General features: G+C 40.3%; 1 protein-coding gene across 2 annotated transcripts; it reads right to left on the bottom strand.

Annotated features, from left to right (window-relative positions):
• Positions 1–36,700: 36,700 nt before the first annotated feature.
• SLC1A3 (solute carrier family 1 member 3) lies at positions 36,701–115,022 on the bottom strand. 2 transcript variants are annotated; one of them, XM_081307149.1, is made up of 10 exons: positions 114,746–115,022; positions 112,893–113,165; positions 93,403–93,540; positions 54,442–54,646; positions 51,595–51,637; positions 48,527–48,819; positions 45,774–46,007; positions 45,041–45,235; positions 40,805–40,939; positions 36,702–38,991 (listed from the first exon to the last, which is right to left on the bottom strand). In XM_081307149.1, the coding sequence occupies exons 2-10, from the start codon at positions 113,071–113,073 to the stop codon at positions 38,787–38,789; spliced, it is 1,629 nt and encodes a 542-aa protein (XP_081163275.1). In that variant the 5' UTR covers positions 113,074–113,165; positions 114,746–115,022; the 3' UTR covers positions 36,702–38,786. The 2 variants fall into 2 exon arrangements, with proteins under 2 accessions (XP_081163276.1, XP_081163275.1); XM_081307150.1 differs by lacking the exons at positions 93,403–93,540; positions 112,893–113,165; positions 114,746–115,022 and adding an exon at positions 92,926–93,027 and having other exon boundaries at positions 36,701–38,991.
• Positions 115,023–144,179: the final 29,157 nt, after the last annotated feature.

The raw sequence follows: 144,179 nt of genomic DNA, 5'->3' as shown, positions 1-144,179 counted from the left end.
CAGGTACTTTTATTAACAAAATTTATGTGCTCAAACATAGTGACTCAGAGGTGCTAATTTTCATTCTGGCAAATCATGATTTTTTTTTTCGTTTTTTCGTTTTTTTAATATTTATTTATTTATTTAGTTCTCGGCAGACACAACATCTTTGTTGGTATGTGGTGCTGAGGATCGAACCCGGGCCGCACGCATGCAAGGCGAGCGCGCTACCGCTTGAGCCACATCCCCAGCCTTTTTTTTTCGTTTTTTAGCCATTAGCAATATATGTGAAGATTAGGATTATTTTGGACACTCAGTCTGTGAGTCAGAGTTAGCCTGTTTCTCACATCCTAGCAATCAGAAGTTTGTCTTCTAATCTGGTTTTCGAGACTTTGATGTATTGAAAAGAAATTATTTGAGGGAGAGAAGCAAATTCTGGCTTCCTGCTTAACTTGTTAGTCTAAAAACTATAATTTTAGTATTTCCAACAACGCAAAGTTTCAATAAGATATTGTCCTTAAAGAATGTCTGGAACCATAAATTACGTTGCAAACATAAGGAAGTATTATTATCACAGTATTATTATCTCCTATATTTTCAATGGAAATTAGATGGTGAGGTTAACTCTTCCATGCTTCCAAAGTTAAACTGGATAACTATAGTTTTGGAACCAAAATGAGGTATTCACAGGGGAGTTTCTGAGGGCTATACATAGATGTGGGAAATAACTGAAAGGTATAATATATTTATTGTGACTTCCACTGTGGTCTACTTTTGGGTCAATTTTCTTCTCCTAGTTCATTGGTGAACTTCTTCTTTTCTCAGTTTCTTTTCACCTTCACCAATGTATTGACTCAAAAATTCATATAATAGGGGCTGGGGATGTGGCTCAAGCGGTAGCGTGCTCGCCTGGCATGCGTGCGGCCCGGGTTCGATCCTCAGCACCACATACCAACAAAGATGTTGTGTCTGCCGAGAACTAAAAAATAAATATTAAAAATTCTCTCTCTCTCTCTCCTCTCTCAATCTCTCTTAAAAAAAAATTACAGAGAAATATCACTTCTTAAAAGAAGTGTGTTGCAGGCTGAACTCATACTTCTCATTTAAAAAAAAAAATTCATATAATAAAGGAGGACTGGGTAACCCATGCCAACTCTGGGCTGAGAGCTCTGAACTGGACATGGCAGAGGTGATGTGTACCGGTGACATCTTTGCTTAGTTATTTAAGGTCTTGCAGGTCTCCATAGGTCTAGGGGGCCTCAAACTCTATTGCAATGAGACTCTCCTAGTTAACGTCCAATGGCCTTGTAAAAAACCAACACAAAAACCAGGTTCTGATCCAGCATTCTAGGAATGGACCTCAGGAATCTATAATCTTATCAACCTTCCAGGGAATTCTGATGCAGCTGGTTGAAAGATCACAATTTGAGAAACACTGTGTAGAGTCCAAATTCCAGGTACCTCAGGGTTCAAGAAAATCAATTACAGTTGTTAAAGAAACTACTTTTCTTTGTGTTGAAATAAAGCAGTTCTGTTTCAATAAATATGAACAAATGAATGAAGGTAGCGTGTCTTCTCTTCAAGGCTTTAGTAACTTCTGATTCCTCCTTCACCAGGGTTGGGGGATGTTAGGTGAGAGTAGCTCTGAGAGGGACATAGTTCATAGTGACCAAAGAAAACAATTAAGTGTGGATCCAAGCTTTCAGTAGCCTGCACTTGAATCCCTTTAGTTGTGTTGACTTGTCAATCCAGAAGAAACAACTAAAGTCAGTCAATCAGCAAATAAACACAAAATCAGTATCCCCCCAGAGGATATAAATGATGACATAAAGCAGTAGGGATCTAGGGACGAGATAGAGTGACAACTTCGAGAGCTGTGGGTTATCATGCCCTGGGAGCTATATGAACACAAGGAATTGTCCATCTCATAATGTTATTGTGTGAGTTTAATAAATGCATTTAGATCCTTATTATTCTGAGGGTTCACTTGTAAAAGGTACAAGTGGGACACAATATAGATAACAGAACTGTGTTGTAGAGCCTAAAATGGTTTGCCTTTGGCAAGCATTTAGAGGAACGTGGAGCTCCACAGAGGTTCTAAGTGATTTGGCCAATGTTTCTTGTGCACCTACTGTGTGCTCAGTCTAGGGCTGCTGTGGGCCTGACTCATGTTCTGCGTTGACTACCAGCCAGACAGCTGCCTTGTATTTCTCAGAGCCAGACCGAGGCTGGCTTTGATTTGGGTATAGCAGACAGATACAAGTGACTTTCTAGTGTCTGGGATTTCATTCTTTTAAGGGGCCAGCTCAATCTCTCAACCTGGAGAGATTAACACACCAACTAATTTTGTAGATCACTGATTTCTAGTTCAACATCTGAAAAGCATTAACTAAAGTTCTATTGACACACTTGAGAGAATCACCTAATTCCATGAGTTAGATGGTGGGAGAGAGCATCTGTAAATGAGCAAGATATGGGTTCTGGGAGCCCTAGGTTTGATATCAAGTCCCAGTTCTGTTATTTTTGCTCTCTCTGAGCCAAGTCTTGTTATCTCCAAAAAAGGGATGATTCTAACTATCTCCTCAGGTTAATGTAACAATCAAGAATCTACAAACACATAGCACAGTGCTGGCCCCTAGGAAACAGAAAGTGTTTTCTTCTGCTACTTGTCCTCACATCCGGGGCCTTCATGAAAGATAATCTCCGTTTTGACAAACCTCCACATCAAGCAGATAGATAGTACATTTTGTTTTTTCACTTTCCTGAGATGGCAAACTGCTTAGGGAAAACTCTATATCTGAGTTTACTGTAAACTAAGTACAAAATATTCAATTTTTAAAAAACAGGGCCTTGCTGAGTTGCCCAGGCTGACCTTGACCTCATGGACTCAAGTGACCCTCCTGCCTTAGATTCTCAGGTAGCTGGGACTATAAGTTGGCCCCACTGCATCTGGCTCTCAAGTTCTAAAAAACAGGAATCATCACCTTTCTGAGAGCTTGTCTTAGCTTCTGCGTTTCTTCTGAAAGCAGAGCTTGAGACAAGGGTTTGTGTGTAAGTAGATTATTGTAGGAAGTAATCTCAGGGAACTGGAGGACAGGGAAAGAAGGGAAGTTAATACTTACAAAATTGTATTATCAGGTTTGGTCACAGTTGTAGGAAACTGAGGCCTGAGCCTTCTGGGAATCCTGGAGAGCCACCAAAAAATATCTCATAATTGTGCACTCAGGGTCACAATGGGGACAGGCATGCACAACTCCCACCCTGGAGTGGTCAAGGATCACCCTGAGATGTTAGCTCCCTCACACTGACAGGTTTGAACAAGTTTTGGGTGGTTCCCACAGGTATCCTAGGCCAGGGATCTGAGAAGCCCCAGGCAACATGCGCAGAAGTGAGATTTTGCTTGGGGAGTGGGGGGGTGGGGAAGGAGTAAAATGTTAGGTTCAGAGAATGCGAAGTGGACACAAGCCAAGGCTAGCACTACACAATTGGCAGAAAACTGAGCAAACCCTTCAGACCTTTTGTGAAAGTAGCCTTTGGGAGTATTCTTGAATTTCCTCCACATGGTGTCAGGTAGCCACACTGTTCTCTGGGGTTTCTGAATTCTCATTACATATAGAACCTGGTGCCATACTCTCTTCTCTGTTCTTTAATGTATTTACATGTTTCAGTGGTGTCCTCCTTTTCCATGAGAGACACCAGTCTCCTTGGGTAGCTTGAGATTGACTCTTCCAATTGCCTTTCGTCTGATCAACATCTAACTATGCTCAGCAAAAAAACCTGTTGACTTGAGCTTGCTTGGCAGATGATAAATCCTTTCTCTGTAAGCAGCATTCTGTTTTCAGGGGTCTGTGGAATCCTCCTACTCCCTAACTATTGAGACCTTCATCAATTATTGGAGCTGGGAAAACAGCATTTTTAAAGAGGGGTAGGGAGCTAGAAGCATAATGCCGTAGCCTCAGGGCCTTGTGAAGCAACTTCATCAGCAACTAATTCCAACTCTGTATTTGCTTCCATTCTGATTGCTTCATAGCCAGTAGCACTCAGAAGGGACACATTTAGACTAAACTCCCAGCCCTTCATTGAACCTTTCTGTATATAATGAAACATGGTCTAGTCCTTCCTCTGGCTAAACTTTTCCATCTCTGTGGCAGCCCTGTAGACATCATTAAGGTATGTGTAGTGACTAGGATGTGTATTGGGTCAGGAAGAAATTGGCATTTTCTGGATTCTTTTTTAGATGGCAAAATATCCAAGTTATCTTCAGTGTTTCATAGTATAAACCTTGAGCCTCTTATATGAGAATTACTCAAGTCTGCCACATTCGGTTGGGTGGCTTGTGTACTGCACAACTTTAAGGAGGTATTCACATCCTGGTCAATATGAATGTACCCTTGGAAGAGGGCAGTCAACATTATTGTGGTCCTGTCTGAGGACTCACTCCAGTTCCACTGGATCAGAATCTCTATGGAGGGAACCTAAGAATCTACATTTTAACAAATTTCATGGATCCCTACTAAATTTTGAAAAATCAGTGCTTAGGAGATAGGTTTTAAGAGAAAGATATACCAGAAGGAAAGAAATGTGGGAAATTATGTCAGCATTGACGCTATCCCCTCTGTTTCCCAGGCTTAAGGCGGCTTCATGGGTAACTCGGTGAATCACCGTCATTTAGAATATATTGCCCCAATGGTAGTCTGCTCCTCTTTTCACTGCCCCAAGCAGCCCCTCTTCCTTTCTTTTTGTGTGCTTTTATACTCAGATTTTCCAAGGTGAAGTTCTGAGGTTGGGGCGTCCCCATCCAGTGTGGAGTTCTCCAATTGCATAGCATCTTGGCAGGTCTTCTCCTTGGCGTGTGCCGACTTACAGATACGGCTGTCTTTGTCTAGGGCTTTTTCCATCTTAGATTCAATAACCATCAGCTATGGCATCTAAAAAAAACCCCCCAAAAACTACCTATGACCTTTTCCCTCCAAGGGCATCCTGGGCATGCACAGTACTCAGTATTTTACTCCTTGATAGGACAGGTAAAGGATGTAGTTGCTCAATACACCATCTAGATGTCACATCCTGTAATTATAACAGCTGACATGCACTGGATATTGCCTTGTGCCAGACATTGTTTTCTAAGTAATTCATTAGCATTTGTACATTTAATACTCATAAACAACTATTTGAACTAGATGTGTCATTATCCTCATTTTACAGGTTAAGAAACTGGGGCATAGAACTTGCCCAGAGGTTTGCAAATGTCTTCACAACTGGAACCCACATAACTTGGCTCCAAAACGAAATTGTTATTCTTTATGACTATTGGGGTCATGGCAGAAGATCCAAGTGTGTTTATGTATGTGTGTGTGGTTATTGTTGTTATAGAACGATAACAAGAGGGATAATGCAAGACACAAACTAGATCAGAAAGGCAAGAAGAATTCGCAGAAATCCCCAATAGTGTGTACTGGGGGAAGGAGTTGGAAGACAACAGATGCCACAAAGCAGCAGGACAGGCAGGATTCTAGCAGGAAATCATGGGGGACTTCTCTTATCCCTTCATTGATTTCTTTTTTTTTTTAAATTAATTTTTAATTATAGGTGGACACAATATCTTTATTTTATTTTCATGTGGTGCCTCATGCATGCTAGGCAAGCACTCTACCTCTGAGCCACAACCCCAGCCCTCATTGACTTCTTATAAAGCAGTAGAAATGGAATGTAATTTTCTATGGGTCCTTTTTAAAACAATGTCACAGTAAAAGCCTTACTTTGGAGCCATAAACCTCCATCCTAGCCAATACCCTTGGGGGCCTGGCTCTACTTGATAGACAAGGCTTGAGAATTTAGGATTAGAGAAGAAAGCTGGGATTTGAGTGTGTTTAAGGAAAGAAGAAAAAGGGGGTTATATATACATTACTAAAAAGCATGAAATTTTCACTAGGAATGTAGGAATAGAAGACTACTGTATCCTTAAGATAACTCTTAGGGTCCAAACCCAGAATAGCTACTAAGTCTGTAATCCAGGCTCCACTGAGGCCTGAGGCAGTTATTGCACTAATTCAGGAGGAGAGGGGCTCTCGAATTACTAGAATGATTATCTCCATTTCCTTTCTTTTTTCTTTTTTTTTGCTGAGAGTGATCTGGTTTGCTCATGTCAATGTATGCTACACTGCTGGGCTGGTGCTGCCTCCTGAATCCTTAACTTTTTGAGTAAATATAATTTATTCGGGGCCAACTGGGCCTTGGCAAGATCTCCTTGATGCTCCTGAAACTCAGCCTTTTCACCCTCATTAGCTACTTTCTCTTTCAATCGATATCTTGGGAATTAATAAGGGAAACTTGATTTGGAAAGAGAATGGTACTTAGTGTCTCATGTTATTTGCAAGTCACAATCAGTTTCTTGCAGATCGAGAGTGATTTTGCAAAGTCCTGACTGAAGGCAGGGGGATTAGTAGGATGACCTTTGATCTCCCAAACTCTGAGCTGGCAGGTAGACTGTCCAGGGGTGGGTTCTTCCCAATACTTGGCACCCTGTGTGAACTGGATATTTATATACCCCCCATAGGTCTTGATGCTGAGAGCAGACTTTGAAGAAGGGGGCTGTAGAGACACAAAGATGGTCTCTGTTTCAGGCAGAATGATTGCTCTAGAGATCTTAGGCATTTCAAGACAACTGAAAGGAAGACAAGAAAGGGGATATCTTGAAGAAGACAGACTGGTCATCCCAATGGAATTCTTCTGTGTGGCATATTATTGACTTCAAGGCAAAAGGCCACGAAACTGCTTTTTCTTAAGACAGTAAACTCTCTGTTTTTGGAAGTGAATGGAAAGAAAGGGTGTTTTGGTTCCTCATATCAGATTCCAGAAATGAGTATATTGTACAATGTGCTTCAAACTACAATACTATTGAGTGTGATTTACTGTTACGGGGATGATTCAGAAGCCCCTCTGGGATATCATCAAAATAAACAGCAAATATCTTGTGCTGCAGCTGGGTGGAGGATCCATTTCTAGTGAATTCTAGTAAAGTATCAGAAAAAATGCTTCCTCTGTTATAATATATTCTGAATCAATCAATCAATCAATTAATCAATGAGAACCTATAGTTTACGGGTAACTGTCAAGCGATTATACTAGATGTGTGGGGAATATAAAAAAATGTAAGCTGTGGACTCATTGGTTGCGAACAGAGATCGACTGACATAGGTTCTTTGTCAGAACTGAAGACTAGAACTCAGTATTTGGGGTTTTTATAGGTTTAGTAGATCTGCCCCAGATGTCTACTCCCTCTACCTTGTAATACACCTTTCTGTATCTGCACAGCCTGGAGAGCTAAACACCACATTTCCCTGATTCCCCGCCCTCAGGTTCTGGATGTGGTTTAAACATCAGTCATTATGTTGCAACTGGTGCAAGGTTGGGAAGGCAGAAATGAGATGGAAGCCATGCTTTTTCTCTTTCTGTTTTGTTTTATGTTTGCACGGCTGGGGCTGGAGCCCAGGGCCTCACATACACAAAGCAAACACCATTGAGCTTCAACTGGCCCTGACATTTGTTTCTGCTGCAGCACTAGGGTAAGTCTGTGGTATCCACAGGTGGGTCATGGGGACCTCATTCTGCTGATAAGAATTGAGGCACATCTGGTCTGGTGGAGCCAGCTCTCTCTCCATGACAGCTCCCACATTGTGGTGGCTTTCTGACTTTGGTAGCCATATTGTGGTTTAGGAGGTGGCCATTTCTTAATCTTGGGTGAGCCAAGAGCTCACTTGGTGACCCAAATCTCCATGTGGCTTTGGAAGCCATTTCTGAGACCTCCACCTTAGTCTATAACCTTGGCTGTCCCAATGATTCAGTGAGCTGTTTAGTACCTGATAATAAACCTCTTTATGCTCAAACTTGCTAGACCGGCTTATGCTCTCTTCAGCCAAACCCCGACTTTGACTGTTATTGGCACCAGAAGGGTTACACGCAACGGACTTTAAAGAAATTGGAAATCTGGATTTGTTTCTTTCTGACTTGACTGGGTTTGAAGGGAGAATTGATTAGGTCAGTGTTAGAATATGGAGGCAGCTGCATGACAGGCAGTGGCAAAATAGTTACTTACGATATCATCCACAGGTTGTGTGGAATGAAGTGCCCAGTGAAGGCCAGGCTTGCCTGAGTGCCTGTTGACCACAGTGGTGAGAATAAGGAGTACCAGCCTTGTGGAGTTGGAGGGCTGTTTCTATCTATGTTGGGGAATTTAAGAAAAAAAAAAAAAGCTGTGCTAAGGATTTTGGATTTGTTGTTATGAGACCCAGTCAGAGGACCAGAGTGTGTCTATAACTTTCTAGAAGAATCATTTCTCTTATGTACTGCAATGCTGATGCATTCTAACTTCAAATGCAATTTTATCTTGTGGGTTGATGCTTAACATTAATGGTCTGAACTCAAAGAATGTAAATGTTTGGATATTAATTGGGAAAGAGTGGGACCCTGATAAATGAAATGGGGCCATTTGGGTGAGTTCAATTAAACTCCAATACACAAAACCCCTAAGGCCCCATTGTAACTCCCTGGCCAGGAGAAGTATCTTCTCTTTCCCAGTTGGAGGAAGCTGGTTCATCAGTAACTTAAGAGACTTTGTAATGATCTTGTCAAGAAGATCCTTGCAAGGAGATGCCAGTTGCCTTCCTGCTCCTCTGTCCCACGGCTCATTATTCTAGACCTATAACTACAGTCCATCCACAGCATGCCCCAGAAGGGTAAGCTTTAGGCAAAAGTTGAAGAATGTAAAGATTTTGCTCATTTAAATCAACAAAAACCTGGAGAGTAGGTGTGGGGATGGATTGTTAAAATCTAGGCCATAGAGGAAGAAGCAAAAATTTAAATCTATATTGATTTATTGGTGTGGGTGTATTTCCTAAAGACACTGGACTCATTTTTCAAGTTGGTATAGCTGGGAATGGTTGTAACTCAGCCTGATTGACTGAAACAGACCAAATGATGGCATACTTGGAAGGAACTTGAGGTGTCAAAATTTTTTTTGTATGACATAGCGAGAGGAATCCAGATACCTAGGAAAAATAACTATTTGAACAGATATTTCAGTATGATTCAGTTACCCACCAAAAACGAACTTTTCATTAAGGCATTGAGAACACAGCTGTGAGCATCACATTCTTAAACAGTGTTGCTATGGAACCCTCTGTAGGTCGGCGGTGGGGGAGGTAGGAGATGCTAGAGTGGTAGAAGACAAGCAGCAATTCTTAAATTTCAGAAGCAAGGTAGAATCGGCTTCTGGTAGCAGGACCAGAGTGGCACTCTGATCTTGGCTAGTGGTTTATTGATCATTGAGTTTCTAGAAACGAATAGATGGCCAGTCCACCAGGATTGCACTTGAGATAAAAAATACTGTAAATCTAGAAATCCTAGGCCCAATTTGAGTCGCAAGGATGAATAGTCTGAAGGGAAAGGTGGAGCTGGGACTACTACTACTTATCAAAAAAGCAAAACAAACTACAATACTACAACCCTAAGGAAAATCATAGAGATTAGTTTGGGAGATCAACCTTGCACGTGACTGAGTCACACTCCCCTGCTGGGTGCTGAGGTGTCAGGCAGCATTCTGCTAGACTTTCCCCACCCTTCTTGGGTTCGAGGGTCGGTGTCTCCTGCATGGGTATGTCTTGCTACAGCCCCATGGGTGAAGCTATGCTCACCTGTTCCTTTGTAATATAACCACTCACCCTGTTTAGGATAGTATCTTCCATAGAAGTGCCTTGTGTGTGTCCCCTTCTCTTACTGTGCCCTTGGGTGTGGCCTGCCCAGATGTCAGTCAACCTGCTGACAGTGGACATCACGAAGATAGACTCAGCCCCCTGAAACCTGACCCCTTGCCTCAATTGAATAGCTTCTCCTCAATAAAAGGGGTCAGCGTGTGCTCTCGCTCTCTCAATTTCTGCGGACCCTTAAGGTCAGAGGAGCTGTCACAGCGACCCCAAAGAAAAAGGTATTTGTGTCTCTTGTATGGTTATTTGGCGCAGCCCAATTAGCCCAGTTTCCCTGGAGTGACCCCTGAGCGTTTTAGTCACGAACGAAACCTGGCAGATTAGCATTATCATAGAAGGATTTTTTTTTTTTTTTTTTTGTACTGGGGATTGAACTCAGGGGCACTTAACCACTGAGCCACATCCCCAATCCATATATATATATATTTTTAAAAAAAAAATTTTTTTTTCTTCTTCTTCTTTAGAGACAAGGTCTCACTGAGATACTTAGGGCCTTGCTGAGTTGCTGAGGCTGGCTTTGAACTCATGATTCTCCTGCCTCAGCTTCCTAAACTGCTGGGATTACAGGTGTGTGCCACCGTGCCTGGCCATAGAAGGTTTCATTAAGTGCCCGGATGGTGATTTCTCTTATATATGTATTCAACTAATGTATTTGGCCTTTAAGAAAAACTATGGGTCTTGGAGATTGACAGTGGATTACTGTAAACTTAATCAGATGATGACTTCAATTGTATTGGCTATTGCAGATATCAAATCAATTTAGCTTCTGACCTAGTATGGAACTATAAAATTGGCAACTCTCTTTTTCCCTGTTATAGTTGGTACTGAATACAAGAATCAGTTGTCTTTTACCTCACAGAGATGGTAGTCCATTTTCCCTATCATCCTTATCTCTGGATTATGTCAACTGCCAGGATCTTGGTCCAATTTTAGTTTGCAGGGACACTGATAATCACCCCATGCCATAGAGCATCACACTGGTTCATTCTATTAATGACATCATTCCAATGATAAAAGAAGTACATGCTCCTGGTTCATGATAGAGGACATTTTCAAAAAGTCATAAAAATATAAGAGTTTGTCACCTCAGTAAAGTTTATGGAAGGCCAATGGTCTGGGGCATTTTGAGATATTCCATCAAAGTTAAAGAAGCACAAGTTTGGCAGATATCTTTATTATGTTTAGATATGCTATTCAGATTCATTTATTGAGTGAACTGTAAGGCTGATATGCTGTTCATACTCACTTATTGAGTGAACTGTAAGGCTGAATAAAGTATTAAAAGGCTTTTCAGATGGTCCAGACTTCAGATCAAGAAGCCCTTTCACTCAGCCCTAAAAACTCAGCAGATCTAATGGCTGAAATGTCTATATTAGATAAGTTCATGAAGCCTGTAGCAGCCTCTCTAGGCAGTTCCCTAGGACTATAGAGTAAAGTCATATTTTATTGTCAGTTGATTATTCTCCCTTTGAGAAATGGGTCTGGTTTGCATTTCAAGAGCTGTCCTTGTGAGTTCAGTGTTACCTTATGAACCACACTATAAGAACAGCACTTCATTGTTGGGTGGTCTTGAAGGTATAGTGCAATGCCTGGCAGGGGGTTCACACTCCCAGGGCATCACCTATTGCTGGATCAATACCTACAGTTCTCAGGGAGAGTCCAAGGAGCAAGTTACCTGGGAAAGAAAGAAAATCAAGTCTGGTTTAGGGACCTACTCATATGACATGTTTGTATCAGGCAGAGGTCAAGTGACATGGCATTCTAGCCTGGAAGTACAATGGGGCAAGGAAAACTTTCCACAGACTGACATTTCTACTGTCAGTAGAAAATCAAGTGTTCAGAGCTGCAGGCCAACACAGGTTTATTGATAAAGGCTAATAGGCATGGATTAGCTGGATGCTAATTTGGAAGGAAAAATATTGGAAGACTAGTATCAAAAAAGAATGAGGAAAAAGTATGCAGGTGGAACTTGTAGGATAGGCACAGAATATGAGGGGTAGGTGTGACCTGTGTTTTTTTCACAATAGGGCATGTATTGAAGAGAAATTGATGAAAGATAAATTGGACATGTTGTCTTGTTTTGTCTGTATGTCTCTTTCCCCAGTATGACAGATTGTTTCATCACAATCAGATTCGAGTTGTGCATTTTTGTCAGGAATGCCATCTAACCAATGTTGTGTCTTTCTCATTGCAAGGTATCAGGAGGCACACATTGTCAGTTTGTCCCATTGAATTGGAATTTGAGATTGCCACTGATCATTTTTGGCAATTTGTGCTAATGAACCAAAGGCAAAAGAGGGGTCACTACTATGTCAGCTAGGTGATTAGTCCCAATTAATGAGAAATAAGATAACTGTTTTATGATGGCATAGGGAAGAATATTTATTTATTTTTTGCAGTGCTGGGGATTGAACCTGAGATCCCACACATGCTAGGCAAGTACTCTACCACTGAGCTACATCCCCATCCCCTTAGGAAGGAGTGTTTGGGGGACCTAAGGGGTCTTCTGAAGCAATTTGAAGTAGTGCCATATTCAATTGTAAATCTTATACTAGCCTTATACATTTAATAGGTATATATAGATAATTTATATATTTAACATGAACTTGTAATGGAGGACTACAGAAATCTTGTACAATCAGGATCACCAAGGGCTTAGATTATTGGACAACTCCACTAGCTAAGTAACCTGGCCCAGCTGTGATGCTGACCAAGGGTGAAAGTAACATATCATGAGTTATGGAAGAAAAAGTTATAAATGCTAACTATAGCCCGGTGACTGAAACGAGAACTATCACAACTACCAATATTTTCGTCCTAACTTTGCTATGTATATTTTATATGTATTAACAATTTTCCTCATTTCCTTTCTATTTTCCTCACAGTTTTATAAGTGGTCTACTGATGGTGGTAAATGTTATAAGGTAATTTGCACATTACAGAATATGATGAAATTGTGACTGAACTAGGGAAGTGATCAGTAACACCCACAGTTAGGTACAGAGACTTTGGGGACATTAGCTCTCTCCTTTTGAGGAGAGGTAAGTGTATTTTTTTTTGTACAGGGGACAGTTATATTGATATTGCTTGGAAGTTTAAATATGTGGAGAAGGTAACTTTGGATATTGAATAACTAGAGGAACAGTCTATGGAATTTATGGTAGATTGGCACTCAAGATCCATTCAAGTTTTCTTCTGGAGAACTTTCCACAACTGAAGAAGTTAGAAAGTAGAGAATTACTTTTCCTGGACTCTCTTGTAGCTAAGGTTTTGGATCCACGTAAGTGGAGACAAGTAGACTCATTTGTGCAAGGCCTGAAAAGCAGAAGCGAGATGTTCTTGTCTTGCTTTTTTTCTAGGAATCATAGTCATGAAGCTTTTGCTTTTCCTCCTTTCCTTTTTTCCTCCAGTAGCAGCATTAACATAGACAGTACTGTCTGGTAACTAAGTTGGTGGGCACTAAGCAGCTTACCCCAGGTATCCCTCCTGCTGCTGTCCATCACAGTGTGTCTGTGCAACTTCCTAATGGGCAGCTTCCCCACTATAGCATCTTCCTGATCAGAGAAAGGTGAGCTTGCCACTGATCACTGATTCTGGAGCCAGCTGCTTGATGATCGCATAAGAAGCAGAAGCATCTTTGGTAACCATCCCTACGTTGTGGCTTTATGTTCCTGAAAACTTGACCTGAAGACCATTTCTTCAGCTTTTCCAGTGATTCAGACTGTAAGAGTGAACACTATTAAGACACCAAGGGGTTAATGACAGTGGCTCTCAAACCCACCTGTCTTGGGGAACTTTTCCAATTCCTCATTCCTGGGCTGTCCTTGGACCAATTAAATTAGACTCTTTGGGTTTGGAGTCCAGGATTCAGTATTTTTTTTTTTTTTTGATTTGATCTCTCTCTCTCTCTTTTTTTTTTTTTTAAAGAGAGAGTGGGGGGGGGGGGAGAGAGAGAGAGAGAGAGAGAGAGAGAGAGAGAGAGAGAGAGAGAGACTTTTTAATATTTATTTTTTAGTTCTCGGCGGACACAACATCTTTGTTTGTATGTGGTGCTGAGGATCAAACCCGGGACGCACGCATGCCAGGCGAGCGCACTACTGCTTGAGCCACATCCCCAGCCCAGGATTCAGTATTTTGAAAGTCCCCCCCTCCCCGCCCCCCACCAGGATTCCAACGTGAGCCGAGGTTGGGAACCACTATCATCAGGAGGAGAGAAGGGTGAATTAATTATAAAGTTGTATGAATTAGAGTTGGGAAGAGATAAATAGTAAATTTATTATCTTACAATCAGAAATAAGGTGTCACTGGCTGAAATCAAGATATCGGCAGGGGAAAATTCCTTTTTGGAGATTCCAGGGGAAAATTGTTTTCTTGTCTGTTCCCAGTTTCTGAAAGTGCCTGCATGTCCCCCTTCTTGGCTCCCTTCCATCTTCAAAGCTAGTGAAGGCTGGTTCAGTCCTCACAGTGTGCGCGCGCGCTCTCTCTCTCTCTCTCTCTCTCTCTCTCTCTCTCTCTCTCTCTCGTTCTTTCTTTTCTGCTTTCATCTTTCACATTTCAGGACCCTCTTATTACATTGTGCCCACTGGGATAATCCCAGATAATCTCCCCATTTCCAGGTCAGTTGATTAACTTAATTCCCCCTTTAACCTTAATTCCCCTTTGCCATGTAACCTAACATATTCACAGATTCCAGGGATTAGGATGTGGATGTCTTTGAGAGGTATTATTTTGCATACCCTGAGGAAATAAGGGACAAAATCATGGGGGAAAACACCCTAGGGATTCCTGCTCTGTATTTTCCAAATCAGAAGAGATAATTGGAGGGCTCACAGCTCTCAGAAACTATTATGCTATGAATTCAGACATGATGTGAATTCTGGTACACTGTATATTCATACTTCTACCAGAAGCATACTTAGCCAGAATGAAATACCATGAAAACAGATAATTATTTTTTATATTTATATATTTATTTGTAGTACTGGGAATTGAACTCAGGGGTGCACTACTACTAAGCTACATCCCCAGACATTTTTAATTTTAATTTTATTTATTTATTTTTAAAAAACTAAATGACAGCAGAATGCATTACAATTCTTGTTACACATATAGAGCACAATTTTTTATATCTCTGATTGTATATAAAGTATGTTCACACCAATTTGTGTCGTCATGTATGTACTTTGGATAATGATGTCCATCATATTCCACCATCCTTACTAACCCCTGATCCTCCCTTCCCCTCCCACCCATCTGCCCTATCTAGAGTTCCTCTATTCCTCCCATGCTCCCCCTCCCTACCCCACTATGAGTCAGTCCTTATATCAGAGAAAACATTTGGCATTTTTTTGGGGGGATTGGCTAACTTCACTTAGCATGATATTCCAACTCCATCCATTTACCTGCAAATGCCATGATTTCATTATCTTTTATTGCTGAGTAATATTCCATTGTGTATATATGCCACATTTTTTTATTCATTCATCTACTGAAGGACATCTAGGTTGGTTCCACAGTTTAGCTATTGTGAATTGTGCTGCTATAAACATTGATGTGGCTGTGACCCTATAGTATGCTGTTTTTAAGTCCTTTGGGTATAGACAGAGGAGAGGGATAGCTGGGTCAAATGGTGATTCCATTCCCAGTTTTCCAAGGAATCTCCATACTGCTTTACATATTGGCTGCACCAATTTGTAGTCCCACTAGCAGTGTATGAGTGTATCTTTTCCCCCACATCCTCGCCAACACTTATTGTTGTTTGTATTCATAATGCTGCCATTCTGACTGGAGTGAGATGATATCTTAGAGTAGTTTTGATTTGCATTTCTCTTATTGCTAGAGATGATGAACACTTTTTTCATATATTTGTTGATTGATTGTATATCTTCTTCTGAGAAGTGTCTGTTCAGTTCCTTGGCCCATTTATTGATTGTTATATTATTTGTTATTTTGGTTGTTTAGCTTTTTGAGTTCTTTATAAATACCCTAGAGATTAGTGCTCTATCTAATGTGTGAGGGGTAAAGTTTTGCTCCCAAGATGTAGGCTCTATATTCACCTCACTGATTTTTTTCTTTTGCTGAAAAGCTTTTTAGTTTGAATTCATCCCATTTATTGATTCTTGGTTTTAATTCTTGCACTATAGAAGTCTTATTAAGAAAGTTGGGGCCTAATCCCACATGATGAAGATTAGGGCCTACTTTTTCTTCTATTAGATGCAGAGTCTCTGGTTTAATTCCTAGGTCCTTGATCCACTTTGAGTTGAGTTTTGTGCATGGTAAGAGATAGAGGTTTAATTTCATTTTGCTGCATATGGATTTCCAGTTTTCTCAGCAACATTTGTTGAAGAGGCTATCTTTTCTCCAATGCATGTTTTTGGCTCCTTTGTCTAATATAAGATAATTATAATTTTATGGGTTAGTGTTTATGTCCTCTATTCTGTACCATTGGTCTACCAGTCTGTTTTGGTGCCAGTATCATGCTGTTTTTGTTACTATTGCTCTGTAGTATAATTTAAGGTCTGGTATAGTGATGCCTCCTGCTTCACTCTTCCTGCTAAGGATTGCTTGAGCTATTCTGGGTCTCTTATTTTTCCAGATGAATTTCATGATTGCTTTTTCTGTTTCTGTGAGGAGGAATGTCATTGGTATTTTGATTGTAATTGCATTAAATCTGTATAGTGCCTTTGGAAGTATGGTCATATTTGATAATGTTAATGCTCAGGCTGATCTTGAACTTGTGATCTTCCTGCCTCAGCCTCTTGAGTTGCTGGGATTACAGATTTGTGCTACCACACCCAGCAAAATAGATAATAATTTTATGCTATTTTTCCTCACCACTTTCACCTGTTTGCAAAATTACATTTCTATGATTTGAAATTTCTTTTCTGTTGCTTGGACACCTGTCTATATAGATGATAGGAAACAGGCAAACCTTCCAGTTTGCTGATCTATGGCTTCTTGTTAGGGATCAGCTGATCACAGGGAAAGCTGATCATTCAATCAGCTTTCCAGACTCCTGGAAAGAAGGAGTCTGGAAAGCTGATTGAATCCTGCATGTCTTTCTTCTTTTCTTCCTTCCTTTTTCCTTTCTTCTTTCCAAGAACCGTTCAATATTAACCAATTTAAAGTGAAAATTACTCTTTTGGCAGATGTCTTCTTCATATCTGGTAACTGCTTACTAATGTGAGCAGTAAATGCATTGCTTCATATCTTGTAAATGCTCACTGCAGACTAACTCACCTAGTTTCTCTGGGGGCATGTACACAGTTAATTTATCCTAGCAGGTTCACTGGGAAGCTGTTGCTCATAAGAATAGTTCTGAAAAAAATATTTTTTTTTAAAAAAACTTGCTGAATGACTGGTAATACCTGCTTTAAGTATTTTCCATGCCAAGAGCAAGAGAGTCTTGATCTGTAGTACAGGATGCCACAAGCTTAGCACTTAACTGTTGGCATGCTACAGAGGACGTTTCTCTAGGAAATCCTGGGCTTTACCCACAGGTACCCTGCCATTTGTTCAGCTGATCCCCAAAGCATCTGGACCCACCCTTAAACAGCACCTCTGACTACCTGCACAGAGTCCTTGGCTACAAATCGTTCTCTGTGTCTCCCTGGGGCCACAAGAAAGGGGGGTGTTTAGGCTGCAATCACCAGAATGAAGCTGGTACCTCTGCCTGTCCCTTTTTGGCCCCACCCTCTTGTGTGCAGGGCCCTGCAGTCCTCCTGGTGACACCAGTGGCTCTTGCTGTTCCCTCTCTCCAGTCTGAGTTGTCCTCCTGAGCCTGGCTCCTGGGTTGCTGCTTTGGCTACTGAAAATTTCTTTGGCTAAATTCAAGGTACAATTATATCCCCTATGGCGGTCCGAGTCTTAGGCCAGTCTTGACTTTCTGTTTTTATTTATATTGTTCCTGCTGCTGTTGATTCTTTATTCTAATTCATATTGTGTCATAATATTGTACATGTTGTTGTTGAAAAGCTTTTCAATTCCTCCATGGACCAATACAGGACACAAATAGGTAAAAGAATATTAATGGTTGCTATCTCACTCCCCAGGGAAAGGCTGGCAGTGAATGTCAGCTGTTTATTTCACTCCAACACACTGAAAGGCAGAAAGGTGGCACAAATGTCACCCATTTCACTGTGGCATTCAAAGTAGGTCTTGGTTGCCTGGCTAGGAGGGGGAAGCTTCACCTAGTCAGGCACACGTTCCAGATACTGCAGATAGGCAAATGGTCCATGAAGCCATAACACAGGGATTGACTCCCAGGGGCACGTAGGGAAACTGAATCAGCACCCCGGTCTTTCAGTTTTTGTAAAGAAGAGAAAAAGAGTAGAGTTAACTGCATTTCCAAGCATGGAATATGTTTTCTGACATTAATGAAAACTATGACAATTTTAGCTCAATTGGCAGCATCTAACAACCAGATAAAAATGGTGCTTTTGGATTGTGAGTCTAGGGCACAAGCTTATCCTGAGGGAAACTTGTAAATCTTATCTGTCTGATTGTTGGTCTCTCCTTCTCTTTCCTTTCTCTCCTTCCTACCTCTTACCATGCATTCCCCCTCACTTCTTCTCCCTTTCCTACTACTGGATGGAGTTTCCACAGGGCCCCACTGTTGTGCTAATAATAGCGTCGCTGCTATGTATCAAGCTCTTGCCACTTGCCAGGCGCTGCACAGAGCACCCTGGATACATTCCTCCCAACAACCCTCCACGAAGATGGGCATATTTGTGTAATGAGCTTGGTCTGACATAGTGTTTAACTGCCCTATTATATCCTTTGTCAGCCCTTTAAATGATAAAGCTATTGGTATTGTCAACTTTTTTTTTTATGCTTGACTTAAAATATATTGGTAAATATGATGCTGGTTACTGGGGAAAAATCTAGCAGGCAGACTGTGGGGAATTGGAGTTATGCTTTCTTCTCCTCTCCTTCTCCTCCTTCTTCTTTTTATTCCTGAGCAGCAATTACTAGTGGTGAATGAAAGTTCTGGAACTTTCACAATTATTTCACATTGAAATTTAACTCTTCCTTCCCTGTAGTCAAACAGATACTGGTGAGGTGGAGTGAGGATGAGTAAGAGCTAAGATGTGATAAGGTGATAAGTTTTGAGCTCAACTTCTCCTGGAAGCTCTAGATTAATCATCATTTTCAATGCTTAATCACACGAGAAAACGGAAGCACCAAGGCTCTGCACTGTGTGTTCCCTAGGCAAGACCTTCCAGACTGTCTCTGGAAGATCCAGCTTTTGAGCTGGAATAAACCAGAATAAATCAGGATCAGAAAGCAGGTCAGTGGAAGCTGGGATTTTAGTTCTGTTTTTCCTTCCTCCTCCATCGTCCATTATCTCTACTTTGCTCTCTATCCTAGTGATCCCACCTGTGTGCAGAGTTCTTCTGCTTCACAGGTGAAGCCCTGAAGGCTCCTTCAAAGTCAGTATCTCAGGTGCTCCAGGGACTGGTGACTGTTCCTCAGTTAGGCAGCCTGGTTGTCACACGGGGGCAGAGAGCCAACTTGCTCAGGCATGAGGGTACCCAGGGAGCGGAGTCTTGCATCAGATGCGGAAGCTCTTTCATCATGTGGCTCTGACAAGGAGGCTGGAACAAGCACGGTGGTAAACTGATGCAACAGGATGGAAGGGGCTGGTAGCACTGGGAGTTAAGTTAGCCTTGCTGAAGGGAGAACCGAGGGGAAGATTAAAAACAGTATCCTGAGGTCCTGAATTTAAATTACCAGCTGCACATTACCTTAGGACATCCCACTTCTTTTAAGATGACCCCAAAGAGTTGTTAAGTTGGTTAAAGTAATTAAGTTGGTTAAAGGAAAAATGAGGAGAGATATTAGAGAAGGGAGATTCATCAGAATGTTAGCCTTTTATAGTTTAATGAACACGATTAAGATCGGGACAGCTGTTTCATTGTTGCTATTGTCATTAACTTGTAAATAAAAGCTTATAATTTGTCATAGTGGACTGAATCATAATAAAATAAATAAATATGTAATATTTAAACAACAAACACTAAAGAATATACTAATATATTACATATTAATGTAATAGCATAATAATATGCCAAGTTCTAATCCTTGGAACCTATAAATGTTACTATGCATTAAGAATGTATCTTTTTGATGTGATATAATTAAAGATCTCGGGATTCCACCTCTTGGGTCCCCTTCTTCCTCCGGGAGAAGTCTTTTCTGCTGTCCTTTAATAAACTTCTAATTTCTACTCTGAAAAAAAATAATTAAAGATCTCATGATGGAAAGATTAGTGGCCCTAATTTGAACTACAATGCAATTTAAATTTTTTCTTTGTTCCTTTTAGTTATACATGACAACAGAGTTTATTTTGACTTATTTACATGAACACAGAGTATATCTTATTCTAATTAGGATCCCAGTCTTATGGATGTGTGCGATATTGAGCTTCACTGTGGTGTATTCCTATAAGTACATCAGAAAGTTATGTCAGATTCATTCCACTGTCTTTCCTATTCCCATTTCCCTTCCCTTCACTTTATTCCCCTTTGTCTAATCCACTGAACTTCTATTCCCCTGCCACCTGTTGTGTGTAGCATCCACGTATCAGAGAGAACATTCGACCTTTGTTTTTTTTGGGACTGGCTTATTTCACTTAGCATGATAGTGTCTGGATCCTTCCATTTACCAGCAAATGTCATAAAGTCATTCTTCGTTATGACTGAGGAATATTCCACACAATGCAATTTTTGTAAGAGGAAAGCAGAGGGAGATTTGATATACAGAGAAGAGAAGGTGATGGGACTTTGGAGGCAGAGATTGGAATGACGTGGCAACAAGTCAAGGAATGCCAGCAGCCCCTCGCTAGAAGCTGCAAGGGGCAAGGAACAGACTCTCCCCCAGAGTTTCTGGAGGGAGCATGACCCTGCTGGCACCTTGATTTTGGTCCTGTGATACTGATTTTGGACTTCTGGTCTCTAGAATAGTGAGAGAATAAATTTCTGTTGTTTCAAGCCTCTAAGCTTGTGGTAATTTGTTACAGCAGTCAGAGGAAACTAATACACACACATAACCTGAACATGATGAGTTAGATTGTTTCAGGGAAACACAACAAATAGTTAACAGGGCTTGCCAGGGGGTTGGGAAGGGAGAGAAGTGGGTGTAGGCAATTTCTATAATTATTTTGCATATTTCCTTATCATTCAAATCTTCTGTAAGGGAATACATTTATGTACTATTTAAAAACATATGAGGAAAATAATTTAATATACTTCTCTGAAGAAATTGAGAACAAGTAATGGCTGCAGGACCTTAAAGGATTTTTCTAGCATGTTTCTAAGATGCAGCCTTGATTACTTGAGATTGATATGAAGAAGGACCCTGTTCTTTCACATGCTGTCATAATATGACCAGACATCAGATATCAGCCTGTAGTGGGCCATGTGAGTCTCACCCAGCGTGGCCATTTTATTGTGAAATACCTGTTTATTTCAGAGTTTTAACATGCACACAAACTCTTCCCATCTTTCTTTTTCTCCTATAACCAGAACAGGACTGTGCTATATATCATGTGGGATATAAAGAGCATATACTCAGCTCTTGCTTTCAAGAAGATTACCCATTAGCTAGGCAAGCTAAATGAAAAGGAAGCGGATGATGTACTATAGAAGAGATATCACCATAGGCCCAACATGGATGTGATTAGGTTCTAAAACTGTCAAGCATAGGAAGTGTTCTAAGGTGTCACTGCTGATGCTGATTGCAACAGGGCTGGCCGTGCAAGTGTAAATAAAATGGAATCCTACCTGATTCTTCCACATCCAGTTGTTCTGAGTGGTTGCTTCAGTATCAGCTCCCCCATTTTCTTTTTTTTTTTTTTAAAGAGAGAGTGAGAGAGAATTTTTAATATTTATTTTTTTTTAGTTATCGGCGGACACAACATCTTTGTATGTGGTGCTGAGGATCGAACCCGGGCCGCACGCATGCCAGGCGAGCACGCTACTGCTTGAGCCACATCCCCAGCCCCAGCTCCCCCATTTTCTAATTGTTAACTCTGAGATGAACTGGCAAACATTTACCCTTAACATAAGACATGCAAATAGATTCTTACCAAGTGATTTTGCCGCTGGCTCCCATTCCTGCTGCAAACACTGGTGTGCTCAGCTTGAGCTGTAATATGTCCACACTCACCTGTCACTTGGGAATGCAATGTACCCAATATCATATAGTCAGAGAGAGGCAGTCAGGAGTTCAGCCAAGCAGCCTGCTCCCCAAACGCGCGGGCTTTGGGACAGAGAGCGGAAACTAATACCTGTTGAATAATCTGCCAGGCACTCTGTTAAGAATTTTCACACACATTTTTTTCATTTAATCTTCACAGTATGCCTATGACAACCCCCAGTTCTGTAGATGGGCTTTTCTCCATCCACATATCCTGAGCTGAGCTCAAAGAACTGGATAAATAATACTTTCCTCCAGGATAGCAACATTTCGTCCAGTACCTGTGCTGTCCAAGGTGGCAGCCACTAGCCACACATGGCCCCTGAGCACTTGAAACATGGCTTATGTAACTGAAGAAGCCGCTCTGAAATTTGATTTTATTCTAAATAAAATCAACTAATTAACTTAAATAATTGATTTAAACAACTTATTTGCATTAACTGAAATCTAAATAGCTACTGCCATATTGGACAGCACAGCTATGCACACATGGAACAAACAGGTTCCTCAATCTGAAGCCCCAGCTGGAGAACAGGCTCTTGCAAAAATCCTGCAGGAGTGTATTGTTGAGTCGACAAGAGCAAAGTCTGATGGAAACCTGTACAATTCATTCCCAGGCAGGTTGTGACTCAGCTTTGTTCTCAAGTTGTCTCAAGCAAGTTATCATGCAATCAATCCAGGGACTAAACACGTGGGTACCTCCTATTGTATATAGGTGGCAGCTCCATTAAAATAACATCCACATCTATAAGGGAATGTGGGGGACATACCTAAGTGCTCTGTTATTGAATTGCACTAAAATAAACCATTCAAGGACATTGAGGTGCTAACTGGGAAGAAAAAAAAATATTTTTTCTTCCCTTCATTTCTGTTAAATTTCATTTTCTTATTTCCTTTTCCTGAAACTATAGTAGCTGTCAAGAATGTATTGCCGGAAGCCAAATTTGTCATTTATCTTCAGCAGTTGAAGAACTTTGATTTTTCTTTTGAGGAGTAGCGCATCTCCACTTTGAGGGCAGCTAAGTGAAAATGCACTCCTGAAACAAGATTTGTTCTGCTGGCTGCCTTCAATATGTCAAAGAGACAAAATCGCACCAGCTTCACTTTGTAATAATTCCCTGAAATTACTTAGAATCCTCTTCCACCTACTTTTCTTGTCTCTATTATTTTAACATGTAGAAGTCACGAAGAAAATGAACACATTTACAATTTAATGTTCTGCTTATACATACATTGTCAAAGCTAATTGTTCTAAGCAAAGTGCTTTATTTTTTTATTACAGTGATCAGGGCTTATGAACATGAAAGAAATTATGAAATTATGGCATAGTTCTACAAGACTTTTCAAAACATTTTTTTTTGTTACTGGGGATTGAAACAAGGTGTTCTCTATCACTGAGCTACATCCCCAGCCCTTTTAATTTTATATTTTGAGACAGGGTCTCCCTAAGGTGCAGAGGCTGGCCTTGAACTTGTGATGCTCCTGTCTAAGCCTCCTAGTTGCTGGGATTACATATGTACACCATCATCAGGCCAAACTCCCGTAGTTAGCTCTTTCATGTGCTGACAAATAATGAAAATACAGTCCTCACATGGACAATGACTATTCTTCAAAATAGAAAAATGAGCCAGGTGCGGTGGCACATGTCTTATGATCCCAGCAACTTGGGAGGATGAGGCAGGAGAATTGCAAATTTGAGGCCAGCCTGGGAAATTTAATGGGACACTGTCTTAAGATTTTTTTTTTTTTAAAGGGCTAGGGATGTAGCTCAGTGGTAGAATACCACTGGGTTCAATCCCGAGCTACCACACACACACAAACATGCACCCACAAAAGTGAATGGTACCTTCAAAAAATTCCTTGAGGTTCCTTCTTGTTCTATCCAGTTAAAGAAAAAAAAAAAAAAAAAAGAAAAGAAAAAGAAACAAAACCAGATCTCCATTTGCAGAGAAGGAAATAATTTAATCACCAATCATTTAATGACTTTTGCTTTCCCAACACAACTGGAAATCAGCAATGTTGAATAGTTAATACCTCTTGTAAACCTTCTAAATTCCAGAGCCATCTTAAAGTACATGAGGCATCTCTCCAGGACAGCCATTTGTTCCTGTCATAGACCTGATAGCTACAGCTTGTATACTTGATGTTAACAATGGATAATGAGAAAACAGAAAAAGATTTTTGTTATCTTCACAAAGTTGGTAAAAAAAAAATAAAAGAGCGAATACTATAGCACCACGTTGCTCTGTCAACGTGACAAACATTTTGTCTCTTAGGATTCCTCCTGCCCTCCTCTGCCTTCACCCCCATTATGGGTGGATTTATCATTACAACATTATTGCTGAACAGCTCAAGTTCACTGCCACCCATGAGGGTCTCGGAGCTGACATACAACAGGTAACTGAGAGGGCAATGGTGTTAGAAGTGAAAAATGAACATTCCATAAACATTACCTGATTCAAAGAAAGTATTTTCCAGCCAGGTCTGGTGGTGCTTACCTGTAATCCCAGCTACCTGGGAGGCTTAGGCAAGAGAATCACAAGTTTGAGGCTAACTTTAGCAATTCCATGAGACCCTATCTCAAAAAAAAAAAAAAAAAAAAACCCAGATAAAAAAGATACAACTCAGTGGTAAAGTACCCCTGGGCTCAGTCTCTAGTACTGGGGGCAGGGGTGGGGTGGGAAGGAAAGTATATTCTGTCTGAATCAGAACCACCTTAGCAACAGTGATTCTTGACTTGGGGAAGATATTTTCCAGAGGACATTTAAAAAGGTGAAAGTGTGGTTTTGGTTGTAACAGCAACAGGGAAGAATAAAGGAGAAGGTGGGAAATGGAGAGAGGTGGTAAGGAGGGTTAGAGGGGTGGAGACCTACCGATGTTTGGTGTCTATGGGTCAGGGATGCCGAGCGCCTTAGGTTTTCCATGCAGTTTGGCTGGATGAACTGTCTCGTCCAGATGTCAGTAATACCTGTACTGAAGAGCACTGCCAGGGGAAGGGCACAGTGTAGTGCCCAAATAGATGCTGACACTGGCCATATGGCCATATGTGACTCATCATATTTACCTAGAACCATATTCACGTCTACATTAATGTCTACACGTCTGTCCGTCTTTATGTCTATCTATATCTAAACTCTGCTAGGCACTGGGGTACAACGGTGAAAAAGTAAAGGGCACTTTTTGCCCTATGGAAGTGTAGCTAGTAGGGGACAGAGTGCATTCTGCTCTGTCCACGGGGTGTAAAGGGAGTCCACGGGGTGTAAAGAGGGGTGCGGAAAGAATTCCTGAGGCAGATGCTGCCTCTATTGAAGTTGGAGTTGGAGTCTGCTGAGGGCCATTGCCAAGTAGGAATGACGCATCAAAATTTCCTTGCTAGCTTACCCTATGTTAAATGGATTTCGCTGTTGACATTGCATGTAAGGTGACCTTGCTCAAGGACCAAGGCGGATCGGGTTTAGAGCTGATCAGGTTTGAGGAAGTATCCTGCTCCTTGAGTTTAAGGCGTTCCAGGTTTAAGACAATAGGGGTTTTAGGGAAGTTGGAGGTTGAAGATTATTGCTGCTGGGATTAGGGTGTTCCTGCTGCTTGTTCCCGATGAGTTCTCGTGAGATTCAAACGGGATTGGGAAAAAAGCCTCGTGGAGTAGGTGAATTGGGCGGCAGCAGAACTGGGATTTCGGGAGAACGTGTGTGGAGGCCGGTGTGAGTTCGGGAATAAAGAATTGCTGTTTGAATCGACAAAGCTGTGAGTGGCTCGTGATCTTGTGCCCAGCCAAGACATTGGCAGGAGTCGGCAAGTTGAAGGTGGGCAGAGTGTCTGTGAGTGAGGGGACAGTTGGAGTAGGGACGTGAGATTTCCAGGCAAGAAGCACCCTGTGTAACTAAGGCCCGGGGTTAAGAGAACACAGTGTCTTGGGCATCATGCAAGAAGTGCTCTCATTTCTGTTCTGATGAGGTGAAAATTGAGAATATGGGTGGGGAGGGAAGGAATCTTCTATACAGATGGAAAATACATGTAAAGAGCCTGGCACTTAATAAGCATTCCAGTAAGTGCTAGCTACTATTACAGCAGGAGGCAAAGAGTCAAATTCAGTTCAAAGGCTAACAACGTGCTCTCACAGTTGAGTTTAAAAATTTTAGTACCAAGTTTTGTGATCTTGGGCATCACACTTAATCTCACCTCCAATAAAAGGGGGCAAGATGACAGCTGTCATGGCCCACATGACTTGATTTTGACCATATGAATCTTTCAGAACAACACCTGCATCATAGTGAGCTCCCCACGAACACTAACTCTTATTTCAGTGGAACAAGCCAGGCAATCAATGATGGGGGTGGGCTGAGCAGTAAGGCTCCAGACTTTGAAGGATGAGGCAGTGCCTTGGTTAAAGAGAAGGAAACCATTATCTTTTGAATGCCGAAGTGTCTGAAAAATCAACATTGAAGGAGTTGTTTTGAGGGTCAATAAAATAAGATGCTCCAGTTACCACTGTAGATTGTTATTTCCTTATTTTTGACTTCGTAGCAGTTTTAGTTAACCCAGGACCATGTGACAGGTGATGGAGCTAGGTGTGACTAGACTAAATCCTCTTTATTTGCCTCCATCCTGCTTAGTCCAGCTGCATGGAGAAGGGAGGTCCCAGGAGGGATTTGGGGACACAAAGAACCATTTTGGCTGGAGTTGGTTCTGGGACCTGGTTCTGAGGTGGGTGCTTTACTTTGAATTCAAGACACCGGGGTGCTGGCTGCTCCATGACCACCAGATGTCAGTGCTGACAAAGAATTCTCCACTCAGTTTTTCTCCACAGCCTAGTGCCAGCGCTCCCATACGTCTTGGTTTGGCAAGCAGTAGCTGCAGATATGGTTGTCTGCGAGAAGTTTAGGGTGGTTGTGTGGGGCGATTTGGGGGGGCTGGGTCAGAGAATCATATTAGCAGAACCCTGCCCTGAATTTGGAAAATGTGTGGTGGAAGAACAGTTAGCTCCTTAAAAGTCGACAACATCACTTTCTAAGGAACAATTTCTATTTCAGAAATGAACCTTCGTGGAAAGTAGTCAGTTCTGGAAACCGAAAGGCACGTGGGCTTTTGAAAAAATTACTGATAGGTTACTGGTTATTGATTAGCAAAAGCTTAGAGCTGTAGCTTTAAATTTGTTAATTGTGAAATGAAACTTACTCAAGGTATAAACCTACACACCTATAAACAATTAAAAAAGTTTCCTGACACAATGTTTTAATACGTGTGATTAATCTCGTCTTTCATTTAAAAAAATGCTATTTGGACCCCCTAACCTGATAAGCTATAATTTGAAAAACACTGATTTAGGAGATTATCCCACAGTATGTTTTAGAATAAGGACTAGGTGTGCTATGCTTGCCCAGAGTTAAAGTAGACTCAGAGGGGAAACACCTGCTTTGAATGCGGATGTCTCAAAGTGCAACTTTACCTGGAGTTACTGATCCACTGAACCTCAAGTTTCTGGTATGTGAAATGGTATGAATCATGCCTACCTGGGATACAACAGGTTTTCAATATATGATTTCCCCATCTGTATTCCAAGGTTTGTACACTACATGTGCTATAAGAATTCTGCAGTTTAACTAAGTGAGGGGCATTCCTGTTGTGGAAGGGAATTTCAGTACTAAAATCAGCAACTAGAGGAAGCTCTTAAGCATGGGGGACACTGCTCCTAGTTCCAGCACAGTGGTGTTCACAGGCAGAATGTGGGACTAACTGCTTCTCAGAGGTCTGGGGAGAGAGCCCTGTGTGGAGGGGAACTCCATGCAGTCGAGGGAGGGCAGCTGATGAGAGAAGGAAGAGAAAATGGAGTGAAGAAATCCCCTGAGGCTCACCAGCCCCTGTAGAAGACACCTGCAGATACCTGCCTGGATGAGAAGGAACAGGTAAGGTTGCTCCTCCTGGCTCCCATTACTGACATGTGTTAGAATTCAACCCTCTGCAGACTGACTTCATTTGTATTAAGTAGATCATTTCAACAGCCTGATGAAACTTCAGAGCTGGAAGGCACAATGGAAATGATTTGCTGCCATCCTGTGGCAAGAACTCTCCCCCTCTCTTTCTAGTCACATGAGAAAAAAACAGTGTGAAAGGAAAAGCAATAATGATACTAGTAATAACAAGAGCCAGGGGTGAGGTGGTCAGGTGCTGACCAATCTGAAGTGACATGACAGTAAAGATCCAGGGTGGTGGATTTTCAGCTGACTTTCAGCCCCGGGAAGAGCTATAGTTTATTGACTACTTGGATGTGCTCGGCATGAGCTAAGTATGACCCAATTCTGTCTCCACACAGCTCTGATGCCATTTCCCCAGAGCAGGTTTAGAGAAGTAGTTAGTGTCCCAGGATGCCCAGGGCATAAGAGGAGGGGTCTAATTTGGACCAGGAGCCTCTGACCTGCAAAGCCAGTGCATGGGCTCATCCACCTGGAGACTGGCTGTCTCAGGAGCCCACAGCAGGACCAAGGAAGTACCTGGTCTGCATGGAGTCTGAGAGCCTGAGACGGGGGAATGAGGAAGTCTTTTCCATTCTGCTCACGTGGATTCCTTGATTTCTCCCTGCCCAAATGGGAATCAGAGAGGAGATGCTATTGCCTTCCTGGTCTCTGCCTCCTATTGGGGCAAGAAATAATTGGTAAATGGTGAGCTCTTACCTTATAAGATTTTCCTTGATCTTTTTGGGGATTTTGAAAGATTCTCATTATTTTTTACTTTAAGCCTTTTCTTTTCTTCAGTTAATTTTTTTTTAAGGAAATGACTAGACTTGACCCAGGCATGATCCTTCAGGGGCTAGAAGACTGTCCTGAGGCTCCATTAGTGTCTGGCCTCTGAAGCACCCTCTCTCCTTCTCCATCCATAGTCTTTTCCCTCACGGGGCCTCTAAAGCACAGTGAAGAAGACCTGGGTGACCTGGGGCGAGTCACAATCTCAAGGGAGGAAGAAGCTGAAGAAATTATGGGAGAAAAAGTAGGCCACACATAAAAGTCCAAAGTTGTTTGAATTTCATAAATGAATAAATCTCAAAGGGAGAGATAGAAAGTGGAAAATCAGTCTTTGAAAACTCTGTTGTGTGAAAAAAGAACCCAAATGAAGATTTCTTTGCCACCAGGCTCTCTCTCTCTCTCTCTCTCTCTCTCTATATATATATATATATATATATATATATATAATTTTATTTTTATTTTTTTTTGTAATAACAACATAATATTTGGTGATGGAGAGTTGGTGTGTTTTTTGTCTTTTGCTTGCCAGATGTATTTTCTGCCAAGCCAGCCGAGGCCACTCATTTGCCTCAAGAAATTAGGATAACAACAGCAGAAAGAAATTGATAGTGTTCAGATTCTGATTCTGAAAATTGAATCTCCCCCCTTTTCTACCACAGTGCCGGGAAAGGACCCCTGGCCTCACTCATGCCAGGCAAGCGCTCTGCCACTGAGCTACACCCCAGCCCTCAAAATAGGATCTTGATTCAAGGCAGTGAGTTTGAGAGCAGATATTGTAGAGGGAGATTTTTCTAAATTCCCACATTTTCTTCCTTAGTTATCTAAAGTTGGGCCTGTTGGGTCAGACTATGGGGTTTTTACTGGGAGGTTTATACAGAAAGAAAAGCAGGCATAGAAAACCCGACCCTTCCATTGTAAGGGTGGCTAGAAGAAGAGGGAAAGTTTCTGGCTCAAGAGGAAAGTGTTATAGAAGCCCAGAAAGACTCTGTTTGTGGAGACCTTAGAGCCCAGTCCTACTGTGCTGGCTGCCAGAGCCAACTTGGAACGTGGCTTCCACATCTGAGACACACTTCTGTGAGGTGGGGGTGTCAGATTGAAAGCCAGGTATTCTGATGGGGGCCCCTACCTTGGTGGGAGCAAATTCCAAGGCTGGATAAAGAATGTGGAGAAGAGGGGCTGGAGTTGTAGCTCAGCGGTAGAGCGTTTGCCTTGCACATGTGAGACATTACATTTGATTCCCAGCACCACATATAAATAAGCAATAAAATAAAGGACCATCAACAACTAAAAAAAAAAACATTTAAAAAAAGAATTTGGAGGAGAAAGAGAGAAGAGAAAGACTAGGGTATTGTACTAAAAGAGACTAAGCATTTAAATAGAAAGTGTCTGAGTTACCCAAAGGAGGCTACTTCTTTGGGCAACAACTGGGATTGTTGACTGCAGGACAAGCAATTAAGTTAGTTATTGTCTTAGTCTGTTTTATGTTGCTATAACAAAATATCTAGGACTGGGTAACTTATAAAGAAGAGAAACTTATTTTCTCACAGTTATGGAGAATGGAAAGTCCAACATCAGAGCTCTAGCAGGTTTAGTTGTAGGGTAAGGGCTGGGTCCTCTGGAGGAGAGAAACACTCTGGCCTCACTTAGCAGAAGGCTGGAGGGCAAGGAACTCAATGCTGTATGAAGGCTTTTATTTATTTATTTTTAAAATTTTTTTTACGAGAGAGTGGGAGAGAGAGAGAGAATTTTTTAATATTTATTTTTTAGTTCTCAGCGGGCACAACATCTTTGTTGGTATGTGGTGCTGAGGATCGAACCCAGGCCGCACGCATGCCAGGCGAGCGCGCTACCGCTTGAGCCACATCCCCAGCCCGAAGGCTTTTAAATAAGGGCATTGATCCCATTGATGACGGAGGAACACTTATGGCTTAATCACATTTTGAAGTCTCAGGTCTTAATACCATCGCACTGGCAATGCCTGGATTTTGCAGGAGCCATTCAAGAAAATTAAAGGATCTCTTACACTCTCAGTCCTCCAGTGGCATCCCATCACATTTACAATAGAGTCCTCAGCCTCACTGTGTCCAGAAGACCTCACCAGATGGGCCCTTGGTCCCTCTCCGACTCCCCACTTCTTCCAGCCACAAGGGCCTCCTCCCAGTCACTCCCACGCAGCTCACACCTGGGCACCTGAGTTGGCACTTGCTTTTTCTTCCCCGCTCAAACCACAAGCAGGTATCTCACTCTTTTAGATCTTTCCTCACACAGCACCTACTCAGGAAGCCTTCCTTCCCTGACCACCCGACCTGAATAGTGCTCCAGTTCCTCTAGGCCTCCACTGGACTCAGTATTATCATAACATTACACTTGACCTTTGTCTTGGTCAGCTTGGGCCACCATAACAAAATGCCACACACTGTGTAGCTTACACCAACAGACATTGATTTCTCATGGTTTGGGAAGTCCAAGATCAGAGCCATTGTGATTGATTTCTGGTGAGGGCCCTCATTCTGTCTTGTAGAGAGCTGTCTTCCCATGATGTTCTCACATGGCTTTTCCTTGGTATACACTCACAGCAAGATCTCTCTCTCTCTCTCTCTCTCTCTCTCTCTCTCCTTATAAAGCCACCAATCCTATTGGATTAGGACCCTACTTTTATGATCTCACTTAAACTTAATTGCCTCCCCAAATCCCGATCTACAAATACAGTTGCATACAGCATCCTAGATCACACCTGTATTAAAATGTAGCTCCATGAATGGAGAGACTTCATCTATATTGCCATCATTATGCCTGGCACATAGTAGGCACTCTATAAATATCTGTTAAATACATGAGGGAAGGAACTGCATTTTCTCTGTATATTCTAGAAGTACCATGAGCAAATTTATGACTTCATTATGATAATACCTCAAACAAGCACCCTTTATCAGGCACATATTCATGCCAGTGACTTTGATTTTGTTTTTGATATAATCCTAACAATTTTAGAAAATAGGAAGGATTACCACAACAGGGATGAGCAAATTGAAGCATGGGGAGGTTAAGTAACTTGTGCAAGGTCCACTGCTCATAGGCAAAGCCAGGATTAGGATCCCGTTCTCTCAACTTCAAAGTGCATTTCTTTTTATATTCTAGACCCGGGCTTCTCAAACGTTAATGTGCCTCAAAACTACCTAAAGTGCTTGTCAAACCAGTTTGCTGGGCTCTACCTTTCATTTTCTGCTTTTGTAGGGTTAGAGTGGAATCTGAGAATTTACATTTCTAGTAGATTCCTAGAGATGCTGATACTGGTCCAGGGATCACACTTTGAGAATCGCTGACACAGGCAACAGATTGCTTCAAATTCCTTTTTCCTTCAAATGTCCAAGTTCTTCCTGGCTCTATAACCCTCCTTAGTCCACAGTAATGAAATTTCCAGAAAATGCTTTGAGTTTCCACATAGTTTGGTCTGCTCTGCTCTGGGTCATTAGCCCTTTGCCACAGGGTGGCAGCAGCAGCCCAGGCACTGAAGGGTTTGGCCTGGAGTGCTCTGGACAGCTCATTAGCACCCTATCCCCTGGGTTCCCACTATGTGAGCGAGGTCCTGACTGGCTCCCCATTTCCCTTGGCTGGGCGGAGGAGGGCAGTGGGAGGGGGCCAGGCAGAGGGGGAGGTCACTGGCACACAGAAGGACAGTTTTGTTCTCTTGGAGACTCTGGGAGAGGAAGCTGGGTGGTCTCCTCAGAGCATCGAATTGTACCCTTCACAAAACCACCACGCAGCGCGGAGCTGCTGGGAGAGCCAGGCTTCACAAAAGCTTTGGAGGAGAGTGGCAGGGGCTGCTGGCTGCCCCAGCGCAGAGGCTGGGCCCCTCGGCGAAGAGGCTGGCAGACTCTCCATGCCAGCTTCCAGAGGCCCTCAAGGGCCTGGGCAAAGCCTCCCTCCATAAGTTGTAGGTCTGTGGCTTCTCAGGAGTCCCTCCAGGGCACCGTGTGCCCCTTCTCCAGTGTCACCCTGAGGCCTCTTCCTCTTTTGTGAAGTTGGTTTTGTTCTAAACGGATTAAGAAACTTCCTGAGTGCCAGGAACGATGCTGAGAAATTAAATCTATATCCATATATTTAAGATTAGCCAGCTGAAGTTTAACCTGTCATTTGCTAAGCTTAGTCGAACCATTTAGCTAAGTCCACGTTAACGTAACATCTTCTCCAAAGCAAGGTACCTGATGTGAAAGTTGGTTTGGAGATGATGGACTTCAACCCCTGGCAGACAGATGACTCTGAGTTTCAGGGAGGCTACTGTTCAGGGATCATGTTTTAGCTTGGCTATGTGAGTTTTCTAACAAAGGCTCTGACTTTCTCAAGTTTATTTTCTACTTCTTTGGCTCATAGATTCTCATGGCTTCAAGGAAAGAGTGCCTCCCTGAGCCACCTCAGTTGCAAGGCAGGGGACTTTGGTGACAGTTTTCAGACTTGAGTTGTTGACAAGAATCTTTGTGGGTTACATCTTCCCCAGGACATACCAATAATCCATTCAGTGTGCTTGGCTGAGCTGACTCCTGAATGATCTTTATTTTCTCTTGTGACAGCTGTCACCAGAAGCTCCTGGCTGGCAGCTTTCAGGACTTGTTATAATCCCCTGAACCTACAGAGTTGAGAAAGAAATCCCAAAGTTGTCATGGGACACCATCTTCTAGTAGGTTCAGTGCTGTCTTTATCGTGGCTGAGTATATGTCTTATTATGATTTTATTTTGTTTCCTTCTGTAGAACCAATCAGCTCTGCTTCTCATATCCCCCAGCCATGGCTGTCAGAAGGGACTTTTGTGGGAATGATTCCCATACATGGAGTCTGGAGTTCCCTGAAAACCTTTGAAAAATGCCTCATTCTTAATTTTTCAGTGATGGAAAAATGATCATTTTTGAATAGCACAATATGAAAAAAATATGAGTGCATTTCTAAAAGGTTCCTCCAAATGAAAAGAATGTGTCTCTCCTTGCAAAATGGTAGGTGTGTGCCAATTTTTTCAGCCCTGTAATGGATTAGAGAAAATATTTTATTTTGGGTGAGGGGTGGAGAGGCAGAAGGAGTAAGAAGGGGAAAGGAGAAAATAGGAAAGGGAAGAAAAGAAAAACAGATGTGAATCTTAAAATATTTCAAGCATAGATAACTGAAACATTGTTTAGTTTATTTAAGACAGTTCTGTGAAGTCTTGAAGGTGATTCATCAGGCTTTTTAACTGTGGCCACAAGATTTACAAGCACAGAATAAATGCTAATGCACCCAGAACAAATACATAGGAAATGCCAGAGAGGAACTTTTTAAAGCATGTTTTTGCCTTTAGAGAGAAATTCAAAATAGGAACAATTATATTATAATGAAGACAACTTCCTTACACACAAGCTCTTGTATTATCTCCTTTTCACTTTATTTTTCAGTTCATTTCACTTGTTCATGAGGTTTTTCTGATTTGCAAATTAAAATACAGGACGCCCTGCACAGTATTTTGCATACTTACAGTAACACATGATTTGCTATTTAACACTTAAGATTTATTATTTATCTGAAATTCAAATTTAACGGGGTGTCCTATATTTTACCTGACTACGCTACTTACAGGTGAGGAATTCAGTAAGCCATGAATATTTCAAAACTGAAGATTGAGATAGATAGCAGGTTTGTGGGCAGGATGAGGCGTGACCGCTGGGGAATGTTACCTTCCCACTTTAGGAGTCAGTGACTGGGAGAAAGACCAGAATCTGGAATAAGATGCTGAAAGGTGGTGGGGGGAGAGCATTCCCAGAAAAAAAAAGGGGACTCCTTTGAAGAGACCATTGCATAAGCAGAGAGAAATGTGAAATGGAGGCACTGAGGAATTTTAAACCTCCTGATGATTTTCTCAGATTATTCCCTCTCTGCCCCGCAGAATTTGGAATCCCAGGTTACTCAGGGCTCCCAGAGGAATCAGCCCAGCACGAGCGCCGGGCTCCCTCTGGTGGCCACTGGGAGCACCGCTCTCCCGGACTCTGCTTAGATCAACCCACAGTTTTTCATCTTCGCTGTCCCCCTTAGGACACTACCCACCAGTCCCCTTCGCTCTTCTTCCTTCTTTTTCTGTCCGTTTAATCAGTAGGAAGCTGCCCTCGGCGTGACACCTTTCAAATGCTCTGGCCCCAGGACGAGGCCACACAGAGCTGGGCATTGTTGCCCCAGTTCTGGGACCACCCGGGTCGGAAAAGGGGAAGCTCTGCGCGCTCTGAGGCCGGATGAGTGACAGGAGCCTTGGGTCAAGTGCCCAGCGGGCTGCCCGGAAAGAGGCAGTGTGCTTCCGACCCCCAAGCAGATCGTCCCCTCAGGGCGCCCCCTCCAGCAGGCAGCGAGCCCTTCCTCCAAGCTTCCTTCAGAACCACGCAATTAATGGCACAAAAATTTCTATTTTCAACGTTATGTGTACAACAAAGGCATAAAAAAGGATTTAACTAGTAAAATAAGATTAAAAAAAATTGAAATAGGGACCGTGATGCTGACAGGATGAATATAGGAAGGATACAGACCCTAACTTCTGAGAGTCTAGGATTTAAAAATTTTGTTAAATGTACTTAGAAACATTAAAAAAAAAAAAGTTAACCTGAACATTTTTCATAGTTCCATTTGTGAACAAATCTGTGACTACCACATGTAGGAACCAGTGTAGGAATGACCAGCTTCTCACATCTGCACTGTAGGGATGCGGGAAATCTAACTTGAGCTGCGGAAGGAAATCTCTCACCACAAGAGAAAGCACTTCCTAGCTGTGGGTTGATCTTTTGTGGCACTTCCCTGAATGCTTCTCAGTGTCCAGAAGGTCCCACAGGCACACAGATATTGATCCCTTGGGGGCGGGGGGGGGGGGCGGGGGGGCAAGTTTGGTTCCCTCAGGCCGAGTAGCCTCCTTCCTATACCTAAATTGACTATGTGAATATCTTCTATGCCTTGGAAGAAGGTAGGAATGTATTGATCAAATACAATGATTTGCCATTTCCCTACCATAAGATCCTATAAGGGAAGCTGATGGAAATTAGAAATTTTGCCCTAAAAAAAAAAAAAAAGGCAAATGCATAAAACTTTCTTCACAATTTTAAGGATTATAAGCTCATAAAGTCTTCACCATGGATGACCTAGGAGACCATGAATCCTATTTTAGAGCCTTTCCTCTAGGTAGCTGCCCCTGCATAGAGAGGGTCAGATTTTTCAGTCTGGAAATCTCACGATATTGCCCACCCACCCTCCCACCCTCTCTCCCTCCCTTCCTTCCTTCTTTCCTTCCTTCCTTCCTTCCTTCCTTGAACCCAGGGGCACTAAACCACTGAGCCACATCTCCAGGTCTTTTTAAATGTTTCTATTTAGAGACAGGGTTTTGTTACATTGCTTTGTGCCTTGATAAATTGCTAAAGCTGGCCTTGAACTTGCGATACCCACTCTCCTGAGCTGCCGGGGTTACAGGTGTGTGCCACTGTGCCCCATGGCCTGTCAATTCTTTACCAAAAAGCATGGAAACGTAGTTGTCGGAAGTTGTTCTGAATGAATATCATGGCTTGCTAGTATCCTGGCTGTTTCAAACACCCCTTCAGATTTTACTTAGTTCTTTTCACAAATGGTACTAGAAATCAGAGAGATGGATCTCCCTAATTTGAAGGCTTAGCAGGATGTCACTTTTTGGGAAGAGCTCCACGGTGGCTTTGCGCTTTTCTAATCCTAACATGGAAATAATTCTATTTATCTGAGAAATCTGAATCTGACCTGGACAAGTAAGTGCAGGATGTTACAGCAAAGCGTTCCCTTCACCTCCTCTTGTTTCCACCTCCTGCTTTAGGAGGTGAGCAGGAGAACCTGTTCTTGCTCATTTCCTTGTGGTTGTCTCCTTGGCTGTTTCCATCAAGATTTCACCATATGGCATCTATACCCAGCACCCCCTGAGCTCACAACAAGTTTCATGAGTGGAAAATTAATTTTCCTTGGGGGAAAAGAATGACAACATGCAAAGATATTAATGTAAAACTATTTTTTCTTTATTGAAAATACTCCTACAAAGTCATGCTTCCCATTCCATACCGGGTGCATGGATATGCAGAGCCTGTGATGGGCTGGCAAGAGAATCACTCTAGGGGACCTGCTTTCATAAGAAATGGTTAGTATAAAAAAATCACATGGTATAACAGAATTAATCTGACGTGATTAATTTTTGCTCTACTAGTGTCATAAGATGACAGTCGTGTACATTAACTTTTTGTAGTGTATTTTTCAAATAGAACCTTGACATTAAATGCTTTACTCCACCACAGCCTAATGTTAACTTTTATATGTGCAGAATGCTTGAGATCTCTATAAAAATCTCTAATTGTATATCAGAGGATGTATGTCTATATTTTCAGTTGGTTAGAGTAATTAAGTCCATTCTTCATCATTTTCTGTCGGAAACTCCAACACAGCTGGTACTGTCTGACAGCTCCCACTGAGTGTCTTTGACTGGATATTCCTTAGGGGGTAAAAATTAATCTCCTCTAAACCTGGGAGCTGCCTTGCCAGAAACTAAAGCTCCTGCTCCCTTTTCTTGCGACCTCATTGACATTATCCATAACGATTCATCTTCTACCATCTCTCCTAGGGACACACACAAAAAAAAACTAAAGCAATCCCCACTCCAAGGGGAAAGCTATGCATGATTTGGCAAGTGCAATCCCAACACAAAGAAGTATCTTGCTTACCTACTTCTAAGAACTTCTGATTAAAATTTTCAGATGAGAGACCACCCAGCTCATGGACTTCTCATGAGCTCATTTGACTTCTTTAATATTTGTAAGAAGTCACTTTATTCTTTTTTTTTGTGTATACCCTTCTTTGGGAAATGATTTTGAACTGAAGAGAAAAAAATTTTTCAGGCAAAAAACAAAACAAAACAAAAAAAATATCAAAATGAAGCTCTTCTTCTTTATTCTTCCGAAAAGGAAACTATACTCTTGGTGAGTTAAAAATCCTCTTTATAGCGTCAACCATGCTCCGTCCTTTCCTAGCTCTTTAGTGTTCTTTAGTAAGACCACAAGAACACTGTTGCTATTAGCTACTCTTCTGTTTATGTTCTAAGAGTCTGTTCTGTGGTGGGAGACATCTTTTCCAGTGGAGTCCCTTCTGTTTGGGAAGAGTAGAAGAGAAGGGATACTTCCTCTGTCGGAAAGAACTAGGCAAACGGTTTCATGAATAATCCTGCTCCTGGAATGGCCTCCTACCTGGTGACTTGTGTAACTGACATCTTGGACAAAGGACTGGGTGAACCACACGCCATCCTGACCCTACATAGAAATGTTCTCTCCCATGAAGTGTCCTTTCTGAGAGTTCCATGCTCCATGGAATGGAACCTGGTGCAGGATATTCCAAGGGGAAATAGAAGTCAGGTTCTTCCATGATGTCACAGGAGGTGTGGGCTGGAGGAACTGTAAAGGCATCTAGGGGAGTCACCTATTTTATAGGTGAGGACACTTGGTCCTAGAGATGAGCTGTGACTTGCTCAAGGCCACACAGCAACTTCACTTTCTGTTCCTCCTCACAGCTGTGCTCTGTGTGATGTAGGTTGTCCTGCTACTACTAAAGAGAGGATGCAAGTCAGAAGAGAAAGGGGAAAAGCCCTTCCACTGTCCAAGCCACAATTGATTGCTGCTCATCAAGTTGTTAACGTTTTGAGACTAAAAGTCAAAATGTTTTTTAAAATTTGCAAGTTGACTTAAAATGATTTTAGCTCACTATTTGTTTGATCCCAGTACCTTATTAGGGTACTTCTAGGACCATCACATTTATAGGATGATGTGCCACATTCCTTGGGAAGATCTGATCAAGACTGTTTTTGATCCCAGTACCTTATTAGGGAAGACAAATATGAAATGACTTTAAATTTTTAAGTATTGGATGAAAATGAAAATTATTCATTTGGGCCACTGCAAAATCCTCCCATGTTTTTGGATGAATATTTTCCAATCCTAGCAGAGTAGGGAAGAGAATGGAGGGAAAGCGCTCACCCGAGAGAATGAGCTATGATGAGATGGACATAGTTCTTAACAGTGTGCAAACACCTGATGCTCAAGACAGCATTTCTCGGTGTTAGTCTACATCTTGCTTTCACTGTCGATGGGTTTCTCAGTGTCATTGTCCTGGGCAATCAGCTGGTATGGTTTCTTCATTTCATTCTCTTCGATCACTGAGTTACCCATTTCAACATCTTGGTTCTTCAGCTCATGTCTTGATAAGTGCTCAACAATTCCAGCTCCCAGGGAGTCACCCAGCACATTGGTCGTGGTCCGGAGGCGGTCCCTGTGGGTGGGGTGGGAAGGAAGGAGAGGAGGCTCCTGTGAGCATCGCGAGAGCTCAACTTCTACTGGGAACTCTCCTGGGAAGTCTACAGAAAGCCTCTCTTAAAATCCAGGGGGCGTGTCTACCAACTGCACGGTCACATTCTGGACACAGTAGCTATAAAAGTTGTAAAAACACATAGTCCATCAGTGTACAGTGACTAGCTGGCTATGGCTACAGTCTCAGCAGTGGGGAAGAACCCCTCTCTTTCTCCTTTTTAAAAATAACTTTTTATTTGTTTCTTCTTCTTTTTTTTTAATGTGGTGCTGAGGATCGAACCCAGGTCCTCACCCATGCTAGTCAAGTGCTCTACCACTGAGCCACAATCCCAGCCTCTCTCTTTCTCCTTTTATTTAAAATTTCTCTTTCCTCTGATTTACCTTCCATTATGCCAGCAGTTCTCAAAATGTGGCCCTGAGACCCCTGGGGGTCCCCGAGGTCAAAAGTATTCTATAACAACACCAGAATGTCACTTGTCCCTTTCACTCTCACATTCTCATGAATGCGTAGTGGAGTTTTATGGACTACCTGCCACGTGATGTCAAAACACGCTGGGGGCAGAAGCAGTTGGGATGACTCCAGCTGTCTCATAAGGAGACTTACAAGATGTAAAAATGGGCCCTTCTTCCCACTAAATTTTTGGGTTGCAAATAGTTGTTTCTCACAAAGAGATGTTATTTATGTTAGTACATAGTATCATAACTTTCAAATGAATTTAAAAATTTTTAAGTTCTAATATGATAAGAGAGAGCCCACTTAGATAAAAAAGTTTTTTTTTTTTTTTTTTAACTCAAAAAGTTTCAAGTGTAAAGTTAAGAAACTCTGAGCACAGTAGCCTCATGCTACAAAAGTGCTGGTGTGACTGAGTGCTGACCAAAAGCCAGAGTCAGGCTGCAGGCTTCCTATGCACCAGTGCATTCAGTCCTCCCAGTACCAGCAGGAGGTGGAGGACATGAGCACCATGTTTTACAGAGGTGGAGATCAGGGGGTTTGCCAGACAGGGCCTGGACATGATCCAAGTGACTAAGGAACTAGTGAATTCAGCATTTTTCACGCTAGTACTCCTCTGTGTTCTTATAGGTATTCACTTTGGGTATCCCAAGGACAAATTTTTTAAAAATAGAAGTAGACTTATGAGCAACAAGGGGCAGAGAAGAAAGCTGGAAGGGTAAGGAAGAGGGCACAGGGATGGGCCCTGGTGGTTAGGGTCTGAGGGTTATGGAGGGTACATTGCTTGGAACTTTCCCCAGAACCCAAAATCAATCCCATGAAGTGACACTAGTTCCATTTCCCACTATCTTCATGGCCACCCCTTGTTTTGGGGGACTCAGATGGGGACAGCTGCATTATATCACACCATTGGAATGGAAAGCACAAGGAGGAAGGGCCTGAACCAGTGTGTGGGGCCTGCAGTTTTGTTCCAGTCACTGTGAGGACGTGTTGTGCAATTCAGAAAGGGCCTTGCTGATTTATGTTGGCTTTGCAAACATCAGGTTTCCCAACTCTGAATGACTTTATGGAGTGAGAAGCATAGCAGCCAGATGCGCCCCACAGTCTGATAGGGGAGTCAGTGCACATGGCATCTTGGCTTGGTGTCCAGATCCCAGCCCGGGATCAGGCAATGAGGACAATTTGATTCCAGGCCAAACTGCCCCCTTTGTCCAAGTTCTTTTGACAGGTGTGCCAAGCTACTAAGCACCCTCAAAGAATGGTGGTGGTGGTGGTGGTGGTGGGGCCTGCAACATGAGCTGGAACTCAGTGGACAGGTACTCACAGGAACCAGTCCACTGCGATGATGAGCGTGATGTCGTCAGTGGGCAGGCCCACAGATGTCAGCACAATGACCATGGTGACCAGGCCAGCCTGAGGAATCCCAGCCGCCCCGATGCTCGCAGCTGTGGCTGTGATGCTGTAGAAAGAAAAATTGAAACAGAAAACATTTTTTTTTTTTTTTTTTACAAATCTCTCTCAGTCGAGAGTACCCTGCAAAACTCATGGTGCCGGTGCATGATTTATCACGTTAAAAGCTGAGGATATGCTTCAGAAAAATGGAAATGTGTCTAAAAAAAGAGTCAATAAGCTACTGATCCTACCGACATTTATCATGTGCTTGCCATGTGTCGCCATATGCTAAGATGGTTTATCTCATTTGTCCTCACAACAACCCCCCTGAAGCTGGTCCTACTATTACAGCCATTTTTAAATGGAGACACTAGTGGCTATGTTCTTTTTCATGTCCTTACAAGAGTTTTGTAAGGTATAAAATGCTATAGAATTATAGTACTAATTTGGTTCTAATAAGTCCCCAACCCAAGTGGAGGGGTGTTCAAAGAGTGAACTTGAATGATTAGTGTGGTCAGAAATTTACCAATTCAAAAGCAAAGTGAGTGGTAAACTAAGTTCTGTAGCACTGTACTTTTATTGTGTATTGTGTCAGTGTGAACCTGCCAAGTGTGTTACCTGTCTGAGACTCAGTCTGTCAAATGTCTATTTGAAGAGTGATGTGAGAATGTGATAATTTAGTAAACATTACCTTATATATAAAATGGTAGTAATAAAGTAATAAGACTGTGGCAGAAAATAATCACGGTTCCCTGTACTGTCTCCTTTCTACGGTTCTAGATGTTTTGGCTGGTTTATGGACAACCAGAATGAAGACTACGCTTCCAGCCTCCCATGGACCTGAGGCCAAGTGGAAATGATGGATCAACTTAGAGGCTGGGCTACTTCCCCACTTCCCACTGGCTAAAATTTGGAGGTGGAGATGAGCCGTCCTAGACCACCTAGACAAGGGTAACACCCTAAGTACTTTGGCACCAAGCCTTGGTCCCTTACTCTGTAGAACACCTACCAGCCATAAGGGTTTTGTGGAGCACAGCAGAAAGAGAAATGCATTTCTGCTTGTTTAAGTTACTGGTACTGTTGTCATTATTTCTAACTCTAACACATGCAACTGAACCTTTTTTCCTAACTTGGAACTATTTAACCAACATGCCAAGGTATATTCAAGAATAGATATTATGGTTTGGATCTAGAATTCAAGAATAAGTGTTGTGGTTTGGATCTATGGTTATTCCCCAAAGGCTTATGTGCTGAAGGCCTGATCCCTAGTGCTGCAATGTTTAGAAATGGGGCCTTCAGGAGGTGGTAGGATCACACCTCATCAGTGTGTTCATCCATTAATGGATTCCTAAGCTGAAGTCCTTATTGGGAGGTGGTGGAAACCCACAGGGTAGGGTCTAGTGGGTGGAAGCAAGTCACTGGGGACATGTCCTGGAAGGGTGTATTTTTTTCCCAGCCACTTTCTCTCTCTGCTCTCCTGATGCCATAAGGTGAGCAGCTTTGCTATTCCACACCCTCCCCACTATAATGTTCTGACTCAGCAGGACCAGAAATAACGGAGCCAGTGACCGTGAACTGAAACCCTGAAACCCTGAGCCAGAATAAATCTTTCCTCCCTGAGTTTGATTTTTCTTAGCTATTTTGTCACAGTGATGAAATACTGACTAACACAGTGGGTTAAGGTACGTTGAGATGCTGATCTGCTACCCTTAGTGTAGCTAGACTGGGCCTGGAGCTCCCAGAACCCCAAGGCCAGTCAATGACCTCTGGTTGCCTCCTTTTATTTCCAATGCACCCTACAACAATTCTTCTCTAATGGCATAAGCATTTATACAGAGTCTAACATAACATTTTAAAATAAACATAACACAAATGTGGGGTTACTGATAATAGATTAAAAGAGAACATAAAACCAAATGCAGGGCATAAATCTGTATTTAATCTTGGTCTGGGAGAAAAAAGTTATAAAAGGCAATTGGGGAAATCTGAAGCTAGACTGGGTATTCAGAAAGTACTTTTAAGATTCTTACTACTGGGCTGGGGATGTGGCTCAAGCGGTAGCGCGCTCGCCTGGCATGCATGTGGCCCGGGTTCGATCCTCAGCACCACATACCAACAAAAGATGTTGTGTCCGCCGAGAACTAAAAAATAAATATTAAAAATTCTCTCTCTCTCTCTCTCTCTCTCTCTCTCTCTCTCTCTCTCTCTCCTCTCTCACTCTCTCTTAAAAAAAAAAAGATTCTTACTACTGTGGTGAGGTAGAGGAATATCCTTATTTTTATTTCAATAGTTCCAAGTTAGGAGATACATGACAAATGATATACAGGTGAAATGTTATCATGGTGGAGAGAGAGAAGCAGCAAAATGTTACAAAATGTCACAAAACTCTTACAAGCAGCAAAGTGTCTAAAAACAATTTTTAGATCTAGGTAAAGGATGCTTGTCTTGGCTTTTCTATACGTAGGGCAACTTTCATAATAAAAAGCTATGAAAGGAAAAGCAAAAAGCTGACCTATTTTGATCTTCAAATATATTGTTAATAATAATTAAAGCCAAACTCCGTAACAATGAAAAGCAGAAGCCAACTTGGATTAGGAGGCTTAAAGCCCCCTGTTGCCATTAGATTTATAAATCCCTTCTGCCTAGTAACTTGCAGTAGGCCAAAGGGGGAGAGAGTAGTATTTGCATATACACACAGAGAAGCATGGGCTGTCTTTGGAAGGGTACAGGGGAAACTGGCAAGTTACAGTGGTTGCCTCTGTGGAAGGAAACCAAGATTGGGGGAAGGTATGGAAAGAAAATTACCTTTCTTGAGACAACTCAAATATAATAGTTAAAAATATTCTCCACAAAAATAAAATTCTCAATCTTACGTGTCAGCACGATCTATCATCTATTTTATACGACCTGAAAACTAACCCCAGAGAAAAACACCAATCCAGTTTTACAGGTGTATTTTTCATTTTCCAATATTGACTATAATAACTAACACATTAATGCTTTTTAAAGCTGAAGTAAAACTTGAGACTTTTAAAAAAGAGGGAATATCCATACTAGACATTAAAAAGAATGAGCTAGATACATTTATAAATGGCATATTGATAAGCAAACCAATCAAGGGGTACACAGTATATGTGATATGATTAATTACAAAAAAGAAGTGTGAGAGTGTCTATGCAAAGGAAAAGTTCTTTTCAAACTGAACATGAATAATGGTTACTTACAGAAAGATGTGGAATGATATGGTGGTGGGTATATGCTTTACTTTTTACTTTCTATACTTCTATACTATTTACTTTGTTATTAATGAGGGCACATATCTGTAATAAAAAGCTAATAAGATATCTAAATCTAAAAACAAAACTAGTCTTCCAATCTCCAACCTCCGGTACATGTGGGATCTTCTTCCCAACCGGTTTCCTCAACCAACCTTCATCACCTTGTCATCTGCTAAAGTCCTTCTTTTTGTTTGTTTTGGTTTTGCTTTTTGGTATAGGGGATTTATTCAGTGGTGTTTACCGGGAGTGGAGGGGTGCTTTACCACTGAGTTACATCCCCAGCCCTTTTGTAATATTTCTCATTTTGAGATAGGGTTTTAGTTCCCAGGCTGGCCTTGAACTTGTGATCTTCCTGCCTAAGCTTTCAGAGTAGTTGGAATTACAGGGATGTGTCACCACATCTGGCTTGGTGTTATGACTCGCATATGAAGTGTACTCCCCAAATTCCTGTGTTAATGTAGGAATGTCTGGAGATGAAATGATTGGATTGTGAGAGTTGTAACTTCATCAGTTCATCTCAGTTTGAAGAGAGGAGGTGGTAACTGCAGGCAGGTGAGGTGTGGCTAGAGGAGATGGGTCACTGGGGGTGTGCCCTGGAATGGTTCATCTGTCCTGTAGCCCCTTCCTCCTGCTGTGTCTCTCTGCTTCCCAGCTGCCATAAGGTGAGCAGCAGCCCTTCACCATACATTTACATCATAATGTTGCACCTCATCTTGAGCCCAGACCAATGGATTTGGATGACCATGGACTAAACCTCTGAAACTGTGAGCCAAAATAAACTTTTTCCTCTCTAAGTTGTTCTTGTCAGGTGTTTGCTCATAGCAACACAAAGTCAACACACTTGGTAAAGTCATTCTCAAAGAACATGTTGTGAAGAACTCTCCCTGTACCTGATTGTAATAATCTGTCCGAAGTTCAGGTCAAAGTTGTTAACTTGAGCGATGAAAATAGCAGCCAAAGCTTCATAGAGGGCGGTCCCGTCCATGTTAATGGTAGCCCCCACAGGGAGCACAAATCTGGTGATGCGTTTGTCCACACCATTGTTCTCTTCCAGGCACTTGAAGGTGATGGGCAGGGTGGCAGAACTGAGAACAGGACAAAGAGTATGTCAGCTGAGGGTTCTGGTACTTCTGAGTAAGTCTGTGTTTGGTCTTTTGGACAGACAGTTCCTTCCTCTCCCATGTCCTAAACTTAAAGGGAACTAAGTCAGCACTTGTATAAATAAGGGAGAGAGGTTAGGAACAGTGTGGCCCCTCATGGGGTCACTTGGCAGCTCTCCTGCTTCTGGGTTCCTCTGCAATATCACTTCTGATTATCCCCCTTCCCAGCAGCCTGTGCCAGGTCATTCTGCCATTTCTCTCTTAGGCAGATGTCAACTGGAGAAGGGGATGACTATAAAGAGGAAAGGAAAGTTGACTTCCATTTTGTCCCCCCCAAAGTATATATAGCTAGCTAGTCCCTGAATCCCAAATGGATACCATCAGCATCGGAGGTGAAAAGGCCTGTATATTGTTCCTGAAGTTTAAAACTCAGAACCAAATGCCTCCACCTGCCTGCGACCAGAGGGGCCCAGGTTCAAGGTAAAGTTTCAGACACATTTTCTCAGAGGGGTAAGCCACGCACCTTGAAGAGGTTCCCAGAGCTGTGATGAGCGCCTGCAGCAACCCTCCAATGAAAACCCAAGGGTTCTTCCGGGTGACCAGGAAGTAGAGGAGAGGCAGGACGATGACGGCATGAATGAGCAGGCCGACGATGACCGTCACCGTATACATGGCCAGCTGCCCCCCGATCACCCCCATGTCTTCCATCTCCACAATCTTCCCTGCGATCAGGAAGAGGATACCCAGGGGGGCGTACCTGTGGGGAAGCCACACAAGACACCTGGAGGTCTAGTTTCCAACAAGTGGCCAGACAGAGGGAAAGAGGGTGGATTTCCAAACTTTTCTTCCAGGATGCTATTGGGACTTTGTAGAAAGTGAGTTTCTTTCTTTTCTTTTTTAGTTATAAATTCCCCTGAATATTGCTGAATCAGTCTTTCCTCTCACTTAGAATTGTTCAACATTTCTCCTTATACTGTACCTGGTCTTCAGATGTCACCCATTCCCCTTGCCCCCAACCTCTGCTAAGTGCCAGGACTGCCACAACCCACTGTACTTAGATCCAGACTTTGAAGCATTTTGCACATCATAACCCGCACCCCAAGGTAAGGCAAGAGTCACACAATACCATGCTGGTGTTTCAGATTTGCCTTCACCCCTTTATTCCAGGGCCTTGATGATTTTTTTTTCCAAATTTACATGCTACTTAGAATATTACTTAAGATTTTTCTTCAAATCATCTTTTTACTTAAGTAAACTTAAGAGAAAATCTTGTGTTATAGTGCAAATGGCAAAAAACTAGTACCATAAATAGGAGACCATTAAATAATTTCAGAACTATTAAAATTAATAAGGTGTATGTATGTACCACCACAATCAGCTTTATAGGTATTCTGAGTAAGTAACTATTACCCACAGGCTGTTACTGCCATTTGTGAGCTTTCCGCTGCAGACGATGAGAGAAAAAAAAACAACTGACCACAAAATGACTTGTGGCACTGAAATAACCCTGGTTGCTCAAAGGCCCCACTGCCCGGTTTCCAACTCCGTTTGTATGATGTAAACTCACGTTACTAAAAACAGAGAAGCCAATCACCCTTAAGGAGAAAGGTCTGCTGGGAACTGCGGAAGACTTATTGCAAACTGAAAAGCACAATGCTTCTTTCAAATGTCCTTTAAAAATACAGGCCAGGAAATCACAGGAGTACCTGTTTTCAGAAATGCAATAACTCAATGTTGAATGTGCATTCAAACATACAGCTAGAAAAGCTGCATGTGAGGTTCATTCAGTGACCTTGAAAGGGCTTCTTTCATACAAGAGGTGAAAGGTGGAGGCATTTTAATAATATGAAGATAAATGTCCACTTTCAACCCTGCCAGGATTTCAAAGGAGCCTTCCAATCGGAGGCTCCTGTGGAGACCACATTCTGACCCGTCTTTGTGCACAAGTTCATATCCATCTTGTGCAAACTTCTAAAAAGTGGATTTCTCTGGGCATTGGTGGTATTAAAGACAAAGGACATTTTTAATCATGTTGGTGAGTGAGTGCTTTTCTTAGCAAATAGATGCCTTCCTGCCTCAGGTGCTAAGGAGGAGTCTAGATGTTAAAAATACAGGATAAAAGATAACAGCCCCCACAAGAGGCCTAAACCAAGCAAAGGATTCTCTCCCTGCTGGGCAAAGTTTACTTCCCTGCCTCAGTCCAGCTGCAGCAAAATAACCAGTGGGTGACGAGGAACTTGTGTAGATTGATACAGCAGGAGTGGGAGCCGTTTATTGTAGGACAGGAGTGGTATATATACCTTCCACACAGCTTATCTTAATTAACATAAAATAGATACAGCAGTCAACCAATAAGGAATCTCCACACTTAATGGCTCGCTGGCGTTACTTCATAAACCCTCCCTCTGGCAAAATGCCAGGCGCCATCCAGACTTGTTTACAGACTCTAACACTTCCCAAGGACAATGTTCCATTTTGGATTCAGTCTTTCCTTTTGTCTTCTGCTCTTGGATTCATTAAAGGAAGTCTTGTTATTGTGTCCTAGTGTCCCATGATTCTTCCCGAGTCCTTCTACACATTGCGGCAGAGCTGCCGTGTATGTTTCTTGAGGCTCAAATATAGAGAGAAGACCTCAATTTTTCTGATGATCTGGGGCCTCTGTGTGCCCTTCCCTCTACTGGGATGCTCTTCTCCTGCCACTGTGTGACTGTTTTCTCTAGGTCATCCATGTCTTAGAAAACAATGTCACCCCAGAATCCTTTCTATACCCTCCAAGGCAATTTCATGCCTTCTCCCAGTCACCTGCTGTCTTATGTAAGTTTTTCACAGCACTTGTGACTAAAGCATATGGTTAATTTATTTGCATATTTGTTGTTTGTCTCTTTTAAAAGCATGACAAGATCCAGGACATCCTCCTAGATTCTCTTCATTGCTGTATCCACAACGCCTGGCATTCCATGCTTGTAATATATAGATACTCAATAAATATGTCTGAAATGAATAAATGAATAGATGGAAAATGAGGAAAGAGGAATGGGATTCCATAAACACTAGGGTATCACCTTTTGAAAACAAGGAAGTAAACTTATTAAGAGAGACTTGCAGATAGGTTTTAGGCCTCTATGGGCCCAGAAATGCATTACTTTTCTTGTGCTTACCAGAGTGAGATCAATTGCAATTGGCCATCCGGCCTGGTAGCATCTTCTGCAGTACAGAACACATGTTGATGGCAATAAGCATCTTGTATATAGCTTTACAGCAAAGGGAAATACATACCACATTATCACTGCTACCAATCTCATGATGGCTTCGTTAAGAGAATCAAAGAAGTCTTTCAGGGCTTGCCCCTGTTCCTTCATGTTTCCAATCACAAAACCGAAACACATGGAGAAGACAACTAGCCCCAGGGCATTGACCCCATTCACAGATCCCGGAACTGGGATCATCTCCTCTGTGATCCGGGAAAGGGTCTCCATGGCCTCTGACACATTGTTTATCACGGCACTCACGAGGCTTTCGTTGGACTGAATGGGCACTTTAAAGCTTCTCTTCTCATAGTTGGTTTTAAACTTAAAAAATAAAAAAAACACAACACAAATTAAAAGAGATTTTCATTTTTTAAAATAATTTCTGTTGTTCAAATTTTCTATGATGATATACATTGCTTTATTTTAAGAACATAATGTTATAGAAAGTACCTTATTATCTATGCATATATCTATGCATCCATCTATCGCCTCTCTGTGTGGCAAACCCCTATTCCTCAACACACATGCCACATGTGCACACAAACAAATACACATAAATCACAACACACACTTGAATACATAAAAAAATCATGACAGAAAAGAGATAACTGGGTAAATATATTGAACCAAACACACACATGTGCTTTTGCTTTCTTCTGAAACCCTAATAAAAAGACAATAATGGGATTTTAAAAAGCCATAAAACCCAAATATTCACAATAGTCCTTTTACTCCCTGTGGGGATCGTGCTATGGGACCATGAACAAATCACCTAACACCTTTTCTCTCCTATTCCACAGCTGTCAAACAGGAATAGCTGTGCTGGTTCTACCTCACAGGGCTGTTGCAATGGTCAAATGAATCATAACATATGAGAACATTTTGTAAATTTTAAAGAACTATGCTAAGATTGGCTCAGTGACAAAGCCTTTCAGGAATTAGACTCAGCTGGGGATTTCAGTGGACATTAAAAATGAAAAATCTAAAAACACCACTGTTTAAATAATTCCTGATATTATCAGTTCTTAAGAAGAGGTGCCTGGTGAATAGTTGGTGTCGTAATCTTCCAGTCTGGGTCTCCAAGTTCATGGTGGTATTTCTCTTCTAATTCAAGAGATGGCCTTTCCTGGATAGCTTCAACATAAATGTGCCAGGTGGGATGCTGACAACATTGCTGTGGCCACATGAAATAACGAAGCCCAACCTTCTATGATATTAATGAGAGTGAGATTCCTGGCCTTGACAGTGATGGTAGCAAAGCATCAGTAAGAGTAATAACACATGAATGTTGAGAGCCTAGAGGAAGCGTGGCCAGACAGGAAGTGCTTGGCCATTTCTTTGTCAAAAGTACGTGGGAGACTTTCTGGTCCATTGGGAAACCATTATTCCCAAAAAAGGACATGGCTGCTGTCAATTCTGGGGATGCATCCCTGAACAACCCGTGGTACTGCTGGGAGTTTCAAGCAACAAAGGACATCCTGTTCTAGCCAACTCTCAAATATCTTCACACTGTTGGGTGCTTATGCATTTTACAGATTGTCCATGGTAGATTTTCAATTCTGATCAGCTTTTTCTATGATTCCAACTCTTTCTCCTTAGACACAGTTTGCAGCCTACTCAGAAACTGTGACCTCATTTGCATTCTGGTCTAAGCCAAATAGATCTGGGGAGATATATTTGCTTCCCCTTCAAAATCCTGTAAATGCAATTCCAAACCAAATACAATAAATGTTCATGAATCAGCACTTTTCCCATCTGAAAGATCTGGAAATCAGCATTTTGATATCACCCAGTGCCAGCTGACTAACTAGAATAGTCAGCCCTGTGGTGCTAGGGTTGGCTGGTTGTATTGAAAGGGGTTTGTTATTTATGGTTATAGTTGCTTTTGAACAAAGAAAGTTGGATTTTTGGCCTCTCTGTATTTTTTTTAAAAGGAAGGATTCTGTTGAAAATTTGAAGTGTGTGCATGCATGACCTATTAAAAATAGTCTCGATAAAAATTTTAAAAGGGAAAAAACAAAGGGGAACTTAAATGTGTAAAACTTAGTTCTCCATGAGGTCATGGTTTTGTTTTGCTGGTTTTTATAGATCCCAAGCAGAAAGGTTAGGGAATTACAACAGAGGTGAATTGACACCATCTGGAGAAGTGTTTGCAACTATTATTTAATCCAGAATGTCTGTTTCCCTTTTCATATTTTGAGCAACAAAGCTTTTATAGTCAAGTGAGCTTAAAATGAGCTTTTCTGATTTTTATTCCCTAGTAGTAAAATGTATCAATATCTACAATGCAGAAGGCTAAGAGTTGCTTGGATGTGAGGCTAGAAGGAACAGAATCTCACTACAGCCTTCAGGTAGGTGTCTGATCACCTTAAATACTGCTTTTTAGGAAACAGAATGGAATATTAGGAAGATAAGATAATTGTGGTGATCACAATGGATCTGAATTCTGTGTCTGCCATTTATTACCTGTGGGAACTGATGAATATTATACACCCCCCCCCCCCCGTTGTTATAAATGAGTGGCCTCTTCAGTAAAAGGAAGACAGAGATGCTCACCATATTTTCGTGAGGGCTAAATATAACATTAGTACTTGGCATACAGCAGGCATTCAAAAAATGATACCAGTACTTTCTGATATGGTTCTGTTTTAGAATCCCTAAGGCCTTTAGTAGTGATAAATAGTCCAATGATTTTTAAAATCAAACCCAGAAACTAGAGTAGTCTCTTTAATCTTTAAAGCAAGTTATTAATGCAGTTTATATTGGAGTTTGCTTGCTTCATGGACTTTCACATATGGGAGATGCGGGACAGGGAAAGGAAAGGAGCCACTTGATTAGCCCTCTTAACAATAACAAGGACTCAATGTGCTATCTGCGTGTAGACACACAGTGCTCAGTAAATGGCAAGACTTCAAATACAAGGTAAGAACCATTTCTTGCCCCAGATTTTCTAAAAAACACTGGTGCTTTCCATCTGGTTGGCAAGAGAAATTTTCTTATTATGGAGAAATGGGGTTTGGGGAATAGAGGGTCCCACTTGGTATGGTATGCCAAAGAGGAATTTCAAGGGTGAATTAGTGGCTATAGAGTGTTTACCTGTTTAAAGCAGGCTTCCACCAGATTTGGAGGGAACATATTCCTGCAAAGAAAATAGCAAGCAATTGAAAAATTTCCCATAGTAAGTTTGCTCCTTAAATAGTTTCATTGTGTCAAAGGTAGAGATTTCACTGAACCATGCAGCAAATGAAGAAAGAGAAATTTTGGTGAATTTTATGATTTGAAATGAAGCATATGGTTTTCCCTAAGAGTGGCCCATGTAATTCATATTTTTCAGGAAGTCCCAAATTCACCTTGACTGTCAGCCATTGGGGTTCTTTGTTCAGCCACTATGCCATCAAAACCCTGCTCCAAGGAAGAATCAAAATGAGAATGGAAAACCTTTAATCATTAGCAGCATTGCTGACTGAGGTATTATTTAGTAGTGGTTATTTGAGTTATTGTTCCACGTGTCTAGCTCTGAATCCAAAGTTCATGGTTGGACTGTGAAATTTTGTTCTCCAAAAAATCCCCTCAAAGGCTATTGGGGGATGGAACATTGGCAATGAATCCCTGAAGGCTCTTTGGTGATCAATGGAAGGTGGTGCACAAAATCCGAACTTGAGGCTTATGTGGCAGGGTTTGTCACTTTCTCAGAGACTGTCAGAGCAGTTGTTTGAGTTCACTGTCAGTGAGGGGCAACATTCTGGCTACCCAGTGTGACACTGGACAAGGCATGGCACCCATTTGTGTCCTAGCTGACTCATCTGTTAAAGAGGAGATTGGATTAGACCCTCATTGGCAGGAAACATGACCCAGGCAGTTAGATGGGCTCAAGATTCCAAAACTTGGGGCTGGGGTTGTAGCTCAGTGGTAGAGCGCTTGCCTAGCATGTGTGAGGCACTGGGTTCAATTCTCAGCACCACATATAAATAAATAAATAAATAAATAAATAAATAAATAAATAAATAAATAAAATAAAGGTCCATTGACAACTTAAAAAAAAAAAAAAGGATCCAGAAGTTGTATGTATCACAGCCGTACATTGGGTTATAAACTTGTTTCCTTTTCCTTCATATCTATGCTCCTTGTATTTGCTTCTATAAACCTTGATAGAAGTTTGTGTAGAGGAGATGCCAGGATAAAGGCTCAAGCCAAGTGACTGGGTGGAGGCTGGATATTCATACACTTGTCACTAAGGCAAAAGGGGCCAGGAATTCACAGTACTCTGATAGACCAACCATATTGGGAATTGCAAGAGCCAACCCTTCAAATCAGGGTAGAAATTACAGGAAAAGAGAGTGTGATGAAATACCTTTGATCCAAACTACCTAAGGTCAAGTTCATGGAAACACAGTGAAAAGCTTTAATTAACTTTATGAACTAAATAAAAACATAGTTATTGGGTGCCAACTTGGTTTGAAATAATATGATAGGGTGGCTTGTTAATTTCTGATCATTGTGATTAGCTCCCTGAAAAGGGCTTTCCAGAATGGGCCTCAAGGGCTGGCAGGGCTTACATATAGATGGTGCCAAGTTACCCACAGTGGAAATTGGGGGGTGCTTCTTAGGAGACCCTCATTCCCCAAATCTCTTTGGACTCTAGCTGCCATAGACCTGCTCCTTGAGATGACATACAAAATCAATCCCTTGGGGGAGCTTCCTTCAGATGATCAAAGGGAGTCCTTCAGAGTGTGTATCTAGGACAGGCAACCTAGCCACTGCGCAGGTGAGTTGTGAAGAAGGGAAGAGAAGGTTAGGTTTGGGGAACACAGTTTGGATGAGGCTACTTGGTGGGGGAATGCAAAGCAGATGGGGGATGTAGAGGCCTCTGCTGGGAAGTCATCCACCTGCCCTTGCAGACCCATTCTCCATTCTTCTCTGTGCCACTGGGCCATGGCATAATGATTCTTTTGCCTTCTGGTTGCCCCCTGGGTGTGTCTAGTGGAATCACTGGTAGGTCACAGGGTAGAGAGAGAAAGTGGCCCATGTGTATATTCTCCCAGCTCTCTCTTTGATGGGTTTGGTGGCAGCTCCTTTCCTTCAAATAAGCTAGAGCTTCGGTCCGAGGCCCCCGTCCCAGGGCTACAGCTTTTTCTGGGTTCCAGTAACAGCTCCCTTCCTTTGTCTATTCATAGCCAGGATGGCAACAAAACGGCTTCCTACTATCAGTCCTCTGGTTCCCAGCATCCCTTAGAGGTTCCCTTAACCCTGCTTGTACTTTGCAAACCCTCTTCAATGTTCCTTTTGAGTATAGTGTATGCTGCTTGCTAGGACCTGACTAATCACAGGGCAGGTGCACATGAGAGAAAGCAGGAATGCACTAGGATCAGCCTCTGGCTTGCTTTACCTTTCTGTGAAAGGTGAACTATTACCAAGTCTGCTTTGAGTATTAGCTAAGACTTGCTTGTAATCAGCTACCCTTTAATGTTTTATTATTGATCTGCCAAATTCTTTCTTCATAAATAGTACAAGAGGAAAAACTTGGGGAGGCATTGACCAGACAATCTCTAAAGTCCCTTCTGGAACTATATTGTAATGTATAATGAACAATGAAACAGATCACTAGTTCTAAAAACCAGCCTGAAAGAATAAGACTTCTGGAAAGTAAATTACTAATATTCCAAGGTGAACTGCACAGTGGAAAGAACAGTGATAAGATTCTGAATCCTAAAAGCAGGGCTCTCAAAATCTATCCCTTCTCCCTATTCATCTTACATCTTTTATATAAGCTCAGAAAATAGATTCTTAGTTCAGTTTCTGTTAAAAAAAGAAGACGTGAGCTTTGTTCCAAGCCTGGCAAGTCTGGTTCAGTAAGACACCTCTTTCAGGGTTTGATTCTCTTCCCCAAATAAGGGAGGCTAGTGGTCAGCATATACCCCAAAGGATGGGCCTGCAAGGACGTACCTGATTAGATCCAGGAAGGCATCTGCAGCGGTCACTTGTACAATTTTGCCTTCTCTGTGCATGTTTTCCTTTGTGCCCTTCCCAGGGTGGATGATGATGACAATGATTATGCCAATCACCACAGCAATGATGGTGGTCGTCATGTAATAGACTACAGCTCGCATGCCCATCTTCCCTGATGCCTTACTATCTAGGGCCGCCATTCCTGGGGAAGGCAAACAGAAGGAGAATTTCAGGAGTCAGATGAAGGAATTCCGCAGTGGAAGACAATGGAAACCGAATTTCCTTCTGTACTCCCCTTCATTCGTCCCACCCGGCAGTATGTGGTAGGAGAACTTGGCCCCACATTGAATCAGAGGATCACAAAAAGGGAAGGGAAAAGCCGTAGGGTGGCTGAGTATCAGTGAACATGTGATCACCCATTTTCTGCCCCAAGAGTTGATTCCACTTGGCCAAATAAAACCTGCTCTGATGGTTTGAAAGTGCAAGTCATTTCTTCCCCTGGTTACTACTGCTGGTTGAGGAGCCTACAGGAGGAGTTGTGAGTAATGTGTGTGTATGTATACAGAAATAATAATAAAAAAATTTCCAATAGGATAATCTAAATTTACTTCAATTTCAAGTATGTGGTGATTTACAGTGACTAACTGCCATTAGATTCTTTCCAAAGAGTGACTATTTTATTAATGTTCTGGGGAATATATATTTTATATGGTGTATTTTATGTAACACTGAAGTTATTATTCCCATCACCAGTAGATCTATCTTCAATTTGCATTTTAGGTAAACACTTGTCCTAAAGTCAAAGTTCTCACCCTAGTTCTCTGCTGGTTCATCTCATCTCATCAAATTAAAAAAAAAATTATTTTGGTGGCGTTCTTCACATTCCTGCCCTGTTTTCCCTCTCCTTGCCCCAGAAGGTCTAGGATACGTCGTTGTGAGTTAAAACACCCCTTCCCCTCATTTTCAAGACATCTTCAGAGTCAACTTGAGAGAAATTTTCATCTTGCTAAAAAAGAGGCATGACTTTGAAGGTGGCCGGGTGGCACTAGCTAGTAGGACACAAATCAGTGCTTCTTGGGCTGCAAAATAGTTGGAAAGGACACAAAACTCTCAAAAGACTAAATCGTCTCTAATAGGGGTCTTCCATATCATTTGCTGCTTCCTTACTTTTCTTCTTTCTTTATCCTCCCCAATTCCTCTGTAACACTAAAATCCTATTATATCCTATTCCAATTAGAATTCATCAGACTCTAGGAAATAAAATGTGTAGGTTTTAAATTTTTTTTAAAAAAGACTATTTTCTTTACTATTTATGTTTCCATAATGTATTAAAAGATTATTTTAAATGCATTTAAATGATAGATATCAGATTCTAATGTTGGTTCAATATTTAGGTAGTGACCATGTTCACATAAACATACTTAGAACAATGTGAAGCATTAAAACAAACAAACAAACAAACAAACAAACAAAATGTCCATCATGGCCAGCTAACTGGTTGGGTTTGTCAAAAAATGATACTGAAGATATAAAGGTAAAAAAATGAAGCCATGACTTTCAATTTACAATTCCATTTGTATTCAAGTCATACAATCTGTAATCTTCATAATAAGCATATACTTAGTATCTGGTATGTTCTTATTTTTAACAACAACCTATATAGCAGATTTTTTTTTTTAAATTAAGCCTAAGACTAGGTTTTAGAATCAAGTTTAATGGAGTAGAAACTTGAGCTCAGAGTTTATGTAACTAAATTTACTGAATGTTCTGCTCCTGAGAAAACCAACTGCAGCTCCCACAAATGAGGAGGCCAACTTGGCTTTAGTGCATGAACATAACCTCCTTTGTCCTTGCCCACTTTCTTGAAACCCAGGGCTAAGTGTCTAGTTATTGAGATGGCACCACTTCAGTAATGAACCACATTATAAATGGGCTAATCTGTTCTCAGCTGAGGTGTCCCCTCCCCCCACTTCCATTCTCAGATCCGAATCCTTTGAAAAGATCTTGACTTTCTGTGCTTGTGATGATTTATCCTTCCCATGATTGCCTGAACCAGTCACCACTGAAGCCTGCAATTCTTCTGGCTCTTTCCCTCCTGACCCAGGAGTGGTGGAAGCACAACAGGCCGGATAGCTCTGCTAGGAGGTACCGGGCCACAGTTTTCTTCCTCCGAGATGCTTTCTTTCCCTCCTCTCATTCTGTGGCACTGCTCCGTTCTCAGGCCAGCTCTTCTCTGACACTCCTGTCACTAGTTTTGACCTATAGCTCTCAGAGACAATGCTAAATGATCAAGAGGGCACTGGAGAACAAAGTGGCAGACAAAGAGGTTCCATCTCCCCCCAACTCCCTGGGGAGACAGACAGGGAAAGTTATCCCAGTATCCACAGCTGTTGGGCTATCAACTCTAGGAAATAAAATGTGTAGGTTTTACATTTTTAAAAAAATGAAAACCAATACTGAAGTATTTTCTCCATACTTTCTATCCTGAAAAAGCTGAAGACAACCAGCACAAGGCATTCTCTTAGCCATGAGCACAGAAGGAGAACCAAGAGTAAATTGAGAGGCCTCACCTACTTCTGCATGTTGGCCCTTTCTTTCTGAAAGAGAATAAGACCACAGTGGCTATTGTTTTAGCTAAGGAAGAGCATCGGTGGGTATCTCCATGAAGGTCTTTGTCCTAAAGGGGGCTGAGTCCCACACAGGATACTTGCACACCTTTGCTCCTGGGGTGCTCCAGCTTGTAAAACTAAAAAGACCATCAGGAACAGGGCCATACATCATCAGCAGGGATGCAAGGGCCTTAATACTGGGGAACCAGGAAAGTGGAGAAAGAACTCTGGAAGAGGAAACCCCAAGTGAGCTTCCTTTCCTTCACCTGAACTCCCTTTCCCCCAACCATGTGAAATATGAGAGACTAAGCTTAGTGCCAGAAACTAAGCACATGTCAGCGGGTCTGGAGGCAAGGTTAAAGTACTAAATCACTTTATAGAAAAGGGAATTTGGGAAAGAATACCCTAAATGTTTGCAAAGAAGAAAGTTTGCATTGAGCCTTGTCACTTACTTTAAAATATATGAGAGAAAAGGGCACTAGGGTGAGGGGGAGACAGGAAACCACTTGGGTATGGGGTATTTGTGGGAGTGTGTTACAACAACCATGCATTCATGCATTTATCTAAGTGTGTATTTGAGAAACACATTCCAGAGAGAGCAGTAAAGATAGGGATCTTGACTTGTCTCTCTCTCTTTTTTTTTTTTTTTTTTGCATTGGGTCTGGGCTTAGCCCCATTCAAGACATCATGGCATCTTTATTATGAAAACAACCTGCCATTGGAATCAAGACCTTCGTGAGACCCAAGAAATTCTATCTTGTACGACTGCTACAAGTACCATGATGGCTCTTGAAGTCACAACAATGCGTTTGCATGTTTTATGTTAACCAAAAGTTAATTCAAAACACACAAAACATACAAACACATTGTATATTTTTGTATATTTGCTGGTCCACTGACTCACCAAGTTTTGTGTGTGATGGTACATGTTTATTCAATTCAATGACAACTCTATAATGCAGATGTTGTTGTTGTTATTTTACAGGTGAAGAAACAAGAGGTGACAGAAGCTAAGTAAACTTCCCAGTGCTGCACAGTTAATAAACAACAGTGGCAGGATCCAAACCCAACGTCCAAGAGTATCTTTACCACTTTACTTCTTAAGGACAAGCAAGGAGCCACCGTATTTTACTTGCTTGTTATCCATGCTGACTCTCTTAGCCTTCCAACATTGCATTCAATGTTGAGATGAGCCACTTGGCTTGAGGAAAATTCTATGGAGGGTTGTCATTGTGGAAAGCCTCTGTCCAGTTCTTCTGCATTCCCTAAACATACCTGAAGGCTGAGCTGAGGAATGCTGGCCACCAGAAGGACTAGCTAGAGAGCTGAAATATTAGCACAAACTCTTCACCATTCCAGAACATGCATGTTGTAATAGAGGGTGGAGGGCCATGGATTCTTGCTGGCTGTGAGCACTTGAGTCTTATTTTCCTTTTTTGGAAATCTGCCCATCGATAACCAGTCATCAAGCAAGGAACCAATTCTGCAAACCTATGATATGTTCACCAATGAGTTAAACCTTGAAAGGAGACTGAACAGGCTTTCTAGAATGTACAAGATCAAAACTTTGCTTCAAAGACTTAAATAGTTTAGGCAGCAGTCACTTGGAAGATACAGAAAAGAAAGAGAATTCTTTGAAACGATGATGCAATTATGTTTTTGTCTTTGAAGACAGTCTTTGGGTGACCAGTTTAGCACAACAAATATGCACCGAATTCATGGGATTTTGTGTTCCTTTTTTGAGGGGAGGGGAATGAATGTGTATGTGGAGCTCTGTAAATCTGTATTGTAAATTAGATTCCTTTTGGTATAATATTTGATATGCCTTCTTGGATAAGTGAAATATGTATTCAGCCAAATATTAAAGGGTAATGTAAATAATTCTAAGTTACTAAGGTTCTGCCATTTGCATGGATTTCATTCTCTCATCTGTTGAAATATTTATGTCTTATAAAGTAACGTGTTTCAGTCTGCCTCCTCCTATCCCAACCCCACCACCGTCAGCACCAATTCCTGTCTCTGGTTTGGGAACGTGGAATCTAAAGCGGCAGACTTCTGTTTTGAATTGTCTTTCCACTGATCCTTATGACATTCCATTGTTCTTCCAAGGCCCCTGGATCAGGCCCAGAAAGAACAGAAAGGGATAATGGCAACTGCTGATGCAAGAAGATTGTTCTGCTTCAGTTTTTATTTTATTTTAGATGTACTCCTTCTCCACAATGCAGTTCTCAAACATCATCTAATGAAAGCCGCCTGTTCTCAGCCCTCCTAGAATTTCAAGATGGGCACACTTACAACCCGGATGAGCTCTAACATGTACCGTATTCATGTGAATACAAGGTGATTTTTTAAATAGGAAAATGAAACTCTAAATCTACAATATACTTTATAATGACAGATTTACAAATAGGTCCCTAAGTCCTATGCAGCTTCCTCCTGCTGGATTTTGGGCACATGGTCACCCCAGAAAGGGGAAGGAGCCAGGGGCCAGAAAACTCCTAGAGGAAAGGCAAGAGAGTGAGAACTTTACTTCTTAAGGACAAGCGAGGAGACACCACAAGCGAATTACTTTCTTGTTTTTCGTTTTTTTTTTTTTATAATATATATAGTTTTTCTGAACTACAATGTTTTCTTCAACCTCTTTGTAGAATAACCACTAAGAAACTAAAAAGTTCTGTGATTCCATGGGTTCCAGAACCAAAGGTGAATACTTAAAAGTGAGATTCCTTATTGTTGGTAAAGAATAACTGTACAGAATCACTGTACTACAACTTTGAATTACAGTTCCTGAGCAGGTAACAGCCTCAGAACTTAATTAATGTATTTATTTTTAAAATATATTTTTTATTTGTCAATAGACCTTTATTTTATTTATTTATATGTGGTACTGAGAATAGAACCCAGTGCCTCACACGTTAGGTAAGCACTCTGCCACTGAGCCACAATCCTCAGAATTTATTTAAAAGACAATATTCTAAGGACTTAAGGCCAATCTCAGGCTAAGAAAATGAAGATGCTGATCTCTGGTACCTGGACAGAAACCACATATGGACAGAAATCGTATGAACACTGTAACAAGGGGGAAAGTTTTAGAAAAGTTTCACTTTTTGGGATTTTGAGAATTTTTAGAAGCACATTCCTTTAACTTAATTAATTTTTTAAAAATAGCTCAGGGATTAAGAGTGTAGGCTGTGGAGTTAGAATACCAGGATTCCACTTTTGGCTTTGGTACCGTATGGCCTCTCTAAACCTCAGTTCTCATCTGTACTATGGGAATAATAAAAGCTCCCTCATAGGCATTAAAAAGGGGCTTCTGTATGGTGCTTGGACCATGGTAAGCTTTTGGCAAATCTTAGCTATTATTACTAATTAAGCAGATAAATAATAACCATGCTGCTCACCAAGTATTATTTCACCTCTCTCAGCCTCTGTTTATCATCTAGAAAGAAGCTAATCATACCTAGGTGGCAAGATTAAACATAACTAAACACTGTACAAAGGAGGCCCCGGATAATGACAGTCACAATAAGTCTATGTTTTCCTCTACTAGAACTTAGTGCCAGGAGAGCAGAACCATCTGCTTTCTTCATTGCTGTACCTCAGAGAACAAAACCAAGGAAGCATTAGAACAGTTCTGGCACCAAGGAAGTGCCTCTAGTTATTTGTTGATGAAACAGTTGTTGTTGTGCTGGGTAGAGGCCACACACACTTATTTTTTTTAAACACTTAGATTGGGTTACTATACAGATTATAAGAACTAAAGCTGCTTTTGCTAAAATACTCTGAAATTTAGATTCTTCAATTTTGATTGATCTTCCCTCAATGAATCTAAAATAATGAGGTTCATTCTATCTGGAACAATGAGAGATAGACCTTGTGGGGAAAAATAGACCAAGTACACATGGCCTCATCTGGAACTTCATTCCTGGACCTGGGAGGTCGTTACTGCAAGGTGTCCCCAGGCAGGCCAGGAGGGTCAGGATGCTGGCAGACCTCTACTCCGCAACACCCAGACCCCCATCCAACTGGCCCTTTGTCTTCCCTCTCCCACTCTTAAATTTTCTAACATATTTGATAACATATTTCTGACATCCTCTGCTAACCTATTTCACTCTTTCAAATGAACCTATGGAAGTAATTGCTAATATTCCATCTGTCCATGTCTTCAGAAGAATGAGTGAATAAACAAAAAAGTAAAAAGGAAAGAAGGGAATGGCACAGAGGAGTTAGGGCTACATAAGTGCTTACTGTGCATATCATGAAATCAGTTTAGTGAATCACGACTAGTATTTTTATTCATTAATGAAAAGGTTATAGTAGAAAATACCAGAGTGTGTCACATTTGATAAAGTACTATTTTATTAAAACATTTTTTCAGCCCTCTGGGTATATGCATATATATACCAGGTCACAGTGCAAAATGTTTTTATTATTGAAGGTGCAGGTTTGCAACACTGGTATATACCCCCATTCTGATAATAGCCCAGGCTTTAAAAAGAAGCTATGAGCTGTGGTCTTCCCTTCTCATCATTTTCACTTCCTGTTACCTTGGGCTGCCCACCAGACCCAAGAACTCATTTCATCTCACTGGGGAAGGCCAAGAAAATGAAGGTGCTTAGCACTGGTACCTGGTCAATTCATCTGGACAGAAATCTTATGGGGGAAACAAGGGGGAAAGCTTTAGAAAAGTTTTACTTCATGGAATTTTGAGAAAAGAAGGCAATTTACTTTTATTAGTGTTTCCTAGTGAAGAATTAAATCATCTTCACAAAGAGCTGAGAAAGATCTTGTAGCGTTCACAGTCAATTAAGTCACAAATATTTTCACATGGGTATTCACGAGGGCCAAAGTTTTTCTGACATATGTTCATAATATCATAGAACTTGCCATTTCATTTACCTAGAACACCACTCAGCTTTATAAGATTGAATGCCACGAAAATGACAAGGGAAAGTCTGTCACGAACTTGCCACTTGTGACGACATATGATTTGTCAGGCAAATGGATTTTTAAAATTTGACCCTTAAAACTTGTCAACAAGTCTTTTTCTTCCAGCTCCAGTGTTCCCTAGGAAAATGAAGTGCAGAAAAGCAAAAAGAGAAACATTCTCCTTTTTGAAAGATTGTATAAATGGAAAAAAAAAATCAGTGGAGCAGACAATATTATTAGTGGCAGAAAAAGTCAAATAAATCACTTTTACCCTTGGTCTGGTAGGGCTAAGCAGATAATTCCTTTTCTCTGGCTACAGCTATCCTTTGAGAATGAACTCCCACATAAGGAAGCACTGAGGGGAAACTGAGGCCCAACTTCCATCACTGCTACCTCCAATGTCCAAGAGTGTCTAATGCCCTTTGGCTTAACCTTTGGAGAGGAGACTGCCTGTCCTGGCCATCCAGCAGTGGTGGCTTCTGAGTCTGAGGTTTTGCTTCCCGTTGCACTAGTCTTGAACATTCAGTGGACTTTCAGGCTCACACAGCCCTGTGATGGTCTTGTCATTTGGCTTGCCAGGGAGCCCACCGCAGGGACTTCCTCTCAGTCTCAAGCAAGGTCGCCAGAAACTCTCAAAAGGGGCAACCCTGAAATTCTCTTCTCAGAGGCCCACAGCTGCCGACTCGAGACCCACTGGGAGGTGATTTAGATACCCATTTACCCTTCACATTAGCCCATCCTTCGCTCACAGTATTGGAATGTGCGGCACAATATGCTTTTTTGAAGAGGAACCAGAGAGTAATTCATCTTCTTTATGTGTGCTAAGCAGAGCAAGAGGGAGAGGCGAGCGGGACCCACGATGAGCTGGGGAGTAGTGATTAGTAACAGCTGACAGCCTCAGACCAAGACCCTTTCTTTGGTTACCTCATTGTAACAGCCGAGCACAAAGGAATGACTGTCCTCTTGCCAAGACTTAGAAACCCAGGACCACAGAAAACAGCAGCAAAAAGAAAAGTGTGTGTTGGGCAGTGGGGACAACGGGCTGGCCAAAGCGACTCTTGGTCATACCTGTAAAGCTGGCTTTGCAAAGAAACCTCTGTCCTGCAGGAACAGGCACCTCCCTGCCAGGGTGGGCCGTCCACGGGCACCATTAATTAGGAGTGTTAGCATTAGTGGGGAAAAGTAGGTGAATTCACTAACAGAATGAGCCCGCAGAGAGCAGTGAATTACTCTGGTTTAATGAGAGGAAGTTCTGTGAGGCCAGAGCCCCGGCCCCCCCCCCCCCCCCCCCCGCCTTTTTACCCCCAAAGAATCAACCAACCACTGGATGAATAGTTTGCAATTTCCAAAAAAGCCGTCTTTACTTTGGATTGTGTTTCCCGCAATGCGAAAGGCCTCCCCGGGTGACTTTCTTAGGAAGATGGTCAAGACAGCACACGTTTCCTAGCTGGCAGGGTGCGGAGTGGCCACGACAGATTCCACAACTGGGCTCCGCTTGTCGAAAGTCAACCAAAGGGCGTCTGGAGCTGACTGTAGAGCATGTCCGGCTCCCAGGGGGGCCCTTTCTTCCCACGAAGGGCCTGTCCCTCACAGAATAGGGATTGGAACGAAAGCCTCAGAGAAGTTGAAAGCAACATATGGATGCTGAAGACCAATTGGAACTGGCCCCGCTTCCAAAAGAACAGCTGAAGCGGGAGTGTGACTCCAGACCCAGCACCGAGGCCGCGAGGCAGTGGACTCCCGGGCCAAAGGAACTGCACACCCCTGGGTGAATGGTTTTCTGCCACCCCTCCTCTCCCCATCCCCATGCCTCAGCATGGACAGAGCCTGGAACCAGAACCCAACCTGAGCACTCTGAACTGGACTGAGGCTAAGGGTGTGACTTAAGACTGAAGTCTTGATTTTTCAAAAAGAAGTATTTTTTTATAAGAAAAAAAAAATAAAAGAAACAACTAGAGAACACAACATGTTCACATTATCTATTTTCTAAATTAAATCCAGAGATGTGAATCTTATCTACTTATTTATAAAAAAAAAATCTTATCTACTTATTTATAAAAAAAATATATTTTTAATAAAATTCAGGTCCACGTTTTGGCCAGCTAGGATATAGTTTGTGCCAAATTAAATCTTTAGGGATAGAGTTGAGGGATGAGGAGAGGACAAAGAGAAGACTGTGGAGATAAGAGAGTAGAGAATGACGGGAGGAGAGAGAGAAAGAGAAACTGAAAAGCAGAGAAGTTTGGGTGGAAGAAAAGTTCAGTCTTGGGTGGTGGCCTACAAACATCTCCTTTTAGCTCTGATTAGTTTTCTCAGCATTTAAAAGCGCATCAATTGTTCTTATCTAATCTATAAAGGAATAGTCACACCCAGGGAGTCAGAGATTATATTCTCCCAGCCACCTGAGCCAAACAATAGAGCAGTATCATTTCATAGAGTGGGAAAAAAAAATTGCCCTAAACTATGGAACTGGTTGGCTTGCCTCATCTCTGCCTTGTGTGGAGTAGAACATTTTCTCCTTGGAACAGGAAAAGCTACATTTTTGCCCCCTGGTCTAAGGGCAACAATGGAATTAAATTATTCCTGATAATCCACAGGTAGTGGCCAATACTTTGAAAACATTCTTCCATCTATAAAAGGGAGCTGTTTCTGCATATTCTACTTAAAAAAATTAAACAAACAATGTGCCTGATTTCTTTTGCTTCTCAGCTTTATATTTAATCTTTTTTTTCAAAGAGGTATTTAGGAATTCCCAAAAATTCTACAAAAAAAAAAAAAATTGTGTATAGTCACTTACATTCAATTTCACATATCTTGAATAGACTTCAGGGATCTAGGAGTGTGTCCAAAGAAAAGATGTGGAAGCAACATTTGATGGATTTGAGACTGTGATATTGCATGGGATGGGTTGGTAAAATGGTTCTTTAACATGGGATCCAGGAGTAGGCAGTCAATGTTTGGATGATGAGGTAGTCACCAATGTTCTGAATAAGCACAACTAGTGGACAGGTATACTTGAATAAAATATGCTCACACTAAATGATTTTAAAAGAGGAAAGAGAGAACTGGGGCCATTATTGTTAAAAGTAATATGGATAAGATATTTATAAACTAGGTAAATGGAAACAGGGTGCAAAACATGAATTTTAAATGAACGATTCAAAGGGCTATAATGAAATGAGTTAGTGAGGTGTTGAAGTTATATGAAGGATAACTTCTAAATGTGACTATTAATTGCTTCTACAACTAAAAATTTTCACTTATTCATGCATTTGTTCAACATTTATTAAGGCCCTCTGAGTGGTCTGGCAAAAGGACATGATAATTAACACATACAAGGTACAGCCGTCCTTCCATATTTTCAGGGAATACAGATCTGCAGATCTTAAGGCCCTCATATAAAAGGAAACAGTGTTTGCATGTAATCTATGCACATTTTCCTGCATATTTTGTTTTCTGTAGATTATGTACAATATGCAATACAATGTAAGTACAGTGTAATTGGCTGTTATATTGTAGTGTTTAGGGAATAGCAACAAGGAGAAAAAGGTCTGCACATATTCAGTACAGACTAAATTCATTTTGTTCCCTGAATATTTTGGGTCTGTAGTTGGTTGAATCTGAAAATATGGAATCTGCAGTTACAGAGGGCTATTTATTACAACCAATAAGACTTAAAAATTATAGTTGTGAAACTGTCCTGAGCAAATACAACACATAAAATTTTCTAGCTGAGGGGTTTGGGATGAAATTCCGAAATAAACTGGGAAATCTGTTGGTATGTACTGCAAAGAAATGATTATAATCACAGTGAACTCCAGAGATTGCTTGGTTTGAACCCTGGCTTACTGGCTTATTAGCTGTGACTGGTCAAGATATGTAACCTCTCAGTGTATTGGTAAATAGGGTTGTTCTCAAAATTAAATAAATTGATATATGTGATGCCTTAGAATAATAGCTGGCACATGATGTCAGTGATGTTTTTATTTTTTTTTTAAAAAACATCTTTAGCTCTGAAGGCTCCTTGGAACAACACTGTAAAATGTGAGAACTTAGTAAAATTAGAGTCGATCGCCAGGCACTATACTAAGTGCGTTATCTCTTTTGATCTTCCCAAATAACTTCCCAAGGTGGGGACTAACAATGGTCAACTTTCCTTCACAGACTAGGACACAAGGAGGTTCAATCCTTCCTTCATGATTACACATCTAGTAAGTGGCACTGTTGACATCTAAACTCTTTTATCTTTTATCTTTCTGATTCTAGAAACTGCAAATCACTCTACTATTGCTTTGGAGATTCTTTGCAAAATAAATAATTTCCACTGGGCTTGTATCAACCTTTGGTCTGCATTTGATCCACCTAATGAGAAACTATGACAAAAATCTATTTAAATTCATATTTGAAAGGATATCATGATATCACACATACCATGGTAAAAAGGATGACATATATGTTGTAAAACAAAACAAATGATAAGTGGCTATTGTCACAGCATGGGGACCTCTGCACTGGAGTCAGCCTGACATCACAACATGGTGGCTTTATTCAGAAGGTGATACACTAATGGATCTCCTCAATGGAAGAAGAGGAAAGAGAGCAAACTCAGCCATGTGTAATTACATATTGCAAAGACCTTGGTAATTCCTAGACCTCCCTGGCCGCTTGGTGAACCTGCAGCATCTCCTTTCCCCAATCCGCATGAAGTCTCAGTTACCAAATTTTCTCTAAGTCCATCCATGATGATGCTCACAAACTGCTGGGTTAGCTCTTCATCACTGGGCAGCTATCATTAAAACAAACAAACAAACAAAGAACAACAACAAAACCAAACCCAAACTAAAAAGTGCTTAGAAAAAAACCTGTAATCTGGTTCCTTATAGCCCATTTCCCTTGAGATAAATTTTTGCTTCTGGAGAAAACCAAGGAAAGCCTGGTCCACGTTCCCAGGTAGACCTTGGTCCTCTTTTCCTCTGACTACATGCACATTCTTTCTCCAACAGGTCCTTATGTGTCATCACTTCCAGACGCTCCTTGATCTGTCATGCCTCCACTGCCTCCCACATGCCCTCCTGCTCTGGCCCAGACCTTCTTTTTCTCAGCTTCATTTCCTGCTCAGGCTTACCCTATTCTTCCAAGCAACTCAGACTACTCAGTATTCCCTAGATGTGCCTCTAGTTTTCCTGTCTCTGCATCTTTGTTTCCAAGGCTTCCTCTGCGCTTGTCCTCATTTCCTGTAGAAACCCTACTGCTGGTCCAGCCCCTGAATTCCCACAGCACATTCTTTGTGGTTCTTGGCTTCAGAGTCTGCTTTGTTTTACAGTCATGTGCGTACCTGTCGGACTCTCTCGGTTTTAAATTTCAACTCCTTGAGGCTAGAGACCCGCAAGGTCCCTTTGTGTCTTTATTGCCAGCCCTGGTTAGCACATTGCCTGCCCCAAACAGGAGTCCAATAAATGTATCTTGGATTAGAGTCAACACCCTCTTAGTAGCTACTCTGCCTTGTCAAAGTCTCTCCTGAATAGGCTCGGAACTAAACAAATTATTCCCAACACAGTGTGACTGGTGCAGACTAGAGTGAACTATTAATATTTCTACCGAGGAAGCATACGGCTATATTCATTCTTTTTCAGCCTGCACTTCCTACTGTTGGTTCATATTAAGCTTTTAGTCCCATGAACTGCTGCCAAGCTCCATTGCTCTCCATCCTGTAGTTGCGCAACTGCCTTTTGAATCTCAAAGCAGACATGTACATTTATTCCCTGCTCAACTTTGTCTTGTTGGTTTCCATCCAGCATTGCAGCCTATTGGAGTCATTTTGATTGTAATCACAGGCACATGTAGTGAAAGCCATCCTTTTTGGGGCTTATGTCATCTGAAAACACTCGTAGCCGCTTTCTGTGCCATTGAGTTGTTGATAAAAATATGGAACAGGACAGGTTTGTTTTTTTCTGAAAAGTACACCCAGGGTAGTTCCCCAATAGTCATAGAACCTTAAATACTTTCTAGGTCTAAACGTTCAGCCTCTTTTAAATCTACTTCACTATTTTTATCAGACCCTATTTTATTGTCCAAGGTATTAGGAAGGCTCAAACATTTTCAGAATAACCAAAACAAATTGTATCAGGAATTCCATAGCCAAAAAGTTATTATAGGAAGAGTATTTTTGAAATCCAAAAAAAAAGATTCCTTATAGTACATGGAGCTATTACAAGAACGATTCGGTAGAATACCACATAACTGACTTTGCAACTCCAGGAAATAAAGTCTCTTTTCCCAAAAGAACCAGTAATATAACAAACATATGTGTTCCATAACTGACATTGTAGAAATATTCAATAATTGCTAGCAGGTAAAATAAAAATTGTCACTGATCATAGAATGAATCTTCAGTCAGGGTGATTATTTTGTTATTTTAAGGTGGAAGAGTACACGTGATCTGAGTTGCAGTACCAATCTTCTCGAACATTTACAGCTTCAGATGTAAACCACACATTACTGTAGTTAGCTAATAACTGAGGAGTGACCATGTGCCATGTGCCAGGTTCTGCTCCAGGCTAGTAAACCATGCAGCATTGCTTTTAACTGGCACTCAATTATTATTATTATTATTTTTTTATGGTGCTGAGGATCAAGCCTAGGACTTTGTGCATGCTAGGCAAGTGCTCTACCACTGAGCCCCAGCCCCAGCACTGCATGCTTTTTAATGATGGGAAACTGGATTGGAGAGAACATAATCCCCCAGGAAATTTGGAAACCAAATCTGTCATCAAAAAACCAAAAGTGAATGCCTTAAACAGGGGCTGATTCATGGCTGAAGCCCTTCAGGTTTGAGGAGTGAGGCCAAGGAACCCAAGAAGCTCAATGATGTATAAAATGACCCCTCAGGTTAGTGGTGAGGCCAGGATGGAATTAAGCTTCAAGATTTTTTGTCAACACAAGGCAGTTCAAAGTTCTGCTTTAGTGGACCAGCTTAAAACTGGTTGCATTATGACAGATGAAGAAATGGAATATTCTCACCTTGGAAAGTCAGGTGCTTTCTTGTAGTCTTTTCTTTTTTAACATAGAAAATACAGTGACTTCATTCGTTTACTTGGGGTCACCATAAGTGGTTTCTCATTCAGAAACACCTATGAGTGAGAAGGACTCTGACAACAACCAGCTGAAAGTGGGTGAAGTAACACACAACACCTCTGAGACTGGACACCAATGAGTGACAAAGCCAGGAGTGGTCGATGACAATGCCAACATTGGACCTGAGCCATGACCCAGGAAATGATCTTCTTTGGGCAGACCCAGATGCAAGTGTGGCGAAGAGCCTTACACCAGATTCTCTCTAGCAAGGTAGCCAAAGGAGCCTCTGAAGCTGATGTTTTAGTGCTGACCACTGACACCAGTCCAGTGCCTGCAGATGCATGTAAGGGGTGCTCTCAGCATGGTCTCCACCAAGCTCACCTCCAGGTGCTCCCAACCCCAGGCTTCTACAACAAATATTTTTATCACTATCGCTATTACTTCCGCTCCATAAATGAGCCCTGAATACCAGTGATTTCTCCCACAACTAGTCAGAGCTGTCACTGGCTCAGAACCTTCTGGTAGCTCCTACATTTGTGTTCCAGGAATTACCACAAATATGTGCAGCTAACAGGAGTGTTCTCTGCACCCCTGGGCAGGGGACTGTTCAGGTTTTCAGATGTCAACATCTCATCTTTCTGCACAGTGGGGAGATCCAGGGCCTGGCGTCCAGGATTAACAGCCCTGGGACTTCCTTCCTCAGCACCTAGCACAGCTAACTGAAAGAGCTCAATATTAAATGAAGTTAACAACCTTGGCTAGACAACAGCAGCTGAACATGACTCACAAGGTGATGGGGCAAGGAAGGGGATGGAGCAAGCATCCACAGGGCAGATGCTGTCAGGTATTTTTGGCAAACCCAGTGAGAGCACAGATCCCCATGAGGGTTGACGGGGGAAATAAAGGAAGTGGAGGTGTTCGTGCCTCTGAGAAACGTATGGACAGCCTTATGGAGGCCACAGCAAATGTGAAATGCTTCACAGACACTTGGGGGATAGATTTCAAAGGAGCAGGAGTGTAAAGTATTTCAAATAAGGACATAAAAAGGGTAAAGAAGCAGGGTGAATGGGCTATCCATCCATGGGGAATCAGTGTGCAAAGTACACAAAGCACCTTCATCCCACTGAGTGTTTTGAAGCCTGAAAGATTCCATCTGGCTCAGCCACTCACACTGCATTTTCTGTGGATCCAAACAACTTTTGGTATGTTTCTTCACTTCCCCTGGAAAACATGAGCTCCTCTCAGAGATGTACTCTGAGTCTTCGGAAGTTTAGCTGATGAAGAAGACAGCATTAATATTTTCTTTATTCTTAGTTAACTATCCTTGGCTCATTCGAGGTACACATACTGCACACTTATTGCATGCCAGGAGCAGGAGCAATAGACAGAAATACAACTTAATGTTTGCTCTCAGAGCTCAGGAGCCCAGGGGATCACAGCATTCCATCAGACAGAGCAGTGTCTGGGATGGAGAAAAAAGGGATTCACATGGGGTAGAAGAAAAGAGGGGCCAGTGGAAAAGGGGACTTGGGAAATTAATAAACTATAAGTTGGAGTTTTGGCAACATAGTTGGGGGACAACTGGAAAAACTCAATCCAAAAAGGAGGAGGGATTTTAGTGCCAAATCAGATCTGCTCGTGCATGTTTACCAGATTCGACTCGGAGAGCCAAGAATTCAGTAGTGGTGTTGTCAGAACCAATAAATAGGTCAGAAGAACTGGTGAGAGATAGGTAAATGTGGAGCCAGAAGTTAAGTATTTATGTGAACATAGGAACACATTGGAAGCTTAAAGGCTGTTGAAACTCTAATCATTGAGACACCAAAGAACCCAAATCTTGAAAACTAGTAGCCTTCACAATGCTGCCAAACACCTAGCTAGCATCTGTTCACATCTATTATGAACCATTTCCTCGGAGGGAACGTGAAGGAATTGCAAGCAGCTGTGTGTGAGCAGGGGATGCTGCTTCTACACTGCAGATTTATGTGTGAACAGATTCATTAAGTAATACCATTCCTGACCACGCATATTGCAAAGTGGGTGAGGAATTTAATCACAAAGCAAATGTGAAGTCAAGAGGTCATAAAACAATGTAAGAAGCGTATCTTTAAATATGCATTTAAAAGCAAACTAGCAAATGAAACTGAAGTTGCACATGAGGTTTTCAAAGCTGTCCCTGTGCTCTCTGGTGAAAGCATTTCAGTTTTCTGACCCCTCACCCAAACCATTTCACAGCCTGCAATTTACACTAGTCATGTCAGTTTCTCCAATTCAACTTTTTAGAGGCATTAACTTTATTTTGTGGTCTGGAAAACATGTGCATGTTAAGTTTCCCAAGAATTGTTCTTGGTAAAAATTTCTTCTGTGGTGCATTTATATCCTAGAATCACTGTGGGAGAAGAATAATAGAACCACGTGATATAGCAACATTAGTAGTACATAGCTGTATTGGGTTACTTTCTTTTTACGAAATTAGGCTCAGTTCTTGCTCTGTGGGTTACTATGGGAATTCTCTGGAGGCCTACGAAGATGTGAATCTAGCTCTTTGTGTCTGTAACTGTACACCTGTTATTGATGCAGAGGATGAAAAGAATACACCAAACACACATTGTGCTATTTTTAAGCTGTTGTACTCCGCTCTAAGGGAGGGAAAGATGCCCTTTCCCCCTTGAAAGTTACCAAGAGCCAGCTCTTCTGCTGGAGTGTTAACTCAGTTTCAAACTTTGGAGATAGATGATCCTAAGAACCATGGGAGAGCTAGTGTGTGTGTGTGCCTGCGTACTCACCCATGCCAGTTGGAGCTGGGGGTGCCAAAATAAATCTTTCCACACATCCGGAAATGCCTGTCAGGGAAGCGAACTAGCTGGCAAGCAGAGAACTTCCATGTCATGCTCACCGTTTTCATCGGCAGGCACATACACTTTCCTGTCCCTGGGCCGAACTGCATGCCATGACTTTAGTGTGCATTCCACCAAATATTAACTGAAAGACTGAATCAGTGAATCTTTCCAGGAAAAGCATGGTAAAGCTCTCTTTGCCTGTTTAAAAAGAAGTAGCATGGGTGTCTGGAGAGCCAATAACGTAGACTGGCAGTAAGGCACAATCTTTCTGTAAATCAAGGCCCAGATTTTTTTTTTTTTTATACTGCTCAAGGAAGCAGTATAACAGTTTCAGACCTTGAAACTTTGATCCTTTATTCCTCCTGCAATAATCTCTCCAAATAATGTTGCACAGTATAATAATACTCTTAAAAAATGAAAGTGGAAACATGCACATCTTATAAAATGACTTAAGACTCTCTGGAATCTCAAAGAATGACTGTTGATAGCCCTTGGGATGGAATGCTAATGAAACGGTCCTTGCTTTCATGACACTTCCATTTGGCTGGTGGAGGAGAAGAGACTATGGGGCCATCTCAGTACACTGCAAGGGCGGGAAGGTTTCCAGAAGAAATGGCATGCAAGGGAAGAGCTGAGGGTAAAGAAGGGTTTCAGATGCAGCGGGTGGGAGAGCAGGAGTGAGAAGTAAGGTGGAAATACATAAATGAGAGCCATGCCAAACATGCTCAGATGTTTGGCCTTTATTCCAAAAGCAACGAGGGGAATAAACTCAAAGCTGAGTTTTAGAAACATATGTCACTGTTGTCATTATCATCTTCATTTTCTTCTTCTTCCCCTTCCTCCTCCTCCTCCTCTTCCCACTCCTCCTCCTCCTGGTACTGGGGATTGAACTCAGGGATGCTTAACTACTGAGCTACATCTCCAGCCCTTTTTTTGTATTTTATTTAGAGACAGGGTCTTGCTAAGTCACTGAGGCTGGCTTTGAACTCAACAATCCTCCTTCCTCAGCCTCCTGAGCTGAGCTATTGGATATAAGCATGCGCCATTCATACTGTCTTCTTATAACAAACAGACAGACAAAAATCCAACCAACCAACCAAACAAACAAAAAAATAAAATAAAAGAGCAAGATCCTGAAGAATGGGGTGAGGGGAAGGCAGGGAAAAAAAGTAGATTAGGATCAATATGGTGTTGCCTGGACCAAGGTGGAGGGGTGGCCACGATCAGAGTGTATATAAGGACAGTCCAGGAGCCAAAGTGGGGGGAGGGGGAAGGAATTGAAGGAGGAGTCCAAGCGTTTGACTTAGCCTCTAGTTTCTCTATTTCCTTTGATCTGTAAAATAAACTTTTCAATAGTTTTCCTTATCCTTTTCTTCTAAATCTAAAATAGCTAAATTCTTCCATGTTTATATTTTTACCAGGTTATATTTATTTCACAGGCCCTCAAAGACTTCAGAATGATGAATTGGCTCCATAAAAATCTGAGTAACCTGAAAAGTTACTTTTAAGCAGAATTTTGCAGTCTTTATTGTGTCTATGAGCACCTTATGACTTATTTTGTAGCTCTCTGCTGTTCTGAAACAAAAGAAAGAATTTTTGTAGGTGTCAGTGTCTATGGCATTGCTAAAGGCTGGCCCTGCCTAACTCAGTATTCTCTGGCCAGCTGATTTCACCAGCTCCTGAAAGTTGTGGTTCCTGGGGGCTCTTCAAGGCCTTTTTCAACTGCAGAATTCTGCTGCTTCTCTGTCTGTGGATCTCATGACCATGAAACACTGGTGTAGAGAACAAGGAAAAAAAAAATGTCAAATAGCGCCAGAGAGATACCATCATCACAATCCAGACTATGGAGAAAGGAGATGGGGCTCAAAATAGCACCTACAGACTGAAAAATGTTGACAAAGAAATTCAGATAAAGGGATGTGCCTTGATTCATATCAACAAACCATTTAACATAGTTCTTGAAACTCTAGCCAGAGAAATTAGACAGATGAAAGAAATTAAAGTGAGACGGATAGGAAAAGAAGAACTCAAACTATCATTATTTGCCAAAGACATGATTCTATACCTAGGGGATCTAAAAAATTCCAGCAGAAAACTTCTAGAACTAATAAATGAATTCAGCAAAGTAGCAGGATATAAAATCAACACCCATAAATCAAAAGCATTTCTGTATATCAGTGACAAATCCTCTGAAAGAGAAACTAGGAAAACCACCCAGTTTACAATAGCCTCAACAAACAAACAAACAAACAAACAACAACAACAAAAAACAAAAACTTGGAAATCAACTTAATGAAAAAGGTAAAAGACTTCCACAATGAAAATTACAGAATGCTAAAAAAAGAAATTAAAGAAGACCTTAGAAGATGGAAAGATCTCCCTTGTTCTTGGATAGGCAGAATTAATATTGACAAAATGACCACACTACCAAAAGCACTATAGAAGATTTAATGCAATTCCAACCAAAATACCAATGACATTCCTCATAGAAATAGAAAAAGCAGTTATGAAATTCATCTGGAAAAATAAGAGACCCAGAATAAATAAAGCAATCCTTTGCAAGAAGAGTGAGGCAGATGGCATCACTATACCAGACCTTAAACTATACTACAGAGCTATAGTCACAAAAACAGCACAGTATTGGCATCAACAAACTATTAAAAGAGAGGAAAGGAATGGAGATTTTAAAAAAATGGGTTGGCTGATAATAATAAAGGACAATCACTTGATTTTAAAAAGGGAAGAATGATTCTAGACTATGAAAGGCCTTATCCTGTATTCAGGAAAGGAGAAATTCCACCCTCATCTCAGAGTTACAGGTCAAGGTAGATAGTGGACAAATTCACTCATCATTTATTCTGGTTTCCCCCAGTTTCTACTCTAGGAGGCGGATGCCTCTCAAATAGTAAGATAGACTGACATTCCTGAGCCCAACCTTCACATTTGCTCAGCAAAATATTCCTGAAAGTGAAATCAATGTTCCTAAAAACTTTGAATAAAATTTAAATAAGTGGGGGCTGGGGATGTGGCTTAAGCGGTAGCGCGCTCCTCTGGCATGCGTGCGGCCGGGGTTCGATCCTCAGCACCACATACCAACAAAGATGTTGTGTCCGCCGAGAACTAAAAAATAAATATTAAAAATTCTCTCTCTCTCTCTCTCTCTCTCTCTCTCTCTCTCTCTCTCTCCTCTCTCACTCTCTCTTTATAAAAAAAAAATTTAAATAAGTGATCCATGTCAGAGCATTTAAAAATTCATTTTTTTCCCTTGGAAAACTCAAGGTGGTTTTCAACTGGGAAGGCACATCTCACTCAAGTGTTAAGGAGTCGGGGGAAATGAGCATCAGGGTGTCAGAATAGTCTCTAGAATTTTTCTAAAAAGCATACAGGTTTACACAGCCCTGTCTGCTCCCATACCAACAGTGAAAATCAAACAGGAGGTTACATTCAGTACTATTCATCACTGCAAAGAGTGATTTTTTTTTTTATTCCTCAAATAAGCTGGGACTGGAGAATTTTTGAGACCAATTAATAGGATTTTTCTTTAGGTTATTTTCTCAAAGTGAACCATATCTTCTCTTTCTCCTTTTAACACAGCCAGGATTTGTTTTACAGCAAATCTGTTGGAATGAAGCTCAAAACAAAACAAAACAAAACAAAACAAAACAAAAAAAAAAAACCACCAGACAAATTCCAAGTTACAAAATGGCCACAGCCCACTCCTCATGTGGCTCTTCCAGATTGGATTTGTTAACCAACAGAAGACAGAATTGTTTTTTTCTTTGGGAATCCTAAGAGTAGGAATTTATGCCAACTTTCCTATTTTTTTTTTCCTTAGTGATAGAGATAACAAAATTCTCAGAGAATCTTTCACTGATGAGTCAATCAGATGAATTCATTCATCCAGGATGGAGTAGTGAATTTTACAGTTAAACATACATAAAGTTTATAACAACTGCCCCACACAGTCAGGAATGTTCATTACACATAGTACAAAAGTATGTATCTGTGGTGATTTTCTTGAATGCTTTTTTGTTCTCATACTTTTTTCTTCTATTGGAATCTTAAGTAACCCTAGAATCAAGGTCATTACTTCAGGGAGGGTTCATGAGAGATCAAAGTCCTACACTTTCCTCCATGAAGTCTTTTCAGTGTATATGATTGAAGGGGAAAATAGTGAGAATTACTCTCTTAAGACCACTTACACTTGGGGCCTGCTAATGCCTCAAGAGATTGTTTTCGAGTCTCACTCTCAATGAGTCTGCACTTTTTAAATGTGGACAATCTGTACATGTAGAAATTGATATCAGCAGTTCAGTGTCACAAGAGGGCCAGGGGTTAGCCTGCAAGAACATTGTGATTATGAACTAAGCCCACTAAACTCATAAATACCAAGGGCAGCCAAAGGATGTAAGAGCCCAAACTCTCCAACCTTTCTGTGGAGTATGAGGTGTTGTACAGACAAAAGTCTGCCTGATTATGGGGCAGAAATGGTAGACCCTGAAGATCTGAATGGAGGACTGTATTCCACATTTATGTTAATCACCAATAAAAAGTTTTCTTGGGGCTAGGGTTGTGGCTCAGTGGTAGAGTGCTAGCCTAGCATGCATGAGGCACTGGGTTTGATCCTTATAAATATAAAAAATAAAGATATTATGTCCACCTAAAACTGAAAAATAAACATTTTTAAAAAAGGTTTTCTTGGAACAAATCTCAAATTTCCTTGAAAAGTTTCTAATCCAAAAACTTGAAAATTGAGTGGCATAGTCCTGTCTGTAATTTTTTTAAAATTTCCTTTCAACATTGAGACAGTAATTAGAAAAAAAAAAACTTAACAGAAAGGTATTTAGAAGAATAAAACACTATTTCCTATGCATCTATGTACTGTGCCCTCAAAAAAGAAGCACAAACTAAATGGTGAGTTTAATGTTAATTAATGCCTTGATTACAAGAAATATCTTTTAATCACAACATCTTTGAATTGTAAGAGGCATTTCGAACTCTCCAATTCTATACAAAATAATGGATGCTTCAAATAATAAGACCCTAAAATGCTCATTACAACTTGCAGCTGATTTTAGCCTCCTCCAAGTAAGTACTGAGACAAATTAAAAACAAGAAACAAAAATGTCATGAAGTTACTGCCATCAATGGTGACAAAAGAAACTACTGGAAAGTCTAACAATTGTGGCAACTGCTTTCTTTTCTCAAAAACAGATTTTATTTGATAAAATAAAATAAAATGAATACCAGAGTCTGAATGTTTGTTAAGGAACTGTTTGTCAGTAAAAATCGGACCTGCCTTTTCAGGTGCTGAAAATTTTTAACTGTGGAAGAATCATGGAACCTATCTTAATTTCTATAAGTGCCTTTCCGTGTAATGCGACTGAGAGGTAGAAAGGCAGAAATAACATGCCAAAGTAACACTGATTAAAGTTTCATTGAGGTATTTGTTCTCCCTTCCTCCATCTCTCTTGTGAGAAATGCTTGGGAGCATTTCAATTGTCAAAGGAAATACTCTCCTTAACAACAACAACAACAAATATAGATAAACTCAAATTCAAATATATGTATATGAAACGAAAACATTTGTTTGGAAGAATCAAAGATGCTTACTCCACAGAAATTCATGGCAGCTAATTTTGCCTTTGTATGTTGAAAATAGTTAAATGATTTCACTGGACTCCTCTTAAAAGAAAGGTTGCATTCTGAATCATGTGTGGCTGAAAATAGAAATTGGTCAACTGTGAGTGTTTGTTGAGAACTAGCAGGGCTAGAAGAGTATTTTAAGAGGAAAATGATAAAATTAGATTCATACTTAAAAATGCAAAAATAAACAACTCCCCCAAACAAACAGCCAAAATCCCAAAAGCCAACACCTCCCCCCCATACACATTTATAATAAGATAATTAAAGAAAAATAAATGGAAAGGTATTTTCTAATGTGATGTCATATGAGACATATTTTATTAGAATAATAGATACAACTTGACAATGGACAGGAGGGATTTGGAATAGAGATGGTTTCTTTCTTTCTTTTTCTTTTTTCTTTTGGTACTGGGGATTGAACCTAGGAGTGCTTCACCACTGAATCACATCCCCAGTACTTTTACTTTAAATTTTGAGACAGGGACTTACTGAGTTGCTTAGGGCCTTGCTAAGTTGCTGAGGTTGGCTTTAAAATTGCAATCCTCCTGCCTCAGCCTCCCTAGTTCCTGGGATTACAGGTATGCACCACCATACCTGACCCACCCACCTTCCTTCCTTCCTTCCTTCCTTCCTTCCTTCCTTCCTTCCTTCCTTCCTTCTGACCTGGGGATTGAACCCAGAGGTGCTTTACCACTGAGCTACATCACCGGTTCTTTTATTTTGAAATAAGGTCTTGCTAAGTGGCTGAGTCTTGCTAATTTGCTGAGGCTGGCCTCAAATTTGTGATTCTCCTGCCTCAACCACCCAAATTGCTGGAATACAGGCTTGCACTACCAGGCTAGAATAATAGAGATGACTTAAAAATCAGAAACATTCAAAGAAACCGACTCTACCTCTGACCTTTATACCCTGCTAGCACAATTAACAGCAGGTAAACAAAGTGTGCTTTTCAATTCTACCAGCAGCTCTGCTTCCCTCCACCACACTGTACTTCATGGAATCAGGAATGACTTAAACCTGCAAGGTTCCCAGTTATCTTTTTCTTAGGTATATCTCTTTAAGCATTATTCGCAAGAACTATTGAAACAGAAAGTTTTCAAAGACTTGAACCACATGGTGGAATTTCCTCCTTCCAGAGACCACATATATGCCACTACAAGGAGTTTTCCCTGGGAACAATCCCATTTTCCGCTAAGGGGGTAAATCATCTGAATTTATATGGACAAAGGCTGATAGACCATGGTACCTGAGCAGCATGTGTGGAGGAGCTTTACTGCAAAGCTTAATTAAAGCCGAGTCAGGCTCTCTGCCTTCATGCAGCTTGTGTTCCAAAGGAAACTCTGGCACTGAAACACCAAAAGCAAGTCACAGGGTCAAAGAACGAAGTAGACAGATTTACCAGGGTGTGGTTGAACAAAATTTTTGGAATATTTTGCTTACTTTCTTTGAGGGTTTGTATTTTATTATGGTCCTTGTGTGGCTTTTTTTTTTTTTAACACATGAAAGATAATTTGGAAAAGCAAAGTAAACAGAGGAAATCAATTGTTACTTATAAAGCAAAACAAAACAACCGGCCCTTGTTATGAAGGACAGTCTATGCAATATTCGATCAGTATTCTTTAGCATTCCAATGTATCCTTGGTACCGAGGTAGGATAAAAGCAATAATAGGAAAAAGGAGACATAGAAGGAGGACAAGGAAATAGGATTTCAATTCAGAAATTCCACATACTTTTTCCAGTCTGTCACTCCCCAAGTCAGTCTCTCCTGCAATCCTGGTACTCCCCAAATTCCTGGGAAATCTGTAAACCTACCTGTGCACTATTAATTAACCCCTCAATGAATAGATTAAGCAAAGAGATATATGATATCTTGAGGAATCTATAATGGGTGGGGAAACTTTTCAGCACTATCTATTGATCAGATAATGATGGCCACATCAGCCTGAGGATCTTGAGACTGACCAGACCCCCAGAAACTGTCTTGAGATCACTGGACTGATATTGTTCCTATATACCTCTCCATACCCACCCCCCACCAGGTGTCCTTTCAAAGAAGAACCTGGAACCCCCAAACTGAATCTGTCATTCTTGAGATGGTCCACATTCCGTTTCAACGTGTACTCACTTCCCTAAAGTGTACTAACTTCCCTAAATAAACCTCTATGACTCTGACTGGCGTGTGCTGAAATTCTTTCCCTGTCACATATGACAAGAGTCAAGTTGAGCTTCCCCTTTTCTCCCAGAACTCCATGAATCCTTATTAGGAGACACCTCTTCTTCTGTGACAATATGACCGATAGTCCATCCTGTCTCTGGCAGGTGCACCAATGGAGATTTTGAAGGAAGACAACCTGTCCTCCTTGTCATCAACTTCAAAAGACTCAACCGTCTTCAGTTTTCCCTTACCAACAGAGTTTTGTTTCTTGAAAGATTATTCAGTAGCTTAAATTTAGTTTGCACCAAAGAGTCTTTTGGGGGATTTCTTTAATGAACACAGAGGAATCACCTATAGCCACCACATAGATTATAGTCAGCCCTCTGTTTCTGCAAGTTCTGAATCACCAATTCAACCAACAGCAGAGAGAACATATTCTGAAAACAATTTTGTCTTTACTGAACATGTGCAAACTGTTTTTGGATAATTATTCCCTAAACAATACAGTATAATGATTATTTACATAGCACTTACATTCTATTAATTTTTTAAAGTTATCTAGAAATGATTTAAAGCACTTGTGAGAATGTGTGTTGAATATATGTAAATACTATACCATTTCATATAGGGGACTTTGAGCATCTGTGCATTTTGGTATAAAGGGAGTCCTTGAGCCAGATCCCCTAAAATACAGATGGATGACTGTGTTCATATATCTGAATAAGGATGTCAATGCCTGTGCAAGAAGATGCTTGGGCTAGATTAGGAATAAAAATTAGCCATAACCTGCACCACAATAAATAGACTTATCAAATAAAAGTAAAACTTTAGCCTCTGCTAAAAACTCAAGACATCAGAAAGAAGTGGAATGAAACAACTGTGCAAATTACTGACAACGATCATCTTGGTAAGCCTTTATGGCCAGCTTCACTTTGGCTTTTCCTTATTGATGTTCAAAAGGCAGTAGAAGTCTTTCCTTAAAACGCAGAGTTTTAAGACTTGGGTTTGAGGTCTTTACTAATGCTTTCAAAAGGGAAGGTCCTCAAAGAACACAACCTCGAGAGGGTCTCTCCTCGCAGACACTCGAGTTCAAATAGCTATGAAAAGTAAACATTTACTTCCTTTTGGAATTGAAAATAACTGGTTTGGGATTACAACACACAATAAAAAGCAATATAATGAATATACAATTCAACACTAAGGTAAAGACCTAAATAACTTTCAGCAAGAGAGATGTTCTGGAACTGGAGCTGAACCAGGAGACCAGGCATCCCAGTGAGATTTGTATCAGCAGGCCAGTCTTTGCATCCACATTCCTTGGAAGAAACTAGGAATCCAGAGTTCCTCTTGCTGTTGTGTCTTCCCCCGCCCAACCCTGGCCCCCCAACCATCTCCTTAGGGCAATCCAGGGGTGGCTGAGGAATGTCTCAACTTAGATATCTGATCACTGCCCCCAGGAATGCACGTTCTGGATAATTCAAGTATCTAAATGACTCACTTCAGAAAGTAAATTCCAGGATGGAGAGAAAGCTATCCAACTCAAAGCAGTGAATGTGCTTTGAAAGCTTTGTGTAAAAACTCTTAACTGTGGTAGGCTAGACTGATAAGCAAATAACCATTCAGAATCCCCATTTTAAAAGACTTGACATTAAAATATTACTCCTGCCTTGTTTTTTTTTTTAAAGTTCTAATTGTGTTAAAGAACATAATAAAATTCACCCCTTTAACTATTTTAAGTGTATGGTAAAGTATATTCAAATTGTTGTATTACTTGCCTTGTTTTTAAAGTTAACTATATTTTTATTCTCTAAAACTGAGGAAATTAACACATATTGCACTTTAATATAATAAAAGGTTATAACTGAAGAGTTTAGCATTTATGTTTTAAGTTAAAGGATTTCAGCAATTATTCTAGTGTAGCCAAAGACTAATTATTTGAATTTTACCATTTTTTGAAGTTTAAAATACACAATTAGAAAACCTAGACTACTTATATTGGGACTTCTAAGTTTTTGCTAAAACACAAATCTCTTCAGATAAAAGCAAAAATGTTCTTGCTTTTTGCAGCAATGGGAACTGAACCCAGGTGTGCTCTATCACTGAGGTACATCCCTATCCCTTTTAAATTTTTTAAATTTTGAGGCAGTCTTGCTAAACTACAGAGGTTGGCCCTGAACTTGTGATCCTCCTGCATTAGCCTTTCAAGTAGCTGGGATTATAGGCAGGTGCTAATGCACCTGGCTACTGTATATATATAGTACCAGGAGGATTGAATCCAGAGGCACTTAATCACCGAGCCACATCCCCAGCCCTTTTATTTTATTTAGAGACAGGGTCTCACTAAGTTGCTTAGGACCTTGCTAAGTTGCTGAGGCTAACTTTGAACTTGTGATCCTCCTGCCTTAGCCTCCTAAACCACTGAGATCACAGGCATACACCACCACTCCTGGCCAAAATATATTTTTTATGAAGTGCTATTGTACTGAATACTGTCATTCAATTATTTTCTTTTTTGAGGGAGGGGAGAAAGTTTATTTCAATAGTTCATATTAGGATAGAACAACATTTTTCACTAGTGTTTTACTGCTTACATTATACTTTGTAACAAGAATTTAAGAATGCTTATTTATAGTATTAACTATAGCAAAGAATCCTATCTAAGAAGGACCATTATGTGCGTGTATGAATATGGAATAATGAATCTCACTATTATATGTAACTATAATGCACCAATAAAAAAGAATGATCATAACTATGATTTATGACAAGCTACACAGAAGTTGCTGAATAATCTAGTGTTCAGAGTTGTTTAAAGAGTGCAATTTTAATATGGGAAGAAATACTATAATTCAACAATAAAAAGACAACCCAACTGGGCTGGGGTTGTGGCTCAGTGGTAGAGTGCTCGTCTAGCATTCATGAGGTACTGGGTTCGATCCTCAGCACCACATAAAGTAAAATAAAGATATTGTGTCTACCAAAAAAATAAATAAATAAAATCAAAAAAGACAATCCAACTAAAAATGGGCAAAGGATCTAAAAAGACATTTTCCCAAGGAAGACAGACAAAAGACTAAGAGCACACAAAAAGATACTCAGCATTATTAGCCATCAGACTAGTGCAAATTAAGTCAGGAGATAGCACTTCTGACAAAATACCCATTCTGACAAAAACATATATAATAATATAATTATAGGTAATGACAAGTATTGACAAGAAAGTGAAGAACTTAAAACTCTCTTATGCTTGTGGGGATGCAAATAGTGCAGCCACTTTGAAAAACATTTAAAATTCTTCAAAAGACTAAGCAAAGTTACCATATATGACCTAGTAATTCTATTCTGTGCCCAAGAGAAATAAACACATATGTCTATAAATATTCATAGAAGCATTGTTTAGAATAGCAAATAACAAAACAAACATGATAACAATTCAAATATCCACCAACTAATGAATGAATTAATAAAATGTATGTCTATACAATGGGATATTATCCAGCCATAAAAGGGAATGAATACAGATACATGCAACAATAGGGATGAACTTTGAAAACATTATGCTGAGTGAAGAAGCCAGCCACAAAAGGTCATATTAGAGGCTACTTACATGATGTTCAGAATAGAGAGATCTACAGGGAAAAAAAGTAGATTGGTATGGGCTTAGTGCTGGGGGAATGGAGGAATTGGGTGATGATAACCAAGGAATGCAGGGTTTCTTTTAAGGGTGATGAAAATCTAAAATCTATTATGATGATGGCTGTATACTTCTGTAAATATACTAAAAGCCATTACACTGTACACTTTAAATGGTAAACTGTAAGTGAAGGATTTCTCAATAAGCATGTTAAGAAATAAGTGCAATCTTGAAATAAGATAAATCTAGGTCTATCAAAACCAAGAAATGACTTTAGGGACTTCATATAGATAAAAGACCCTTTTTTAGAACTGTGAAATAAGTTTCCGCCTTTTAAGGAACAAGGGGAAGCTCGTGGTGGTGGCAAAGTTGGCAACAAGAAGGTTTCTAGCAATTGAAAGTCTGATGAGAATTGCTAGAAATGCACCTTTCACATAAGGGAAATGTGCTCAGCTGGTATATATAGCACTTTTCAGGTGCTTGACTTCACTGGGAGTTAAGTTAAAGTTCTGGGGTTTATTTAATGGGAAATTATATAGTGACTTCAAGTCATGTTCCCATAGGACATCTGTGTTCTGAAAGCTGCATTTAAACATTTTCTGGTAAAATAAAATAATGATGCCTTGTGCCCAATCCAGAGAAAAAATTTAATAGATTAAAAACTAACAGATTGATTTTTTTTCCAAATTGTAAGATTTTTCATTATGAATTATTATTCAGACTTTCTCGGCCTCCACTTTGTCTGAATGCTAACTGAAAAAGGGCTTGAAAGTTATGAAGTATTATACATAAAAGATTTCAGAAAATTTGGAATTTCCAATCATGCTTAGATTCAGTAGCTTCTACTATTTATGGAAACACTCTTAAAGTTTTGTTCTTAAACTACATGAAAGCCATATTTTTTCATGAAGAATATACCTATATATAGAACCCAATATGTAAACATTTTTAATAGTATTTGTAAGAATGTTTAAAAAGTTTATTAGAGAATTATTACACTGATGTCTGACTCTTTGGGGTCCTTGCCAAGTGAATGCTTTTAGATGTGTTGAGCATAGGGTTCCAAGACAAGAATCAGGATTCCAGAAGCTATTAACGTTTCCATATTTTTCTTAAATTTTCAATGTGTAGTTCAAATATGTTGGTATTAAAGATGTTTTGGGGTGTATGTGTGTGTGAATCCCTATACTTCAATTAGGGAACATTTTGTGATACACTTTCAAGAAGTTAGCTTAAGAATAATGAAGCTTCAGCTCTTAATACGAACACTGTTGAGAGTAATAAATTCAAATTATAACCAGCTAGAAATAATCTAATATTATTAAATATTCTATCTAAAGCATAGTTTATGCTCTAACAATTCTACTTTTAGTAACCCATCATCCAAAAGTAGAATATGAAGATATGTATATAATGAACTTAATTACAGATTTTTTGAAAGAGCAAAATATTGGAGGGAATCCGAGCATACAGTGGTAAGACATATTTGTATAGATTAATACAGTAGAACAGCCACAAGATATTTTTGACCAACTAAAGCATACTGCAGAAAAACACACTTAATTCTGTCATTTTTAACAAAATCATATACTTGTATGTAAGCTTTTAAAGAAGTTGTGAAAGATTAACAAGTCACATTTTCTAGTAGATATTACATGTCAGGAAATGTTCTCAATGCTTTAGAGATATCACTTGGATCATCCTAACAATCCAATGAGGTAGGTATTGATTGCAATTATCCCCATTTTGTAGATGAAAAAATGGAGGCAGAGACAAGTAGTTTGTCCAAGGCTGAAGAACAATTCATAGTGAAAGATCTTACAATTGGGGAAAAAAATCAATGAGCTGAGAAGTGGCCACGCTGGGATTTGAACTCTTTCCCACTACCACCCACGGCTTCTCTGTCAGCTTCCACCCCGGGAAAGGTGGCTCCCTCTGTGCAGGAGCCTTTCACTTTTCACTTTATGCACATCAATATTTACGTGTCATTTTAAAGTACACTGTTTATGGCTTTTGTAACTACAAGTAGCCATTACCGTGGTCTGCTGTCAGGCAGGATGGACTGTGCTCTAGTGGATAAAACATGGCCCAAGTGGAAGCCTCCAATGTAGGGCAAGACACCGGCAGTGTGTGCTGGTGACACACAAATAATGGCAACAGGCACTCCACGGAGGGGATCCTTAGGTTCAGAAAGTTTGAACAACTTTGTGGAGGATTGAAAGTGAAGCTGGACCTCAAAGGAGTTGGGGAAAAGGTCGTTTGTTTCAAGAGGGGAACACACCAGGGGGAAGATGAAGTGCTGAGGGCATTAGGACATTGAAAGAGGAAGTGGGGTTTCTGTCAGCGAAGCATCAGGCAAGGATGCTGGTAAAGTGGCTTGTGAAGGCTGTGATGCCAAGAATTCATACTCTGTTCTTTAGGCCATGCACAAAATATGCCAGATAAAGACACAGAACCTTCCAGAAGCTTTTCTGAAGACTAAGATGACTTAACAACAAATCACATTGTGGTGCAGAAACAAAGAGATGGAAATGAACCCATGCCTCTGGAAACATGTATCAGCAGGGGGTCAGGAAAGAGGTTATTACACTGATAATCAAGGGGAGAAGAGACTCTTATTTTTTTTTAAAGGAAGCTTTAAAATTTTCTCTCTTAAGAAAAAAAAATTCAAAAATTTCTTCCAAACCAGAATTGACCCAAAGTACAGACTATCTTGAAAGTGAAGAAATTCACAGATGAGACTTTCCTATTCACCAAGCCCTTTGGAAAAGCAGCAGCTCACACTGAGCCTGGAGCCCAAGGCTCTGCTCTTTCAATGGAAGAACTGCTTTGTTTTTTACTAAAAGACTTCCCAAGAGCACCCAACTCTCTGGGATTTCACTGAGTTGCTGCAGTTGGTACCAAACTGTGTTAAGAAGCACTGGGTGCAGATCACTGTCCCTCCCCAGTCACATGGCAGCTGGAGCACCAGGGTCAGTCCTGGGACCATAGTGGGTGTGGGAGGTGAACAGGATGGTGGAACACCTAGAGACAGGCACATAAGAAACACCAGGAACCCAGCTGGGGCTCGGTGTGCAAGAGACACCAGGCACTTTCCTGAAACTGTCTGAAAAAGTGTCCTCCTCTGTTGCTCCATATAGCACAATTAGGACCAAGAGGTGGATCTCACAGAAGATAGCTTTTGGGTTCAGTAGTTGAGACCTTCTAAAATGGAACCACTGGGTGGAGTTGGATGGCAACCCTCTAGGGGTACTGGAGAGGGGAGGGGAATAAGGCAGCCCATGCTACTTCCACATCCCTTTTAGCTCAGGAGCCATGAATCTCCTGGGCCCTCTTGAAAGAGACAGTTTGTGATTGAAATCCTGTCAAGCATGTCTTCTCTCTGACTGCCCATCTGCAAAACCACATTGCTTGTGGTGACTTCTGCTGGGGACTTCACAGGTCTCCAGCTCTGGTTCTTACTTCATTTAATGGTGAAATACTCACGTGTCAGGAAAAAAAAAATGTCCTTTTTTTTCCCTGCTCAGAGCCATTTGATGCCAAGACGGCCTGAGTACTGGGAGCCAGGGGAAGAGGGAAGGTTACAGTGTGCCTTCCCCTTCGGTTCCCTCACTAGGCTCCTACTGCCTTTCACCCTAGCAGTTGCAATCACAGAACCATGAACCAGACTGTGAACCCTGGAGGACATTTAGGTATCCTTAGGTCCTAGAAATTACTTGGCACATAGGAAGCCTCCCAAATTGTTTACTGAATGAAGTTGTCTGTTACAAAGAGTAGACTTTGTCTGCATCTCACCAAAATCCAAATCCATGGGGGGAAAGCAGCATTTGATTTTCCAGATTTCCTTTCTCCATGATACAAAGAAGTTGGGGGATTGCCTTACCCCAGAGATGGATTCTTCCACTATATCCTACAACTTTCCCCATTATATAGCATGGCTCAGCCTCCCTGCCCACAGTGTGATCAGTCCTGCAGACACCATCATGCAAGACCAGCCTACAGGCTTCCAATGTCCTGGACTGGAGCTTCTCTACAGCTGACGTGTTTCCAAGTGACCATGAGGTGTGTTCCAGTGTGGAGACAGAGACACAGTTTGCCTCAAGTTTTGGTGAGCTGTAAAGTCTCAGCTCACGGCCTGTGAGCTGCATGTGGAATTCGCTGCCTCGCAGAATGCAGGGTGCCACACAGTGGGGCTGAGCTTCTCAGGGAAAACTGGGCAGTTGTATAACCAATGATAATATTTGGAATTATGCAGCTGCGATAAGGAAGTCAAGTCCCATGCTGCAGGGCAGAAACCAATCCCCTCCAGTGGTGAGCAAGGAATTCTCTCTGTTTCCCATGTTGTTACTGGGTTAACTTTATGGTTTCTTTAATTTACCTTAATAGGGAAGTGGTTGCCGCAAGGATCATAGACAAACGAGACTCCTGGAATCTGCAGACTTCATTATGTGCTCCTGAACTCAAGCTCTCTCTTCTTGCTCTTGAATTTTCATTTGCACAATGAGAACAGCCAGAGGCCAGCTGACAGCTCTTAGTGCCAGTGGCTACCACTCCTTAAGCATATACTATGTGCCAGGCATAAATCCTCACACCCATGGGACCATCTTCACCCCTATTCTTCAGAGAAAGACTAAAGAAACACTTCCCCATCCAAGATAGACAGTTTTTATTCCAACACAGTATGTGTGTGTAACTTATAGCCTCTTTCTTGACTGTGACTGCTCAGATTATCCAAACTGGCTTGAGCTACACACCAGAGCCTTGGCAATGCATCGTCTAAAATATTAAATTTCTCCTAAGTGATTTTGGCTCTCATTTTTGCAAGCCTTAAACAAACGCTCACAAGCTCAAGAACCCATTATTTTTTAAGCTCATTTTTTTTTTTTTTGGCCTGTTGTGATCAATGAAATGACAAACTTCAGCCCACTCTTATTGTCGTTTCTCTAAAGCCAAAGAGCCATACTTTGAGGTACAACACTTATTGCTTTTACTTTCATTATTTTCTCAGGTAAGAGATTCCAGCTTGTTGGCTTTAGCTATTGTCCAGTCACACATTCCATTGAGTTCAGCGGTTTATAGATTTAAAGGGACACTGCCTTTTAATTGGACACATTATAGAGCTTGTCACACAGAGAGGTGATCACAGGCAAGCAGGTGTGTTATTTGGTTTTTCTTTAAGAAAGAATTGTTTGTTTTACTTTGGATACAAAGATACATGGTTACTTTTCTAAGAATAAATGGGTTTTAAAGAGCTCAAGTCTTTGGACATGTTCGGGTGGAAGTTGGACAATCTTTTGGACAGAAACTGCAGGGATGGCTGGACCACATCAGTGTTTCCCTGAGTGGAGGAAATACGATGGTTCTGATGGCACGGAAACCTTTTCTTAATTAAAATTAAATCATAGAGTAAGATAGTAATTCTTTTCATCTCTCCTTCAATTCTTCAGATTGTAGGAAAGACAGTCTTAGCTACTTGTCACCCTTGAACACATTTGCTTACACCTCCCTCTTTTTTCCTTTTTTTAAATTATGAGAGTGGCGGGGGGTGTCTGAGTTTCTCACAGTCTTTGTCAGGCAACTCTATCAATTCAAAATTTCATAACACTGCTATTTACTATCTGCTTCACAAGAAAAGGAACAAGAAGTTCCCATTTTTGGTAATGATTTGAAGCGCCGTTAAAAAAAAAAAGTATGTTAAAGTAGAATTAAAGTAAGTGAGAACAGGAATGGTGCCTAGGCTGGAAAATGTTGGACTGGTTGCCTTTGGGGTGAAGATGCCATGACTATGAAAATCAGATTTGGGATCATGTTCTTAAGACAGTCAATGCAGTTGCCTCGTCCTTCTTGTGGGGAGTTCAGAGAACCAGTGTCATTAGTGTAGAAATTTGCTTACATAGATTGCATCAGTTAAGCGATTTGGGAAGTTTTCTTCCTTTACAGCCAAAGTGCATATTCTCGAGACTTCTTTTGTATTCAGGAATCCCCAGTGACCAGTCCAGGTCTCACACAGTAAACAGCTGTGAATGGACGTTACAGGATAAACTTCATCTATTTTACCATCCCACTCCAACGTGCCCTCCTGAAGGCCCCCACATGGCTACTGTAGCTACTGTCGATGCCCCCCTGCCAACCCCTTTCACTTATAATGTGTCCCACTCCACAGAGACGGTCTGCCAAAAGCTCCCCACTTCCAGGCACGAACCTTCTTTTGTGACGAGTGATTGAGGGGAAATGCACACTTTGAATGGAAGAGGAGAACATACTAGCTTTCCTAAAAAAATTCAGAAGTAAAGAGGAGGTGATGGCCATGTCTACACTGTACAACCAGATATGTTGTCTAATTGTTATCCAGTGAATTTCAATCAAGCGAAGTCAGCCAAGCCAACTCATATTTCTGGCATGAAATATCTAGTTGGCTGCTTATCCTGACCAAATCAATAGAAATTGGTGCCAAATCCCTGTTTTATTGTGCAGTGTGTTGGCACAGACATATTCTTCTTGTTCAAAAAAATAGGTACTTGAGTACAAATGTAGCCATTAGGCTTTCTCCCAGCTTCTCCCTGGCACCTTCTGGAATGCGAATACACACCAGGGATGTTTGGAAAGATTTGAATTTCAACTCAGGACAAGGAAATCGTGGCTTACAGGGGTCTAGGAGCCATAACTCAACAAACATAGATGTTTCAAGTACAAAACTCTAGCTTAGATTTCATGGTTTCAGGGCTGGTTATGTAGCTCAGTGGTAGAGTGCTTGCTTAGTATGCACGAGGTTCTGGGTTTGATTCCCAGGACTGCAAAACTCCACTCAGTGAAACTAAACATGACTTCATTCAATTAAATATATAACCTGTTTTCTAGAATCTTCCAAAACAGAATGCTTAGTCCAAGAAATGCAATAACAAATTAATGGAATTTCATTTCCATCTGTGCAGACCCTCAGGCATTGAACTTAAAATCATTTAGTTTTTCCGCTAGGAAATACTTTCTATGGGAGTGTGACCTCTGAGTTCTTACTATGATGTTCTTGTCTGCTGCAAAAAAGACTAAAACAGCTTCTAAACAATGTGGTCATACCCAGAAGATGGAGGGGGAGAGGCTTTGCAATAGCTATGTTAAGCCAGCAATAAACATGGAGGTCAGTAGCTAATTTCACTGTTGCAAATCAATCTTTGGCATGGAACTGCCATTGGTTGTGTCAGGCAAAATATGAAACCCAGTGACAGCCTTATGGGTGAATGAATTGAGCAGTGCATTTCTCATTATTACCACCGACATCCAGACCTGAGTTTTGATGCTGGACTGGCCCGATAGATATGCTTTGCTTGTCTTGCAGTGCTTTGTTTAGTGAATTACATCAACATTTAAAAATGCATCAACATTGAAAAAGAGCTTTTAAAAATTTAGATCACAACATTCTCTAGAAAACCAGAAAGATTTGGCCCTTGTTGATATGTGGCAATGATTGTCAGGAGGTGATTAGTCTTACTTTTCAAATCCCAACAGTGTCCTTGCCTCTCTTTTGTCCGCTTGTTCTGCAGTGTAATTACTTCTTACTTATCATTACACTTCTCCATGATCCTTCTCCCATTGAGGAGAAATATTTCTCTGTATCCATGACTCAATCAAAGTAAGAAAACAAAAAGCAGACTGAAAGGGCAGCTTCATATATATATGTTACCAGCTTGAAGATTGGAAGCATTTGAGATTGTTTTTCCATCCTAACAGAATGGAGCCTTCCTTTGTTCCTTCCCTAGGCAACAGGTTCCCCAGTAACATTTCTCAACACACACAGGGATCCTCAGGGGTTGGCTTAATTTGCAAAAAATTCCCCCCTGCCATTCCCAATAGATCATACCCTTTGGTTTAGAATGATTTTACTCAAAGACATGAAGGAAATTCTTATTAAATCAATCATGCATTTTAATTGATTGTAAGTATCTAAATTACTGTGTAGGTTGGAAATTACTCCTTTGAGACTAGCACCTTAGAAAGATCTTTGGCAAAGCTAAATTATGGTCCTCAGGCTCCTTGTCTTAACACAGTCCTGGGTAAGAGCTAAGACTCTCTTAATGGTCCCATGTGGCAACACTCCCAAAATGCAATTAGATTACATTATAAAAACCATTTAATATTGGTTGTTTGAAGCTTATGATTCCTTTCTGTTTAATAACAATATTGTAAATATTGATAATTTCTTCAAGGTTTGAACAAAATTTCTTTTTAACCAAGCAAAGGGACTGCATCATAGGTTTTTTTTTCTTTCTGCAAAATGATGCAACAAATTCCTTCTATAAAGTTGATTACTAATTATTAAAAACACCAAGGAATCCTACTTCAAGGTAAATGTGGATTGAGTCTGCTACAAAAGTAGCACATTAAAAACTGTATCATTTAAGGGCTTTTCTCTTCTTAACAGCAACACTGTGGGTTTCCAGCACAATTATGAAAAAGCAGAAACCTCTTGATACTGGTTCCACTCTGGAAGAGCCAGAATAAGGAACCCAAGACCCTTTGGTTTGTGTCCAGGAAAAATTATATGTTCTCAGTTTGGATGCCTTGCAAGTAGGGGGATGAAGAGGGACTCATTGTTCTACTAAATAAAAACTTGGATGTGGGTTCTAACCCATGTTTTATGCAAATAATTTGTTTCCCTAGAAAAATGGATAACAAAATGAAAATATGCCCTCAGGTCAGCGTTGAATACAGTTTCTGTGATAAGAATTGAAGCTGCTACGATTACCCCTCCTTAGCAATGGATTAGACCAGTTTCACAAACAAGTACCCCAAAGGTCTACAGGACTGGTTTGTGTGCAATCCTCTAATACAAGCTGGTATACATGAAATTACTTGTTTAGGGCTCTGGACATGTGGGAGCCAGCTGAGATCTACAAGGCATTGAGGAAAAATCTAACTCAGTTCCTGTCCAAGTAATGGTCAGCCCTCCAAGGCATGTGATAGAATGTTGCCTCATGACTTTCGAGTTGCACTATGAAATTTTCATTGCACAGAGATCTTGAAAGGAGATTATAAGTATCTTTGAGAACTCCCTTGGAAGAAGGGGAAAGATGCTCAGAGACAGCTCACACAGAGGTGAAGTGGTCTGCCTAAGGGGGAAAAGAGAACAGGGTCAGTAATACCTGAGTTCTGGGCTTTAGCTACAAACCCAGAAACCATCCTGCTGGGGCAGTGTCTATGAAAATTCCTTCTCCGAGTCAGAGATGTGCTATGGGGAGACAGAAGAGTGGGCAGGGAGGAATTCACAAGAATGTTTCTCTACCACTTCTTGGCTCAGTCTGTATTCGTCAATCAATATGCCAGTGACTCTAGCCTTTTTCCATGCAGGGGTGAACTACTGTCTCACTGTCATGGAAAATCGAAAGGTATCCTGCAGAGCTTCCACTGGTTAAAAATTCAAGTGGCAACTAACAAAATATCCAACAGGGAAATCTCCCACCCCCTCCCCACTCTCCCCCCAGAATAAAAGGTAATGGGGGTGAGGGGTAACTGGAGAAGGAAATGAAATCATGCGGGTATACCAGGAAAAGACAAAGTGTTGGTGGCAGCAGAATTGGTGAGTGTGTTGTGGGCATTACCTCTTGATGAGGCTTCCAAGAAGGCTCCCGCTCAAGTCCTGGTGGCTCTGAGAACAAGCATTCTTGCATCAATAGCTAATAGGCTGTCCAACCAGATGTTATCTGGGTGGGATAAGAGGGTGAGAAAACAGACCTGTTGTACGCTGTTGTCAACTACATCACTGTGGTCAGAGAAAGCTGGACGTGTGGTGTCTAGCAGGGCACCTCTTCCATGGTGAGGCAGACCAGATTACATGGCTGTTTGAATCCATTTTTCTCTTGTGATTGGTAAAATATGAGAGTTATAATCATTCATGCATTACTAAAGCCTCCTTTCCATCATTTTGAAGGGATTTTATTTTTCTAGAGCAGAGCATGCATCCAGTAGAAACCAAACCGTTTGCTTTTCTAAGTGATCTTTTGCAACAAGCACACTTAAAGCAACAACAACAACAACAACAACAACAACAAACCAATATCAAAATCTGCAAATGGTACCTGTGACAAGACTGGAGACAATGAGCGGTAAGACCAACATCTGTAACATCCTCATCAGAAGCTCCCCAGGAAAGGAGAAGTACTTAATTTCCCGGTAGCTCATTTTGTATGGTCGGAGGGTAAATCCAAGGATTGTACCTGAAGGAAGGAGAAAAAAGAAAAAAGAAAGAAAGAGAAATTGAGAGTTTTGAAAACTAAAGCAACAGTCCTAGAAAAATGAGCAAGTATTTAGCTGGTGGTTACTCATGCCTGACAAGAGTAAATTTATTCAATCAGCAAATATTTGTACAGATTTGGGAGCATCTATCTTTGCCATCATTATTTGGAAGGGTTTGGCTGGATCCATGGCTTCAAGAAGAACTTACAAAAAAAATGTTTTAGTTTGGGCAAATGAAAAATTTCTTTGTCTAACTTGAATGCAGTAGAATTCACTTTGACATGGCTTGGTATAGAGGAACAATAATCAAGAAACAAATCATGTCCTCATGAACAAGGTGATCTGGAAAAAAGAACTTATTATAATGAAGTTCATTTACAACAACAGATGTTAGAACTGCTGGTATAACCACTTATAAAGGATAACGTGATTTTATTTTTTTTTCCAATTAAAAAAAAAACAACAAACCCTTCCTGCTCATACTGCTAATCCGTTTTACCATCTCCTGTCTGCACACCACATTTTCTTCCTCTGTCTACATGGTCTTGACATTGCCTTGGCAATTGTATTATACAGACTTGTTAGTTGCTGGCAAGAGAAGACTTCAAAGTGAGCCAACTTTTCCCAAAAATTTCCCCTGAAAACTTGAGGGCAAATAGGGAAAAGAGAAAGCAAGTTCCTCCTTAGTTTCCCTTCTGTTCCTGGAACCTCAAAAATATTCTTAGAATGATAACTTCATATGTAAATCAAATGATGCATGATACTTATTGATATTTTCAGAAATTAATGAAGGCACAGAACAAATTGATTCTTTCTCTCTCCCCTCTCCCTAACTTACTTTCCTTGCTAAAGAAAATTTCCTTACACCCTGAGGCAGGAGGATTGCAAGTTCAAGGCCAGCATCAGCAACTTAGCAAGATGCTGTCTCAAAACAGAAATAAAAAGGGCTGGAAATGTAGCTCAGTTTAACACACCCCTAGGTTAAATCCCTAGCACCTCCTCAAAAATTACTTATATCAATATAGTAAAATTTGGTTTTTATTAAAACGTGATTTTATATTATATAAAATATATATATATATATATATTTAAAGTCCATGTCAATTATAGAGAAAAGAAACTACTCAGTAGTGAGTTACCTAAAAGCTAGAGATTGGGGGTGGGAATGGGGGAGGAGGAAAGAAAACTGGGGAGACACAAGAATTTCCAAAAGATGCAAGCAGCCCTTTACAGAAATTGAGCTTTCCTAACTTGTTATGAAATGGGCTATTTCTCTTATGAAATGGGACACAAAGTTCCCCGCAATTGTCACTGCAACTCCAGTTTCAATTCTTGAGCCTCAGCAACCATGAAGTTGTCCATTCTCCAACTACAGCCTGTGATAATCTAATAAGGGTCTGAATGTGTGTGACTAGAAAATACAGCTGACCCAGTTCTCAGAGCCTTCAGGAAAATAGTGATTGCTTTTTCACCCACAGTGTAACAGTAATATACACAAGAGGGCAAAGCTGCTTTGTAAAATGCAGGAAGATGGGGCAAAAGGCTGTATTGGGTCTACCACTAATATAAAAAGGAAATGGCTAATGCCTACCGAGTTCTCACTATACTCTAGGCACTGTCTAGACTTTGTCTGCTTTAGTAATTTAATCCTTGAATACAATGCCAGGAGGTAGGTACTATTTTACCACCAATCTACTGATGAAAAAATATAATCACAGTGAGCTTAAAAATTACCCAAAGTCAAATATTCTCAAGTGAGTCAAATATTCTCAAGTGGCAGAGCTAGTGTTCAAACCTAGGCAGTTTCCACTCTAATCCAACACTCTTAACACCTTGCATCCTTGTACCTCTCCTATAGAGCAAAGACAAACATCATTAGTGCCCTAGCAAGTTTCTTTCTAGAATGTTCTGAAATATAGCTACATATATGGGAATCACAGAGACTGTACTTTCCCATATATAGTCACCATAAACAGCACCTTTAGCCGTCATGATGTCAGATCCAAGAACTGTCTCAGGATTTACCGAATCCTTCCTCTGTCATTTAATACTTGGGTGGTTTAGTCTGAAGAACATCATGGTGAATATGTGAAGGCTACTTTCCAACTAGGAGTAGTTTTTTAGTGCAATGTTAGAGAAAGGGGACCAGTGCCTTAAAGGATACAACTGTTTCAATCCATGTTATCAAACTGTCTTCCTATCAGTTTAATGTTCCTATAGTCAATGAGAATTTACTTCCTATTCTCCCTGGAGGAGAGTACTATTGTAGAAAGATTGTTAGGACAAGTCTACATGATCTTTTGCTAATGGGATGTGTAACATTACGTGATATTTTCTTCTGGGTTTACTTAATATTTAATGATGTTGACCATATCTTCTGATTGTATTTTCTATAAGCATCCAATTAATCTGAATAGATTGAGTTTATGTATGTGTGTATACATGATTGGTAGACTCTTAATTTAGTAAAGATAATTACTGTTTACCTATGTATCAAATATTTAACGATTTTCTAATTTCTTTATATTTATTATTACTTTAAAATACGCAGATATTTTTCATTTTTGCAAACTAATGTGTGCATTCCTTTTTTAGTAGGTGATTTCTTCAAGAGTTATAAGTTTAGGACTGGGGATATAGCTCAGTTGGCACAAGGCCCTGGGTTCAATCCTCAGCAAAAGTTATAACTTTAATTTCCTTCTCCTCTCAAGTTTGATACATCTTTAACTCATTTTTTATTTCTTTGCTTGTTTGTTTGCTTTGTTTTAAAGTACCTAACCTTTAATCATCCTGGAACTCAATTTGGGGTAAAGCATTTTAATCTGATTTTCAAAGTCCATTATGTAACACAGCAGCATCCACAACACATAAGAATTAACGAAAGGCTTTGGTTGAATCTTTCCTGCTTGTTCACGTAAAAGCCAAGTCACACAGAGATAAGTTCTTTATCTTTTGATAAAATTATGAACAAATATTTTGCTTTATTTCTAATCAAATGTGATTTTACTGGAATTGATATTTATTTATATTCAAGCATTTGTCATTCAATGACAACAAAAAATGTGCTCAATAGCTACTAGAAACTCATTTTGGTCGCCTAGAATTGCTACATATAAAGCTATCAGGAATTTCAGACATCCCTCAAATGTCAATTTAAGGTCAGACTTGCTTTTACAAATTCATATCTATGTTTGTTATTAGAAATGCATTTATTCACATATGATAATATTGTCAAGAGCAGGTAGTATCCTGGTTGGTCTAGATAGCCTAGTTAATTTATAATCTAGGAATAATTGATAGAATGCTGATCTTCTAGTGATGTACATTGTGCAAACAAGAGAGAAATCAGTGTGAATGAAGGAAGCAATTATTCCTTCTAAATGGTAGATGTGCTTGATTCCATCTCCCAAAGTCTAACTCTTGTCAATGCTGACTCTACTTCCTCTGTGGGGCTGGCTTAGTCCAGCCTCTTTCTTCCTGGGGTGTTCCACTGCCTTCTCTCCTCTTTCCCCCCCAAACCACATTTACTCAGGATGACCAATTTTCACTTGAGTGAGAAGACGGAAAGAAAGCCAGCCCAGTGAATGCATTCTAGCAACGTGTCTGACAGTGCCTTAGCTCTCCAACCTGCTGAACAAATATCTAACACAACAAAGGCCAGACAGACACGGAGGCAAAGTCTCCAAAGGTAGTGATTTTTACGTGTGTCTCCTTATAGTCAACAAGCTGGTCTTGCCTGGAAGTGCCGTTCTGCCATCAATCCCTCTATTACGTGTCTGTTTCTTGATATTCTCCAATACAGAACACACAGTTTCTAAAATCTCTTCTTTATAGCAGGAATAGTAGAGAGGGTTACATCCCTAATTTCAAAGGCACAGTTTTAGGTCAAAGGTTTTGAAGAGTGAAGTGGTTTAGAGTGACAGAAAGTTCAGATATAGTCTGAATCAGTTTTGTTCCTGTCTATGCCTTGGTCTTTTTGCAGTTGGTGGGTTTGCCAAATGAGTCAATTATCTTCTTGGGAAAGAGAAGATTATGTTGGGGAGCCTTTATTGTGTGTTAATGGTGGTGTTTAACCCTCATCTCAACTTTATGAGGTAGATATTATCATATCTATTTTAAAGATGAATAAATTGATGCTCCGAGGTCAGTTACTCAGCTCAAATTTACCAAAACAGTAAATGGATGACCTGAGGGATTCTAAATAAAACCAAGTGCTCTTTCTATTACTCTTTTAATACCTCTCAAACACAAAAACACCCTTGTAGACAGGGCCTGAGGTTAGTTTTCAAAGGAGCCTGGTCCCCAGGTCTTCCGCATCTTTAACCCTATGTAGTGCACACCCTTGAGTAATGATATTGGGTCCTCCGGAGGCACTTGGCACTATAAGTATGGAACACATAATAGGTCTTCTTATTTATGAAGGAGCTATGCCAAATCCCTTTTTAATGGAATGATTTCATTACGCTTATATAAAGTTTGTTAACTAAAATAGCCTGCCTTTCCCCTCCACTGCCCACATTTTGGAAACCATGTGTAATAGAAGTGGAAAGGACATGAAATAAAAGCCTATTTCAGGGTTCACCTTCTTTTTTTTTTTGGTATCAGGGATTGAACTCAGGGGGCAGTTGACCACTAAGCCACATCCCCAGGCCTATTTTATTTTATTTTGAGACAGGGTCTCACTGAGTTGCTTAGTGCCTTGCTTTTGCTGAGTCTGACTTTGAACTCTCGATCCTCCTGCTTCAGCCTCTAAGCAGGGTTCGCATACATTTAAAAAATATATATATATTTTAGTTGTAGATGAACACCATACATTTATTTTATTTTCATGTGGTGCTGAGGATTGAACCCAGTGCCTCATGTGTGCTAGGCGAGTGCTGTACCACTGAGCCACAACCCCAGCCCCAGGGTTCTCATTCTTAACAATAGCACCTAATCTTCATTGGGCACATGGCAAGTGCCAGGGCTGCACTAACACACAGCCTCACAAATACCATTGAGGCCAGGACTATTATCCACATCTCACAAAGAACCAGAGTCACTGAGAGGGCAGGTGAACTACCAAAACCACACAGCTGGTGCAGAGCGGAGCATGGAAGGCTTAGAGGGGTCAAGCTGCTTGCTCAAGGTCACAGTGAGCAGTCAAAGGGAGGGGAGGGGGGATAGTAGAGGATAGGAAAGGTAGCAGAATACAACAGTTACTAATATGGCATTATGTAAAAATGTGGATGTGTAACGGATGTGATTCTGCAATCTGTATTTGGGGTAAAAATGGGAGTTCATAACCCACTTGAATCTAATGTATGAAATATGATATGTCAAGAGCTTTGTAATGTTTTGAACAACCAATAAAAAATAAAATTAATAATAATAATAATAATAATAATAAAAAACACAAAATGAGCTCTGTCCAGCCCCAGAGCTCAGACTTGTCACACCCTATACTGTACTCACAGTCTTGTGATAGTCATCTACTAATTTAAGGAGCCTAAGTTAGTACACAATATTTTGCTACTTTAAAATTTCTCTTTTGCCTTAAGTTAACTAAACCTAGAGCTTAAGTTGGAGAAAGATTTTGTTGCTTTTACTTAATGAAGTAACATCTAGCTCTTTTCAACCCATTTGTTGAACAAATAAACAAAAGACATTTTTCTTCAGCTCTCTGTGCCAAGCCAGCGGTAGGGTCACCAGCTATCAGCATCAAATCAAGAGGAAATTCTCTGAATGCAAAGGACTGCTGTTTTGGGTAAGCAGTGCAGTTTTCTGATTACATTCTAGCCCAGCAATACAAAAAGGCTTCCTTGAAATGTATTCTCACAGCCCCGTCACAGACTTCTGAGAGTGCTCTTCACTCTGCCTTCCCTACCAATGAGAGACAGCAGGGTGAGGTCTTAGCAGTTCTGTTTCCCATTGGTAAAGGAGCTCAGTCTCTGAAAAACTGAACTTGATCAGTGGGCAATTATTTGAAACATATTGATAGGTGGCCCAAGAGCTCATAAAAAGCTTTATAGCCACAACATCCTCAATGCAAAAGGACAGATCTTCATTATTGATTACTCTGCAAAAATAAATGTGTAGGAAGTGTTAGAGCTGAAACAAACTTTCCCAAATTTGCATCTTGGTGACATTATACAACACATGGGTGTCATGAGCGATCTTTAGATTGCCTACTTTGGGTTCACATTCTTTTAACATTGTTTTTTATTTTTAAAAATATTTTGTTTAGTTGTCAATGGACTTTTTTTTTTTTTTTTTAATATGAGGTGCTGAGAATTGAACCAGTGCCTCATGCATGCTAGGCAAGTGCTCTACCACTGAGCCACAACCCCAGCCCTCTTATAGCCTTCTTGCCGAAGTATTTTAACAAGATTTCCAGAGTCCAGAAAATATCTTAATTAGGATGTTTAAGGTCATCAAAATCAACTGTGCTAGTTGAGTGCTATAAACAAAGATGCATTTTTAAATTTAAAATGTATTTAAGTTTTAAATACTTTTTCTCACCCATGAAAAACTCAAGAAGGTATTCCATCAGGGGTTCAGTGTTTTCCCTGGGGAATCTACATAACAAATACTTCTTTGGAAGATTAAATGTCATCTCACTTTCTAAACTAAGACAAAATATGCTCCCTGGATCCTCAGGAAGAATACATGTTGGGCTTGTTTTTAAGGCCATACACACACACCAAGTTAAAACTTAAACATCTATTTTAAGAATTTGATACAGATTTCATCCAATAAAGCTATTGGAAATATTAAGATCCAAGAAAACATTTTAAGAGTGAAAGGATGAGACACAGTTGGTAGTGAAATTTAGATCAAATCAGCCCATGTAACTTTTGCTAAGTATCAAAGTTTCAAATAGTAAAATCTTGTTCGTTTTTCCTCCATCCACAACTTTTGTCCTGAACATACTGGCAGACCAAAGACTTCTAGAGTTATTACTCACAATGCAAAATGTTCCAAAAAGAAAAAACAAAAGAAAAGAAAAAGTGGTGCCTCAAAGGAGCTCAGATGCCGAAAAGAAACTTAGTTTGCCACAGTCTATTGATTGGAGTGAGCCTTATGTCCCAGGCACACACATACATACATACAGTGGTTAGTGTCTGTCTAACCTGAAAAGTCTCTGGGCCTCCTCACCAGGCTTCTAGTGTGGAGTAGACATACTTCAAAGAGATGCTCTTTAGATGTTTGGCGAATAAAAGATATTGGGATTCTAGGCCTATCCCTGCCTTTAACTCTCTGTGACCCTGCATAAGTCCTTTGCCTCCTATGCCTCGGGTATTTTTCTTTTTCTTTTAATTTAGAAATGAGGGCTCCAAGGTTTGAAGATCACTATCTTCCAGCTTGTAACTGGTTCCCTGTTTCCACTTCGCCTTTCTGCAGCCTATTCCCAACACAACACCCTGAGGGTCCCTTTTAACACCCATGTCAGCGTGTTACTCCTCTGCTTCCTCCATTGGCTCTCCAACTCAGATGGCACGGACACTTCATGCATGCAATGTCCGCTCCTGGCCTGCTCCCTATGGGCTCCACCATACCAAGGGCTCCCCTCCCCCTCTGTTCCCACTTTGTCTCCTTGTAGTTCCTCCATTAATTCAGGTACAATTCCACTGAATGTTCCTTGCACTGGCTCTTCCTCTGGCCTAGAACTCTCTTTCCAGGTATTCACAGGGTTTACTTTGTTTAACACTTAGTCAACATGTCACATTCTTAATAAGGCCTACCCCGAATTTCCTCCTGCCTTAGGTGCCTCTATTTGGTTCAAAAGTTCTTATCACTTTCCAAAATACAGCATAATTTTCTAACTTGTTATTCATTGTTATTTCTGCCTATTAAAATGTAAGCTCCCTGAAATAAGAGCTTTTTTTTTTTTTTTTTTTTTTTTTTTTTGGTCAGTTTTGTTCACTGATGTATATTAAGCTCTTAAAATATTTCTTGGCACATGATAGGTGTTTAAGGTATTGTTGAATGAATGAGCAAATAGCATGACTTATTCTCTTGTAGATGACCAGCATCTGCCAGTGCCTGGCCCCCAGCTGCTGTGGAACACACTTCCTGGATGCAGAAATGTTTGCTCTGTGCTCCCAAGTAAGTTCCCATTGTGCTTTGTGAGCATAGTAGCCTATTCTAAGGAACATCCCCTCTGATCAGAACTGTGTGACTCCCTTCTCTTTCTCGTTATCTATGTAAATGCATCTTGAATCCACACTTTCTTATAAACTTAGGTCTCTCGATTCCCAAAGGTAGCTCCTCATGAGACACATTTTTTGAGTAGAGGGGAAAGCAAGCGGAATGTTCTTGACAGATCATGAACTGAGTCAGAGATGAGGATACTGAGCCTGATTCTGCCAGTAAATTAGGCTAGTCGTTACTTTATGTGAATAACTTAATCTTCATAACAAATCTATAGAATTCAGTATCACTATATCATTGACAAAGAGCTGAAGCCTAGAAAGAATGAGCCATCTGCATTGATGTGTCAAAATGCATTGTCCAACTTAGATCTGCTAGTTTCCACATCTTCAAATCATATCATCTCTTTGGGCTTCTTTCATTGTTTTTTTTAATCTGCAAAGTGGGAGGGATAGAGTGGAACAAATGGTATTTAAAACCCTAATGAGCTTGCCTAGCACGCACGAGGCCTTGGGTTCTCTACACATGCTGTCTGTGCATGTTAGAGGTGGGGGATAAGGTCCTCTTGAACTTTCACGTTCTCAGCTAAAAGTTCTGAGTTTAAAGGAATCATGTAAACCCAAAGCATTATAGAGTTTAGTTGCTTTAAATGAATTCATCTTGTTTCTTCTAATGAATTCTAAACCCCTTGATAATGCCTAGCAGGAATACCTCATAAATTTGGCCACTACAGTTATAATGGCAAATATGCAATAAATAATTACTTGACAAAGCAAATAAAAGTTTCTATTTCAGGATTTGGTCCAGTTTGGAGAAGTCATAAGTCTGTCTCACGCCAGCCTGATGAAGTTGGTAGACCTAAAGTTCGATTGGCTGTTTTACAAAACGGGAAAAAGGCATAATGGTGAGTTTACCTGCAAGAGTTCCGGTCTTTCCCTTGAGCCCAAACTTCCAAGCATTTTCTGATTAGAAGCTGCTCTGTGGTGGAGGCAACCTCTCAACAGTCCCCCACCTTTCTGTTCCCACATCCTTGAGAGATTTGGGTCCTGGCCAGGCTTAATCTTTTGTCCTTTGGTATTTCCTGTTGCTGGAGGTGGAAAATACCTGCTCCATCCTTGCTCCACCAGAAGTTCCCAGAGGAACCAGTTCTGGTGACTGGTGACCAGGCAGGGTGCAGACACAAGTCCACACATGTGACTCGGAGGGACAACTATGAGAAGAACCTGGGAGTTCTGAGAAAAGCCTGGTGTTCTTGTCCTATAACTGTGAGGCTGAGGATGTAGCTCAGTGGTAAGCTTAGCATGAGCAAGGTGCAATCCCTAGCACAAAGTAAAACAAAAACAAACAGAATCTATGTGACATGACAGTTTAATTCACAAATAATCCTACAAGCCTTTTATGTGTCTAATTCCCTGTTATTTAAAAAAAAAAAACCTTTCTAGAAATAGCAACTTAAATAATCATAACCTGTTGTCTTTCTTTTCTAGAGAAAAAAATTATTGTTATGAAGGATTAGAGACTGGAAATGAAATATATTAAAAGATTTCCAAGTTCTCTGCTGTGTCTTTGGCTCCTATGTTGCATGCTTCGGTGCAGCAAGGGTGTCCCATCTCTCTCCATTCCCTCTTGTTCCTTCAAAGCCTCTGTTTTGCTCACTTCTATGTCTCCATGAGATGCAATAATTAAGCTTACTCCAATTTCCTGATTTCATCTTGCCCTGGCATCCAGTGGAGACTCTTTTGTGCTCAGATGCTCAGGTTATGAGCTCAAGGATTCTGGGGAATTATCTGTGGTTAGGATGGATCCCCTAAGCTGTTCCCCGAAGAGCAAGGGCTGGCCTAGGTGGCAGTGATCCTGGCTGCTGGAGTTTGATTTCTCTCTGGATCTCTTACATTTCAGTACCCTTGATAAGTTACTCCATGTTTCAGCTTCTAAACTTCTGATAAATTAGGGGTGAGGTTTTGGAAAAAAAAATCTATTCCATCTCTTGATTCGATATGAAGATGGTAGATGATAAAATATGTGAAAGTGCTTCAACCGTTGGACATATCATACTAATGAAAGCTGTAGGTGTCTCTTCTGAGTTAAATCTGGGCTCCGTAAGCAGACAGGTAGAATACCTGCATCTGCTTCATTCTATCCTGAAACTGCATTTTTTCCCCACTGAACAGATTTCCTTAATTATCTGTCTAGTCATCCTGCACAAACCACAAAGTCCACTCATCCTTATCTCTGACAGTGGCAGCAGCAAGGTTCTTTTTTAAAACTCTCAATTGAGGGAAACAAGTTACTATAACCTCTTTGGGATACATGTTAGCAATACTTATGAAAACTACATTTCAGAGCTGGCAATTTCACCTGTAGGAATGTATCTTACAGATATTATTTGCCTGAGTGAAATAATTTTTGTATAAGATTATTCATTATGCCACTCTGTATAATAATATTTAATGATTGGAAGCTGTCTAAGTGTCCACTGATTGGGCATTGCTTAAATAAATTATGGCATACCCATATAATGCAGTTGGAGAGAAGATTAGAAACCTTTTTATGGGATAATAAAGAATAATATACAAGAAATATTCCACAGAGGGAAATAGCAAAGTGAAAAGCAAACGTTGTATACCATGCTATCATTTGTGTACAAAAAGGGCAAGAAAATAATAAACCTACACTTATTTTTAAACTGATAAAATTCCTCTAACAGCACATAAGAAGTAGATTCTGGAGTACTTTTGAGGTTTTGTTTTCTCATGGGTGGTATATTTTCTTTTTATAACCTTTTGTACTTTTTGATCTTGGACTATGGGAATATATTTAATGCATAAGTAAAATATCAGAATATATAATCAAAATAAATGTTCTCAACTTTAAAAAAATACTATAATGAATTATATTGATCTTATTCATTTCTGGGAGATGCCTGGATCCCTCTAAAAAGTCACTTCCACGGGGTTGGTATCTCCTCATTTGCTTCAATGACAACGTTACTTCGTTTGAGAGGAAATCCCTGATTGTGCTCAATTTACAGTCAGTGGGTCACTCAGTGGCCAACAGCTCTCTTTTTCAGGAGACAAGGAAGTGAATCTGAAAAACCTTTAAATGCAGTTGTTATTGGCTTATATTCTGCTTCCACCAAGTAGCCCTTGAAGTTATAACAACTGCATTCCCAACCTGAAATCTCCCATTATACACCATCTGGCAAAGGGGGCATGCTCTTTCTTCATCTCTCATCCTGTGTAAACCATTGCAAAGGCCTGGGGAGTTTGTTTACTGGCTTTCAGCTTTGCTCATAGGACTATTCCATTTGCCTTAAAAAAAGCAAATATAAGAAAATAAAGATAAATAAATAAAAACTACCATGGCTTTGGTCTTAGGAGTCTCTTAACAAACTCACAATTTCCTTCTTGATGCCTTTACCTCCATATTTATCAATAAGGTAAAGACACCAGGAAGAGTCCAGTCGAGCTCATGTATTCCTGGGGTTTTGATTTAACTTGCTTTAATTTTGGAATTTCTGGCAGTGCAATATGTCTAACAGCAGAGGCCATCTTTTCAGGGTAAGAAGGGCAGGAACTGCCTATCTCTACTCTCATTAGGAATAAATGAGCCTCCTCTTACAAGTTCACTCACTAATAGCCCACTGTCTCCTTTCTGGGAAGCAGTTGCAGTGGGTGGCCTTGACTCATTGCTGGAGAACTGGAGAAGTCTCTTCGGGGACAAGAAGAATGGAGTTACCCTCGCTGGAGATAGGAACTCAGTCCTGAAATTCAAAACTTGATTGTGCCTTTCAACTGGTGGCTCCTATTGACCTTCAAATCTTTGATATGATACACAAAGGGAGATGGGGAGTGCCTTCCCCTATTCCCTGTCCTAATTCATCCAGGCCGTTTCTCCCTTTATCTGAACCTCTCTGGGGCTTTTATCTTTTCTTTTTGGTTTCAAAACATCTTGAGGACATTTTGCTCTCTCTCTCTCCGTTTAATATACAAAAAAAGTTATGATATTTTAGATTTTGGGGGACTATATAAATTTAGAAATTACATTTTAAATACACACAGTTGTCTCACTTTGCTATTGGCATTCTAGTCTGGAACAGCTTACAAATAAAAAGCTAAGGCATCTTTATACTATATAACTATACCAGGTGACTTCATATACTTCTCTGGACGAAGCCATCATCTCTGATGAGCCATTTCTTGAATAGGCACGGGAATGTAAATACTCTTGACCAGAGGAATAAGCTCTGGACAATTTTGATAGCACTGAAGCTTAACATGAAACTCATAATTACTTTTTATAACAACATGTATTATTTTATTTTTCAGTTGCAAAATTACCGTATATACACAGCTGAATTTTAAAATACAGAAGAGTGTGATACAAATATAAGAATCAATGACAGTCTCATCATCTAAATAGTAAACTTTCTCATTAGTACCCAAAGTGCTTTTTTTCCCCAGGGATCCCAAAACTCGTAATTCTTATACTTGATGAGTATAATGGCTAAACTGGGTGCCCCAGAGTTCTCTGTGTCTTTCCGTATCTCATGGTAGTGATACAACTCACCCAGCTGCCAGACCAAATACCTGACCATTGTCATACTCCAGTGCTCCATAAACATTGAGAACTCTAACACCTGGAACGTACCAGTCGGAACAGATGGAGCTTAACTCTGGTTGCCTCCTCCCCATGGTGTCCACTCTTCACAATCTCATTCACAGGAGAAAAGGAGAAAAGGGGCATGGTGAGCCCCTTGATGGGCCTCCAGTGGCAATGAACAAATAATGAATTGGAGTATATTGGGATATTTTTTGTAACCATCTTCTTGGCAGCTCCCCATTTTCCTGAGAGAGGCATCTACAATCCGATCCTGTGCTCCCTCCGTGGGGCAGTCTGTGTTGTGATAACAGCTCCCTGGGGATTACTTGCTGGCTCTACTCAAGAGGCTAGGAAGGTAGGGGACAAGTAGTGACTGTATCACTCGGAGGCTTTTATTTCTGCCTCCCAAAGCCCTTTACGACTATTAAGTCTCTTCCTACAACTCTCTTGGCTTTCTTCTCTGGCCAGGGAAATACAAGCTTTTCTTCTAAACTTGAACCAGGTAAATAAATATCTTCTCCCATTCCTGCCCCCATTCTCTTCAAATCCCTGAGACTTGCAGTTCTCTGGAGGGCCAGTTTCACTGACTCAGTGCACTTTGTATGGAGCACCTGCATTTGCATAGCAAAGATGAAGCAAAAGGCAAGGGGTTCACATCTCTGTGCAGGTCACCTGTCAAGCATTTAAGAAAATCATTTAAGGCTAAATGGCTTGAACATGGCAGAAGTGGGGTATACATTCTAGCAGAGTTTTTAAATTATTCTATTTTATGCTGGACGAAGACAGAGGTTCAGCTCCAAAACTGAATCTGTGGGTTGTCTGATTCCAGAGCCCAGAATTCTGATCTCAATATACAGCCTCACTATACCCATGCAGTAGCAGACAGTTCCCTGGAATGCATTCTGAGAAGGTGGGAGAGAGGGCTGGGTTCAGTGCACCATGGCCAGCCCTGACAATTTTTCTCTATTTCTGCTTCATGGAGGAGAAGATGAAGCAGAGAGAAATCACACTCTAGTCTATGCTCCCTATCTCTGTGTTGCTTCTCCAGAGCAAGGACAGCAAACCCACAGCTTCCCTTCTTCCCAGTCCTCTGTTCCAGGAACTTCTGATGAGTGGCAGCACAGTCAAGGTCTGCTAATGCCCGTGCAGGGCCTGCCTCAGGGCCACCATCCCCCCGCCCCCAGCTTCCTGAAATGATGCTCTTCCTTCTCATTTCCCAGAAGTGTTGACAAAACCATTAATCTGAACCCACAACCTGTCCACCGTTCTTTGGATTCCCGTGATTCAACCTGTGTGAGATGTCCCTCTGTCAGGGGCTTCAGGAGCAGAGTCAGTGTCAGCATGGGTACCAAAATGTGCCTGCTCCACTTGCTCAGGCAGGTGGCCAGTGTGGTCCCATTACCAGTTGGTTCAGCCCAGCTGCTGACAGTAACTGCCCTGTTTACTTTGATGGGCTGAACTAACTTGTTTAAGGCACAGAATATGCTGTGGCATTTCTGAAAGATGACTGCTCTCGGGCATGAAGGAGATTATGCAGTAGGATAACCTGAGTCACTGACCATAAGTCACTTAACTCCAAAGATAGTACTACCCTCGTTCAGTCCTGAGAATGGTGGGGACACCATTGTGCAGCGAGCCCTCCTCCAAACTCAACAGATCCCTAACAGAACTCATTATCTGCATGCACCCTGGCCCTCTCTCCTTCATAGGTGGCATCATCAACCACTTGGTCACCCAAGGCAGAAATCAGGACATCAGCCTGTACTTTACCCTCTCTCATTCAATCACCAAGTCTCACGTGTGACACTTGTAATAATCTTCCAATTCAACATCTCCTCCTTATCTTTCCTGTAGAGGATTCACTGCAGACATTTAGCTAACTGCTGTAATAAAACTAGGGTACTCCCTTTGAGCAGGGACCAGCACCCAGAACAGTGTGGTGGGTAAGAATGAGAAACTTGTGCTCTAACAGATTTGAATGGACTCTAGGATAAATCTCTGAGATTTAGCTTTCTCATCTGTGAAATGAGAGTAATAAAAATGCCTCCCCACCTGGGTTTTTGGAAGGTCTAAATAAAGTTAAAACACAACAGAGTTTGACACATCAGAGAGTGTTAGCTATTATTTGTAGCAGTCAATATTATAGCTGTAATGACATATGAGGAAACCAAGGCTCAGAGAGGTCAAATGTCTTCTTTAGTACCACATGGCTATTAAAAAATATAACTAGTATATGAATCCAAGTCCATCCTTCCTCAAAAGCCACACTTAAAAAAAAAACATGGCACATCTGGGGTTCCTAATGCAGGTGTTCACGAGAAAATAGAACCTCAAAAGTACTAACACAAGAAGACACCATATATTCTGTAGAACAGTATGCATAACATTAGCTCATTTAAAAAGTTCAGAGTTAATTATAATATTCTCTATTTACCAACTCTGATCCTTGTAAATTCCCTTCTCATCTTATTTTTCACCCTTCGCTCCCACTAAACTACCAGAGAGTAGGGAATCTCCATTGCATAGCACAGGGCCAGATACGCAACATGAAATATTTGTTAAACTGGTGAATAGCATTGAATTTATAAAAATAAATAATTTAACATTTATTTAGCACAGAATAGATAACAGTAGATGATATAAATGAGCTGAAAATACATTCAAACTATACAAAAACTTATTCAGAGGAAATTCTCCATTTACCCATTCCTAAGACACTCAGCTCCTGTCCTACGAGGCATATATAGTAACCAGTCTCTTGAGTGAGATATTATATAGAATTGTACTGAATTTAAGTGCAATTTAAATTTCCTACCAAAGAAAATTAGAGAGTTTGGAAAATGTTTTATAAAAATTTAGTCTGTATGTTTTCTTTTCTGAGAAGTCTTCAGTTTCTCTTAAACCCCTATAAAGGGCAAGCCACATGTGAACATTTTTTTTTTTTTAATATTACAGAATAGGAAATTCTGATTTAAGTGAACTTTTTTTGTTGTGTAAAAGGCAAAACCAATAATGGAAAGAGATGCTAGTTACTGTGTCTGTGAATGCCGTCAGGTAAAGCCACCATCTGATTCTATGCACTTCTATTTACAGATTCCCACCCTTTGATCTCACGACCCATTTCTTCATATTTCTTTGACATGAGATTTTATTTTCATTGTGCCATCATTTCCTGGACATGGAAAAGAGTCATCCCTCTGTGACTTAAACATGACAAAGGACCAAAAGACTTTCCTTTCTTTCACCAAGATGTTTGAGGTCAACTCTAAACTGTAACACAACTTACCATGGTTTGAAACCAGAATGTGCTTTCTGGAGAAATAAAAACAGTGACCACTTTTCTCAGTATATTTTTTTTTGGGAGGGGGGGCAAGGAGGTGTCAGACAGATGTCTGCAATATTATTTAATGCTTTCCCAACAAATTCTCTTAAAGGAACTTGGCCTTACCTCTATAAGGTTTCTAATCTGCTTTTTTGTGAGCCATAGTCTTAGCAAGGCACACTCAGACTTTGTCACTGAATGCAATGTCATTGTGCAATGACATCAAATTACACAAGCAGTCCTATTCTTATAAGGAAGTGATATCAAAATAACTACGGTTCTCTGTTTTATCTGAATATATAGATTCACATGCCTCTCCACGTCCTCCCTCACATTTTTCCAGTTTCCTTTTCTATACATTAAGTGTGCATACATATTGTTTGAAAAAGATAAAACAGAGTGAATGAAAAATTCACTCCAACACGTAACTTTTACTAGTACTTTTTACTAAAAATTATGAAAATTTAAGAATTTGAAAATGAAGTTATAGCTTTATTTCTTCTCGTACTGCATTTTGGGAAAGTAACTACTTCCTTCTTCCTTGCTAGCATCTCTCCTGCTTTTCTTTCCTATGCTGTAGCTAATAAACTAAAGAGTTGGTGTTCAGACACCCTTTTTCCCTACTATGTTGCCTAGGGCTGATGAAGACATCGAAGCCAGTGACCAGCTAAATGGAGTCTTTGTTACCACTGGACCCTGATGGAAGACGCACCAACAGATAACGGAAGGGCTCTTCCTTCTTTCCTAAATCTGTTTGCTACTAAGTTGTCTGTTTGCTATTCCAAGTCCTTGGTGTAGACTCGGTGGTCTCTCTGACTGTCAATGAGCTCTTTTTATGTGTTTCTTTGTTAGTTCCTTCTTCTTGTTGCTTCTAACTCCTCAGTTTCCATTAGTGAAGCCAACCATGAGGGCGCCCAGCCAACGGGTCTACCCCTGCTCAAGCCAACTTGTACTGCCGTTCTCACAAATCAGAGGGAAGGCCTCACTGGCCTAGGAGGTGATCCCAGACCTCCTAGAGAAACTGGACTCAAGTCCTGGCATTTTCTTCCTTTACTAGGGGTGTTATTCATCTGTATTTAGGAACTTCCTGTTCCATCAATTTACCTTCCATGTTCAGGTTTTATTACTTTCTCTTCCTCTGTTCTTTAATGAAAGTATTTCTATCTTAGAGACTGAATCTTCTGCTGTTTATGTACTTATTTAGTTTATTTATATTTTGCATGGCTGTGATTGAACTCAGGACCTTGAGCATTCTAGGTAAGAGCTCTGCCACATTCTAGGTAAGAGATCTCCTGGAGCTACATCCCTGGCCTTCTACTGGTGTTTGGAACACCATTTTGAATTAGTGTTTCTGCATATTTTCCAAACATACTCTGGTACTTCTGAGCTCTATTATTACACATATAGGATTGAAAAATAAATGAAAGTTTATTAAATGAATGAAGGATATGGCTTAATTGTAGAAGAATCATAAGCTTTCTGCTGAGTTGGACTGGGTAAATCAAATACTAAAATGACGCTGCTACGTGAGTGCGTCTAGCAATGCTTGCTAATTTGCTTCCACCTACACCCGTGGCAGCATCATCTTTATAGCATCTTTCACAAGATGTCAGCTCGTCAGTTGATCAGACAGGCAAGCAGGGAAAGGCCTCTGGCACTAGACTGAGTTCGACTTCTTTCTCTTATCATTTAGTAGCCCTTGACTTTGGGTGAGCTTCTTGAACTCTCCATGACTGGTTTCATCAGTAACATGAGGAAGATTGTGAGACTCATACCTACCCGTTCACTTCATGGATTCGTTTGAGGATCAAGTGAACTAACATATGCAAAACACCCAAAAAGGAGCTAGAATAGTAGGAAATAAATGTTTGCAATGAGTACTCTGCAGCTATTGCCTGGCTTGACAATGACTGTAACTCAGAGTGAAAATAGAGGGGGGCTGCTGCATTTTGCACTGGCTTCCAGGACAAGGACACAATCCTCAAAGGACTCTTCCAAGAATACATTCAAATTTGGGAGCCTACTAAAGAAACCCATTACTTCTCTGGGTGAATCAGGACATGTTCTCTTTGAACATCATTACAATTAATTGAGCACTTATTAATCAACATTTACTGAAAGAAGCCAAAGATATTGAAATGGGATGTAGCTAAAGTCTTGCGACAAACTATACTTTCCTGTTGTATTTCTGTTTGTCTATGATTTATAAATCCATTTCTTTTTCTTATATAAATTCCATATCTTAGACAAAGCTATAACATCTAAATGCTACAGCATTTTGTTAATTTTTTATTGTCATCATCTTATAATAGTTGATGGCAAACTTTGCAAGCTTCAAGGTGGAGATTAAAACTATACATGAACACCCTTTTGTGGTGGTAAACTGGTAGAATTTTATGTTAGAGCAGTTTTTACAACCTGATGTTGGCTTAAGTTTGCCAACCTAAGGATTACTATGTTAGTTTGGTTAAAAAGTTCGAATAAGTATTTTTTCAGCTATGTTTTAAGGTAAGTCAATGTCACCTATAAATAATAACTGAAAATTTCAGATACAAATAAACCAAACCAAACAACATTTTATTAGTACTGATTGCTGTCAACCAGGCTAAATTAGTAGGAAACGGCAATGTTTCAAAAAAGATGTAGCTGGTTATGGCAGGCTGTCTGAGGCAATGGATGAAAGAGGTCTGTGTTAACATTTTCTCCAATTTGCCTTTCCCAGTTGCTGGGTGAGAGAGTGCAAACATGTAAAATATTGGGCCTCTATGTTTAAGTGTTGATACTCAGCTTCAAGTCAACACCAGCTAGAATATAATTACCATCAGAGACCTGTATCTCATTTTGGGAGTACTAATTGTATAAATTAATTTTAAGCAAAGGTGACATTGTATAATGATTACATTTTGACCACATCTAATGTGCTTACTTGCTTTGTTATTATTTAACTGCTCATGTCTAATGATTAAATTGTCCCTCCTTAACTTCTACATGAAATGGGAAGACGTTGGAGTTTTTTTTCTCCTCTCCACACAATCAGCTGATTTGCATAATTCTAAAGGATGCTTCTCTCAGTTTCCCACGTGTTTACCATGTATTGCTTCAAAGATGCCAACAAACTAATTTGTGTGGAAAAAAAAATCTTCAAGTTCAGAGGAAAGCTGGGCTATTCTTTTGAATAGCTACAATCAATCCATCTGATAATGTTCCCAAGCAGCCAGATGCCCCAGAGAAACAAGATACAGGTTTTTGTTTGTTTTGTTTTATCAAATGACTTACCCACAATGACAGCAGTGACTGTGAGCAGCACAAAAGCATTCCGAAACAGGTAACTTTTGACATCCTCCTTTGTGATGTTCTGCACTTTCTTCTTGGCCAAAAGTGTGCGCTTGCGGACTCCTTGCTGGAATCTCTCCATCCTGCCCCCAATCTTGGGCTCTTCTCCATTGCTTTTCGTCATATTTTACTTTTCTAGGAGAGTCTCTTCTTTCTATTTCAGGGTCTCCAAATTGCCTCCAGAAAGCCAAACCTCTTTGGTCTTAGAGAACACAACTACAATGGGAAAGAAAGAGACAAGTATTATAGCCTTCAGGGGTGAGATATCAGTGCTGCCCACATGGTAGGTTGCAGGCAAACTGCATAATCTCAGTGGAAATCAAAGCCTGGAAAGCTACAACCCAGGCTTCCTTTCCAAATGTGTGTATTTTACTGGACCAAACCATATGTGAAGAATGGGCATAAATTCAGAATATAGGGGCAGAAACTTGTGTTTTATTTTTTCAGTTTGTTCTTCTCCTTCAGTGAGGCAAAAAATTATTCTTCAGAACTGGATGTGACATCCTACTCCTCAGAACCTAGCCAAGTGCCTCACGATATATACGCTTGATACACGTCCAATTGAACTGAACGCACACAAAATGCCCAATAATTACTTAGTGATATTCATGTTGTATACACAGTTGAAGAAAGTTGAGGTTGCTGTTCTACGTAGTAAAATAACAGGCTATCTTCTTCATTAAAGATAAAAACACCTAGTAAATATGCTCACAGGAAGGATGCCAGTGCCCAGAAGATATGACAAATACGTTTCACTAGTTTACAGGATAAAGTTTAGACTTTTTCTCCAAGAAATAAACAAAGTGCTCCAGTCACTTCTATAAAAAAAATTTCTAAAATCATAATCCATGTTCATTTTATTACAAGTAGAAGTACAAAGTCACATTTGTCTTTGGGGCAAACACATTGGAGTCTTCTGAGGAAACTATCACTGACTTCTAAGTGTTTTAAAATTTAGGATTTCTGGAACAGATGGGGAGATGAATCCAATTTTCATTCCAAACATTACAGTGTGTGGTTTCTGGTTTCTTTAAAGCGCTCTTAGGTTATTCAAATACAATTAAGCAAACCTTCTTCCTTCTGGAAATCAGCTGTTCTGAAAAACCAAGGGTTTCCTCCTGCTGCTTTACGAGCCTTCTAAGTCATGCCTTCCCCAGGATCAATCTGAGTTGAAAACCGGGGTGCAGGGGGACCTGCGTGTCTGGTAGCCCCGGCAGCCAGCGAGTGTGTCTGTGGGGGAGGTGACTGGAAGCCAGCGGACTCCTCGCAAGCTTTTGGCAAATCCAAGGGTGGGGGGAAAAAAAAGACTTAACAATTTGACTTTTAAATAAAATTGCAGGTTGGGGTCATTGATAATAAGACCTACAGTTTGTTTAAGACTTCACACCAGATTAAAAGCTTAGGGGGAAATGAAGAAACAGAGAGGGGAGAGGGGAGGGTCCAGGTCTTTTTTTCTTTTTCTTTCTTTTTTTTTTTTTTTTTGAACCAACAGCTCTGATTTCCTTTACCAGTCTGTCACTTTTAAGCAGACCAGCTCAATAATCTTGGCTCTTTTTCAGATCTCTGATCCCCATCTATCCCCAATCTACCCCGAATGACTCAACTCCAAATTAAGAGAAGGATCCGCCATACACAGACACCCCACGCTCACACCACGTTCAATCACTAACGTGGACTTTATCTACCAAAATGGCTAGCTTTTCCTCTCGGTACTCCTCCGCTGGTGAACAGAATACATCGGCGGAGAAGTGGATCGAGAAATCGAACCCAGTAGGCCTGCAGGACGTCGCACTTACCTTCTCGGATCCTGTCAGCGGTGGAAGGCACCCCAGGCAATGACAAGGTGAATTCCCCAGCAGGTACAGCGGAGTGAGCGAGCGCAGGGCGCGCGCGAGCCGGCCAGCCCTGACACACTGCATGTGCTCTGAAACTGCAACTTACTATCAGGCAACTTAAGAAAAGGGGAGGAGCCAGCGCGCGGGAAAGGGGAGTGGGGAAATGAAAACGGCACGGGGACCAAGGGGGAGCCCCGAGGTTTCTGGAATATTGATTAATTTTGGCACACCAGAAGCCTGCTTGCTGGCTTTGTTTTGCTCCTTAGCCCACTTTCACGCTTTGTCAGTTCCCTTGCATTAGAAATGCAAAATCAGGACCAGGAAGAATTGAAAAATAAATCGCGCCTACTCTCGGGAAAACTGGAGTCTTGATTAGTACATTTCAAAGACGTTTTCTAAGGCTAAATTTAATTATCTCACATTATTGCAGGATTCCTACTCTTATGGGAGTCGGAGAGTGTGCTCTTTTGCCTGGTAGTACAACTGTTATGAAGAAGTGCCTCCTTTTAGAATTAGGTTTATAATTGATGTTTCTTGGGGAGATCTTAAACGCAATCAAATATAGAGAAAAATGCCTACTACAATTCTCTAAACTTGTCTAAAGTTACCGAAAACACAAGATGAGACATGCCTCTATTTTAGCAGTTTAAACTCCATTATAACAAATCTAATTGAACTCAGGCTGCCTGCAATGCAAAGATTGAAAAGGTAAGGAACACAAAGGGACTAGGATGTTTGCCAAACTCTAAAGTAAAAAGCATTTTAAGACCAAGAATGCAAATGCACACTTGAAGTCTCGTGATTTCAAAAGATAAGCTGCTATTCAGATGCCTCAATTTTAAAGGATGCTAAACACTCCCACCAACCCACCCACCCACCCCACACACCATTTTTAGGAGTTAAAAATTGTCATTGCCTTCAGAATATAACCGGCACTTCTAGTCCATTTTTTTTTCTTAAAAGAAAAGTAAATTTTGAAAATAGGATAATCAAAAAACAAAAAAATATTTTTTTTTGAGACTGATTCATTCCCCAAACTTAAAACTTATTTGGGAGGAAGAAAATAGTTCATTAGAAATCAAAACTCATACCAAAAATCACAGCCAGAGCTTTGTGTTCTTGCTCACTAAATTCTCCATGCAAAATCTCAATTCTTGTGTCTGTTATCCAACACGAAAATACGTGTTTTTGTTCCTCATTAGCAAATCAAGGGAGTTGTAATGAAACGTCTCCTGCCAGCTTCAACTGTTCATGTGTGCGGTTTTGAACAGCTACTGGTTGGAAAGGAATGGTGAATCACGTAAATGACTTAAATTGACAAATTAGCAGCAATTATAACAATTTTCTAATTTGGCATCATTTTAAGAGTTTATTGAAAATGCATTCTCTTGACAGTCTCAGCTCTCATGATCTTTCATTTTTCCTCCTGGATCATTTAGCATCTGCACTCTATTGTTCAACACTTAATAATACAATGTCTTGCCCTGAGTCCTTCTTAAAACTGTGTTAAGTTTTGGCTTCTCAACAAAATTGTAAGCTTTTTGAAATTAAGAACCTGTCCTATGGCACGTAGCAAACATCAAGCAATTCTTTGGAATGGCTGGCATAATATAAGGATGTGAAATAAAATACTTTTTGACCTTATGTGTTTAAAATTAGTATTTTTGATATTGGTGCTCTTGACTTAGATGCCTGGAGAAGATCTCATGTCTCAATACCATGACAGTTTTTAAAAGCACTTTATTGACTGCATCAGGTCCTACTTGAGCCACTAATTTAGGACCAATTTGTTTTTCCTTTTTGTGGAAATGATTTATATTTCAAGGGAACTTGAAAGAGAAATCTAGATGATTTTAAGTGGAGTTTCAAGCCCGGGGCACTTTCATTTTTTTATTTTTCATAAGCAAGGAAAAGAGCTGGAACATCACACTTTGGTTAGCACAGAGATGAGATGATATTGGTTTCCCTTCTTTCCCCCCTCTAACCCCTAAAGTTTGGTTAAACACCTTTTCATGATTTCAGTTTGTGCAAACATTATAGGAGTCTGGTGTTCATTGAGAGGGGAAGTAATTCACCACTGAAAGTTTTGTTGGCTGTAATAAAACCTAATGAGAAAATGAGATGCAAAGAGTCCCAGTCAGTTCAGAGTTCATCTGAATTACAAGGTTTTAGTCTAGAGGAAATATTGTGAATTATTTCTTTAAAGCACCGCTTTCTTTTTTTTTGGAAAATGATAGCAATAATGTCCTGGGAGCAACCTGGGCTTATTCAATGTGTTTCTGTCCACCCCCACCCATCCTACTTTATAGGTAAGATTCTTAAGTTTAAAAACATTTATTTTTCTTCATAGAAACTCCAAATAAGTGAAAGATCCATAAATTATGAATAAACCTCTGTATGCTCTATTTCATTTAAAGCTCCTTGGGGTGGGGGACCCAGAGCCAGGGAATCATTAATGTTGGGATTCCAGAATAAAAAAAAAACCCGCAAACAAACAAACACATGGAACAATTGCTGTTCCTTTTGGAAAATCTGCCAAGATTTTTCTCTGAACATTCTATGACTATATTGTAGACAGGTCCTTTCCTTTGGGGGAAAAATGCTGGTATAACAAGAAACAATGGAATCTAACCCATCCAGAAAGGGAGCATCTTCATTATTTGGTTTGAAGTATGAGAAATCATGATGGATAATAAACAATTGCTTTTCCTAATACAGTACAGGAGAGTTAGATTTCAACTTCAGCACTTAAAATGAGAGAATTCTGATAAAATTGAATTTTTTGAGCAAGAAAATGGATTATGAAGACATTTTAGCCTTTATTGAATATTTTCTATTTTAATTTTTAATGTCAGGAGGGATTTTTCTCATTCCTTTTTCAAATAGCATGCATTTTAGGATCACCTGTAAGGAGAAATTATAGAATCTTAATATAGTGAACAGGACCAGACTTCATCCCAGGGTGTAAGGGTGGACCAGCTAGAGAGAGCAGGAGGTGAAGTAGTACTGCTGGTTGTTGGTCTTTCTTTTTGTCTTAAAGTTTTTCCTCCTTAAATATGAATATGTGAGTGTAAAATTAGCTCACACACACATGCATACACCCATGAAAAAAGCCTCTAGTAATCCTGGTGAGTTGGATTTTTATCTGACTAGGCTTTATTTTAAAATCATATGAAGATGGGGATGGATTATGGCCCAGTGGCAGAGCACTTGCCTTACACGTATGAGGCACTGGGTTCGATCCTGAGCACCACATAAAAATAAATAAAATAAAGGTATTGTGTCCATCTACAACTAAAAAAAAAGTTTTTTTTTAAAAAAATCCTATGAAGACAACAAAATCTAACTGCATCCAACTATAGAGATTAATTATAATTAACTGTAATCAATTAGCTATAATTAATCTTTATCATATTCATTCACTCATTCATTCACTCAACAAACTGTGAGCAACCACTGCTCCGAATTCCAGTTCCTTTCACAAACACACTTCCTAACATTCTCAGGCCATGGACCATAGGAGGATCTCACAGAGAATTATGGGAACTCTGTGCCGAGGCCTATTTACCAGTCAGTCTACCAATAAGACTGAGGGCAAGCTAAGGAAAAGCTGTGAGCCTGGCTCTCTGCTGTGTGTGCAGTGTCTAGCATGGTGCCTGCACAGAGCAGACACAGTGCTACGTGGCTGGGCGAAGTAGGGGTACATGCTGGAGAATAGGCAAGGAGAGCCCCCAAACACCCAATTAAAGACCTTGAACTACTCCTGGGCAGTAGGGAGTCACAGAATTTAAGCATGGGTGTGAATCTGATTTTGGAGAGAACTCTCCAGGCCCTTAAGTGAGTGAGATTTGAGTTAGAAAGTCAAGGGAGAGGAGAAGCTAAAGAGAATCTGCTTTTTAAAGAAGACTTCACAATTGTTATTGTTATTATTATTATTTACACTGTAAAATAATATTTTCCCCAGATGCCCAACATGAGCCAAACCTGAGTAGGACCACAGTCTTGATTTGTTTGGGAAAGATCATGGAAAGTCACTGGAGTTGAAGCTTTCAGCAGAGTATTAGCAATGATAGTCACTGTTTTTATAGGACTTTATAGGTTTACTAGTACTTTCACACACATCACTTAATTTAATCTTGGTGACAATGCTTTGAGGTACTTCTGTCATTACTAGTCCTGAACAACCAGACTTAGAAAGGGAGGTTCATAGAGATGAAGCAGTTTGCCTAGGAGTACAGTCCAACAAGACAAGAGTTCTCTTTAACCCATCTTAGAACTCTGATTTCTCATTTTTTTCTCATCTCATAAAAGACGTAGCTTTTATTAAAGGTAGATAGAAAAGAAAGTAAAGAATATTAAAAGGAAGGCCTCCTGTCTGTTATTTCTTCTGGGAAGTCAACTCTAAACTCCTTCCACTTCCCAGATCCAGAAGGGTGGTTCCCCCTTCCAGGTGCTCCCAAGGCCCCTGGATGTGAATTTCCAAAGTCATTACCACACTGCCCTTGTAGTTCTCCCTCTTAGTCCATCTGTGATTCTAAGACTTGAGAAAAAGACATCAGTAAACATCAAACTTAAAAAAGAAAAAAAAAAAAGTCAATGAGTTATTTTTTCATTCATTCAACATAAAATAGACCCAAGTGGGGAAGCTCTGATTGAATGGGTGACTCCCTTTCCTTTCTCCCAAGAAGCCCCTTAAAACAACTCCTTGGTCCACGGATTCTACACATCACAGTTGAAAACCAGGAATGAATGAGGAAGTCGAGTCAGTCTGTGCTGTAATTCCTTAGTGCCGAGTTCAGGTTTAAAACTTTATATTCCCTTAACTTCTGGTCCCATGATGTTTGCAGCTGCCAAACCCATATGCTCCCACTTCCAATTCTGAATATCATCCATAAAATTGGGTTAGACTAGATGATTTTTCTCAAGTCCCTTTCCCAACTCTAAATCATGTCATGCCAATAATGGGCTTGCCATATCCTCTTTGGTCTATTTAGTTAAGGACACAAATTTTTATATACACTCAATGATTAATAGTTTCTCATTAGGTTTCCCTGCCACAAATTAAACACAAACATAATACAGTCACCAAAGGAAGCTTATTGAAAGGCACGGGTTTTATGAAGCACAGCGATGACATGGGTCTTTTATAACTGTTTGCTGGTATAGAATCATAATTACAGCAATCAAGACAGATACACATCTTTTGTAAGGAAAAAAAGTAATTATAATTTAAAAGCACACAGCTCAAAGTTGCCATCACAAAAACGACTATTATAGCAACTATTTCGCATTTGGACATTTTTTTGGCAGAAGGTCTGGGCATTGTTTATTGTGAGTCAGAAACAGGCACTGAGAAAATATGCAAATTTTTTAAGCAACAGAAAATACAGCTTTGAGCTGAGAAAACAGGGGGAATGGTGGAAACTGTCTGGGACTTGATCACAAATCAACATTAGCTTCTGAAATAATTTTTGGTCATTGAATTCTGTTATGGCAATATGGAGGTTAGGTTAGAATAGAATTAGCTTAGGCATTAAAGCATACATTTAAGGTTTATGCTGAGCTCCTGAGTCAAAATTCATATTCTGCCATGTCTGTAGGCTGATTTTTAAGCTCAGACACCAAGGAAGAAAGTCCTCAGGACTTAACAATCCCCTCTTCCTTGGTCAGGCAGGGAAATTGTTACAGCCTTGTGAGGCAATTCACTTCCGGGTCATAGAAAAGGCAAAGGCAAGACTCCTTTCTTACCCAGAAAGGATTGCATATACTGAAATAGAATTAATGCAGGCGACTACTTACTAACACCAACAGGCCCTGGTTGTAAGAGTCTTTATTTCTATGAGAGTTGCTTAAGTCCAATAAGTGCTTCAAATTTCTTACCACCAGCCGGTGAAAACATAGTGTGGACATTAAAGGAAAATGCACTGAGACCAGAGCTCAAGAGACCTGCATTGCATTTGCTTGGGCAAAATTATAGGAGGTCCTCTCCTGCAAAGAAAAGGGTGAGGTGAGCTCTGGGTTTCAAAGTTTTCAAACCTTCATTTAAATAAAATGCTATGATGAAACAACAACAATGTTACACATCCGTTATATGCCTTATAACCTTCTATACCTTAAGAGGGGGTGGGGAATCTGGAGTCCCTAGATTTGTCCTTTCCTCTGGTTTCTTCTCCCCACCTCCTTTCCCTTTTCCCCCACTGTCAGTGTCTGCACCCTGCGTGTGGCTCAAATACAGGGCAAGAAAAAAAAATGATTGGATCAGGAATTAAAAGTACTCAAATTCTAAGAATAAGGTACCTATGAGCTGGAATAACTTCTGAGGAAAAGACCTAAGACCTGAAGTAGACTCCAAGAACCTCATAGTATTAGTGATGCCTCAATTAATACGGCCTGTAGACACATGGCTTGTCTTAACAAATCAACCACAAGTAGGGGGTTTGTGTTTCAGGTCTCAGGCTTAGGTTTGGAGGAGTGGATGGCAATAAAATGGACTGGACTGAGAGGCTAGTCACATATTTTATGGCTCTGTGACCTGGCTAAGCCCTAGGACAAAGGTGGGAAATGAAACAACAAAATTAAATGGTCTGTCCAAAGTCAACCAAATGAACGGCACAATCAATACCAGAACCTAGTATTGGTGCTCTCACCTCTGGTCATTTTCAAGGAAACACACTGTCCTATAATAGCAGCTGCATTTGGTGGAAGCCTGGTATGATTTTATTCATTCACAAGACATATGTTTTCAAATCCTGTATTACACCAATATATTAGCCACTAGCCACATGTAACACTTTTATACCACTTGTAGAAATTGAGATGTGCTATTTTATGTGTAAAGTGTACATTGTATTCTAAAAACTTAGTCCTTCCCAAGTGTAAAATTGCTCATTAATAATTATTTATATTGTTTATGTCTTGTAATGATAATATTTTGAATATATTGGGTTAAGTAAGACATATTGAAATCGATTTCACCTGTTCCTTTTGGTCCTTTTGATGTGATGATTAGAAAATTTTAAGTTTTATATATGATTTGCATTATATTTCTATTGGATAGGTTTTACAAAGTGACTGTTCTTTATAGAGGACTCTTTGGAAGAGGGTAGAATTGGCAGGACTAGTGAAATTCCCTCTCCAGCACACTCTCTCCCAATTTACTTAAATAGATTAACATGTGGTGAGACTATTTTGGTCTCTGCACAGAGGTTTCATGCTAATAGTAATATTAATAACAATAAAAGCAGCTACCACTTATTAAGTTTTTCCTATGTGTCAGGTACCGTGCCAAGTACTTTGTATTTGCCTCATTTACTTGTCACAACAATTCCATTGTTACTATGTTTTATTATTCCCACTTTACCAGTGAAGGAATTGAGATTCTGAGAGAATTAGCAACCACCGAGGTCAGAAGCTGGTTAAGTGGTTGGACAGGGATTCTACAACAGGCCTCCTGCATTCAAAGCTTAGGCATTTAAGTGCCACATGATTTTGCTTTGCCTTGACTAACTAACACTCCCCATGAAAATATAAGAGGTTGTGAGGGGAATAAACAAGGAGGGAAATGAATTACAGTAGATGGGGTAGAGAGAGAAGATGGGAGGGGAGGGGAGGGGGGATAGTAGAGGATAGGAAAGGTAGCAGAACACAACAGTCACTAATATGGCAGTATGTAAAAATGTGATGTGTAACCGATGTGATTCTGCAATCTGTATTTGGGGTAAAAATAGGAGCTCATAACCCACTTGATTCTAATGTATGAAATATGATATGTCAAGAGCTTTGTAATGTTGTGAACAACCAATAAAAAAAGGAATAAAATAAAATAAAATCAAAATAAAAAATCAGATCTTTAAATTAAAAAAAAATAATGTCCTATAGTATTCCTGCTATTTTTAAAAGCACTGGAGGTATGGCCAGATACAAAGTGGGGAAAAAGTCCTCATGGATCTTAAGAGTATGGCAAGGGCAACATGCACAATGAAATACACAGCAGAAGCTGGGAGCTGTGGTACATGCCTGTAATCCCAGCGGCTCGTGAGGCTGAGGCAGGAGGATTGCAAGTTCAAAGCCAACCTCAGCAACTTAATGAGGCCCTAAGCAACTCAGTGAGACCCTGTCTGTAAATAAAATACAAAAAAGGGCTGGGGATGTGGCTCAGGGTGAAGTGCCCCTTGGGTTTAATTCCTGGTACAAAAAAAAATACACAACAGATTCCCCCATGTGCTACTGCATGTAGGGTGACTACAGATAATAATAATTTGCCATGCATTTCAAAAGGTCAGGGAAAAGAATTTTTGAAAGTTTTCTCCATAAAGAAATTATAAATGATTCAGAAGATAGATATATTTAACTTGATTTAAACACTATGCCATGTATACATATATCAAAACATTATATAGTACCCTATTAACATACATAATTTTTATGTCATATGTATCTGTTAAAAAATGCCCGAAGCCGACAGGAGAGAGATTAGTTCTTGTTGTGGGGAGAAGAGAGGGGTTCATGGAAGAGGCAGGATTTCACATAGAACTTGAAAGATGAGAAAGTTTCTTTTTTCCCCCCAGAGTTAGGAATAGCTAGGAAAACACATTCCAGATAGGAGAGGAAAAAAAAAAAAGTTTGGCAGGGGCAAAGACATGGAGACTTATGAAAAGGAGGGCCAGCAAGGAACCCAGACTTCCTGTTTACACATGGCAAGAGGGACAAAGAGAGAGGGAGAGAGGTGAGAGAGACAGAGGAGAGAGGCGAGAGAGAGAAGGACAGAATAGCACATTTTCAATAATTACAGGAGTGGGAAGTAAGAAAGTAGAAACAAGTGTGCTTTGCTTTCTTAACAAGGTAGTGGTTGCATTTCTTGGGCTGGAAAAGGTCTTTGGGTGTGTCTTATAAAATTAAGGGTAGGTTTGTGCCAATGTACTTTGTAGAATGCTGAAGTTTTCTGCTATTTGGCATAACAAGTAATAACACCAATCATAGCAAAATCATCTCAAAGTCCTTCCAAGAACTATCTAACCTTCATGAGCCAAAAGAAATATATCCAAAGTGACAGACACCACAGGAGTGATTCCTTGGGGGTGGCAAACATTCTTCCACGTTCCAGGATATCTAACAGCAGAACCAGGGTTATCCTGCATCCCCATACATTCTCTGCTCAAACCCTTTAGTTTTTCTTCTATTCCATTAGAGGAGGACCTGTCTTGGGGGCAACAGATTCACTGAGGGATAATAATTGCTAACATTTATGAAAGAGAAAAGACTAGAAAAACCACCTTTCATCAGATGTAGAACAGAGTGAAAAATTTTAATATATAATTGGTCAGAGTCCCCTTTTAGATGACTGCTATGTTTTTCAGTTGTAACTTTTTAATTTAAGCCAGAGCACACCCCTTGAGCCCTGGGCATGGCCGCTGGAATGTCCCCTTCTAGAGGATTGTTTGTCCTTGCATTCTGTCTCTGTCACCAAATCCGATAGGACTCCAGTGCTTTTTCTTCTAGTTCTGCCTTCAAATTCCTCCAGGATTTTTTCAGACTTTCTCTTGAATCCATGAGATGAAATCTAGTGTTATGAGGTTTTGTGAGTATAATGGAGTCCCAATCTAATCCCAGCCTGGGGCTTATCCCTTGGTTAAAATGTGTGGGGATAGGTTAGGGTAAGAAGGCTGCAAGTGACTCCAAGGTCACTCCCCTTTGTGTTGGTCTTTGACTAGTATCTAGCAAATGCTAGTCCCTCCAGAACTGAAAGAGGGCATTTACTGTCAATCCTGGAGTTGCCTCTAGCATTTCATTTACCCACCAAGAATGTCTGGTTTTCCCAACTCCTAATCACAGACTGAAAAACCACCCCGAATCCCCAAATCCCCAGGGCCAGGACTCTGCTCAGGCAGAATTCATGGCTTCCTTGTTGACTATTTTGAAATGTTCTCTTGTGTCTTCTTAATATGCTCCCAGTCTTTATTTTGAGATGTTGAGGCTTTATGGGAAAAGGTCCTTCCTTCAGGCATGTCCTTCCTCACTCCTGAGGGGCTGCCTGGAGACCTGGAGATTGAGAAAACCTACAGTGACTGAATTGAAATTGGTGTTACTTAAGTAAGGACAGGGAAAAGAATAAACAGGAGAAGAGCATGGGCAGGGTCACAAATATTCTTTAAAAAGACAGAAACAGGCTCCAGTTAAAGTTGGGACTTTGATTTCTCATTATAAAGACAATTCATACTAGAAGATGACTTCTCTGGGATTTTTCTCTTGAAGTTGACTTCCTCAGCTCTATTCATCTTGACTTCACAAATTTTCTTATTCTAGTAATCTTTTAGTCATCATATATAGCTAAGACTTATTATCAAGTTCAACTAAAAATTTTCTCTTTAATTTTTTTTTTTTTTTTTTTAGATTCGGGTCTTCAAAATGTCTCCTTTTTGCAGAGGGGTAAATGCAAAGAAGCATAGAGAAGGATGTTGATGTTGCCCTCCTTCCTGTTCTCCTTCACATCCTGATCTTGACCTCACATTTAGCAGTTTATTGTCTCTTTGCACGACAAATATTCATTGTGCCCTACTCTGTGGGACTGTGCTGTGGATAAGGTGGTAAACAAAGGAGAGGGGTCTTGACTCATGGAATTCTAGTTGGGAGAGAAAGACCTTAGACAAACAAAGACACCTTGTCTTGAGATAGAAGAAATACAAGAGATAAGTAGAAAGGAGACACAGGGAGGGAAAGGGGCAGCCAGTATCCCTCATAGGCCTGTCGCTCCAAGCCAGTTCTTCCTGCAAATCTTCTTTCACAATCTTAAAGTTCCTGGAGATTCACCCACTTATGAAAATTGCTCTGTGCACTGTTAATTAGCCCACAAACACATGCATTTTGAGCATAGATTAGGAAATGAAAGATATGAAACTTGTAACATAGGGTACTTTACCCAGTGTTATCTATTAATCAGGTAATGGAGAAGACATCAACCTACGGATCCTAAGAACAACCAGACCACCATAAACCATCTTGTGATCACCAGATTGATGTCATCTCCATATACTTTCCCATGCCTAACTCTCACTAAGTTTCCTTGAGAAGGAGAGCCCTGGACCCCGAAGGTACGTCTCACTCTTGAGATGGTCCCATTCTCCCCTGAACACGTACCTCCTTACTTTCCTAATACATTTCTGCTTGTGCCTCTGTCAGACCCATCTTGAAATTCTTTTCTGTGAAGTTGTCAAGGATCCAAGGTCCTTGGTTGAGGACCCTTCTTCAGGACCTTCTTGGACCCCCTTTCGTGGCAGTCTCAGGAAAGGACCTTGGATCTCACTCAGTGAGACTGGAGGCCATTGTAGGGCCTAATGGAGAAGTTTTTTTTTTTTTTTTTTTTTTTAAGGCTAACTGCAGAGATGGGAAGACTGAGACAGGGGATCTCAAGTTGGAGGCCAGCTAAGGCAACTTTGTGAGATCTTGTTCCAAAATCAAAAATAAAGAGGGCTGGAAACGTAGCTCAGTGGTAGAGTGCCCTGGGTTCAATCCCCAGCACTACAAAGAAGACAAACAAAAGAGATTTCTGGCTGCTTGGTGGAGGGTTGTTGGTAGAGAGAGAAGCTAGTTAGGAAGCTACTGGAAGAGTCCCGATGAGCTGACAGCAGGACTGACTAACCACAGAGGCGGTGAAAAGTGGTACAACGTGGTGATGTATTTGGAAATAAAAACTGTCAGGAGTTGATGAAGTTTGAACAAAGTGTGTAAAAAGCAAATCATGATGGGTGAAGCCTAGGTTTTAAGCTTCAGCGACTGGGTAAATAGAGTCTAACTGAAATGGGTGGAGGGCCCCAGGTGTAGGTGAGGTGCAGTGGAATGAAGACCTCTCTGTGTTTCAGATTCTCTCAGGTCTTCAAGTGGAGATGTTCAGGGGGCAGCAGCATCGTAGAGAGAGAAGATGCTTGGAGTTCCACATTTGGGATTCATCTGTAATTTAAGACTCTGCATGAATGTACTTCGAGAGCTTGAGAGTACATGAAGCTAGGGAAGATTCATAACCAAAATGGGATGTAATAACTGAAAGTTAAATAGTCAAATTTGTTTTGCTTAACATTATGCATGCTAGTACACCAAGCACTGTTACAAAAGCTAGAACAGTAATTGAGTCTCTACTATTCTGCCTCTTATAGTTAGCCAAATTTTCATAAGCATTTATTGGCTCTAAATGGATGACATCAAGGTTTTTGGCCAGAGCAAAGAAGGAATGTAGTTGTAATTTACTGATTTGTGAAAGACCAGGAACAGATTATGTGAGGTGTGGTCAGGACAAGAAATCAAAATTGGAAATGTTGAATATGCTGCTGGGTACAAAAGAAAGAATTCAGGGGAGAGGTCTGATTTGAGATTACGTTTGGTTTTTCAGCATATTCATGGTGTTTCCATGGTGTGTGAAGGTAGCTGGGGGGAACAAAGTATAGATAGTGAAGGATTGGGTGCTGGGGGCTCACCAATGTCTATAGGTGAAGACGATATGGAGGATACTGGGTGGTAACTGTAGGCAGGTGAGGTTTGGGTGGAGGAAGTTGGTCACTAGGATATTGCCTTTGGAGACTATTTTTGTGCTTTCTGGGCACCAATGAGCCGAGCAGATTTCCCCACCATGCCCTTCCACCATGATGTTCTATGTCACTTCAGTCCCAGATAAATGGGGTTGGTTGACCATGAACTGAGACCTCTCAAACTATGAACCCCCAAATAAACTTGTCCTCCTCTACGTTGCTCTTCTCAGGTATTTTGGTCACATTGCTGAAAAATGGACTAACATACCATTGCTTCTGTGTTTTGAGTATTTCTTGGAAAGAACTTCCCCACTCAAAAGTTATAAAAGTAAGCTGTCTGATCCAATATTTCTCCCCTACATTTTATAAGGTTTTTGTTTTGTTTTTCATGTAGTACTTTAATTGGAATTTGTTGTGATGTAAGGATCTAACTTTTCTGTTTGTTTTTCTAAAATGGTAACCAAATGTTCCAACACTGTTTATTGAATGCTGAACCTTTTTCTCATTTAGAATATATTTTAGCAGCTTTACTGAAGGATAATTGATATACAATAAACTAGACATACATAAAGTGTATAATTTGTTAAATTTTGACATATGCATACATCCAGAAAACCATCCCATGATCAAGAGAATGAACCATTTTTATTTGTAAATAACTTGCACCTTATTTGTTTTTCTTTGAATAGTTAATATACTCATATGATTCAAAATTCAAAGATACACAATGTTATGTGGTAAATAGTTTCTTTATTACTCATACCCAATCCCCAGCCTGGGGTGCTCATTTCCTTCTGTGGATACAATCAATGTCATAGTTTATTTTATATTAACACCTAGATTTTTTATGCATATGTAAGCAAATATATATATATATATATATATATATATATATATATATATACTGTGTATATATACACTTAATAGCATATTATACACATTGTTCACTTGTTTATTACATTTTAATAATATATCTGGACATCCTTTCATGAAGTATTTGATAGATTCATCTTTCCCTTTTATATCTTATCCTTGTCTGGACATAGTTGACAAATAATTATTAGAATTGTACTATGTGTGAGGTGATTTTGTAATCTCAGAAATATCAGTAAACTAAATAAGCAAGAGTCCTTCCTTCATGTAGCTTATATTCTAAAGGAGGTCCATCACCATTTTTAAAGTTAGCTTCCTAATCATAAACATTTAGACAGTCTTTAATCTTTTGTATTATAAATATACTATAGTGAATAACTCATGCATATTTCATTTTTCACATTTATGCAAATATATTAGTAGACTACAATTCTAGAAGAGGAATTTCACGGTCAGAGAGTATGCACATTTATAAGTTTGACTGACATAGTAAAATTAATCTCAGTAGAGGAGTTATCAGTTTATACTCCTACAAGTATGCATTGATATTGGTGGTTATTTTAGCCAATTTAATAGATAAGAGCAAAACCCCAAACCCAAAATAAAAACCAAAACCAAAATGTTTTTGTAGTCTTACTTACTTATTTCTTCTGGTGAATGTTGCTAGACATCTTTTCATATCTTATGAGTCATTTGTATTTTGTAACCTTTGTCTGTTTATCTATTGAGTTGTTAATTCTTTTTTGTTCTTGGTTTATAGAAACTATGTATTAGGAAATTTTACATATTCTTCTGTGATTTAACTTTTTGATATTCTATCCAGTTTGTCATGTGTCTTTTGATTGTGCTTTTGGTAGGTTTTGCTGTACTTCAGTTTTTTTTTTTTTTTATGTGATTGAAATGATTGGCCTTTCCTTTTGTGATTTGTGGTGGTTCTCTTGTACTTTGAAAACTTTTCCCCGTTGCATGATTATAAAAAGATTCCAACAATTTCTCCTTGGATTTTTATTTTTATTTTATTTTTCTGTTATCTGATGTGTTTACAGGATCTCGAAGTTTTTTTTTAAGAGAGAGAGAGAGAGAGAGAGAATTTTTTAAAAAATATTTATTTTCCAGTTCTCGGTGGACACAACATCTTTGTTGGTATATGGTGCTGAGGATTGAACCCCGGCTGCACACATGCCAGGCGAGTGCGCTACCGCTTGAGCCACCTCCCCAGCCCTCCTTGGATTTTTGTTATTTCATTTTTTTTTTTTTGAATTTAAGCATTTACTCCAACTGGAGTTATTTTTCCACAAATTACTAAGTACAACTTAATTTTTTTTCAGGTGGCTGCTCCAACACACTATAATAAATAATCATCTTTTTCTCTACTGATTTTAGTGCCATCTTGACAACTATTACATTTCTACATATATGTTTATTTCTGGGCTTTCTAATTCAACTTATTGATCAATCTGCATAACCAATGTGACAACTTTACAGTTTTAATTATTGTAGCTTTGTAAAATAGACTTATCTTTATTATTTGTGTTCACAGTTGTTCTTGCTTGCTTATTTTTCTACACGTACTATAATATATATATATGTGTGTATATATATATATATATATATATATATATATATATTAGCTGATATATTGCGATATCTTAAGAAACCCCAATATTTGGTAGGAATTTCCCAGACAGCCTAATATACAGATAGTTCCCAACTTAACAATGGTTAGACTTATAATTTTTCAATGTTACCATGGTGTGCAGTGATAGCTCTTAGCAGAAGCCATACTTTGAATTTTGATCTTTTTCCAGGCCAGTGATAAGTAGTATATATAATGCCTCTTGAGAGGCTAATCTATAGCATGAGCTACAGTTCCCAGTCAGCCCTGTGATCGCAGGGGAAACAGCCGGTACTCTGCAGTTTAAGGTGTTACTAAACTGTGATGTTCAGTAGGTTAGTTATTCCAAATGCATTTTCAACTTACAGTATCTTCAACTTATGGTGTTTTTTTTTTTTTTAGTTGTAACTCTACCATAACTCAGGGAGCATCTTATAGCATTACTTTTCTCTGTCTATGTTCTGAACAAATTGGGAGAAAAGATACAGAATTAGGTATTTGGAGAATCAATAGTTAACCTCTCCTAGAGAGAAAGGCTGAGTTGGATAGCTAAGTAGGACCTCCAAATGGGCTTGTGAAACAACCATAAAATTAGACAGAGTTCCACCTCATCAAGAGTCACAGTCAGGGAATGATAGAGGGAGGAGGCTTTGGGCTGGGAGCTGTCCAGGTAAGACTACTGTTCCTGTGGGCTGATCATTTCCAAAAGGAAAGAAGGGCTTGAGCCAAGAAGGTCTGGTCTATTTTTCCCAAATCTGCCAGATAGGAGCTGCTCCTCATTCCAGAGGTGTGAATGTGAGGCTGGAGAGAGGCCTTGAGTTACCTACCCTAGCACAGGAGGGAGACGAAGCCTTTCCTTGGTGTTAGTCAATGTTTCGTTACTGTGACCAACATACCTAAGAACGCGGAGGAGGAAAAGTTTATTTTGGCTCATAGTTTCAGAGGATATAGTTCATGGTTAGCTGCAAGGCAGAAACATCATGGTAGAGGAAAGCTGCTCAGCTCATGGTAGGAGAGAGAGAGAGAGAGAGAGAGAGAGAGAGAGAGAGAGAGAGAGAGAAACAGTTATTGGCTATAGTCCCCTAAGGGCACATCCCCAGTGACCTACTTCCTCCAGCCATGCCCCTTCTGTCGTCAGTCTTTACCACTTCCTAGTATCACCACTGATGCAGTTGAACCCTCATGATCTAATGATTTCACCTCTGGACAGTGCTGCATTGCCTAACACATGAGATTTTGGAGTTCATTCCAAGTTCAAGCCATAATGTCCTTTAAGCAGTCTGATGCTGATAGGAGTAAATTATTACCACGCTGTTTTAGATGAGAGACATAATACACATATATTAAGAAGCGATATAGCAATAAACCTTCATCTTCCACTTCAGTTCATTTCATATGCAAAGCTTTTCTTGCTTTAAACAAATTCTATATATATTTTGGTTTACTCTCTTACTCCAACATAAACATGAAATGTATCCATGAAACGGATACATTTTCCCCTTGTTTTCTTTTCTTTTCTTCCTTGAAACTATTTACAAATAACCCTTTATACAATCTCACAGGCAAATAATCCTCAGACCAACTTTCAACTGCTTCTAGTTAGAATTTGGACACTGGGCTCAACTCTTTCCAGTGACCCTACTTTCAGAATCATCATCCATCTTTCTTGCCACCTATACATGGCTTGTTTCTGTCTGACACTTTTGCCTCAACTTAATTAACCCCAGAGTGCTGCTAAACCATCTTCCTAGTGTCCCCTTCATGTCCTTGATGGTGCAATTATGGCTGTGGACCCTGAACCCAGAATGGAATGACCCAGCATCCTTTCTGATTTAGTGAACTTGAGACATACAGCTGCATGGAATTCCAGAACACGGGCAGAGTTTCCCAACATCTGTTTTGAAACAAAATAAGGCTTACTTTTAAATTGACATATTAATGTAAATATGGTAAGTTCACCTAGGAAGAGAAAGAATATCTTAATAGTACATCAGTATGGAACAGAAGGAGAAAAGTGAATTTACTTTGAACATGTTGATGGAAAATAATTCTGCTTTATTGTATTACCTCCCAAAGAATTAATGCAAGTCATGATTACAACAAGCTTTTATGATCTTCCTCTGTTAATGTGTTCTGTTTTTGTTTTAAATTTTTAGTTTCAAAAGTCATTCTCCAAGTGCCACTGAGTTCAAGCACACTCCACTGAAGAGCTTGTTAGTGCTCGTCACAGCATCTGTGTTGTGTTTGGGGAGGTCCATGGAACTTAATTGGAAAGAAAGTTGGCTCCAATTTCTTATTTTTGCACCCCCCCACCCCTGCTTGAAAAAATAAAGCCTGGTTGTTTGAAGACCCCTTAAAAAATCATTCTTTAGCTTCCTCTTGATTTGTGTTTATTGCTAAAAGTTTTCCCAGCGGATGACCGAAGGCAACCCTAGAACAGCTCCAACGTTCTGTCCTATTCCCTTTCTATCTTAGGGCTCCAGATAAGAGCTCTAAAGAAGGGGCACATTCAGCCCTCCCAGCAGGACATGGGTACTTTATAATAACCTCTCCCACAGCCCAAGCTCTCAGCACTATTCACGTTGTACCAGTACCCTTAACGCAGCACAAAGGAAGACTTTGAAAGTCCCTGGACCCCACATTCCTGCTGAGAGCCCAGGATGCGGGATCCTGCCCAGCAGTCTTCAAAAAGCCCCCTAATTTTATTTCCATCTCTGGTTTCTGGGCCACAGTCTTCTGCTTAAACAAGGGGAAGAGCAGCTGTGTAAATAAATACAGATGACTGCAACAGCTGTTGGTTTCCCAACTACCTCACATAGACACTTTTGATTGAGTGTACGATGGATAAAGACATGGACCTAAAGTGCTCTGGTGTATGGTATTCTCTGGTGAGAAATATTTCAGGTATTAAGCACCCAGGAGAGTGTTCTGTATAAAATAGGGATACAGAGGTGCTGGATAGCTAGAAACAACTCTATCACATTGGTATAGTTAAGAATTTTCAAAAAGCCTGTTTTCCCAAAACCAACCAAGCATTCATTCAAGAAATGATTATTGAACATCTAGTATATGCAAAGCATTTTTTTTCTTATGGAGACATTTAGCAGGCCTCAAGGAGACCTGCATGGCTTTACTGTTATGCAACAAGAGCAAGATGAACAGTGCTGAACAGTTTCTGAACTCATTTGGCCTGGATTTGAGTTCTAATTCCATTACCTATTAGCCATGTGGCCTTGGGAAAATTGCAAAGTCTCTTTGTCATTTCATGTTTCTGTATTTCTAATATTACTTTCCCCATAGTATCATTGTGGGTGGATTAAAGGATATGATGTACTGTATCTACAACATAAAAAGTCTTCAATATGAAGATTAATGATTACAATAAATAAGGGTATAAACTAAGCTGCTCTAGCAAAGGGATCACAATACCAGCAGCATAGTGTCATAGAGGTTTATTCTTCTCTTTGGGGCTGTAAATGTATCTCCTCTGTTTTCAGATTGTAGCTTCCATTTTTAAGACCATGATGGTTGGTCCAGTACTTACCACATCCCAGCTTGCAGGAAATGGAAAGAGCCAGGGGAGGGCATGATTAATTGTGTTGATTGTATGACCCACAAATGACACAGATCATTTCTGTTTGCAGCCCATTTGCCAGAATTTAGTCACATGATTGTGTCAAGCTGCAAGAGGATGGTGGGAACTTAGCCTCTACCTGGTCAAGTGCTCAGTTAAAATTCATAACTTCTGTTGTATGAGATGGTGGGCCAGAGGCAGGTGAGCGATGGGCATCGTTATTAGCCTACTATAAGACTGATGACAGCTACTGCTGTGGGCACCTTGGAGGTTGCAGGTAGTGGATTCCTGGATACATGGAGAAGGAAAAAGCATTCAGATGGAAGAATAAAGAGCTCAGAGGCATTGAAGAGGTGTGTTCAGAAGGTGCATATTGAGAAGTTGGAATATCTGGATTGTAGTGCGAAATAGCAGAACTGAGTGAGAAGTAAAACCAGGTCTAAGGTGAGCAGTAGAATATGAAGGCCTAAGACATTTGCACTGCATGTTTTAGGCAGTGAAAAGAGTAATGTTTTGTGAGCAGGAGAAGTTTTGTGATTGGGGATGTGGTTTAGGAACATACGTTTGACAAGAACTAGAGTGCATTGGCCAGGTGGTGAGTGGCAACTCAGGAGACCAATTGGGGAAGGCATTCCGACAAACCAGGAGTGAGATTCTGAGGGTCCCACCGGTGGAGGCAGTGGTGGGATTGGAAAGAAAAAGCCAGGTGGCAGGTACCTTAGGAAAGAGAATCAACAGGCCATGATAATCGATTAAGTATGAGTATAAAGAAAATAGGTAAAGAGTGACTCAAATTTTACAGCCTTGGTTTTTGCCAGAGTAAGAACCAAGGAAAGGTAAGCTGGGAAGGGGGAAGAGGACTGGTGTGATGTCTTTGGACCAAGAAAGAGAGTGTCTTGTAGGACCCTTGCAGTGAAATTTCTTTTCTTACTTTCTATCTCACTCTTTTTTTCTTTTTTGATAACTGTTTAATGTATGCTTTCCTCTGTTAGGCTATAAATTCATCTATTGCTGCATAACTAACAATCTCAAACTTCATGATATAAAGCAAATAATAATGATAATAATAATAATAATAATAATAATAATAATAATAATAATTTATTATCTCTCACAGATCTGAGAGTTGACTTGGATCAGGTACACAGGTTTCACTCAGAATTTCTCATTTAATTGTTGCCAGATAAGGACCAGAGTTGGAATCATCTCAATACTTCTTTTCTCTCATGTCTGGTAGTCAATGGCAGCTGTCCACTGAAGCTTCAGTTGGGACTGTTGGCTTGAACATCTATATGTGACCCCTGCATGTGATTGATCAGGGATTCTTTGCTATCTGGGTTTCATCCTGGAGAGGGCCAAGGAGAGAGTCATTGCTGTGCACTCTCAATTCAGCTGCATACTATTAATTAGAAGTAATATCAGGGCTGGGGATGTGGCTCAAGAGGTAGCGCGCTCGCCTGGCATGTGTGCGGCCTGGGTTCGATCCTCAGCACCACATACCAACAAAGATGTTGTGTCCGCCGAGAACTAAAAAATAAATATTAAAAAAAAAAATCTCTCTCTCTCTCTCTCCTCTCTCACTCTCTCTTTAAAAAAAAAAAAAGAAGTAATATCAGCCCATATTCAGGAATTGATGAGTAGAATATAGAAACATATGTGGACATGGTGTAACCACTATACTCTGAGTATAGAGGCCTGGCCTGTCTTTTTCCTCTTAAAATATATATATATTAGTTGTAGATGGATACAATACTTTTATTTTAGTTATTTATTTGTTTTTATGTGGTGCTGAGGATTGAACACCAGGTCCTCCTGTTTAATGTGTATCAGATGACTATACTACCACTGAGCCATAACCCTAACCCCTCTTTCTTTCTTTCTTTCTTTCTTTCTTTTTTTTTTTAATCCAACATGTTTTCAATGCTTAGGAAAAAAATCACATACTGTGTGACCAAGGAAAGTTTATTGAACAGGCAAATGGAGAGAAAAACTGGTGGGGTTCAGTGCCACAGAGAGATGATGCAGGGTGAAGATTGGGGAAAATTGGTCCTGTCTAATCATTTCTAGTATGGACATCATTTCTATGTGGGGAACTTCATTTTAAGTGACTTCCTGTAACACTAAGGGGAGAGTGAGACTGTTACAATCCCTTTTTATTAGGACATTATCTGTTAAGTCTGAAGTGAGTAGATCTGAGAGGCAAAACCTCAAGGTGCATGCTTACATCTTGCCAGTACATGGTTTCTGCTCTTACCCAAATTCATAATGTGGGTGTAGTAGGTTTTTTTCCTGCTGCATAGCAATTATCACAAGCTTGGTGGTTTAAAACAACCAACTGTTTATTGGCTCATAGCTGTAGGGAAAGACTCTTGGGCTCCCTTTCAGGGTTTTATAAGAGATCAAGGTATTGGCCAGGCTGCATTCTCATCTAGAGCCTGAAATCCTCTTCTAAATTCACAGGTTGTGCTAGGTCTCCGTTTCCTGACTGGCAGCTAGGGGGCCATTCTTAGAGAATAGAGAATGCCTCAATTCCTTGCCATGTGATCCCTCCATCTTCAAGGTCAACAATGAAGAATTTTTTTTTTCCTGATTGAATCCCTCTCTGTACTCTCTGACTTTATCTCTGACCTCTAAACCAGATTTAAAGGATTCTTGTGATTAGGTCAGGCCAACCTGGATAATCTCCTTATGTTAAGGTCAATTGATGTTGGAACTTAATTACATCTGAAATTAGTGTTTAAATAACAGGAAATTCACAGCATTAGTTTCTGAGTTACTGGGAGAAAGGGTCTGTGCCCAAAGGGCTTGGAACTCCTGGGGGCTAGTTTAGAAGTCTGTCCCCGACAGAGGGAAATTTCTTCAAACATAGGAAGAAGTATGGGTGGCTTATAGGCTGGGAAGTAAAAAACTTAAAAAAATGTCTACCATAGGAAGAAAGAGGGAAGGTCAACCTAGAAGAAAACAAAAAAGCAAATATCTGAGGTGAAATTATGGATTCCACCAAGGAACTAAATAGAGATTGACAGAAGGAAGATAGAGCAGTGTTGGAAGCCAGGCAGAGATGAGATGCACACAATGGTAATAGGACCCCTTGAGTTACCAGTGAATTTCTTAAGCAATTAATTACAGCAATGAATTCTAAAAAATGAAGAAACTGAATGAAGGGTGTAGACAGCTTGGCGTTAGGCAAGGCAAAGCAGAGCATTGGAAGCAAGGGGTCATGGTCAGAGAATCACTGGAGGCAAAGAAACTGGAAGACTGAATTCTCTCTCTTTACCTGGATGAAGAGAAGGTTTTGAGATGGATACTGTCCAATTCTTGGCATTGTAGCATCTGTGAATCTATGTGAGGGCCACAGGCTCCTGCTGAGTTAGTTGGAAATCGAAGGAATGCAATAGAGTTGAAGAATTGGTATGGAGGTGATAATGAAGGCCAAGATTGGGTTCAGTAGGGTTTGATGGAATAAGAAAGGTAGAAGGATAAGAGGTACATGTCTAACACTTCCCAGAAAAGTCAAAACACAGAGAGCCAACATACCTTTTTTCTCTCCTTCCTTTTCTTTGTTCTATTATCGTGATAGATTTTATTTCTCCCCATGATATAAATCTCACAAGATCCCCTTTTTTTCACCTTAAAAATCACATATATTCAAGACCTTTAAAAACAAGACAAGGTTCTTTCAGTTACCTACATATTTACTATTTCTGAGACTATTCATCATTTTGTGTGAACTTATTCCATTTGAAATTTTTGTCTGTCCTTGAGTCTAAACCACTTCAACATTTTGTGAAGTCTTGTCTGTGACAATGAATTCTCCTAGTTTTAATTTGTCTGAAAATTCTTTTATTTCAACTTTGTCTTTGAAGGTCTTTTTTTTAAATTGATTTCTGGGTTGACTCCTTTTCCCCATTTTTAAATTAAAAAAAAATGTGGGTCCATTTTCTTCTGGCTTGTTCATGAGAGATTGGTGATAATTCTTATCTTCATTTCCCTTGCATTAATGTATGTTTTCTTTTCCTGATTTTTACAATAATTCTCTTCATCATTGATTTTCAGCAATTTTATTATTATCTGCCTTGCCATGAGTCTCTTTGTGCTTATTCTGTTGAGATTTGTTGAATTTCTTGGATTTGTGAGTTCATATTCTTCATCTTATTTGAAAAAAAAATTTGAACATCATTTATTTAAATATTTTTTCTGTGCTCCCTCCAGGACTCCAGTTGTATATATAATCTTGACCACCTGATACTGCTGCATATATCACTGCTGTTTGGATAATTTATTTTTAGCTTGCTTTATTTCTGCATCTTAACTCAGATATTACTCTCTTTTAAAATTTACTGTTTTTCCCCTCTAATGTTCACTAGCTAATAATTTTATCCAGTAAACTTTTTACTTTGGACATTTTATTTTTCAACTCTGGAAGTTTCATTTGGTTATTTATTTATTATTTCACATCTCCCACTTCTCTCTTCAGAAACACCTATATTCAGATAAAATAAACTTTAAATCAAAACTGTAAAAAGATATAAAGATGGCTACTATATAGTGATAAAGGGACAATCCAAAGAAAGGAAACAATAATTATAAATAAATGTGCTCCCAACACTAGAGCACCCAATTAAATAATGCAAGTATTTCAGGCTGTAAAAGAAGAAATTTTAAAAAAAGGAGTTATAGACTTTAATACAGCAATAGCTGGGGTCTTTGGCACTTCACAACAGACCAATCATCTAGACAAAATCATCCAGACAAAAATCAACAAATAAACTTTGCTATTAAACTATGCTATAGACCAATACTGAATGGACACAACAGACACTTACAGAACAATTTAGCCAACAGATGTAAAAAAATATACTTTCTTCTCATCAGTATATGGACCATTCTCCAGGATAGACCATGTGTTAAACCACAGAACAAGTCTCAATAAGTTAAAAAATTTGAAGTGGTAGCAGGTCTACTTTCTGATCACAATGGAATAAAACTTAGAAAACTTAGAAATTCTAAAAATACAGGCAAATTAAATGGCATACTCTTGAATGACCAATGGGTCAAAGAAGAAATCAAAAGCATAATTAAAAAAATTTCTTGAAACAAATGAAAATGAAAACACAAAATGCCAAAACTTACAACAAAACAGCACTAAGAGGGGGAATTTTATAGCAAAAGAACCTACATAAAAAAAAAGAAATATTTCAAGTAAGCAACCTAATGATTCAACTAATGACACTAAAAATGTAGAAACAAACCAAATCCAAAATTAGTAGAAGGAAAGAAATAACAAAGGTAAGAACAGAAATAATTGAAAGTAGAGACTAAAAAAAATCATTGTACTCTTATTAAATAGCATTGTAATTCTAAGCTAGAGTAATAAGGCAAGAGGGAAAAAAAGGCATTGAGATTGGAAAGGGAGGAAGTCAAATTATTCACTCACAGTTGACATGATTTTGTATGTAGAAGAACCTAAAGATTCCACAAAAAAACAAAACAAAATAAAATAAAATAATCATTAGAACCAGTAAGCAACTTCAGTAAGATCTCAGGACACAAAATTAACATACAGAAAGCAGCAGCATTTTTACACACTAATAATAAAGTTGTTGAGACAGCAATTCCATCTACAGGAGTAAAAACAAACAAGCAAGCAAACAAAAAACCCCAGGAATAAATTTAACCAAGGAAGCGAATAACCTCTACAACAAAAATTGCAAACACTAATGAAGAAGATTTAAAAAGACACACACACACACACACACACACACACACACACACACACACCCTGGAGAGAAATTCCATATTCATGGATTGAAATAATTAATATTGTTAAAATATCAAGACCACTCAAAGTGATATACAGGTTGTATGCAGTTCCAGAACAAACAAACAACAAAGACTCCCCAAAGAGCAAAAGCAATCCTGAACAAAAAGAACAAAGCTGGAAATACACAATACTGGACTTCAAAACTTATTACAAATCTACAGAAACAAAACAGCATGGTTCTGGCAAAAAGACAGACCTCTAAACCAATGGAATGAAGCAGAGAACTCAGAAAAAAAATCACACAGGCTGGAGATATATCTCAGTTGGTAGAGTGCATGCCTTGTATGCACAAGGCCCTAGGTTCAATCCCTAGTAAAAAAAAAATAATAATAAAAAAATCCACACAACTATAGCCAACTGATTTTCAACAAAAACCATAAGAAAGGCATTGGAGAAAGTTAAATCTCTTCGATAAAATTAGTGATGGGAAAATTGACTATTCATGTGCAGAATAATGAAACCAGACCCTACCTCTTACCATATATAAAAATTAACTCAAAATTAAAATTATGCTGTCTATAAATATCATTGGCTTATAAGAGTTAGTTGGAGAGTCCTGGCTGGAAACATACTGGAGGACTGTTGGCTTATTAATGGGTCTTGTTGACATCAACAGGGATGTCAGTAGTGGGAGAGCAGATATGGGGCAGGTTGAGCCCTGGGATACTCCAGCATGTGGGCTCAGGTAGAGGAAGAGCCAGCCAGGCAGACCATGAAGAAAGCAGCTTCTCAGACATTTTGCCCACTGCCTACCTTCCTCCTTGCACTAGCTTTATGAGAGTCTGTGATGTGCCCTGCCCTATGAATGCGTGGAGGTGATTGTGTCTCTGTATGTGTGTCAATGTGTGTGCACATGCTTCTGAAGGTAGTCCCAGGGCTTCAAAAGAACAGAGAGGTTGTCCAAGCTGGGGGCAGCAACAACCAGATACAGCTCAAAGCATTCATTGCTACCATTCCCTGAACTACAGGTCATTCTGGGAGAAACCCAGGCATAGCTGACTAGGAGCAGAAAATGGGCAGCGATTCTTGTGTCCACCCCTGGCCTTCTTGGCCTTCTCTACAGCACCCCTTGTGCAATCATTGAAATCCCCAGTACAGAGGCTGCGGGTCTGAGGTGGGTGTAAGTTACTTACTCTCTGATGAAGAATACAGTTCAGGGAAGGGGGTTCAGAATTTCCCACTCAGGATCCTTCTGGGGAAATTCTTTGGAGAATGTCCAAGATTGGTGTTCAGGTAGCTGAAACTATGAGACAAGCAGTTCTTGTTCCCCATCTCAGGATTCTGGGTTGGAAAAGTTCTTACTGGTGCAGGCAGGACCTATACTAGACCTCAGGGAGGAGGTCTGGAGGAGATGTGAGTGGGGTGTGGGGTCAGCTTCTCTCACATTCTCATGCCTTTTCATAAGGCAACCCTATGGTTTAAACATTACCTCCAAAAACCAAGTTGGAAACTTAATCCCCAAATTCATGGGTTCATGGAATTTTGAAGGTTGGGCCTTTGAAAAGTAACTCGGGTTAGATGAAGTGGTCATGAAGGTGGGTGGGGTCCCCGTAGCCTTATTAAACCACTATTCTTTTTTAAAAAATCAGTGTGTATTAATTATACAGACCAATGAGTTCATTGTGGAGTATATGTACATGTGTCTACTTTGGTCGTTTCCCGGACCCTTGTTCTTCCCCCTGGCACCTCACACCCCATTCTCTTCTTCTTTTTGTTTCCCTTCTACTTTCACGTCGTGTTTTTTTTTTCTAGGTTTCACATAGGAGAGAAAACATGAAATACTCGTCTTTCTGAGTCTGGTTTGTTTTGCTTAACATGATGATCTCCAGTTTCTTCTTTATGCCTAAACAATACTCTATTATGTATTTATTACCACACTCTCTCTATCTGTTCATCTGTTGACAGGTACCTAGACTGATTCCACAACTTGACTCTTGTGAGTAGTGCCACAATAAATGTGGGTCTGCCAGTGGCTGTGTGTTATACTAGCTAATTCCTTGGTATATACCAAAGAGTGGCATAGCTGGATCAAAGTAGTTCTATTTTCAGTTTTTGAAGGAACCTCCATACTGATTTCCATATTAATTGTAATGATTTACATCCTACCAACAGTTTATTAAGGTCCCTTTTTCTCTAAATCCTTCCCAGTGCTTAAAAAAAAAAGTTCTTGATGATACCTACTCTGACTGGGGAGAGATGGAATCTCAGTGTAGTTTTGGTTTGCATTTACCTGATGACTAAAGATGTTGCACAATTTTCAATAAAATTATTGGCCATTTTAAAATCTCTATTCTTTATAAATTACTCAGTTTTTGGAATTCAGTAGCAGAAAAGAGGAATATAGCAACAGAGGTTAGTTCCCTCTTTTATTGTTTTTCAAATTCTGGTAAATAAGAGCAATATTTTTTTTAAAAAAGCTTTCTTTATGTTTTTAAATAAATAAACAAACAAAATGTAGCAAATATTTATCCATCATAGAATATTTAAAAATATTTAATATCCTTAGGAAACAAAAGCTATACATATTTCCAAAAACCATTAACAAGTCCCTAAAGTGGTATTTCCTTTGAACAAAATAGATAGTTGGAATAATATGATTATACATAAAGTTATGTACCTGGTTTTTAAGGTTACTATAATAAAAACATTTTTCTAAAATTTCTCACTCCTCTTTTTACTTGTGCTACCTTGGTGATTAGTGAGCCCCCTAAGCCTCAGTATTCTCCTGTGTAAAATGGAGAAAACAGTAAGTAAGAACTCTGTCAGGACTACATAAGAAGATGCAGATAGAATCCTTAGCTAGAGCTTAGTATATATTAAGCACCCATTTAATGTCAGCTAACATTAATATTTTTCATGTTATGCATGAATTAATGTATTATTAAAATAAGATTTTCAACAAGTCATTGAATTGCTGTACAACAGTATCTGCCACTATATAGTTGTACCATGTTTTAGTTCATATTTTCCTATTTTCTTTTCCCCCAGTACTGGGGATAGAATCCAGAGCATCACACACGATAGGCAAGTGCTCTACCACTGAACTACATTCCTGACTCCCTGTTTTTGGACATTTATACTGGATACAAATTTTACTATTAAATAACTGTGTGATGAAACTCTTTCAATGTAAAACTTTGTCCACATTTTAGATGAAGGTAGATTATGCAAAGTGAAAGCCACTGTGGAGGAAAAGGAGAGAATGTGAATGCAAACAAAGCTTTTCAGCCATTCAGCCAAATTCTTCATAACTTCCACAGCCATCTCATATCGAAGACCCAGAGAAAAGAACAGTTTTGAAACTAGTTTCCAGAGGCTCCTAGATTGATGAGGAAATGGGAACACTGCTAAGTCTTTTTTCTTCTGTCAAAGGGATAGGAATCTCTGAATTGGGAACCAGAAGACCAAAGGTCCACTTCCAGCTCAGTGACTAACTGTGCCTTCGGGCAAGTTGCTCAACTTTCCTGGGTGTCCCCCTTGTTAAAATGAGGGAGTGAGGCCTCATTTCCAAAGTGTCTTTCAACACAAACATCTTCAGATCTAAGACTCTGAGATCCTACCAGCCAACGTCAACTTGCCTCACTTCCTATTTCAAGTGGACAATCTAATTCATGCAATCTTCATCCATTTAAGAACTATGAATGGTAGGTGGTGCCTGGGTGAATTGCTTAGTCTCTGGTCCTTGATGAACTCCCCGTCTAGACAAGATGAGGGAAAAATTGTATGGGACCCACTGTGATAAGGGCTGTAAGAGATGTTATTACTCAACCCCAATGGAAGGACAGATGAAGGCAGTATCTATTGTGTTTAGTGATGCTGGGTGTATGGGTCAGATCAGGATCAGAGTCACTTAGAAGAAAAGTCAGCTGCCCCAATTCCTGTTGTGTATAAGCTTGACCCTAAGTATTAATGAAAGTCATTTCTATCAGACCCTTGTCTATTTTTTTATTTTTAAATATTTATTTTTTAGTTTTCGGCGGACACAACATCTTTCTTTGTATGTGGTGCTGAGGATTGAACCTGGGTCGAACACATGCCAGGTGAGCGCGCTACCGCTTGAGCCACATCCCCAGCCTCCTTGTCTATTTTAAAATAACCCCATAACACAGATATCGCTGAGCATCTCCAGAGTGGGAGAAAGGGGGTTGACTCTAAATATGAACAAGATGTTGGCCTTGCCCTCCAAGATAGCGATGGGGGTAAGCCAGTTATGGAAATCACCGAGGCTGAAGGAGGTGGGAGTGAGTTACACCATGTGCTGTGGGAGGCTTGCAGAGGGAGATTGTGTTCCTCGGGGATCTGGAGGGAAGCATCCTTACTCCTGTAGTGGAAAGAGCACTGAATTGGAGTGGGGGGAAAAGGTTCCACTCCAAGGGCTAGGGTGAGTTTCCTGTGCCTGTGAGCATCAGTAAACAGACTCAGAAGTATCACCTGGAGGTGAGACATGTGAGCTGGAGTGTATCAGACTCTGAGGAAGATGGTCTCCACTCCCAGTCTCCAGTTACTGATCTTCAGACTCAGTTTATACATCCTCAAGGTGTGAGTGGTCTTTCCCCCTGAGGAAAAATGGATGAAGGAACGTGTATGGAGGCATATATTGGCAAATGTCAGAGCATCACTGTGGTTCTGGAGGAGGGAGGACATGAGCTGGGATCCTGGAGAACTGACTTCTCCAGCAAGCATGTAAGGGAAGCTTCTGGCATTCACCAGGGATTTGTGGCTGCTCAGCAGAAGGGCTCTGTCCAGCAGAAGTTGCTGGAATGGTGCCCGATGGTGGCGAAAGCGCTCAGAGGAAGGGGAAATGGAGCAAAGGGGAGGAGGAACAGGGTGGCCGGCCACGCTGCAGATAGACCTGGCTCTGGTGGCAGCAGAGAAGGGGTATTCAGGCAGGCAGAGGCTGGAGATAGGTTGGCTGCTCGGGATGTGCCAGCCACCTAGCACCATGGAGAATGTGATGAGGAGTTGCCATCACTCCTTCACCTTTGTTCCTCTGT

The sequence above is a fragment of the Spermophilus citellus genome, assembly GCF_964194105.1.
Source record: "Spermophilus citellus genome assembly, chromosome: 1".
Lineage (NCBI taxonomy): Eukaryota > Metazoa > Chordata > Mammalia > Rodentia > Sciuridae > Spermophilus > Spermophilus citellus.
This window is presented reverse-complemented; position numbering and strand designations above follow the sequence as displayed.

Coding starts and splice junctions, on each gene's coding strand:
- SLC1A3 (XM_081307149.1), bottom strand. CDS start 113,073: ATGACGAAAAGCAATGGAGAAGAGCCCAAGATTGGGGGCAGGATGGAG. Junction 46,008..48,526: donor TTGGTAGCAGTGATAATGTG/GTATGTATTTCC, acceptor GCTTCCCCACAG/GTACGCCCCCCTGGGTATCC. Junction 45,236..45,773: donor GCTCTGGGAACCTCTTCAAG/GTGCGTGGCTTA, acceptor TCCTGTTCTCAG/TTCTGCCACCCTGCCCATCA.